Here is a 137,541-nt window from a genome sequence, read left to right on the forward strand (position 1 = left end):
ACCAATTTCCGTTTCTGATAAACACAAACTGTACTTTCTATAGTCTGTGTTAAGAAAATCAGGGCTTTCCCTTCTGGAAAACTACAATTCTCAAACCACATGTACTACCGTTTTCCCCACCCAGGAATTTCTGACACTTTCCCCCATGCCTCTTGAGATTCTCTGGTGAAATCTGAGTTTCCTAAGATTCTGCAAACTGGACAGAAACCCTGGCAGTTCCCATGATGCCACACCTGGTGGGGCCAGGGGGTGGGGGGACAAGGTGCATACGGGACAGAAGCAGGTAAAGGGGAGGAAAGCAGAGGAAAGGCTGGGCTGGAAAAGGAACAGAGCACCGGTTTCACCCTGAGCTGGCTTGACTTCTGCAGGATCAGCCAGCACCTGACTGCAACACATCACAGCTTCACTGAGGAAACCCGTAACACTTCCACCGTGAAAGACTCTCTGCCCTTCCTCCTTGGCTCATGGTCAACACTGAAAGGCAGTCCAAGCTAACAGCCAGCTGCCTTCTGCTGTTTCAAAGGAGGCCTAAGCCGCTCAAAGCTACCTGGAGGTCTGGGCTGGAAGCTGCGTGTGGCCAAGGGGACCGAGGGTGGGGAGATTATTAGTCCTGTTCTTGGTCTGAAGGTCAGTTTTACAGGGACAGCAGACAGAGAAGCGGGGTGGGGGAGAAAGGTCGGACAGCCTCTTCAAGATTCTATAAATAAAGGAACAGTCTCCTCCCAAGTTCTTAGTCCTGTTTCACCATCAAATCCAGATCCTTATAAACATGCATGCTCATAAATACTAAATGCCAGTGAATTCCATAGAGAGCAACAGTAGACGATATTTCCCCCCTATTCTCTGTGTATCCAAAGTGGTTAAATACAGGTAGGGAGGGAGGGGTTAAACATGACAGCCCCTGGGATCTGGGGTTAGAGCATGAACCAGAACACGTGGAAGGGATCCCAGGGAACTAGGGTGGAAGGTCATTCCGTCATGGGTTCAGGGAAAGAGTGAAGGCCCAATGGCAGGAAGCCTGGTGACCATACAGACACTTTAAGGGAAGCAGATGACATGATCTTATACCTTTGCCTATGCCCTTGTACCCTCCTGTGTGGGATTTCTACGACTTCTACAGGCTGCTGGGAGAGATGGTTCTAACCTGGATCCTCCTAGCACAGGGGGAGCAGAGTCCAGCAGTGAAGACCATGGACTCCTGAGCCAGACTGTCCGGCTCCCTAGCTCAGAGTTCAGCTCTTCCATTTACCAGCTGTCTGACTTTAGGCAAATTTTTTAACCCCCACCCCCATACCTCAGTTTTCTCATCTATAAAATGGGGATGAGTGTGCCAAACTCATAGAATTTTTTTATTGCCTATATTCCCTATGCTGTACTTTTCACCCCCATGGCTTATTTATTTTATAACTGGATGCTGTACCTCTTAATCCCCTTCAACCTATTTCGTCCGTCCCCACACTTCCTCTCCTCTCTGGCAACCACCAGTTTATTCTGTTTATGAGTCTATTTCACAGAACGTTTTCAGGATTAATGAGTTCATCTTTACAAAGCTCTTAGCATAGTGCCTGACACACAGTATCAGAATGGGCAGTAAATGCTGGGGCTGGTGTACTCACTTCCTGTGTCTGCTATAACAAATTGTCACAAACACAGTGGCTTAACACCACAGAAATTTAGTCTCTGATAGTTCTGGAGGTCAGAAATCCAAAACCAGTATGGTGGTCTAAGGAAAACCTATTCCCTGCCTCTTCCATCACCTGGTGGCACTGGCATTCGTTGGCTTGTGGTCTCATCACTCCAGTCTCTGCCTTGGTGATCCTGTCATCTTCCCCTCTTCTGTCTGTCTGAAATCTCCCTCTGCCTCCTTCTCATAAGAATATCTGTGATCGGGGTGCCTGAGTGGCTTAGTTGATTAAATGTCTGACTTCGCCTCAGGTCATGATCCCGTGTTCATGAGTCTGAGCCCTGCGTCAGGCTCTGTGCTGACAGCGTGGAGCCTGGAGCCTGCTTCGGATTCTGTGTCTCTCTCTCTCTCTGCCCCTCCCCTGCTCGTGCTCGCTCTCTCTCTCTCTCTCTCTAAAAAAATAAATAAACATTAAAAAAAAAGAGTATCCCCAATGACCTCTGAGGACCACACAGATTATGCAGGATAACCTCCCCACCATAAGATTCTTCGTCATACCCGCAAAGTTCTTTCTCCCCATGTAAGGTGACATTCATAGGTTCCAGGGATTAAGACACGCATATCTTTTAGGGGGACCGTTATTCAGCCACCACAGCTGGTATTATTGGCCAGAGGCCTGGAGTCTGATTAATAGCAAGCAGGTGGACCGAGTAAAGGAAGGAGAGGTCTCTGCAGAGGGAGGTCAGGGTATGGTTACCAGCAGTGGGTGGCAAAACCCACGATGCCCACTAAGGAATCCAAAAGGGGCAGGACTGAAGAATACTCCTGAGATGCTAGTTCTGGGCTGCACTTCTTGTTCCTCCCCTTCAGTGGAGCACCGGCACTGGGGATGTGGGGGGCAAGGCTGCAGAACTGGAGGACACTGCTTTTCTTTTTTAACTTTTTTAAAATTTACTTTGAGAGAGAGGCAGATCATAAGTGGGGGAGGGACAGAGAGAGGGGGAAACACAGAATCTGAAGCAGGCTCCGGGCTCCCAGCTGTCAGCAGAGGCCGACGTGGGTCTTGAACTCATGACCCATAGATCACGACCTGAGCCGAAGTCGGACGCTTAACCAACTGAGCCACCCAGGCACTCCCTCACAGGCACACATTTTCAATTTTAAGGTGTTTATTTTATAAAAGTTTATATGGCAATACCTGAGACAGCACCAGAACAGGCACTTAATACACACTCACCGACAAGATTAAATACGTTAACAGAGAAATACAAACAAAACTGGATCAGCAATCAAGTTTAGAAGGCAATGAACTCTCCCAAAAGAAGGAAGACATTCAGTGTAAGAGTACAGAACACTTAGGGCAGGGAAAATCAAATCTACAGCCTTAAAACCCATGGTAGAGTTAATGTTTGGGAGAAACTCAGAATTACAACTCCTTTCGTGATCTCCAACAGGATAGTGCAGATTCTCAGGATAACTAAGAAAACATCACTGATATCCTTTCCATTCACAATCGGGAGAGAAACCACTGTGCGCATGACAGGGTCACCTCCCAGGCTTCATGTATCTCAAGAATTATCGTGTCTAGTGTGTGGGCTGCCGCTAATTCTTCTGTTTTAGCCACGCTCGCTGAAAAACTCTTATTAAACTTCCTGCTAAAAGAGCAGCAACATCAACAGCTAGAGCCATTCCACGATAGAAAATCAGTTGCTTCACTGTCAAAACATCCCCAACGGTGGCCACCGCATACCGGTTGTTTTCTTCTATTACCCTTAGCTGGGTCTGGCTCTCTGATCTGACGATATGATATCAGGCAAAATCGCTCCATCGGTGACTTCTTTTTCCAACACAGGCAGATCTGTTGGTGTGGCGTGGTCTCTTTGATCCCTTTCACCCCAGCTCGAACCCGTGCCTGCTCTGCGACTCTCTTCCGGTTTGTCCTCCAGACGAGCACCAGACAGAAAAGGGCTTGAAAGAAGACACAGACTATCAATCCAGACCAGAGACCTATTATCCCAAGTTTTGCGGCAAACACCAGAGATACTCCGATGGGAAAACCAAACACATGATAACCGATGGCGTTCACGATAGCACCAATCTTCTGTTTTCCTATACCTCGTAGGATTCCACCACAGGTGCCTGCAAGGCCATCAAATAGATGAAAGGGAGCAAAAATAGGCATCACTTGGCTCACAAGGTAAAATAATAGCTCTGTCTCTGGTAAATATATAGGCAATCACATCCTTCATCGCCGAAAGTAAAATGCCCACGACAAGAGTACAGACACCCGCACACAGGAGAACGGTGATGCTAGAGTCCCGAGCCTGCTCGGCATTCCCTGCCCCCAGAGCCTTGCCCACTCGGACACTGGCCACCACACCAAAGCCAAGGGGCACCCTGTAGGCTACAGAGGCCAGTTCGTAAATGATGGCCTGGGCCCCGAGCTCTGTCACGCTAATCAGTCCTGCAAGGAAACTTCCGATCTCAAAGGTCCACTATTCAGTGCACACCATGAACATACTGGGGACAGCCAGCTGGATGTAGGAGCCCCATTCTTGGAAACAGTCCCAAGTCCACCCTCTCCAGGTATTGATGTGGATTTTTTCCCACCGCATGTACAGGAGAAGGAGAGCACACAGGAGGAACTGGGAAGTGCTGTCTGCCCAGGCAGATCCTACCACTCCAAGGTCCAGGGCATAGAGCAGGAGGGCATTCATGCCCACACTGATCACATTTGCTGCAATCCCAGTGACACCTGAGGCATGATGATGCCCTGACTTTGTAAATATCTTGTCTGCAGCTGAAACAGGAACGCTGCAGGAAGAGCACGAACGAAAATCATCACATAAATCTGGGCTATCCTGGAGACTTCGGGTTCTTGTTTTAAGAGCAGGAGGATACGGTCCGTATTGATGAAGATGGCCCAGCAAGGAAAGCAACACAGCATCAAGATGAGGATTCCTCTTTGGAGTGTGATTCCCCACGCGTTTTAGATTCTTGCCTCTGAAGGACTGAGACATCAGCCTGTCACAAGCGGAGGCCAAGCCAGTTCCAACTGAAATCCCAATAACATTCACCACCGATACCGCAAGAGTAACGGCATCCAGCTCGACGTTGCCCAGATGCCCACAGACATGGAACTGACGACGCTAATCAGGAAGATCATCAACTGGGCCAGGAACACCGAGCCCACTAGGGTCGCCAGAGCGGCTGCCTCCTGCCGCACGTCGGCTCCGCAGGCAGCCGTGCCAGCGAGGGGCGTCAGGGCGGCTCGGTGCCTTCCCGGGGCGCGGCGGCGACGGCGGCTGCAGGGGGTTCCGTGCCGGTGCGGGGTGGAGGACACTGCTCTTGACTTGAATCACGGGAAAGGCCGGACAAGCAGCATCTAAAAGACGACAGGGGCACCTGGGCGGCTGAGTCAGTCAAACATCTGACTCTTGATCTCAGTTCAGGTCATGATCTCATGGTACATGAGTTTGAGCCCCACGTCAGGTTCTGTGCTGACAATGAGGAGCCTGCTTGGGATTCTCTCTCCCTCCCTCTCTCTGCCCCTCCCCCACTCACGCTCTCTCTCTCTCTCTCTCTCTCTCAAAACAAATAAATAAACATTAAAAAAAAAGATATTTAAAAGAGGGTGCAAGCGGGGAAGGACAATACGCAAACCAATGGTGGGGGGGGGGGCGAAATGTGCCAGCACAGGACAGCAATGAGATCTCAAAGTCTACTTGGATATACCGGTCTAGAATCTTCTTTCTCACTCCCCCAGAGAGCTCCATTTCTCTCTGGTGTCCTGTAGCTCTTCCCACAGTGTTATTTTATCTAAAGTTGCAGACCCCAAATCCACTGATCTCTGCCTGCACTGCCACATTCTCCTGAATGCCTGCCATCACCAGTTCTCCCCTGGGTGGCCCCGACCACTTCTATTCTCTCTCCACTTCTGACGTCATCCCTCTGGAGACCATGCAGATCATTCCTCACACAGCAGCACACACATCCTACATCTCATCACGTCACTCTCCTCTTACGGCCCACAAGTGACTTCCTACTGCTTACGGATGGAATCCCAAGTCCTTACTAACACCCGTCTGGTCATCCACGGTCACGGCTCTAGCTTACCATGCTCCAGTCACACCAACCTCTCTGCCTCCCTCCTCCACTGCCCATGAACGTGCGCGTACATGCACGCGCGCGAGCACACACACACACACACGTGCCTTCTGCCTTCCTGCACCATCTGCCAGCTCCCCCACCCAGACCCCTCCTCTGCCGGAGTCTCACAGTGGCCAGCCCCAGAATCCGGCTCAACCTCTCAGGTGTCGGCTAACAGTAACTGCAGAGATGGCCTCCCCGAAGCCTCTGGCCAAGGAAGTCCCTGCCACGTGATGACCACTGCCATCGCCCCGTTTCACTTCCTTCACAGTGTCTCTCTCTGCATAAAGACTCCCGTGGCACATATGCTCACAATCTCTATGCTCTAGCATGTAACCACCCTCCGGGAGTGTGAGACCGTGTTTATCTTTTTGACCCTGCGCTTGGCACAGATCCCACCACGTCCTAGAGAGCAGGCACATTTTCGTTGAACGAATGAATGAAACAACAGCTCTTCATTTACCGTTAGTGCCTTCCCCTTCCCTTTTGAATATTTTATACCCATACCTCCCTCATATTTGCTAAGCAGGATCTATGTCATAAAGACACATTAGCTTGAATTATCAATACTGGCGATGAGGAAAGATCCAGGCACCTTCCCGCAAAAGTAACGGGAGTGCCTTAATCTACAAAAGAGCTCGCAAGTGATTCCCAGCTGGGATTTCTTATGACGGTCCCAGAAGAAGCTAAAATGAGGCAACTGCAAACAAGTAACTCAGAGCTTGTGAAAATGGATTTCTCTCCATTCCAATTCTTCCGCTTATCCATCCACACATCATCCAAGAAATAATTATCAAGTGTCCAATATGTGCCAGGCTCTATGCCAGACCCTGGGGATACAATGGTGAGAAAAACAGCCATGTTCCCTGCCTTCACGGATAGTTTCACAAGGGAGATGGACACTAAGCAAATCCTCACATGATAAAGGTATTATAACAAACTGAGATACACATGTGCTGTGAAGGAATTGTAGAAGATGCTACGACGGCAACAAATAATTACAAAATAAAGTCTTAAAAATTCAACTTGTAAGAGCACCAAAAATAGCTAAGAATCAATGCAAGAAATGATGTGTAAAACCTCTCTGCTGAATACGTGGAAACACTGCTGAGAGAAATTCGACACCTAAAGAAATGGAGATATGTCATGTTTCCTCGACTGGCAGGCCCAGTGTGATTCCAATGTGGACAGTTCCAAATTGATTTATGCCTTCAACACAGTCCCAGTCAGAACTCCAGCAGGCTTTTTTGTAGAAACTGATTTCTCTGGAAATGCAAATGACCTGGAAGAGCCCAAGCAATCTTAGAAAACAACATGAAGTTAGAGGACTTAACACTTCCTGATTCCAAGGCTTCTTATAAAACTACAGTCATCGAGACGGTGGGAGATGGTAAAAGGAAAGACGTTAAGGATTGATAAGAAACAGACCCACTCAGATACAATCAATTCGTTCTCAGTAAAGATACCGAGGAAATTCAACAGGATGTGGGGCTGGATAGGTAGGTAAGGATTTCTTAGAACATGAGAGCACAAAACATAAGAGGAAAACAAAATAAGCTAGACTTTGTCAAAATTCAAAATTGTTTTGTTCTTCAAGAGACCATTAAGAAAATGGAAACACAAGGCATACAGTGGGAAAAAATATAATACCCATAATCTAACAGATGACCAGTACCCGGAACATAAAAAAGAGGCACAATGTCAACAGTCATCAGGGAAAAGCGAATTAAAACCACAACGAGATACCGGGGCCTGTAATCAGAATGCCTAAAACTTAAGACTAACACCTGTCAAGGGGCTGGTGATGCTGTGGAACAGCTGGAATGCCCGTACATCGCTGGCAGGAATAGCAATGGTACAGCCACTTTGGTAAACTGGCAGTTCCTTAAGAAGTTGAACAAGAAGTTGACCATACGGCCTAGCCAATATACTTCTAGGTATCTGCCCAAGAGAACTGACAGTACATATTTGCACCAAGATCTAAACAACAATGTACACATAGCAGCTTTATTCACACTAGCCGAACACTGAAAAACAAAAAAATACCCAAATGTCTAGCAACAGGTGAATGGATAAATAAAATATGAAATATCCATGAAACAGAATACTATTCAGCAACAGTGCTCCGAGAACATGTACTAAGAGAATCTAACTGCACCTAGGAGGTCAGGGAGGGCTTTCTTAAGAAGGAAGCGGGCATCTGAAAGAAGGCTGGGGACTGACTGGGAAGAGGACTGGGTCATAAGAAATAGAGCGCTGCAGGCAAAGGCTGGGTCATGAGCCCCCGGCAGAGGGAAGGTGGCACGTTTATGGAAGCGAGAGATGGTCTTGCAGAGACAGCAAGGAGAGAGAAGAGACGTATGAGCTTAGGCTGGAAGTTGGCAAGGGCCATGCCGAGCAGGCCTTATAGGCCTTGTTAAGAGTTTTGACGTTGGGGCGCCTAAGTGGCTCAGCTGGTTGAGTGCCAGACTTCAGCTTAGGTCATGATCTTGTGGTTCGTGAGTTTGAGCCCCGGGTCAGGCTCTGTGCTGACAGCTCAGAGCCTGGAGGCTGCTTAGGATTCTGTGTCTCCCTCTCTCTCTCTCTCTGCCCTCCCCTGCTTGTGCTTTGTCTCTTTCTCTCTCTCAAAAACAAATAAACATTAAAGAAATTTTTTTAAAGAGTTTTGATGTTTATCCTCAAGGCAATAAGAAACCTCAGAAAGGATTTTAAACAAGAGGGTGGTATAAGTGGCTTGATATTTTTAAAATATCCCACTAACTACAGTACGGAGAACTGACTGTCAGGATGTGAGTGGCTGGGAAGGAGCTGGTCACGGCCCCTGCCAACCTCCTGGTAATAGACTCTGGCTTACGCTGACACGGGACGATGGAGACGGAGAGAGACGGATGCCTTCAATGGGCTCTGAGAGTGTGGGACTGCATTCAGGGGATAAGGAAGAAGACGGTGTTGAGACGGACTCCAAGATTATGGCTCAGGGGATGGAATGGGAAGAGATCCCATGCCCCAACAGGGAGAATGCTGGAAGAAGGCCTAACTTGTTGGGGAAGGTCAGCTCTAGACACACTCAATTTGAGATGCCTGGGAGACATGTGAATGACAGTGTCTCTCAGGCATTTGGACATGTGGATGTGAAGGCTCACAGAAGCCCTGGATAGAGATTCAAAACTGGCTTTTGTGAAGATGGTAACCGACACTACAGAAATGCATGCAACAGGCCAAAGAGCTACACAGGACCAGGATGAGACAGCGCCTGAAGCCAAGTCTTAAGGGACTCGAACATTTAGAGGACGATCAGGGAATGGTGGGCCGGTGAAGGAAACTAAGAAGTGACCTGAGCAAAGTCAGGGAAACCAGAAGAGCATAATATATGAGAATTCACGGAAAGAGAATGTTTCAAGAAGGCTATGGAAACTGTGTGGAAGGCTAATAAAATAGGAAGAAAATGTCCACTGAATTTAGTTGCATGGAGGTCACTGCCAATTGTAGGATGAGCAGGTCCTATGGAACAACAGAGGTATAACCCAGATTCGAGGGGATGGGGGAGGGCGTTGACTGAGGAATAAGGAAGTAGAGAAAGTGATTATACATAAATTTTAGATACGGGCCCAACTTCCTATTCTGACAAGCTGGGCTGTAATAATGATGAAAGAAAGCTGAACTTGGGAGAGATTGTGAAAGACATGGTTTTTGTGAAAGCACAGTCCTTGAATTCGGCCTCAGAGGTTGCATTTCCTTTTCGTGTGACATAGGTGGGTGTTGTGAGTCATGAGCCCCAAGTTTCCTTTATTTTGTTACCTTCATAACTACCCCAAACATGGAGGAGGGGGTTCAGTGGGGCCTCGCCAACACAGGTGACAGGGTGCAGTGACATGAGAACAGGCACAGGCAGGGGACGGACGGGCCAAGGTAAAGCGGCAGTCCTACTCAACATCTGTGTTCAGGAAGTCTCTGCTTTGCCATTAAATCCAGATCCTCATGAATATTTATAGAAAATCATAAAAGCAAAATGATACAAATAAATTTGGGAGCAAGCACAGATGGCAAAACAGAGGCCCCTTCCCTACCTCAAGAGGAAAATAAGTTCTGGCTTGGTTTCCTCCATGTGTGTATCTGGACAGGGCTTTGAAGAGCTTCTAGAGGGGCTACACAGACGGGGGTAGGGGATGAAGAAAGGACAAGGGTGGCGCAGAGGTCAGGTGCAGCCCACAGGGAGAGGGAACACGTGGGGGGAAAGACACCGAGCCTGGGCACAGCTTCCCTGTAAAAGGGACATCAGGCCTCCTGAATCCCTGACACTCCCCCAAGTCAGACGGCATGTCGGTGGTCTCAGCCTCCGGATATTTTACCAAGTGGCTCAGTCACTCGGACGCTGCCAGCAGGCTTCCACTCATGGGTACCCACTAAGTGCTAAGCACTGGCCCCTATGCTTTACATATGCTAGCTCATCCACGCCTCACAGAAATCCTGAGATGGAAGTATTCCCATCCACACTTGACTGAAAAGGAAGTTAAAGTTCAGAAATTTATCTGCCCCACCGGCACCCTGATGTTTATAGCAGCACTATCAACAATAGCCAAAGTATGGAAAGAGCCCAACTGTCCATCGATGCATGAATGGATAAAGAAGATGTGGGGTGTGTGTGTGTGTGTGTGTGTGTGTGTGTGTATACATATACACACAATGGAGTATTACTCGGCAATCCAAAAGAATGAAATCTTGCATTTGCAACTACGTGGATGGAACTAGAGGGTATTATGCTAAGCGAAATTAGTCAGAAAGACAAATGTCGTATGACTTCACTCATATGAGGACTTTAAGATACAAAACAGATGAACATCAGGGAAGGGAAGCAAAAATAATATGAAAACAGGGAGGGAGACAAAACATAAGAGACTCTTAAATACAGAGAACAAACAGCGTTGCTGGAGGGGTTGAGGGAGGGGGGATGGGCTAAATGGGTAAGGGGCGCTAAGGAATCTACTCCTGAAATCATTGTTGCACTATATGCTAACTAACTCGGATGTAAATTAAAAAACAAATTAATTATTAAAAAAAAAAAAGAAATTTACCTGCCCCAAGGTCACAGTGGAGGGACTTGGGTTTGAGCCCACATCTGCATGACTCTAAATCCCACACTATTTCCACCAGAATAAGACACAGGCTAGGTGAAACCAATCTGTCTCAATCAAGAGGGCAAAAGAGACCTGTTGTGGGCAGAGGACAGGACACCATACAGGGGAAAAAAAAAAAATTGAAGACTGAAAGAATGTAGGAAACTTCTTTTCTGAAAATGAGAAGAATCACAGAAGAAATTGCCTAGAAAAGAGAAGATAAGATCATCTGACTTGAGAAATGGGAAAAATGCCTGCGATTGAAAAAAGAATTCAGGACCTAGGGACAGAGAATCTGGGTTTGGCAGGCAGAGTGAGGGTCTCTGGGGGGCGGGGAACGAAGATGCTGGCGGCGGGTGCCCATCCTTCAGGTTTGAGAGGAGACAGTGCTCAATTACTGACCTTCCCCTCTCCAGTCACATGACTCACGCTAGTATAAAAGCTTTCTACCAGCAGGTTCCTTACAATTTTTTTTTCCTGTGTGAAATGGGCAGTAGCAGTGGCTAAAGCCCTGTTCCTCTTTACCAGAAGCTTTCAGACTTTCCTTCAGGACTAATCCCAAGAAGCCACCTATCTGGACTGCAGACAAGGCAAGCAGCTAACCCAGTGCTTGTGCTATGGGCAGTAACGCCAGGATCTGGATTGGAGGGGGAGATGCTGGGGGGCTGACGCAAGTCTGTGAGGAACTGGAGACAGGAGCCAGTGTAGGTGGGATCAAGGAAACAGGCCGGGACATCAAGCCCAGAGAGGGAGGATGGAGGGGCCGGGCTGCATATGGGCAGCGAGGGTTACAAGCCAAATGGAAACTGAGTTGACCCCGTTAAGAGTTCTTCTGTTTATAGTCAAAACACCGGGCTCTGAAGCCAGTTGCTACCTGTGGGCTTTCCTAAATGTTCTCTAGAGTCTTTTAGGGGGCAAGCCCCAAAAGACAGTACTGGCTCACCCTTCCTCCCCTCTGTCCCTCCCTACATATCACTAGCTTCCTTTTTCCAATGCAGTCCCAGAGTCCGGTATAGGTCAGGAGAGGAAAAGGTGGAGGAGAATCTGTGTTCTGCAAAAGGAGAGGAAAATGGGGTAGGGAGATGGGCTGGGGGCCGGGCACCTGCTTCCTGGGCGTGTGGCAGGGTCCTGTGGCAAGCCGGCACTGGGTCTCAAGGCCTGGGTTTGTTTTCCTGGCATGGGTGCTCCTGACAGACGGCTCACGGCTCTCTCCCCGTGAGATGCCTTTATGAGATGCCTTTCCCTCCGCAGGTCTCTGACTAAGGGACCCAAGGAAAGTTACGAACTGATAACAGTAACTTCCTGTATCTGTGAGGAGAGGAGAAAGCCAAGGGTTGGTCCCCCCCGAGAGACACATGATGGCGAACGTAATAACTCCTGCTTAATATCCCGCCCCAGGCAAAGTCAATAATTGCTCTGGGCTGTTCTGGCAGGTGGTGTAAGCAAAGCAGTGGTGGCAACAGAAAGGTCTGGCCTGGGAGGCAGAGTGCGGCAGGGAGGACGTCCGCGGCCTGAACCAGGCGAGGGTCCGTGGGCTGTGAGTGGCACCTCCTGACCCTGCCTTTTTCCGTCCTCTTCCAGAGCAACCATGACAAACTGGCGCAGCTCCGTCATCCTCACGGCCTACATCGTCATCTTCCTCACCGGTCTCCCTGCCAACCTCCTGGCCCTGCGGGCCTTCGTGGGGCGGGTCCGCCAGCCTCACCCTGCACCCGTCCACATCCTCCTGCTCAGCCTGACGCTGGCGGACCTCCTGCTGCTGCTGCTGCTGCCCTTCAAGATGGTTGAGGCCGCCTATAACTTCCGCTGGCATCTGCCCGAGCTGCTCTGCGCCCTCACAGGTTTCGGCTTCTACAGCAGCATCTACTGCAGCACGTGGCTCCTGGCGGGCATCAGCATCGAGCGCTACCTGGGAGTGGCTTTCCCCGTGCAGTACAAGCTGTCCCGCAAGCCTGTGTACGGAGTGATTGCTGCCGTGGTCGCCTGGGTCATGTCCTTTGGTCACTGCACCATCGTGATCATTGGTCAGTACTTGAACTCAACCCAGCAGACCCCAAACACGAATGGAATCACTTGCTATGAGAACTTCACCGAAACGCAGCTGAACGTGGTGCTTCCGGTGCGGCTGGAGCTGTGCCTCTTCCTCTTCTTCGTCCCCATGGTGATCACCATCTTCTGCTACTGGCGCTTTGTGTGGATCATGCTCACCCAGCCCCACGTGGGGGCCCAGAGGCGGCGCAGAGCTGTGGGGCTGGCTGTTGTGACCCTCCTTAATTTCCTGGTGTGCTTCGGGCCTTACAACATATCCCACCTGGTGGGGTATTACACGAAGAAAAGCCCCCCGTGGCGGGTCGAAGCCGTGGTGTTCAGTTCCCTCAATGCCAGTCTGGACCCCCTGCTCTTCTACTTCTCTTCATCGGCTGTGCGCAGAGCCTTTGGAAAAGGGCTGCAGATACTGCGACATCAGGGCTCCTCCCTGTTGGGACGCAAAGGCAGAGAGACAGCGGAGGGGGCGAGTGGGGACAGGGGTGTGAGTCAAGCCGAGGGAGCACCGAGTTCCGACTTCACTACAGACTAGGGGGATCCTGGACCTTTGGAGGCACTCTGGGTTACCTAAGAATTGAGCAGGCTGGGAGAGTGGGAGCACGGGTCAGGAATCCTCAGCCCTGATCCACTACTGGGGCTGTGAAAACCTCTCTCGGCAGCTTGGTGTCCCCTCCTGACTGAAGTTTCCAGCCCAAAGGAGCACAGCTCTGTGACAAAAAGAAGAAATGGCTAGGCACAGAAGCACCATCAGACCAGGGTTTCAGAAGCAACGTAGCTAATACAAATCCAGTCCCTGTGACGTAGCCGGCAGCTGGGGATGACTGGGCTCAAGCGGAGTCCTTAAAGCAATCTTGCTATAAGCTTTGAACAACACCTAGATGCCGGTCTAGCTGTGGATACTGGAAAGAAGCCAACGGGAAAGAGGTGGATGAGAATACCAAGAATACCAAGACTGAGAGAATACCAAGAATGAGAAGACTCAGGAAGGTTATAAACCAAGGGGGGGCGGGGATTAAGAGGGAGGACTGGAGACTCAGGCCTCTGATGATCTAGGTTTGCACTGTATCTATCGCTTCCACTTGCTGCTTTGTAAGTATGCTCCAGTCGCCTTCGTGTGTGTATCTTGTCTCCCTGCGTCAAACCTGCCGGAGGTCTGGGTCTTGTCTTCCCCCTCCCTGGCACCCCACACGGGTCAGGACGCAGCCTGGCACCCATCAGTCAGAGGTCAACACCGGCGAGCCCAGGAGCAGACAACCTGGCCTGGCAGACTGAAAATAAAGACCGTAAAACTCTGCAGCGAGTGTCCACAGTTTTTGTACTTTTCTGCAAGGCTGGGGTGGGCGAAAATGCGATGAAGAAGCACAGTCAGCAGCACGGGGGGAAGGGGATGCATGGGAAACCACAGAAATAGCTGAAGGTCAGGATGTAATGAGTAGAGTGACTGTCGGGGCTGGTGGGATCCTGTTTTAGATTTGGTGAATGGAGACGGGACCTAGAAAGGGGATGTGAGGTGAATCCTGACTTCATGTTATCAGCTGCATCTCAGGGGCCTAAAAAACGTAACCCTCCGGCTTAGAAGCCTGCAGAGTTTTCCTACTGTCACGAGTTCTCCTCCAGCAACTCCTATCCTATCATTCCATTACCTACTTTGTATCCTCTCTCCCTGCCCAATCCCACCTTCCTAACTCATCTCTCCCCAAGAAGGAGCCCTGGCCCACTGTCTCTGGTTAACTGATCCCAGCCCCAGCCTGGCGGTCGGCAGAGGCTCTACATCAGAACTGTACGAAGAGGTACAAAAATAGTACATGCCCCCCCCAGCCCCCCACCCCATGCCAATCTCCTGACTCTTTGAGGGTGGGCCAGCGGATGAGCCTTTAAAAGCCCCCCAGTGATTACTCTAGGCAGCTCGGGAAAGGAATCCCTGGCCTCACTCAGGGGCCCAATCTGTCCAAGAAAATATTCTTCAGAGAGACCCTTCCTATTTGTAAGTCCCTCTCGCCACAACTCCATACTCCCTCATCTTCTGATTGCTTACTTTTCCCACTGTTATAAAACCCCACTCAAAATTCACTTTCTCCAGAAAGACTTCCCTTCTAATTCCCACCCAACTGAGCTCCATTTCTGTTTTCCTTCCTCAAACACCACTGGACTGCTGTAAAAGCCCCAGCTTCACAGTCGCTTCTACTTACTAAGCTGTCCTTGGGCAAGTCCTGACCCCTAGCCTCCCTTTCAAAACCATAATCATGAGGATGATGTATGCCTCCCAGGGTTATTCTGAAATTCCAGTTGAGACTGTGTACATAAAGTTGCTGAGAAATTTTACAGTATCACTTAGCTCTGAGACCAAACAAAACGAAACACCAATATGCCCCAACTTAAAAGAAATAAGGTAAGTAAAAATTAGAAATGATGGAAATCGTATATTAGATAGGTAACCATATAGGATGGTTTAACAGTAATGTGTGAGAAAAAAAATCTGGGATTTTTCTGCTGACTGTACATCTGGGATGTATTACACCTCCCGAGAAAGCTTATTTGATTTGGGGTGGCATTAAAAGAAATAGAGCCTAAACAAGCCAAGACTAATCCCATTTCACTGAGGTCTTAATCAGTAGCATGTTCAGCACCTGACCTACACATTATTTTTTTAAGACATTAACTCAGGAGTGCCTGGCTGGCTCAGTCAGTAGAGCATGAGACTCTTGATCTCGGGGTCGTGAGTTTGAGCCCCATGTTGGGTATAGAGATTACTTAAAAATAAAATCTTAAAAAAAAAAAAAAAAAAAAGACACTAACTCAGGGAATCAAGCCCAGAAGAATTAACCAAAATGTTTTGGAGAGTTGAAACCATATGACGGTGATGACTGAATAAATGCCAGCCACTATTCCAGAGAAGTAGCCTAAGATGATGGAGGGAATTTTCGAAGGTCAACAAGTGAAAGACAGTTTAAATCCAGGTCTGCCTTTCTCTAAAGCACCTGCTTTTTCGTTGACTCAAGAGAAGCAAGTAAGAGAATGTTGGATATGTGGCTGAACCAAGGTGAGGTCCAGCTCATGGAAGACACATTCTGTGTAGCTCACGGGGGAAGAACAAGGATCACAGGCAGAAGAAGCAGGGAGCTGCATCTCAAACAGTCAGGGCTGTTTAAAATGGAACTGAGCTAGGGGTGCCTGGGTGGCTCAGTTGGTTAAGCATCTGACTTCGGCTCAGGTTATGATCTCACAGTTCATTAATTTCAAGCCCCACGTCAGGCTCTGTGCTGACAGCTCAGAGCCTGGAGCCTGCTTTGGATTCTGTGTCTTCCTCTCTCTCTGCTCCTTCCTCATTCATGTGCTTGTGCTCTCTCTCTCTCTCTCAAAAATAAACAAACACTTAAAAAAAAATTTTTTTAATGGAACTAAGCTAACTCAACAAGGTAGTCACCCCCCAGTTCCAGAAATACTGAAGTGGAAAACAGAAAATACCTATCCTGGAACATTGAGGAAACGGACACACCTGGTAAGAGCTGAACCAGTTAAGTGTCAAACCCTTTCCTGCTCAGAGATTCCCAGGGTTTCAGACACATGGCTGCTCTTGCCAATCACAGAAGCGCAAGAAAATCTCTGGTCTGAGATTTTCATGGTGAACCTTTTGCTGCTCACTAACACGTCTTTGATCTGCATGAAGTCATATGATACATAGCACATTTCTTCCCTGGGAAATTAATAGCTCATTTGTCCAACAAATATGTATGGGTTACCTACTAGAAGCCAGATACTTTTCCAAGGGCTGGAGATGCAGAGTGTATAAGAGACAAGGTACCTGACCTCTCGGGGCTTCCATTCCAGTGGGGAAAAACAGTCAATAAGCAAGTAAACACATAAGCAAGGAAATTCCAAAATGTGCAACTGGTTTTTACAACTGGACTAAAATAGAAACGTGGGGGAAAGTACAATGAGACGTTAAGGGAGTTTCGAAGATTCTCCTGAGTCAGTGATATTCAGCTGAGAACTGAATGATGAGAAGGAGTTGCCATACAAAGCCCCATGGGAAGAACATTCTAGAAATAGGAACTGCTGATGCAAAGGGAGGGAGGAGGGAGAAAACCTTAGCTTCTCAAAGTCTGAAAGAGGGCCAGTGTGGGGCTAGAGCAATGCTCTGCAAACGTAGGCATGGAGAGTTTGCTAAAGCACAGATTACTGTCCTCCCTCCCCACAGTTGCAGAATCAGTAGGTCTGGGATGGGACCCAAGAATCTACCTCGAACAGTCCCAGGTGATACTGATGCTGGTGGTCAGTGACCACTTTTTGAGAACCACTGGGCTGGCATACAGCGACCTGGGGAGAGAGCCATACAAGATGAAGCCGAGGAGGTCAGCAGGGACCAGACCACGCCAATCTTTTAGGCCACAAATAGTCTGAATTTATTCTAAGAGCTTTGGAGACCATTCAAAGGTTCTAAGCAAAAAAGCAGAATGGTCTGATTTCCATTTTAAGACAATCACTCTGATATCTGTGCCTACCACTGAAGGGAGATGGTTGTTAGGAACAAGGAGATAACGCACAGGACAGATCTAAGAACTGTAACATACTACAGCGAGCATGCGGGGTTTTCACCCGACTGGTAGCTCCCTGAAAGTGGGGGCTGTGCCTTCTACCATTAGAACTGTCCAAGGACCAAATAGCCAGGAGGAGGCCCCCATAAGTTATCACGCATCCACCTGACAAATGCGTGCGCCTCATGTGTGCTAGAAAATGTTTAAAACAACTAGGTTGGGGGATTTGTTGGCAGTGGAGTGGGTAAGAGCAGGGTGGAGGACGGTGAAGCCCTGATTTGTAGCACTTGCCAACTTCTGTTGGGCCGATTTCTACCAACACGGAGATGCCGAACGCGGGTCTGGCAAGTGATGTCAATGAGCAGTTCTTGCAAGCACATCACTGGATATACCTCCCGGCACGTATGCTCAACTGGCAGACAGATCACGTCCTATTTGAGAAAACAATCTCTCTCCCTGGCTACATATAGTACAGGGCTCTGGCACAGGGACTTCTCAATAATAAACACTAGCTGAATGTGGCTGGCTGGGCCCGATCCAAGAGCATCCGGGTGGCTGGTTAGATTGTGAGACTCCCGAGTCCCCTGTAGGATGACAGATGGGTAAACAGAAATATTAGTGCCGGTTAATGAATAACACAGACAGCAGCCCAGAGCCGCTACCAGGAAACCAGGGTGGAGGGAGCTGGCTCAGCCTGACCAGGGGGCCCGACCAGCAGGAAAAGGGAACCTGGCATCAACTATTTCACTTCCTCTTTCTGGAAAAGACGCCGTTGTGCCCCTTCCTCAGAAATTCTCATCTGACCAGAGCCAGAGCTGTAGGATTTTGTGGTGATCACCGTGGTCCAAGGGAGCAGGGGAGCGCGGCGGGGAGGGTCTGAAGGAAAACACAGCCAAGATGCCACAACTGCCTTCAATTCGCCTGCCCCTTTTGGCTCCAGGTTGTCGTCAGGTCTCCTTTTTATCAGCTTCCTCTACCTCCTGTGGTTAAGTACTTCTGCCCCATTTTTTTTCTTTTCATTATTTTTCTCTAGTCACAGGAAATGAGGACATTTCTCATCTACAAATTGCACATTCAACCAGGAAATTGGGCCAAAGATCTCTAAGTCCGCCGCGGTGCCTGCCCAGTAACCCACTTGGCAAAAATTTGAAGGTCTGCGGAGATAGGAGATGGGAGGTCCGGTGGGGCGGGGGGGCCGGGGGCCATGGTGAGCCGTCCACCAGCAGCTTACCCAAGCCCTGGTATAGTCTCAGGCTCCTTCTCTCCAGCCACTCTCCCCTGGCATCTGGCAGGCCGAACTACAATCAGCCTCAAGGAGACGGTGTTAGGAAAGTAAATATACTACTTTCAAATCTAGATGTTTGAAAAAGCCGATATGCAGGTACAGTAGTCTAGAGTCTCTAAAGTGCCACAGCAGACATTACATCATTTGGCTTTCCGTGGGTGTAGGCATTTGTTGATCCACAAGCGTTTACCGAGGCTTACTATGTGCTCGGGCCCTGTTCCAGGTGCTAAAAACACAGCAGTGAATGAGGATGAGATCCCTGACCTCATGCAGCTCATATTCCAGTGGGAGAGCAGACAGGAAAACCAATAAACAGACACTTGGGGGCAGTGCTAAGATCTGTGAAGACACTAAGACAGAGTCAGGGGACTAGGTGGCTACTTTTGAATGAGTGGCTTGGAAAGGCCTCTTGAAAGTGACATCTGAGGGACACCTGAGTGGCTCAGCTGGTTAAGTGTCTGACTCTTGATTTTAGTTCAGGTCATGGCTCACGGTTTATGAGATCGAGCCCCACATCAAGCTCCATGCTGGGTATGGAGCCTGCTTAAGATTCATTCTCTTTCTCCCTCTCTCACTCTCTCCCTCTGCCTCTACCCCACTCGCACACTAGCATGCACGCTCTCTCAAAATAAAATTAAATTGAATTAAATTAAAAAAAAGAGAGAGACATTTGAGTTGCAACCAGAATGGAAAGAAGGAATCATGCATACCAAGAATTGGCAGGGGAAACGGGGAGGGGGCAACGGAGGGGGAACCTTCCAAGCAAAGGGTTCAAAGCAGGTACAAGGCTTGAACAAGCCAAACTTGCACAAAAGAAAAGGCCAGGGTTGGGGCGCCTGGGTGGCTCAGTCGGTTAAGCGGCCGACGTCACCTCAGGTCATGATCTCGCGGTCCGTGAGTTCGAGCCCCGCGTCAGGCTCTGGGCTGATGGCTCAGAGCCTGCAGCCTGCTTCCGATTCTGTGTCTCCCTCTCTCTCTGCCCCTCCCCCGTTCATGCTCTGTCTCTCTCTGTCTCAAAAATAAATAAAACGTTAAAAAAAAATTTTTTTTTTAAATAAAGAAAAGGCCAGGGTGACTGGAGCTCAGTGGTGGCTGGAAGATCGAGAAAGGGTCAGATCATAGGCGTTCTCGAAGGTTTAGGATAAGAAGCACAGCAGATACCTTCCACCTACTTAACAACAAGAAAAGCCGAGGCCCAGAGCTTTTTAAAGTGCCATGTGCCAACCCTCATCAGAATGGTTTTCTGACCCCAGACTCCCTCTCAAAAGGAGCCGCACATGCTCTTCTTCACTCTCTCAACCTGACACCTCATTGCAGAAGAGAAAGGTGGGCAGAAACATGATTCGTGCTGCGGGCAGCTTTGGGGTACAGAAAGTTGGGGAGGGAGGGAGAGATTGGCAACGTGCTGCGGAAAGAAAGGAACCAGAGGTGGAACAAGACACCCCAGAGTGACAGCACAGCACAGACCGGTGTGGAGGAGGCTTCCAGGAGGGAGCCGTGGCCAAGCAGAGGTGGGCTGCCCAGCAGGAGGTGGAGGTAACCATGAGCCGTCCCACGCTGTCCCCGTGTCCACTGACCTAGAGCAGAAATGGCGTGAGGACAAAATCATGGCACTTTGGGGCATCATAGAAAGCCTCAGGTCCAACGATTCTCAACCCAGGCTGCACTCTGAGCCACCCGAGGAGCTTCTGAAAAATGCCAGTGCATCTGAGTATTTTATTTTGTTAAAGCCCCCCAGGTGCTTGAGAAGCTCGGAGGGTTGAGAAGCGGTGTCTGGTCCTGATCCTCTGCTGGGCCAGTCAGAGGGGGTTCCGGGAAGGCAGCAGGGAGGGCACAGTGACTGGTTTTGAACCCAGGCTTCCGCTGTGCATCTGGACTCCTCCAGGCTTTAGTTTTCTAACTGAAAAACAATGGGGCTAACACACTTAAATCATCACACTACTATGAGGACTGAATGAGTTCAACACTGTACATGCAAACACTTTGAACGGCGTCTCACACCTGTGGATGTTCACGCACGTTTACACAAGGCCGTCTTTCTAAACGGTGATTCCATTCTTCTGCTTAGAGGCCTCCAAGTGCTTCTCGGGGCTGGCAGAATAAATCGCAAACCCTCCCCCACGGCCAGCAAGGTCCTGCGGGATCTAACACTCATCCACCTGCCCAAGCTCATCTCCCTCTCTCACACACACACCCCTTCTCTCACTTCATCTTTCTGGCCTCAGATCCTTTGCACTCGCTGTTCCCTCTTCCTGAAGCCCTCTTCCCCCCAGTTCCCACGGTGGCTGAGTCTTCATCTGTCAGCCTGTCTGTGACTTCAATTTCATCTGCTCACAGGACTTTTTCCTCGACCCGCTCCAGAAGTGCCTGCCTCCCTCTCATACGCTCACTCGCATTACCCCGAGTTACTGACTTTACTGCACTGGGCACGACCTGATCGCATCTATTGTCTTACTTCTTAGTTTTTTGAAAGATACACAGGCACGTGCTTTAATGAGTCAAATGGTTTGCTGCAAAAAAACAGCATCCCTCACCTTTCGCCCCACCTAGGACATTTACCTCTTCCTGGAGGCCATGGCTTTCACCTCCTTTCAACTAATCACAAATCCCTCATATCTTTAAGGAACTTGCTTACTTTACTATACTTCTTTTTTTAATATCAGGTTTGATCTGTTAACTTCCCCCGATGGCAGATGAAGATTTAACTCTCTCCAATACGTGAACACACACACACCTCCCCACTCAGTATCCCAATTACATCATAACTGTGTTACAATACTCAACGCTCACATTATTGTGACTATGTAAATAGTGGAGTTCTATAGTACGCAATCATTATTCTTCTACTCTGAACACATTTTCCCATCCTGTAGAATTAATAATTGCCTTATTTTTCATTTGCTTGCTTTTCTATATACCCAAACTCTTTGCCAATGGTCTTCTTTCTCTCCTTCCGAGACCTTCGGTGGTATTAGCCAGATACGGATTTCATTTTCTTGAAGAAATCTCTCCCAGAACTTTCTGACCTGCTCCCGTCTGGATGGGTGGCAATTTTTGCCGGGTGTACAGCCGGCCCCTGGATGCTCTTGAGAGGCTTTTTGCTTCTCTGCTCTAGTTTCTCTTCCTCGGTTTATGTCCTCTAACAGCTTCTTAGAAAGTAAATGTTTTGGGGCGCCTGGGTGGCGCAGTCGGTTAGGCGTCCGACTTCAGCTCAGGTCACGATCTCGCGGTCTGTGAGTTCGAGCCCCGCATCAGGCTCTGGGCTGATGGCTCAGAGCCTGGAGCCTGTTTCCGATTCTGTGTCTCCCTCTCTCTCTGCCTCTCCCCCGTTCATGCTCTGTCTCTCTCTGTCCCCAAAAAAATAAATAAACGTTGAAAAAAAATAAATAAATAAAAGTAAAAAAAAAAAAAAGAAAGTAAATGTTTTGAGGGGAGCCTGGGTGGCTCAGTTGGTTAAGTGTCCAACTTTGGCTCAGGTCATGATCTCACGATTTATGAGTTTGAGCCCCGTGTCAGGCTCAGTGCTGACAGCTCGGAGCCTGGAGCCCTGCTTCGGATTCTGTGTCTCCCTCTCTTGCTGCCCTTCCCCCGCTCGTGTTCTGTCCCTCTCAGATATAAATAAAACATTAAAAAAAAATTTTTTTTAAGGAAGTAAATGTTTTGGGACTCTGCACGTCAGAAATTATTCTACCTTTGTGCTTCATTGGTAAGGATGACGTGGGAATTCTAGATTGGAAATAATTTTTGTTCAGAATTTTCAAAGCATCACAATACTGCCTTCTAGCTTCTGGTCTTATTGAAAAGTCCTGATTCCTTGATCCCTTGTTTGTGGCCTTTGTCTCACTGGAAACCTCTAGGGCCTTATGCTTCTCACAAGTGTTTTAAAATTTCATCCTTTTGTGCAGGCACTCAATGGGCTCTTTTCATCTGCAAAATAATATCCTTCCGTTTGGGGAATTTCTCTTAACACATTTTGTAATTATTTCCTTGCCTTCATTTTCTCTCTTCTCTCTTTCTGGCACTCCTATTATTTGGGGCATACTGGACCTCCTAGACTGGCCCACTAATCTTCCCTTCTCTCCTATTTACCATCTCTCCACTTTTTTGCTCTACCTTCAGTGAGATTTCTTCAAGTTTATCTTCCAGTCCTTCTATTTAATCTTTCCTTTTTGCTATCCGTTTTCACTTCCAAGCATTTTCTTTTATTCTTGATCTTGTTTCATGGTTGTAATATCCACTGTGATCTTTTTGAGGAATTTTTGTCTCCCTGCTCTAAGTTGCTTGTTGGCATGGGTCTCTATTCCTTTATCTTACAAGTTTTCATCAGCTATCTGGTAATTCTTGCTTGTCTTAAAGGGAAAGAAGGGAACTAATTTTTTTGAGGTATATGAAAAGTACAAAAAGGTAATATGACATGATTCCAGGGTTTGCTTTAAAAACAGAAAAGAGGGGCGCCTGGGTGGCTCAGTCGGTTGAGCGTCCGACTTCAGCTCAGGTCATGATCTCACAGTTCGTGGGTTCGAGCCCCGCATCAGGCTGTGTGCTGACCGCTTGCTCAGAGCCTGGAGCCTGCTTCCGATTCTGTGTCTCCTTCTCTCTCTGCCCCTCCCCTGCTCACGCTGTGTCTCACTCTGTTTCTCAAAAATAAATAAATGTAAAATAAATAAATAAATAAATAAATAAATAAATAAATAAAAAAAAACAGAAAAGAAAGGAGCACCTAGGTGGCTCAGTCAATTAAGCAAGGTCCGACTATTGACCTCAGCTCAGGTCTTGATCTCAGGGTTGTGAGTTCATACCCTGCATTGGGCTCTGCACTAGGTGTGAAGCCTACTAAAAACACACACAGAAAAAAGGGAAGGGGAGGGAAGAGAAGGGGAGAGGAGGGGAGGGGAGGGAAGGGAAGGAAAAGAAAGGAAAGGAAAGGAAAGGAAAGGAAAGGAAAGGAAAGGAAAGGAAAGGAAAGGAAAAAAGAAAAGAAAAGAAAGGAAAAGAAAAGAAAAGAAAAGAAAAGAAAAGAAAAGAAAAGAAAAGAAAAGAAGAGGAATGGAAGAAGCCACTATGGTAAAATCTCAAAAACTGTTGAATCTGGGTGATGGATAAATTAGGTTCTATTGTACTCTTCCCTCTACTTATGATGTTTGAAAACAGTCAAAGTACCAATGTGGTTGTTGATGGGATTTGGTTCCTTAAGGGCTGTGAAACTGAGGGCCTCTGTTCCTCACTGGCTGTGGGCTGGAGGTCTCCCTCAGTTCCTTACCATGTGGGCCTCTCCACAGAGCAGCTGGCTTCCACCATAGCAAACAAGCAAGAAAGCAAGAGAAGACAAGACAGAAAGCAGCCTTCTTATAAACCTAATCATCAACATGATCTTCTGCCATTTTCTACTCAGCCCATTCTCAAAGGGAGAGAGAATTACCCAAGAGTGAATACCACACGGTGAGATCACTGGGGCCATCTTGGAGGCTGCCTTCCACAGATACTAAATAATGAATGGAAGTTGTGAGCACATGAATTAGGCTTCACTGTAGGATGATTCTGCTGGGTCATCCAGTTGGGGAACTTCCAATGTCAACTTAGGGTTTTTCTTCTTGGGCTGATCAAATTTCCCAGAAAAACAAACGAGACTTCTAATCTCCTTCCTGGAGGATGAAAGTTGGACTATCAGTCAGTTAGAAGCTAAATAGAGAAGAGGGCATCCATCATTCCTTTAATCTCCTTTTGACATGCTGGTACCTCTTCCAAGTATGTCTGGTGTCCCAGGTTCCAAAGATCCTCTGTATTATCCTCTCCAGAGAATAAACTGTAGGTCTTTTCCTGGGTGAGGGGCAGTTACCTCATATCAGAGAACTGAGGAGGAAATCTGGGGATTTTTTTTCATAAATTTTCAACCAGTCTCCCTGACATTAGTGTGCTTTCACCTTCATTTCCAGAGGTACCTGTTGCTATTCATTCATGAGCTTTATGCGGACTGTGCAGTAAAAACTTGGTCGAGTCCTGGATTTTCCCACTAGTGGCTTAGGATTCAACTTCCACGAGTCTACTACATTTCCAGTTACCACTCATTCATCTGCTTTCCAGCTTCCAAACCTTTGTTGGCATTACATCCTCTATTGTTCTCCCTGCCCTTATGGCTTTAGAGCCTTTCTAAAAGATCCCCTTACTGTCTTTGTAGTGTGATTTCAGGAGGGAGCCAAAGGGACTGTGTGTGCTCAATCCACCATCATTAGCCTCAGGTACTTCTTTACTATTATTTGTTGACTTTTTTGTTGTCTGTCTCCCCTCTTGAATGTAAGCTCCAGGAGAACTTGTCTATTTCATTCACCTATGCATCCCCAGAACCACTGACACAGGTAGGTGTTCAACAAATGACTGAATCAATTTGCCAAAGAAGGAATCTTGCTACTCTCTATCAAAAAGTTGGTAGCAGACCCATGGCTCCTGGTTTCCCATCCAGCGCCCTTCCTGCCACAGCATGTGTGGGATGTAAGTCATTTTGCTAACTAATGATACCTAACAGGTTATATAAAGTGCTTTACATGTTATAAGGTGGTTTCAGAATGTTATCTCACTTGATCTTGACCATAGCCCAAGCCAGATAGAAAAAGGATTATTACTGGCCCTAATATAGTTATGACCCTTGCCAAGAACTATCCTATGCCAAAGAAATCACCAACCTTGTTCCTGACCTTTCACCTTGTGCCCACTGCCATTCATCTGGCCCTTTCCATAATTTCCTCTGCAAGTGGAACTCTTAAGGCCTGTCTTCTCTCAAGGAAATGGTCCTCAAAGACCAGGACCAGTTCCCTCATAAAGAAGGAAACAGGTACACACATGGGTAAGTAATTCAAGGGCTTCTGAGCAAAAAGGATGTCTGAGTTTTGTGACATCATTAGAGCAGAAGAAAAGAAAAGTGGGACTCTCCAAATTCCTAGAGCATAGAGAAGAGGCTGGTACCGGGAGGGTGCTTATATGCTAGAAGGAGAGGGAAGAAGTCCCAGAATTAAAGAGCAGTATAGGTATGGTGGGGAAAGAATGGGATGGAAATAACCATCTACCATAACCAGCAGACTCTCATAAAATTAAAATAAAGTTTAAATAAAATAAAATAAAATAAAATAATTAAAATAAAATAAATAAAATAAAATAAAATAAAATAAAAAGTGGGGAGCCTGGGTGGCTCAGTCGGTTGACCGTCCAACTTTGGCTCAGGTCATCATCTCGCCATTCCCAAGTTTGAGCCCTGTGCCAGGCTCTGTGCTGACATCTCAGAGCCTGAAGCCTGTTTCAGATTCTCTGTTTCCCTCTCTCTCTGCCTTCTCCTGCTCATGCACTGTCTGTCTCAAAAATAAACAAACATTAAAAAAAAAAAAAGTAATGAAAATCTATAACATAATCACAAAGCCAGTTAGAAAATATTCCAGACAGCAGGTCTTATAAAACAATGACATCAAGATCTTGAGATCGAGACTGGCTTGGACTCTGAAGAATCTGAACTCTGCCTGAGGACCCCAGGGAAAAGTGAAAGCAGGTACAAGGGCCCCTTGAGGGAAACACGACACAACCTCAGAAGGCCACACCATGTCCCAAAGGCACAGGGCACAGAGGTAAGAGGCTGTAAAGAACCCCTCACTTCCCCTGTGCTAGATGTCGTCCTCTTTTGGAAAGTGCCTGCCATCTCCTGGGTGCATAAGGTTACTACCTACCTCCAGAGCCCGGGAGAGCCCTGGCACCACAGAGGCTGTGGCCTTGCTAATGACTCACAGGCAGGCAGGCATCTCTCAAAAGCAGAAGTTTAGGGACGAGGAGTTGCTAAGCCTGTGACTAATCAAGTCTTGGTGTGGAAAGAGGTGCAAGGCACCTTATTAAGCTACAAAAGCAGTTGCCGGAGAGTGCACAGCAAACGGCATTATCTATGATCTTTAAAATAAATATACAGGTATACCTCAGAAATGCTTTGGCTTGAGTTACAGACCACCGCAATAAAGGACGTCAAATGAATTTTTTGGCTTCCCAGTCTATTTAAAGGAATACTGTAAGTTTATTAAGTGTGCAATAGCATTATGTCTAAAAAAAAAAAAAAAGCAACGTACATATCTTCATTAAAACCTACTGTGTTGCTAAAAAACGCTAACCGTCATCTGAGCTTTTAGTGAGTCATCATCACTGATCACGGGTCACCATAACAAATATAATAATAAAGAAAACGTTTGAAATATTGCAAGAAATACCAAAATGTGACACAGAGACACGAAGTCTGCACATGCTGTTGGAAAAATGGCGCCGATAGACTTGCTCGACACAGGGTTGCCACAAACCTTCAATTTGTAAAAATACACGCAGTTATCTTCAAAGTGCAATAAAACAACACACAAATGAAGCATGCCTGCACGTAGCAAAGCAGCTAAGTGTTCGGAGACCTTTGCACACGCAGACGGCACTGATCTTTCAGCACACGCTATTCAGCTCCTCATCAAAGCACACCGGTGATGAGGTTTTTTGGGGGCGATGGGGAGGCTTTTGTGGGGATGGTCCAGAGTGGAAGGCCAAGAAAGAATTCTTGAAGATGTCTTTGGTGCAAAAATGTGATTTTATTAAAGCACGGGGACAGGACCCACGGGCAGAAATATACTATAAAGTTGGGAAGGTAAAGTCAAATGGGAGGCCTCCAGAAGGACTTTGATATGCTAAAGAGGACTCCTAAGATACTTGAGGCCTTGCTGTGGTCAAGCTAAGGTTCTTTTCCCTCTAGTAAGGCATTAACATTATGACGGCAGGGGGTTCCTGGAGAAATGTTCTACTCTGAATTTGCCTCAAGTATTTGTCAATGGGCAGCAGGTTATGAGGAAATTTAATTTTCTGCCATTTCCTTCTGGCCTTTGTTCCTCATATCACTATGAAGGGGTGACGTTGGGGTTTCGGGAAACTGAGTCTACAGGTTTCTGGAGATTAGGCAGTTGGTAAGATTGCCTTTTTCATGTAATTTACTAAGATATTTACAAACTAATGGAGACTCAGGTCCTGCAGGACTGTGATCTCTATCAATTAACCATTTGCTTTCTTTCCTTTCCTTTGTCCTTGGGCAGCCAGAAGTGCCTAAGGAATGTCACAAACATCCCACTTGACCTGAGGGGGGCGGGGGTGCTAGCTTATATTTTGCCTTCAGCCTGCCTTATGCTCATCACCGGCACCGCCATGACTTTTCCCCTTATAGAAAGGGAGACTGAGACTCAAGAGTGATCATTAAAGATCTTGCCAGCCACCTCACAGTAACTAAGTGGCAGGGGTAGGACTAGAACCTGGGCCTGTGTGACTCTGGAATCTGAACTCTCAGCCGTTCTCGTATACGGCCTCCTCAAGAAGAGCATGTCCACGCATGCACACAGGCGTGTGTGTGTGTGTGTGTGTGTGTGTGTATAATTCTGAAAGCTATGCAACAGTCAACAGTGGTTACTTAAGGAATTAGGGGAAAGGGAAGTTAAGTCAACTTGCATTCTGCTACTAAACAATTCTGTACTGTTTACATTTTTTCAATGGCTATGTATGATTTTATAACAAAAATATAAAGTCTTATTTTAAGTAATAATTCTGCTCCCCAAACAGCCACAGAAAAGAAAACTCAAGTTAGTCTAGCATTTAGGCCCTGTTTACTGAGCAATTACTATGTCCTAGGCTGAATGACTATGTCCTAAGGACTTCGCATTCGTGACTTCACTGAATTCTCACAACCAGGTCTAGAAGGAGGGCATTGTCATTCAGCCCCTTTACAGAAAAGGAACCTGAGGCTCAGGGATGTAAACTGACCTTATCAAGGTCACATTACAAAGCAGGGACTCAGCTCAGGTCTGACTGGTTTCAGACCCCATGTTTCTACCTACTCCGTATGCTAGTCACACAGGAATGATCACGACGACGATAATAGCAATTTAAGTGCTTACCGTGGGCCAGACCCATGTTCTTCATGCATGAGGTCATCAAATCTCCAAGGCAACCCCAATTTTACAGATGAGGAAACTGAAGCCACTTATTTGTCCAGGGTCACCCAGCAGAATTGGGACTGGAATCCAAATCACCATACATGTGTCCACCCAGAAAAGAGGCAGAGCTAAAAATAAAACGAAAGTACTTACTTGCAATTCAGGGAGCACAGATTCCATCCCTCCTCTGGGAACAAAAGTCAAGGGTTTCTACAGACAAGAGGGAATGCTTATACACACTGTTTACAAAGAATTTTGATTTGTGTTGGTAACAAAAAACTAATCTTCACTGCATATAATTGGTTGCTAAGGCTGTCACGAAGCGAAGTCTCTTACTGTTGCAGGTGTTCGGGCTGAGTCCTTGGAATATTTGTTGTTTGGCCCAGTTCAAATGCTCACCGTTTCACAGGTGAGGACAGGCATAAGGCACATCTTAATGGCCTCCCGGCTCCATTTTAAAACCCCTTGACATAAGGGGTTTCATTGCACCTATCACACACGACGTTGGCATCCACCCAGCCGCTCGAACCAAACACTCAGTAGTTATCCTGACTCCTTCCTTTCTTTCCTTTCCCTCCCCCTGTCTAGTTTCGCTTGGTTCTAGCTTCTGGAAGACAGGAGCTCGCTTCTCCCTGTCCAGCTACCTCAGCCCAGGTGGAAGCCGAGGCCAACTGGACAAGGGAACCTAAGGGAAGCTGATAGCTGCAAACCACCCCGCCCCCGCAAGGTGGGATGTGCGTGATATTCCTCAGGCCCTTCTGGCTGCCCAAGAACAAAGAAAAGGACAGAAAACAAATGGTTAAACTGATAGAGTCTCTGAGTTTACAGTAATCTCATCAATTGCCTCAGCTCCAGGAACTCCCTACTATCTTAAGAAAGCCTTGCTAGAGGGAAAAACCACCTTAGCTTGACAATACCTAGGCCTCCAGTAATCTGTAAATCCTCTTTAGCACAGGAAAATCCGTTTAAGAAACTTTCTCTTGCCTTTACCTCCCCCAACCCCACAGTATATAAGCAGTCACTCTGTACAACCCCACTGCAGCTCTTCCTGCCCACGGGTCCTGTCCCCGCGCTTTAATAAAATCACCTTTTTGCACCAAAGACGTCTTCCAGAATTCTTTCTCGGCCATCAGCTCCAAACCCCACCATCACCCCAGAACCCCATCAAACTCTCAACTGGGCCGTTGCGAAGGACTTCGCACTGATCTCCATACTGCCCTTCCTTCCTCTTGACCCCTATCCCATTTACTCTCTACACTGAGGTCGACATGGTCTTTTTCAAATCTCTGCCTAAATAACCTCTCGTGCAGTCTTTCTCAGGGTCCTGGGAGAGAAATAAGCCGTGCGGAGAATGGTATGTGGGATTGTTTTCTCAATTTTCCTAAGGATGATACTATCTAATACCATTTTCTAATAAGATAGATGACCTAATTCATTGCATGTAATGGATGCCTTGGGAGTGTTTGGGCTTGATTCTCTGCAAGAACTGGGTGGAGAAGGCTGCAAAAGCTTCTTGTCCTATTTCAAGTATCAGCGCCCACTAGGCCCTTGTGACCTATGGGACACCACATTTCCACCTCTGCAGGCTCATTTCCTACTACCTTTCTTCGTGAGAACAAGAGCTCTCCTCCATTTCTCAATTATAGAAGCCTCATTCCTGCTATAGGACTTTTGCACAGTCTGTTCCCACTGCCTGGAGCTTCTGCCCCAGGCCTTCCAGGGTCAGCTCCCCCGGTTAGTCATTCAGGCCTCAGGCTCAAATGCTACCAGCACAAAGAAGCCTAGAGACAATGACAATCCTTGCTATTCCATTGCCCTTGTTTTCTTTCTTTCACAGCACGCACTTCCCCTGGTCTGAAAGTGCCTTCTTTCTATATTCACTTACCTAATGTGTGTCTCCTGAGTTCGAGCTGAGTGCCACAGGGCAGTTCTATTTTATTCAGGGCTGCATCCTCGATAACCACTGGAAAGCTTTTTCACAGGAAACCAATCTGCAAAAAATACGTTCAGAGAATTTATCAGATATTTTATTAGGTGCCAGTCACTGGGCTCGGAGCTTTGCAAGGGGTCCCATCCACCCAGCACTGTCCAATGAAAATATAATGTAAGCTATTTCCAATTTTCTAATAACCACATTAAAAGAGAAAAGAAACAGATGGAATTAACGTGAATGTATATTTAATCTAACATGTTTAAAGTATTATCATCTCAACATGTAAGGGATTTTAACAGATTTTTTTTAAGTTGTTTTTTGGTTTTTTGGTTTCAGGTTTTTTGTTTTGTTTTGTTTTGAGAGAGAGCGTATGAGCAGAGGAGGGACAGAGAGAGAGGCAGAGAAGGAGGATCCCAAGCAGGCTCTGCACTATCAGTGCAGAGCCAGACGCGGGGCTTGAACCCATGAACGATGAGATCGTGACCCGAGCCGAGATGGAGTCCGATGCTTAACGGACTAGGCCGCCCAGGTGCCCCAAAAACCTGCAAGGGATTTTAAAAGAGAGAAAACATTTTTGTACTCCTCCTCCATCCCTCCTCCTCTCTGCCTTCTAGGTCATGAGGAGCTCTGCCCTGCCTCAAAGTTTAGGGGCTGGCAGGCTCCCACTTCAGGACGGATCCCCAGTGTCCCCCCCAAATGGCGTCTCAGCTTTCCCTCCTTTTCTGTACCTCTCGGTGCGCACGGGCCCTCCAGGACCTGTATTGTGAGAAAGTGGGGAGGCAGCCCTCGAGTGGGGCCTGAAGATGCCTTCCTGCACAGATGCAGAACCCAAACAGGTGTGACTCGGAACCAGGGACGAGCAGCCGGGCCAGCAGCCGTCTTACCCGGAAATGAGTAGGAAAGCGCCAAAGAAGGACGCCAGCTTTGGAGCATGCGCAGGTTAGCACCGACCCGGAAGTGCACGGGCGGGGCGCACGGAGAAGTCCCGGCTGACAAGAAGCGCAGATCGCAAAGCTCCAGGCCCAAGCCTTTCAGCAGGGGGAACGGAGGAGGAGGTCGTGTTGGTGTCTACAGCTGAGGTGAGACCGGCGGTTGACTTCTCCGCTGCGGGTTTAAGAACTCTAAGTTTGGGCCATAAGCGGGGGTTGAACCCCTAAGCAGGATCTTTGCGGGGAGGGCGCTGGACCTCAGGGATTCTCTGAGATCAGGAAAGACTTTGTGGGGGTGCTTCTTTGGAGTATATCGACAAAGGAAGCAATGCCAAAGGAAACTTTGTTACAAACATTGTGCCACGTTTTAGATTTACCTTGAACGAATTCTGCAAAAGTCTACGTCGGGCAGTATGATCGTGAAGACGGTTTTAGTTCTAAGAAATAACAAGGTGGCCTGGTAACGGGACATAGTTTTGCAGTTTTACGTGAATGAGACCTCGATTTCTCAATCCGGTCAGGCTGCTTCTCCAAATAATCTCATTTGGAGGTAATATAAGGAGTCAAAAGTTAGTCTTCCTGTCTCCTACTTCCATGGGGGGGGGGGGGGGAACCCCAGATGTTCTGTTAGGAATTAGCGAGGAGGGCTGTCCTGAGAACAAGTTGTAAGGGGGCGGGGGGGGATCCGATCCTTGGAGGCCCTGAAGGATCTTTTCATCAGGTCAGCAGCGCTGGAGGGACGTTGATCCCTGCTGCTACATTAGGAATGAGTGATGTGGAATGAGGTGTGCCATGGTAGGGGAAGGTCTCTGACCCAGTGTGTCACAGGGACACTGTGACCACACACATCCTGTCAGGAATGCAGGGAAGGGAGGTCCTTGCTGTGGGAGGTGTTTGAGCCATTATGGCAGGGCCAGGATTGTGGATCGTGTGGAACCTTGGTGGGGGGGCGCCTGTCAGCAAGAAGTTATTGTTTGGCAGTCTCCAAGGAGGCTTGATTGCACATGCCCAGATGTAGGCATAGGCAAATTTTTTCCCGGTAGCCAAATTTTGAAAAAGTAAGAAAAACAGGTGAAATTGATTTTAATGTATTTTATTCAATGCAATATATCCAAAATATTGCTTCAGTAAGTAATATAAAAAATATTAGTGAGGTACTTCTATTCTTTTTTTTCTTCTAATGTCTACAATGCAGTGTATGTGTTTTCCGCGTATGTGTATGAGCTGTGCGGCCCGTATCTCAGTTATGGTTAATCACATTTCAGGTGCTCTGTAGCCACATGTGGCCTGTCGCTACTGCATTGGAGAGTGCAACTCTAATAGAAATAGAACACGTTGTGGAAGACGTCCTTAGTAATGACAGATGCTATCGCAAAAAAAAAAGACCAAAAGGGCAAGTGATGCTTTAGGTAGGGTGGGTCAGGCTGGGAAGACCTCAGCGAGGACTGAGGGAAGTGAGCCATCAGGGCAAGGAAAGATTGAGTCGTGCAGGCACAGTGAGCAAGCTTGGCCTATTCGAAGAGCTCCAGGGAGACCGAACGGCTGCACCAAAGTAAGCAAGGGAGTGGGGGGAGGTAGGAGATGAGTATCATGGTAAAGTCTATCGGGTTTTATTCTGAAATCATGGGAAACCATTGGAGGGTCGAAAGTGGAAAGGTGGCCCGATCTGATTTAACATTCAATTAGATTTAACATTCTAAAAAGGGGCTTTCAGAACTCCTGGGAAGTGACTAGGTATCCCATAGGTGATGGAGGGGCTGGTAAGAGGGTAGATGTGAAAAGCCATCAGCTGCGGTAGAGGGCACTGAGGACCATTAGCTCAGGTCACCAGGTGGAAGGGAGACTCAGGTTTACATGAGGAGCGTGAGGGGTCTGTCAGTGGGAGAGGACTGAGGGCTTCTCTTTTGTTGGGGTTGTCACTGGTTTGGGGGAGGGGCATTCAGGAATGTTCTAGTAGGTTCATTTGTTGGACAGCAGGAAATGCGGTGGGAGGTCTCAATGGGAGGATGGTCAAGGGTGTTCTGTTGTGTTCACTTCTCGGGAGCATCTAAGGACATTTTATCTGTCGAAGTTCTGGGGCCGCCCCCTCAGTGCATTGTTGTGGAGGTTTGTAATGAAGTGTGCCAGGCTCTCAGGAGGGACTGCGCCGAGGAGGTAGCCTGAGGAGTGCTGGTGAGCCACAGAATTCCCTCATGGCTGAAATGGCTTTGGGCAGGTGGAAATAAGGTGGCTTTACTGTTGCAGTTGTAAAATATTTTTTTTAATGTTCATTTATTGGGCGGGGGGGCGCAGAGAGAGAGGGAGGGAGGGAATCTGTGCCGTCAGGAGAGACTCAATCTCATCAACTGAGCCAAAATCAAGAGTTAGGTGCTTGGGGCACCTGGGTGGCTCAGTCGGTTGAGCGACCGACTTTGGCTCAGGTCATGATCTCACGGTTTGTGAGTTCGAGCCCCGCGTCGGGCTGTGTGCTGACAGCTTGGAGCCTGCTTCTGATTCTGTGTCTCCCTCTCTCTCTGCCCCTCCCCCACTCATGTTCTGTCTCTGTCTCAGAAATAAATAAACATTAAAAAAAATTTAAAAAGTTGGATGCTTAACTGATGAGCCACTCAGGCACCCCCCCTTTTTTTTACATTTTATTTTATTTTATTTTATTTATCTGTTTATTTGAGAGATAGTGTGTGTGCATGAGTGGGGGAGAGGGGCTGAAGGAGAGAGAGAGAGAGAGACAGAATCTTAAGCAGGCTCCATGCTTAGCATGGAGTTCAACGCAGGGCTCGATCCCACGACCCAGGGATCATGACCTGAGCCGAAATCAAGAGTTGGACACTCAACCACCTGAGCCACCCAGGCACCCCTTAAATATTTGATTATGAACTATTTCAAACATTCATCAAAATATGACAAACCATACTAACAAAGCCTGGTATACACATTCCCTTAGCTTTATCCATTTTAACATTTTGCATAACCTATCTGCTTCAGACTTGTTTTAAGAACTAAAACCTTATAGGGCACCCGGCTGGCTGGTTGGTAGAACATGTGACTCTTGATCTCAGGGTTGTGAATTTGAGCCCTACGTTGGATGTAGAGATTGCCTGAAGAGTAAAATATTTAAAAAGATGGAAAGAACTAAAACATTATAGACAGAGATAGAGCCCTGGTTGTACCTTCCTTGATCCTATTTTCTTCCCTCCCCCGAGGTAACACCATCCTCAGGTTAATGAAGATCCTTCCCATCTATTTTTTTTTTTTTTGCACTTTTACTGAAAATGGATATACCCACAAACATGTTTTTTAAGCTTTACGTAAATGGCTTCGCACCGTGGGTATCATTTTATGACTTTTTTTTTTTCACTTAACATTATGTTTTTCAGACTGAGCCTGCTTGAGACCTGTAGCTCTATCTGATTTTTTTTTTTTTTTTTTTTTAAAGAAAGGCAGACTGCCACGTGCAGCGCCTCATTTGGATGTGTCTGGAGTCTTGGAAGCTTGACTACCCTACGTTCTCCTACAAATGGACCTTGAGAGCTTGTTTGGAGGTTCTAGCAGGGGAGCGCAGCTACTCGTATACCCTTGACCGAAGAACGGTCCTCCTCTATCGGGGAAGGTCGTCCTCTTCGACCGAGCGCGCAGCTTCGGGAGGGATGCACATGGAGCGGTGAGGGAGGAAGGGGACACCCGCCTAGCCAGCCAGATCAGCCGAATCAACCCTGGCGATCAATGGGGTGACAGATGTCGCAGCCAGATCGCCCTCACATCCTCTATCTGATTTTTACTGCCAGATACCTACTGTTCCACTGGGTGGATATACCACATTTTCGTTTTTCCATTCTCTTCTTGACGGACGGTTAGGTAGTTTCCACCTTTGAGCTCCTGCAAACGCTGTTACTGTGAAAATCATGATACACACAAGACTTTCACGCACATATCCACAACTTTGGACCTCAGTGTTGGTTTTGTCATTCAGGACTTTGATGAGAAGCTTCAGTAACAGCAAGTTAAACCCAACCATGCTTTGCCCCTTTGAGTTTTACTTTCCTTTCTGTAAAATGGACATGATAACAGTACTGCATAAAGTCCTAAGAATTAAAGAAGAACATGAATGGAAAGCACTCAACACAGTGTCTTACGCGTGGCGGGCATCAATACCTGGGGGCTTTTTCTGTTTTACGGAGACAGGAAATTCAAATGGTTAAAAGTTCTTTGGAGTCTTAACAACTGGGTGGGAAAGCCGGCTCTGCTGTTACTTCCCGGGCTGCGCATGGGAAAGGCAACTCACTCTTCTGAGCTTCCGTTTCTTCACCTGTTAGAAGAAAGCAAATGAATGCAGTTGTGAGTATCCGTTCTCCAAACAGGAATCTGTCTGGGTCGTGATCGGACTGGAGTTGTATAGCAGAATAATAACAGCTGCCGTTCCCTATTGTGAATAAAACTGGGCCAATCTGTATTGTTTCTGAACTCCTAGTAGGTACCCGTATTATTCTTGTCCAGCAACATCTTATATGGAACCCCAGCATATAAAGTAAATGAAGTTAGAACTACCACAGTTAAAGCGGGGATAATATCATAGGTGTGTGCGGGTTTAATCCTGGCTCTGCCGGGTACTGGCTGTGTGAGCCTAAACAAATGATCTCTCTGAGATTCAGTTTCTTCATTTGTAAGATGGGGAAATGATGCCAACCTAATAGCGTTGTTATGTGGCTCAACTGAGATAATATATTCAAAGCACTTGGCATAAAGCCTGGCTTGTGATAAGAACCGAATAAGGGTGGCTGTCACAGTTGTGGCTGTGGCTGTGACCACCTTCGCTGACCACAGGGTGGAGTGGAGATCTCCCAGCCTTGCATCGGTGCCCTCCATCGTCTGGCCCAACCTGCATTTCTAGTCTTCAACACCTACACTGCAGCCAAGTTGAATTACAACGTCCCGTCTAGGATCCGGCACTGCTGGGTCTGGGCGTATGCTCTGCCCGCTGGGGGGACCATCCTCTGTCCTCTCCCTGGCTCCAAAAGAATGAACGTATGCTTTTTAAAACTTTTATCATGGAAAATTTCAGAATGTACAAAAGTTAGAAAAGCTAGTATAATGAACCCTCATGTAGTCACCACTCAGCTCCAGGTTTACCGACCTTGTTTCCTACATGCACCCCAACATCCTCGCCCCACTAGGTTAGATCCCAAGCAGTTTATTGTGTCACCTGTAAATTCATCATTATGTATCTCTAAGGGAAAGATGCTTTTTAAAAAACATAACTACAGGGGCGCCTGGGTGGCTCAGTCAGTTTAGCGCCCAACTTCGGCTCAGGTCATGATCTCACGGTTTGTGAGTTTGAGCCCCACATCAGGCTCTGTGCTGACAGCTCAGAGCCTGGAGCCTGCTTCAGATTCTGTGTCTTTGTCTCTCTCTACTCCTCCCCTGCTCACATTCTCTCTCTCTCTCTCTCTCTCTCTCTCTCTCTCTCAAAAATAATAATAAAAAACATAACTACAATACCATTTCATATTTGAAAGAGATGAATAATTTCTCAGTATCAATCTGTCACTGTTAAGTTTTTATCATCTCATAGATCTTTTTTTTGGTTGATTTGTTCAAATCAGGATACCAGTAAGATCTATACATTGCATTTACAGATAGCTCCTTAAATCTGTTCTTTTTTTTTTTTTTATGCTTATTTATTATTGAGAGACAGAGAGACAGAGTGTAAGCAGGGGAGAAGTAAAGAGAGGGGGAGACAATTTGAAGTAGGGTCCAGAGCCCGACGCAGGGCTCGAACTCACAAACTGCGAGATCATGACCTGAGCCGAAGTCAGTCGCTTAACCGACTGAGCCAACCAGGCGCCCCAAATTTGTTTTTATCTTTAAGTTCCCTCCCCCCCTCTTCCCCCCCTCTTTTTTTTTAACTGAAGAAACTGAGTTATTACTAGGCCTTTGGAATTTCCCATGGGAAATGCAAGCGGCAGGGGGAAGGGGGCTGGCTAATTTCTTCTCCGCGGAACACTTTACTAGGTTCCTCTGTACCTTTTTTCCCCCTGCAGACTGGTAGTTAGATCTAGATTCCAGAGGTTTCGTCAGATTTGGGGGGTGACTTTTGGCAAGAACTTCCCGGTGGTGATCTGCCCCTTCTATCAGATCTGCAGGGGCCGGCCTCCTTTACCATAGTCTTGTAGGATCAATCCACCGGTTCAAAGGTTGTCAGCCTGACCTTACCCCTTTAGAGTGCCCCGTCAGACTTTCACCTGGTGGGTTTTAGCAGTCATTGACATCAGCCTCAATCCACTATTAAGTTTTGCAAAAACGGTAACATTATAATTCCATTATCCCATTTGCATTTATTAGCTGCAAATCTTTGTATAAGAAAAATTGTTGGTTTGCCCTGAGGTACATTTATACAAGACAGAGAATAAACGCTTCATCTATTCCCTTTATTTATCAGTTCTCAAAATAATGATTTGGTCCCTGGCAGCCTCTAAAGGTAGCCACAGAATTTATTGTTGTTGTTGTTTATATTTTTTATTTTTTAAGTTTTTAAATTCCAGTTAGTTAACATTACAGTATTATATTAGTTGCAGGTGTACAATTTAATGATTCATCACTTACATACGTCACCCAGTACTTATCACAAGTGCACTTCTGTTTTTAAAATTTTTTTAATGTTTATTTATTTTTGTTAGTGTGGTTTGTCATATTTTGATGAATGTTTGAAATAGTTCATAATCAAATATTTAAGGGGTGCCTGGGTGGCTCAGGTGGTTGAGTGTCCAACTCTTGATTTCGGCTCAGGTCATGATCCCAGGGTCGTGGGATCGAGCCCCACATTGGACTCCATGCTGAGCATGGAGTGTAGACAGGGAAGGGGCAGACAGAGAGAGGGACAGAGGATCTGAAGCGGGCTCTCTGCTGACAGCAGATGTGGGGCTCGAACTCACAAACTGAGAGGTCATGACCTGAGCTGAAGTCAGACGCTGAACCCACTGAGCCCCATAGATGCCCCACAAGTGCACTTCTGAATCCCCATCGCCCATCCAACCCACCTCTCCTCTGGCAACCATCAGTTTGTGCTCCATAGCTGAGAGTCTGTTTCTTGGTTTGCCTCTCTCTTTTTCTCCCCCCATGATCATTTGTTTCTTAAATTCTACCTATCGGTGAAATCAAATTGTAGTTTTTTAGTCCCATTGTGAATGCCCAGCTGAAACGTAACTTCCCCTAGTTTTTTTACCCTGACTCAAAAGGAATTTCTCCCTTTTGCTGAATTTAAACACTCTTTTCTAGTGGTTTCCAGCACTTTCTATATGTGTACTTCCTTTATCTTCAGCCAGATCATAAGCTCCTTGAAGACATTTCTACACAGCACTTAACCTGATGCATCAGGCAGTGCTTCTCAAACTTTACTGTACATATGAACCATGAGGCGGAGGGGGGGGGGGTCTTGTTAAAATGCATATTCTGATTCATCAGCTGTGAGGTGGGCTGAGATTCTGAATGTCTCACAAGCCAGGTGATGCTGATGCTGCCGGTCCAAGGACCACACTGAGTAACAAAGAGGTATGGGAAATTGATTTCATTGATTCGGTAAGAAGTGCACAGTCTGGGCTAGTTCATGGGCTGGGCCCTGTTACCTGAATGCTATTTTTTTTAAATGTTTATTTTTGAGAGAGAGAGAGAGAGCCTGGGGGAGGTGCAGAGAGAGAAGGAGACAGAATCCTAAGCAGGCTCCGCGTTGTCATTGCTATCACAGCAGGCTCAATCCCATGAACCGTGAAATCATAACCTGAGCTGAAGTCGGACGCTTAACCAACTGAGCCACCCAGGCGCGCCAGGCCGTTTCCTGAAAACACAAAGGGTTCTTAGAGAGTTTTAGTTCTTTAACATATTATTATTTTTTTTTTTTTTAGAATTTTTTTTTAACGTTTATTTATTTTTGAGACAGAGAGAGACAGAGCATGAACAGGGGAAGGGTAGAAAGAGAGGGAGACACAGAATCCGAAATGGGCTCCAGGCTCTGAGCTGTCAGCACAGAGCCCAACACGGGGCTCAAACTCACAGATCGTGAGATCATGACCTGAGCCGAAGTCGGACGGACACTCAACCGACTGAGCCATCCAGGCGCCCCTTTAACATACTATTTTAAATATGTTTAAGAGTGCACAGAGTTAAAAATGGGTTTGGTTTTGGTTTTGGTTTTTTGTTTCTTCGTAAAATCCAGAAGGACTCAGAGTGAAAGTACATCAGTCCCCAGAGGTGATCGCTGTTACTTCTTGAGTTTTATTCTAGAGATATTTTATGCATGTTGGAACATGTATTTGTACTGTCTTTTATGAACATACTATTCACACTTCTCTGTTGCTTTCTTTTTTCCTTTTACTCTATCTTAGAAATTGTTCCATATCTCAACATATGTCTCTGCATTGCGTTTAGTGGGTGGCATAGTTTCTACCCAAGATGCTCTTGTTTGGATGACGTATACAGTGAAGTGGGACCATGTCCTGGCTTCTTCCTCATCCTACACATTCCATAGAAAGTAAGGGGTCTTGTCTTCCATTCTTTGAATCCTCTGAATCACCTGGCCAGGGGTGGTATATTTTTGTCAGTTTCATTTGATCTAGAATACATCCACCAATCGTCTACACAAACATGTATACACTTCTTTTTTTTCCCTTAGGATTCCAGTCCTCTTAGAATTAAATTACCACTTTACTCTGTATTCCCTTAGCACTCACAAGTTACTCAAAGATAATCTCTTGTTTTAGTAGCATCTTACTGTGAAATACTGTATACGTAAGTGCGTATAAAATGTATATTGACAGACCTCAGGCCATGTTACCCCAAAATATGGTGCCTTGGCATAGTGAACATTTCAAGCTGAAGTAATTTGAGAAAATAGTTGCAGGAAGGACTCTCTGACCTTCCCCTGAAGCAGACCCCTCACGTGACAAGTACCTTCACTATACCCTGAGGAAAGGATCATCTTTATCTCCAAGATGGAGTCCCCCACAAGAGGAATCTGAATGAACACACCTTGCTAAGTTTTCCTCGTTTGCCACGCTGACTTTATACCCTTTCATCCTATCACATTTTTTCCATGACGCCACTCTTCATCAAACCTGGCACAAAAACAGCGTTAACTACTTCTTCAGGCCTTCATTTCCTTATGAAGGCTCCTGTGTCATGTAAAATGTATATTAAATAAATGCGTACGCCTTTCTCTTGTTAATCCGTCTTTTGTTACAGAGACCTAGCCAAGACCTAGAAGGGTAAAATGAAAAGGTATTTCTCCTCCCCTACAGTATATTTAAGGAAAAAATAAAAACACGAATGGTGTCACCACCCCCCTCCAGGTGCCCCTCCCCTACCACAGGATGGTCTCTCCCTCTAAGGAGATGTGCTGATTTGACATTAATCATTCTCCGGCTTTCCTTTTCTCAGTGGTCCTGAAGCTACAGTGCATCAGAATCATCTAGAGGGCTTGATAAAACACAGATCGCTGTGCCCTCCCCCCATTTTCTGATCTAACAGATATGGGGTGGGCCCAAGGTTTGCGTTTCTCAAAAGTTCCCAGGTAATGCTGATGCTGCCGATCCCAGGTCTACACCTAAAGAACTGCTTTAGCTCAAAAACGCTCTCAACTTGTGTGTCATGATGACTCTTGGCCTCCCCTAAAACCCAGCCACTCAGTACAAGCGTCTTAAGGACCTCCCCTCCTCCCTCCTCTACTCATTCCTATCACCCGAATTCCGAGCATTCAGTCTTTGCTAAATATTTCAAAGGATTGTGGCATTTGAGCAGCCTCCATTTTTTTTTCTTTTCTGTTGATGATCCCATTTATAAGTTGCATCTCATTTATGTGTGTGTCTATTATTGTTCATTAGCCAACAGGAAGGATAGAAGCAACATTCACATGTCTTACTTGTCTTGTCTGGAAGCTCTTTGTAAACAGGAACCAAGTGATGGGGTTCAGAACGTGCCACCCCCTGAAATAACACTGCTGTTTAAGCTGAAGGCGATTGAGAAACAGCAGATGCAGGAAGGACTCTCTTGCCCTTTCTACCTCAAAGCAGGTCATAAAATTGTCCTTGAGAAAGGTGCCCTGCCCGTACCAGGAAGAGAAGAACGTTCTTATCAGCAGAGACCTGGAGTCAACTCCAGTCTGTATAAACAAAGCTACTAAAATAACCCTTACCTTCCATTCGTTTCCCCCATTTATTTCCTAATCACTATCCCACAGCATATTACCCGTAGTCCAAGCCCCTTTGGTCACATCCCCACAACTTGTCATTCTTCGTGCAAAAAGGTATATGAGTTTTTGGGCCTAATGGCTCCTTTGAGTCTTCATTTTCCTTCCGAAGCCTCCTGTATATGTGTAAAAATATATCAAATAACTTTGTATGCTTTTCTCCCGTTAATCTGTCTTCCGTCAGTTTAGTTCTTAGGCCAGCCAGAGAATTGCGGAGGGAAAAAGGAAGTTTTAGCTTCCCCCCATATTTAATTTCCCTTTGTAGTCCACTTCCACAAGTAAGCTACAGGCCACAGTTTGCAAGCTCAGTAGCTTGTATAGGCCAAAAGGCAATGTAAGTCAGTGAAACTCGCAAAGTGGAATTTTACTGACCTGGAGACCATGTCCTGTAAAGAGGGCAGCTGTTAAACCTTGACTAAAGCCCATCACAAGTCCATTGCTCTCTGATTTTCTGTTTTCAAGAGAAACCAGAATTAATCCCAACTAATTCAACATTTTAAGGACACAGAGCAGACAGAGATTCCAGGCAGAATACGTATGCAGAACTGAAATGGAAGCCATTCCGTGTTTCAAGACCTTTGCAGTCAGTGGTTGGATGGATGATTGGGGAGTGAGTAAATAATGATTCTGGGTCATTGCGGCAGCTCTTTACGGGAATGGAAGGAAGACGTCACTGTTGAGTACCTACTGTATGCCCAGCCCTGTGCAAGGGGCTTTACACACCTTATCTCTTTTGACTTTCATAACAACGCCACAGGGTAGTTATTATCATCCTTGTTTATGTCCACACTCGTTCCACAGATAAAGAAGTGGAGATTTAGAAAGGCACAGGGTCACATCACTAGTTTTCTTTATTTATAGGTTATAACCTACCTACCTAATTCTTAAAAAAAAAAAAAAAAAAAAAAAAGGATCTTAGATGAGCTCGTATGATTTCCGCTGTGTCCTGAGCCTTGGCTTCCAGATGTCTCTGTTATACCAAGTTGCCACCACCAAAGGAATCAGGTTCTCAGAAGGCAGTTGGGGGAGGGCACCAGTGGTTCCGGAAGCAGATTTGATTCCTTGCTAAGATTCTGGGGATCTTAGCAAGCGACTGGCAGCCTCATGCTCCTCAAGTATGTCAGCCAGTCCTGAGGAGCTAGGACACACGGTGTCTCTTGCCATCCTGATAAGCCCTTCCCACCTCCTCCTTCATCACTGCCCACTACCCTCTCAGAATTCAAGACTTCTGCCTCCCAGTCTTGGAGTCTACTTCACCCTGATTCCCTCCTAGAGCCCAGTGGGATAAGGACAGATGCACATACAGGAGCTGTCAGGTTGGAAAACATTTTATTGGTGTCGCTGAGCCTGGAGAGAGTGATTACAAGATGGTGATCAGATCCCACACTTAGCCCCTCCTCCAGTGGGTGTCAGCAGTGCTGGGTCTTGAGGGGAACAGTCACTGGGCGTCGGGAGTTGCACTCCTCAAACCCTTCAGCTGGAGGGGGAGAGGGTATGTTCAGAGTGGGGACCCTCGGGTGCGGGGAGCTGGAGTCCCCCTGAAGCCCAGGACGGGGCAGGGCGGGGGGGCAGCGATGGAAGGGAATCTCCACCCTGATCTCAGGTCTTATTCTCTAAAGACAGTAGCTGAGATTTCCCTCAGCTTTAGTGACAGAAATGTTTATCTCGTTACCTGTCCGCCCTTCCTCCCAGATCATCTGCTGCTTCCCTCACCACTGACTTCTATCCTCCTACAGCCCACCACCTCTTACCTTTGGAAAGGCATCCCAGTTGAGGAAAGGAAGTTTCCTTTTGATAGACTAAGAGAAAAGAAAGAACGAGACTGATGTGTTACAGGTCAGGGGAACGTGGATCCGTAAACGCTCAGTGAACGAGCTGTCTGTAGTGGCCATGGTGTTCTCGTTCTGTAATTCTAGGAAGAGCTGCTATTCCCTGAGCCCTTGTTCCGCGTCTGCCTTATACTGACTGCTCTGTAGGCATGCGTTCATTTGGGCTGCACAGCTACCTTTTGAAGGAGGCGCTGTCACACCCTCATCACAGGTAAGGAAGCTGAGGCTCAGAGACCAGGTATCTGGTGGGGGCGGGGGGCACATAGCAAGTGTGAGCAGAGTCTCACGACACAGCCTCTAAAGCCCACTCTGTCGCGGACTTTGCCTTCTAAGTGTGGGCAAGGCCCCCAACTTAGGACCTCAGTTTCCTCGTAGATGGTATGTGGGTTCAAAGAAACTCTTGGCTGATTAAGTTCTGCCTTCTCTGGAACTGTCTTTATGGCCCTGCTCCCCCCCGCCTCGTGCGGAAAAGAAGCGTGGCCATGTCAGCCTCCCGAAGAAACTTTCTCCCAACGGGCAACATTCAAGCAGGGCAATTACTCCCTCCTGGAACTCAGGAAAGACCCAAAAGGGCTATTATTACTAGAACGTGTCGACCTCACCCTAGAAAGCCTGTGAACGGTCAAGGAGAGGAAGGGGTGCCCACGCTCTTACCTCAAAGAGGGCATGCCAGTTCAGGAATTCATCGGGCTTAAAAGCCTGTGGAGACAGAGAGACCAGAAGAGGATCAGTTTCAGGGGAGGACAGAGCTCAGCCCCTGGCCCCCTAAGAAAGGTGAGGGGTCCACAGTGGCTTTACAAGCCCTCTACCAAGGCATTGATCTTTATGCTGTGGGTATTGGGGGGCAGCACTGGAGAATGGTACTTACAGCACGCAACTTGTCGATGTTCAAGAACTGAGCATTAAAGTTCTAGGCAGAGAGACGGGGCATTGTGAGGGTGGCTAAGGAGCGTGAGGAGGAGGGCACAGACTCACGCTGGGGGCGGGGAGGGGGGAAGCAGGATGTTTACCTCAGGGCCTGCCGCATAATCACCGATGGTGGTTTCTTCCTGGAAAGTGAAGGGGAAAAAGCCTACTGATCACGTAAGGGCAAGTCCTCGTCCCCAAACCCTCTCTGCCAGCCCTGCCCTCCTCCACAGGCGGGTCCCCGAGCCGACAGCCCGTTCTCCTCCGTGGGGCTCGGATAACCTGTTCTGTTCCAGTAAGACAGATGGTGGACAGATGAGCAAGGCGGCAAGAAGGGATTGGAGAGTGGCGTGGGTGAGGAGCTAAAGCCCAGACCTACACCCGTGGCAGGCAGCAGGTGCAAAGGGTGGAGAAGAGACGACTCCTCCCAGGAAGACCGAGCTAGTGTTGCCGTGCAGTTGACTTGGGCTGGTCTTGAGACCCCTCTGCTCGGCCCGTAGAGCCAGGTGGGGGAGGTTAGCACACAGGTAGGAGCCAGGCCGCCCAGGTGTCCTGCCTGCCTCTAACTGATGGAGGTTGGTTTGCTTGGTGACTTTATTGCCACCAAAGTCGGAGTCACCATTTCCCTTCCCCATGCAGACACTCCCCCAGACCTCAGAGCATCCCATCTTGCCACTTGCCCTGCTTTAGTTGTCCGGCTTCATTGTCCGTTACTTCTTCCTTCCTGTGACAGAGGCCACAAACGGGTACCCTACAGGCTAGACCCAAATGTTTAGCTCTTACAGGAGGTTGGCCCGTTTTGTTTTTGTTTTTTAATTTGGATAAAACATGTTTAATTAGTAAGAATACCCAAATCAAATTCCCGGTTTCCCCCTGAAAATTTTAAAACTCTGGCCACACCAGGTGCAGTTTCCTGCTTAGCCACAGCCAGATGGACTGTCCCTTTTTCCACTGGGTGGGTTCCCTCCACCTCCCCTGGGGCCCCGCCAGCCTGCCTGCTCACCGACTTCACTTGCTTGGGTCCCAAGCAGTTGTGCCCGTGACCCCATCTTAGACTTTTAAATTCAGCACACTCTCCCCCAACCTTGGGAGAAGATGGGGAGAGAGGGGCCTCCAGTTCCTCCTGGCTGGAGACTGCAGCCTAGGGATCCTTGCTATGGCCTGGGCTCCAGAGACAGGAGGAAGCTTCCAGTTTCCTGGAAGACATTCCCTGGGAGACCAACAGAACGCAGGTGAGGCTGAGCCCAGATGACCAACATCAGCCCCTGTCTCCTCCCAGGATTCAGTTGTCCAGCCTCCACCCATCCTCTCCCCACCCCTTCCAGAAATAAAGCACATCCATATACATGTCTTCCTGGGGATACTTTGTCTCCCTTCCTCCTGTCTTCCCTTCCTCAGAGCCCCTGCTTTGCATTCAAAGCAAAGATCGCGTCCAACATAAGAGCCACGCGTCCAGTAGAGCGTACAGGTAAAGAAATCGAGGACTGAGGGAGGTAATAGGTAAGAACAAGAGAATCCAGGCGCCGCGCTCACCTCGGAAGTACCCAGGGAGGCACCCTGAGCAGAGTGGAGCACCACAAGCGAGAGAAGAACCACAGCAGGAAGGACTGGGACCTTCATGGTGTCAGGTTTGGGGTGCTCTGAGGCGGGGCCTCACCGCTTGCCCTTTATATTCCCGGGAAGGTGGATATGAGCAGAAATGGGGTCCCCACCCCACTGACTCACCCCCAGATCCCGTCGCCCGCCCCCGGGGCTCTGGGAGCGGGAGGTGTAGACTGTTCCCCACTTATCTTGGATTTCTCAATTGACACTCTGCCCCAGGCACTAGGAAGGTGAGATGGCAATGGGGTGCTTCATGCAAAGGGAGCTGGGATGGAGACAGGTTGAACCTGTCCCTCCAAGGGATTGGCAGTGTCACCCAAGCAGCCTCTCCTTTTGCCTTTGTCTCTTTCCCTTACATCCTTCATTCTGCTCTTATACTTCAGGCTTTTTCCCACCCTACCCAATTCTGTATAAACCCCTCAGATGGCACCGAAGGCCTTTCGTGCTCTGGCCTCAACCTGCCTCTCCAACTTTGCATATGACCCCACATTCTGGCCAGACTGGACTCCCTGCCACATCTGCCCTTCTTTGTCCTCCAACCATCTTGCCAAGCTCTTGCTTATCCTAAAATGCCCTTCTGTCGTCTCTACTTCTCAGAACCTGACCTCCATCTTGGGTGAAGCTTCCCTGATTTTTCCCATCATCCCTCACTGCCCTCCCCAACCCTCCCCATACCCTTCCCTTCTTGGCATTGCCACAGCAATTCATCTGTTTCTCTCTCAGGTCGTGAGTTCTGAGAACTCTATCTCAATCACCCTTAGACGGCCCTCCGCCGTGCCTTCCACAGAGTGCGGGCGGAGCCAGCACCTGTTAGATTGGATATGTTAGGGATCAGGCATCCTTCCACCAAGTACGCTTTCCTCCTTTATCTGTCATCCAGCTGCCCATCTCAAATTCTCGGGTCTTCAGAGACATGACTGTCTTGAGCTAAAAAAACAAGGAATAGAGAACACAGGGGGAAAGAAAACAACACAAAAACACAAAGCAGGTCTTAAAGATACCCACTCGGAGATAAGAGCTAGATCCTGAACTTTGAGTGCCTTCTCCATTTCAGTGGGCTCACCCCACCCCCCTGCCCCGCTCCCCAGCTCGGCAGCTGCATCGCCTATAAGTGACAAAATATCCTAATCAAGCCACCTTCTCTACTGTGAGGTTCAGGTGGCCCAGCCAGTTCCTGGTGTAATGGGGAGGTGTCGGGACATAGCCTGACCATAGCAAGACCTTATTTAAGAGCAAGCCTCTTCACCCTAACCTGGTGCAGTGCGCATGGATGGCAGGCCTGGGGTAGAGGGGCTAGATGGCACTCACAAACGATCTTTAGGAACCCCAGAAGCTGGTGCTTCGGTTCAGTTCCCATGCTGCCCCCCACACCCCAATCTTGGCCCCTCTGTAGCCTCAGGAAGCCTCCTCTGTTTGTTGTTTCTTTTAATGTTTGATTATTTTTGAGAGGGAGAGGGAGACAGAGTGTGAGAGGGGGAGGGGGCAGCAAGAGAGGGAGACACAGAATCCGAAGCAGGCTCCAGGCTCCCAGCTATCAGCACGGAGCCCGACGCGGGGCTCGAACTCACAGACCGTGAGATCGTAACCTGAGCCAAAGTCGGATGCCCAACGGACTGAGCCACCCAGATGCCCCTCCTCTGTTTTTATAATAGCACATCCCCCTTTGCAGAGCCACCTGAAGAGACAGAGCTTGAGGAACGCTCACTGAGCACGGGTGACCAGGTGGCAGTGGCTGCTGGAGGGGACAAGTGAGAAAGTGACTGGGGTGGGTGGAGCACCTCCCAAAAGGTTTTCTGGAGGATGCAGGTTTTTATGTGTAATGAATTCTTACTAATTAATTAACAGTGACTGAAGGAGCTTATTAGCCACCAACGGGTCAGCATAGGGTGAACGAACTCCAGGGGCGGAGGGAATGAAGGGCACACAAAGGGGAACTGATACCTTGTAACCCACCCCCGGTTAGGCCCAGCTAATGGAGGAACGCTTGGGCCCCGCAGATCCAAAGCAGCAGAGGATCCAAACACATCACCCGTTTGGCTCTAGACTTCTTTTGTAACAAGTTGGCTTGCCGATGTTCTCCTCCCCACCTCATGCTAATGCTGCTAATAATGTTAGCCAACGTGCGGATGTCTTGTGGGGCGGCAGGCCCGGTGGTGGTAAGTGGTCCAAATGAATGAGCTCGTTGAAACAGCACGGTGATTCTGTGAGGCAGGTACTATAATTATCCACATTCTACAGGCAGGGGCACCGCAGCACGTAGAGGTTAAGTAACTTAGCCCCGGTCACACGGCCGGTGCCTGGCGAGGCCAGCATGAGAACCCCAGGATTCCAGGGCCTGCCCCATACTGCCCCTTTGCCGGACTGTGGAGCAGTGTCCTACAGGGGGCCCCGGCCAGCCCACGTGGCACCTGGCATGAGTTAGACCCGTTTAGAAAGTTGGGGGGCAGGTTGCACGTAACCCCCGTCCGTGCCCCAGGTGTCCTTTCGCGGCATGCAGCCGGCACAGCCATAGAGAGCAGCTCCGAGCATACGTGCATTAATTTCAGTGAGTTAACCTGTCAACACCGTTGACAAAATGGAGACAGAAAATTAAGAGATGAATGGCCCTTGGGGAGCCTCGGTGGCTCAATCGGTTAAGCGTCTGACTTCGGCTCAGGTCATGATCTCGTGGTCCATGAGTTCAAACCCTGCTCGGGCTCTGTGCTGACAGCTCAGAGCCTGGAGCCTGCTTCGGATTCTTCGTCTCCCTCTCTCTGCCCCTCCCCTGTTAATGCTCTCTCTCTCTCTCTCTCTGTCATAAACAAATAAACATTAAAATATATATATCAAATTTAAAAAAGAGATTAATGACCCTCAACAAGCATATGCCCCAAAATGAACCTACGACTGCCCTCAGACTCCAGGTGCCTCTTGTAGTAGGAGACTTTGCCTTACCAAGTGTGCCTTTTTTTTTCTAATATTTACTAATACTGGGGAGAGTACAAGTGGGGGGAGGGGTGGAGAGAGGGGGACAGAAGATCCTAAGTGGGCTGTGCACTGACAGGCCGTCCGCACAGAGCCTGAGGTGGGGCTCACACTCATGAACCACGAGATCATGACCCGAGCCAAAGTCAGACGCTCAACCGACTGAGCCCCCCAGGCCACCCCGAGCGTGTATTTACAGACCACCTGTTAGTTCTAGTTGTGGCTTTACAGTTCCGTGTTTACAGTCAGGTACTTTTGTGTCATGCCTCCGAGCACAGTGTGCACAGCCAAAACAATCCTGGCTGGCTGGGCTGCTTTGCTTCCATCTGGTACCTTCCTGCTGGATCTTCAAGGACAATTTTGACCTTAACGTGATTTATGCTGTAAGCGCTAGCTTTAGAATCTGCCTCAGTGGGTTTGTGTTCCCCGCGAGTGCCCAGTGTCTGACGGTTGGGCAAGTGGGAGAAGGGAGGGACAGGGGATCCTCACCGTCCTGGCGGTTTGGGTAACGGGCGGCAGGAGAGTCGCCGGATTTCAGCGTCGCTTTGGATGCATCATGTAGGGTTAATGGCGTCAGGCAGAGTCAGTCACATGGGCTCTGTGTCAACCCATCTCCAAGTCCAGCTGAGCTTCTAGCTCCTTCTCTGAGAATACCAGTAAACCCCTATTTTCCCACAGGCCTTCCCCCACCCCACCCCGAATCTGCCAGAACTTGAGTGTGGGTAGGAGGCGAGGCCCAGCCCTGATTGCTACATTACAGACACACCTAGGGGCTGGGAGCCAGCCTCCTGGGTTCCGAGAGGGAATACGGGATTTGAAGGGATGCACACTGGGCCCTTGGGACCTTGGTGAACACCCCGGTGAAAAGCCTAGAATCTTTGAAGAGAAAGGGGGTCGGGGTGTGGGGTAATGGGAGGCAGAATTCAGGACATCCCCGTCCCTTCCTCTCCTGTGCCTCTACCAATGTTACTATCACACCCAACGAAGCAGCCACGTTGCCCAGCAGGTCTGGTTTCTTCCTTTGCCGCCCACCTTTTGTCCCTATGTACCCTTTGCTTATTAAGCTTCTCCCAGGAAGACTTCCTGGATTGATCCCACTTAATTCTGATCCCTCCTTCCATTCTGTAGTTGGCGAATACTTACTGAGCAGCCACTTTGGGCCTCAGCGCTGGGAATTCAAGATGGATAAGATAGATAGATACCTGTCCTGTGGAACGTATCATGATCTGTGGACGGATCATAATCTAATAAAAAAAAAAATAGGAAACAAGATAACTTCAGAGAGTGACAAGTTCCGGGAGGAAAATACTACAGGGGTGATGTGATAGCGCTTGGGGTAGGTGTCCTTGGTTCAGCTGGCTACGGGAGGGCGTTTGAATGTAGACTGAAAGCAGTTAAGGCTCCAGTCTTCCGAAGATCTTGAGCTCCAGGGACAGGTATTCCCCGCCAGCTTCTCACAGCCGGTCCGGGTTGACAGGGGAGAGGGAGGCCAGAGCCAGATCACCCCGAGCCATGGTGAGGAGTTGGGATTTCATTCTAGGGCTACTGAAAAAAACTTGTGGAGGATTCTGAGCCTGGATCCTTCCTGGTTGTCATGGGAGAATGGATTTTAGGGGAAAAAAATGAAAGTCAAGGGCTATGTCAAGAAGTTACTTTCAGGGGCGCCTGGGTGGCTCAGTCGGTTAAGCATCTGACTTTGGCTCAGGTCATGATGTCACGGTTCGTGAATTCGAGCCCCTCTTCAGGCTCTGTGCTGATGCCTTGGAGCCTGGAGACTGCTTCAGATTCTGTGTCTCCTCTCTCTCCGTTCCTCCCCCGCATGTGCTCTGTCTCTCTCTGTCTCTCTCTCTGTCTCTCTCTCAAAAATAAATAAACATTTGGGGCGCCTGGGTGGCTCAGTCGGTTAAGCGTCTGACTTTGGCTCAGGTCATGATCTCTCGGTTCGGTTCGTGAGTTTAAGCCCCGCGTCCAGCTCTATGCTGACAGCACAGAGCCTGGAGCCTGCTTCAGATTCTGTGTCTCCTCTCTCTCCGTTCCTCCCCCGCGTGTGCTCTGTCTCTGTCTCTGTGTGTGTGTGTGTGTGTGTGTGTGTCTCTCTCTCAAAAATAAATAAACATTTGGGGTGCCTCGGTGGCTCAGTAGGTTAAGCGTCTAACTTTGGCTCAGGTCATGATCTCTCGGTTCGGTTCGTGAGTTTGAGCCCCGCTTCCGGCTCTATGCTGACAGCGCAGAGCCTGGAGCCTGCTTCGGATTCTCTGTCTCCCTCTCTCTGCCCCTCCCCTGCTCTCACTGTGTGTGTCTTTCTCAAAAATAAATAAAACATTAAAAAATTTTTTAAGAAACATTTTTTAAAAATTTTAAAAAGGAGCTACTGCAAAGACCCAGGAAGGAGAAAGATCTGCCCTTTTATTAGATACGTTTAACCTACTGAGCCACCCACGCACCCCTTAGAGAGTCCTTTACGTTAGAGGGCCTTTGCCTCCTTCCAGTGGCACTTTAAATGCTTTTTTTTTTTTTTTTAAGTTTATATATTTTGAGAGAGAGCGCAGGGGAGGAGGAGAGAGAGAGAGGGACACAGAGAATCCCAAGCAGGTTCCACACTGTCCACACAGAGCCCGACGTTTGGCTCAATCCCACGAACTGTGAGATCATGACCTGAGCTAAAATCAAGAGTTGGACGCTTAACTGAGCCACCCAGGCGCCCTGACACTTTAAAGGGCTGTTCTCAGCCGGCCTTGGACCAGGAACACCCTGAGAGTCTAGAACCATGTTGACCACCTCGGCTTCTCCCTCAATCCCTCAGGGGCTGGCTCCAGGAGACCGGAGTTCCAGCTCTTTCCATCCATCACCCTCACTCCAGGAAGCCACCTGTCGGTCAGCCAAATTGAGCGACTGTGCTGGGAGAGCTGGGTTCGCCTCCCTGTGGCTTCCACGAGGTACTGCAAGTCCCTCCCTACGGAGCTGAAATCCACACCTTGGAGACATTGCAGGTTGGGTTCCAGATCAGGCACTAAAGCAAACAGTGCGATAAAGTGAGTCCGAGGAATTGTTTGGTTTCCCGGTGCACGTAAACATTATGTTTACACTATACTGTAGTCTATTAGGTGTGCAATAGCATTATGCCTTTAAAAAACAATGTACATGTCTTAATTAAAAAAAAAAAGAAACTTTATGCTGGGGCTCCTGGGTGGCCCAGTCAGTTAAGCATCTGACCTCGGCTCAGGTTATGATCTCACAGTTTGTGAGTTCAAGCCCCACCTCGGGCTCTGGGCTAAAAACAGCTCAGAGCCTAAATCTGCTTCAGATTCTCTCTTCCTGTCTCTCTCTCCCCCTCCCCCACTCGCTCTCTATCTCTCTCTCAAAAATAAATTTAAAATGTTTTTAAATTGGGGTGCCTGGGTGGCTCAGTCGGTTAGGCGTCCGACTTCGGCTCAGGTCACGATCTCACGGTCCGTGAGTTCGAGCCCCGCGTCGGGCTCTGGGCTGATGGCTCGGAGCCTGGAGCCTGCTTCCGATTCTGTGTCTCCTTCTCTCTCTGCCCCTCCCCCATTCATGCTCTGTCTCTCTCTGTCTCAAAAATAAATAAAAACGTTAAAAAAATTTAATAAAAAAATGTTTTTAAAAACTTTTTAAAAATACTTTATTGTTAAAAAATGCTAACCATCATCTGAGCTTTCGACAAGGTATAATCTTTTTGCTGGCGGAGGGTGTCGCCTCCATGTCCACGGGGGTGGTTGCTGAAGGTTGGGATGATTGTGGCAATTTCTTTTTTTTTTTAAACGTTTATTTATTTTTGAGACAGGGAGAGACAGCATGAATGGGGGAGGGGCAGAGAGAGAGGGAGACACAGAATCCGAAACAGGCTCCAGGCTCTGAGCCGTCAGCACAGAGCCCGATGCGGGGCTCGAACTCACGGACCGCGAGATCATGACCTGAGCCGAAGTTGGATGCCTAACTGACTGAGCCACCCAGGTGCCCCTTTGGGGCAATTTCTTAAGACAACACTGAAGTTTTCTGCATTCATTGATCCTTCCTTTCATGAACGATTTCTCTGTAGCACGTGATGCTGTTTGCTAGCATTTTACCCACAGTAGGACTTCTTTCAGAATTGGAGGCCGTCTTCTCAAACCCTGCCGCTGCTTTATCAGCTAAGTATGGAATATTCTAAATCCTTTGTTGTCATTTCAACCATCTTCACAGCATCTTCACCAAGAGTAGACTTCATCTCAAGAAACTGCTTTCTTTCTTTCTTTTTTTTTTTTATGAGTTTATTTATTTATTTTGAGAGAGAGCGTGCAGAGGGGGAGAGAGAATCCCAAGCAGACTCTGAACTATAAGAACAGAGCCCGACCAGGGGCTCAATCCCACAAACCGCGAGATCAAGAGTCAGACGCTTAACTGACCGAGCCACCCAGGTGCCCCAAGAATCTGCTGTCTTTGCTTATTCCTAAGAAGCACCTCCTCATCCCTTCAGTGTGGTCATGGCATTGCAGCAACAGGGTCCTGTCTCCAGCCTCTACTCCTTGCTGTTTCCACCACATCCACTATTACTTCCTCCACTGGAATCTTGAGCCCCTCAAAGTCATCCACGATGGTTGGAAGTCAAAAATCCTGTTCATGTTGCTATTTTGAACTCTTCCCTTGAATCACCAATGTTCTTAAAAAAAATTTTTTTAATGTTTATTTATTTTTGAGACAGAGAGAGACAGAGCATGAACAGGGGAGGGTCAGAGAGAGAGGGAGACACAGAAACTGAAGCAGGCTCCAGTCTCTGAACTGTCAGCACAGAGCCTGACATGGGGCTTGAACTCACAGACTGTGAGATCATGGCCTGAGCTGAAGTCAGACGCTCAACCGATGGAGCCACCCAAGCATCCCTCGAGGAACTAGCATTTAAAAAAAGTCTTTTTTTTTAATGTTTATTTATTTTTGAGAGAGAGAGAGAGCGCGCATGCGAGTGGGGGAGGGGCAGAGAGAGAGAGGGAGGGAGACACAGAATCAGAAGCAGGCTCCAGGTTCCAAGCTGTCAGCACAGAGCCCGACACGGGGCTCAAACCCATGGACTATGAGATCATGACCTGAGTTGAAGTCGGACACTTAACCGACTGAGCCACCCAGACACCCGAAATCACGAATGTTCTTAATGGCATCTGGAATGATGAATCTCTTCCAAAAGGTTTTCAATGTATTTTTCCCAGATCCATCAGAGGATCCACGATCTATGGCAACTATAGTCTTACAAAATGTATTTCTTAAATAATATTACTCGAAAGTCAGAATTACTCCTTGATCCATGGGCTGCAGAAGGGATATTGTGTTGGCAGACATGAAAACCTCATGAATCTCATTACACATCCCATCAGAGCTCCTGGGTGATCAGGTGAATTGTCAGTAAGCAGTAATACTTTGAAAGGAATCTTTTTTTTTTCTGAGCGGTAGGTCTCAGCACTGGGCCTAAAGTATTCAGTAAACCATGTCGTAAACAGACATGCTGCCATCCTGCCTTGTTCCCTCTACGGAGCACAGGCAGAGTAGATGGAGGAGAATTCTCATGGGCCCCAGGATTTTCAGAATGGTCAATGAGCAGTGGCTTCGACTTAAAGTCGCCAGCTGCGTTCGCCCCCAGTAAGAGAGTCAGCCTGTCCTTTGAAGCTTTCAAGCCAGGCATTGACCTCTCTCCAGCCCAGGAAGCCCTAGATGGCATCTCCTTCCAAGAGAAGGCTGTTTCATCTACAGTGAAAATGTGTTAAGTGTATCCACGTTCATGAATGATCTTAGCTAGACCTTCTGGAGAATGTGCTGCAGCTTCTACATCAGCACGTCCTGCTTCACCTTGCACTTGTGTGTCAGGGTTTCTTTCCTTAAAGCTCATGCGCCAACCCCTGCCAGCTTCAAACTATTCCGCATCTTCCCCTCCTCTCTCAGCCTTCACAGAATTGAAGTGAATTGAAGAGAATGCTCTGAATGAGGCTTTGGCTTAAGGGAATGCCGTGGCTGGTTTGATCTTCTGTCCAGACCACTCCAGCTTTCTCCACATCAGCAACAAGGCTGTCTGCTTTCTTGTTCACATCCTCACTAACGTAGCACTTTTCGTTTCCTTCAAGAACGTTTGTTTCGCGTTCACAAATGGCCAACTGGCGTAAGAGCCTGTCTTGGCTTTTACAACTTCCTCGCTAGGCTGAATCATTTCCAGCTTTCGATTTCAAGTGAGAGACGCGTGACTCTTCCTTTCACTCGGACACTCAGGGGCCCGTGTGGGGTTATTAATTGGCCTAATTTCAATATTGTTGTGTCTCAGGGAAGAGAGAGGCCCAAGGAGGGGAGAGAGACAGGGGAACGGCCGTCAGTGGGGTACACACACGACATTTACGGCTTAAGTTTGCCGTCTTATAGGGGTGACGCCAATGGTACCTGCCCCACAATATTACAGCAGTAACGTCAAACATAGCGATCACAGACCGCCGAAACAAATATAATAAGAATAATGAAGAAGTTTGAAATATTTCGAGCATTACCAAAATGTAATGCAGAGACACAGTGTGAGCAAATGCTATCGGAAAAAATGGCGCCAATAGACTCGCTTGAGGTGGGGTTGTCATGAACCTTCAAGTTGTAAAAAATGTAATAGCCACCAAGCGCGATCAGATGAGGTATGTCTGTATAAAGCAGTAGCCCCCAAATCAGGACAAACGTGAAAATAGGAATACTCCTCGTCTTTCTCTCAGCCAGATGGCTTTCATCAAGACAGGTTCCCCAGGTCCATTTTGGGCCAGGTTTCTTTTATTTATTCATCAACTATTTGAGGCCTCGCCTGTGCCAGGCCCTGTGGTCAGTGCGGGGGCGAAACAATAACCGAGGCAGTCGGACCATGCACTCAGGGAACTTGGGATCTTGGAGGTGGCGGGGGGGGGGGGGTGTCACCGAGGCTGGCAGGGAGATTCCTGTCCTTCTTTTACTTCCTGGGTCCCTGCAGGAATGTGGGAGATGATTGGTGGGGACTCCCTAATTGGGGCACATTCTACAGCCTGGATGAGACTTTGGCTCAGAGACTCTGAGTACAGACTCTCCGGCCGTGTCTGCAGAGCTCTTAGGCTTGTGATAAGCCTGGCCTCCACCTGCACCAAGGACCTCTGGCTGTTTCCTTGGTACGTTAATGCAGTAGAAGTTTCCACCACCCCCTCTGCCTCCCAGAGACACAGAGCTAAAGCACTGGGTTTGAGCCTCCTGACCACAACTTCCTAAGCACACGACCTCATCCACACCTCAGTGTGTTTACAAGGCAGACAAGGCCTTGTGTTTACGAGGCATATGCTCTGCTAGGCCCCTGGCCCCTATTCTTGCCCCCTTCCTGACCCTCTGGGACTGGCCTCCTCTCTTGAAAGGCTGTTTACCCTGACCTCCTGATGTGAATCGCTTCCGTGTTGCCTTTTCAGGCTAGCCAAACACCTGTGAGTTCCTCACCTTCAGGGGCACAGCATTCAGACGCAGACTGGGCAAAGATGATTTTTTACAGATGGAGAAACTGAGGCACGGTGGTATCAGCTAGCTACTGCTTGTCAGTAGCCCCACCCCACGCCCCCATTTGGTATGCCACTGTCGGCGGGAAGCCACGTTATCTACCCCTAAATCTCTTCCATCCTCCCTGGTCCCGGCCACCAGCACAACATTAAAGAATACAGTGTGAGAAATCTTAGGGAAACAAGATTCGGGTTTTATTTCCATAAAGAAACTCAGGAGGAGGAGAAGCTTCTTCTGAAGAACTGTCACACCGACTTCAGGTCACAAAACGGAGTAGGTGAAGAAAAGTGGCGGGTTTATCTGATGAAGTTGCTGGTCACGGAGACCCCGCAGTGCGGTTGCAAGATACAAGGGACAGACAGACTTGGTCCCCAACCTGGAAAAAACAGGTGTCAGCACCTAGACCAAGCCTGACACAGGGAGGGGAGAGCTAGGGACGCGGCCCGGTCGGGCTCCTCGAAGACTGACGTTTTTCGGGGCCTCGGTCATGACTGGAAATAATCTTCTAAAAAAGAAAAGAGCGAACGGTAGCCCGTGGCTACTCCGGAATCTGCTGAAACCAGGTGTCCCTTCATCCAGTCTCGGTGCTCCCGAAATTTCGCGGCGTCCCACCTGTCTCGCCTGCGGGTCCCCTCGCTCTTGCTCCTCCCTGAAACAGATTTTGTGGTTCTGCCCAGGTCATCTCGTACCACCTCCGCCCTGGCGACTCACTTCCTCCGCACCTGTCACCCCAGACCCTTCCTCAACCTCTCCTCCTGTCAGGCCCGCACTCGGCACTCAGAGGGTGCTCCCGAGTGTCCTCTGTCGTTTCCTTATGAGTCTTCCTCCACAGGCCACACGAGGGGCTCCTCCTCAGTGCCCGTGGAGCTTCCACGCAAAACAAAGCAGATGCCGGGACCTCAGGGCACCCCCGGGGTGACCGTGGCTTGCGCGGCTCGCTCGGATACTCACCTACCAGAACTTCACCCACCGCAGCAGGCCAGGCTGCACCCGGGAAGCCTGCAGGACAAGGAGAACGTCTGAGTGGACGTCACCCTGCCTCCTGCACACCCTCTGGCCTCAGACCCTTTGTCTCAAGAGCCACGTTTTCCCTGCCTTGGTACTCACCGAAGAAGAAGGCGTGGCTACCCCCTGTAAAGAGAAGATCAGAGGAGATGATGGGGGCGCCACAGGGCCCTCTCCGTGTCCTCGGCCTCGTCCTCAGGGCTCAGGAGGGACCCCAGGGCAGGGGAGGGCTCAGACCAAGATCTTGGCAAAGGTCCTTGGGTCTGACTGTGGGCGTTCAGCCCACGGACTTTTTTTTCAAAGCGGTCTCATCAGCCTGCGCACATCTGACCCAAGATGAGCACACGCCGGCCAGGCAGACTGAAAGGTGGGTGCCCCCTGCCGCTGGGCGGGTAGAAATTGGCGAGTGGGCACCCGTGGGCAGCGCTGGCTGCTCTGTCACCTGCTTCCAGTCAGTAGGTGACTTCTGATCTCTCAGTAGAAGTCCCGGCCCTGAGGGCAGGGGCTTCCTCATTCTGAGAGATGGAGGGGAATAGGGCCTGTTTTTTTTCACCAGCCTAATTAGTACTTAGCACATTCCTTTACTGAGTCTGTAAGACGGCTTTCCTTGTAACTGAATGAAACAAAATTCTCAGGGTTGTTTTTTTGTTAATTTTTTAAGTTTATTTATCTATTTTGAGAGAGAGAGAGAGAGTGCGTGAGAGAATCCCAAGTAGGCTCCACACTGTCAGCACAGAGCCCGAGGTGGGGCTCGAACTCACAAACTGAGATCATGACCTGAGCTGAAACCAAGTCAGACGCTTAACAGACTGAGCCACCCAGGGGCCCCTTCTCAGGGTTTGTTTGTGTGTTTGTTTGTTTCCTATTACTTGTTTTGTGGAATGAAGCATTAATTTTCCCACCAGCCAAAGGTTTCTGGGCAAGCCCCCCGCCCCCAACCCGCCCAAGTGCTGGTGTGCCTTCCTCTCCCCCCACCCTCCACGAAATCAGCAGTTAAAGAGGTGGAGGAAACAGACACTAAAAGCAAAGGCTGCTGGGGCGCCTGGGAGGCTCAGTCAATTAAGCGTCCGACTTCGGCTCAGGTCATGATCTCACGGTCTGTGGGTTCGAGCCCCGCGTCGGGCTCTGTGCTGACAGCTCAGAGCCCGGAGCTTGCTTCGGACTCTGTGTCTCCCTCCCTCTCTGCCCCTCCCCTGCTCACACTCTATCTCTCTCAAAAATAAACGTTAAAAACAAAAAAGCAAAGGCTGCTCCTTTTCCTGTGTGTCATGTGACTTTTATATCCCTCTTTGAGAGGATATTCATTCCCAGTTTTCTCCTCCGCCTGCAATGCAGCCACTGCTACCTTGTAACCTTTTCCGAGGTGGTGCGTGTGAAGAACACCGAATGTTCCGTGGAAGATTCCGTGTTCTTCACACCCATGGCTTCCAAAGTGCTCTCAGGGAGCCCGAGTCTCCTCGCAGACAAGACTTTCAAAACAAACAGGATTTGGCCTCAGCTAAACCCGGCAGCCACCCCAGTGAGGAATCGGGGCACTTGGGAGCCTTACCTTAGAGGGGATCTTGGCTGAGTACTGCCCACCAGAAGGAGTAGGGTGTGCCTGCTGGTTATAGCTGTGCTGTGGAAAGAAAACCAGAGAGTGGGGAGGAGGGCGGGGGCAGGGGGCGAGAGAGGGGGGAGGGCATTTTGCTGTGGAATAAACACCCCACCTCCCTGCCTGGGCCAGAGCTGTCCCCGAGCCCCTGCCTCCTTGTGTCATGCGTTCTTTTCTATAGAATCTCCTTGGGCCAGCCAGAGCCCGCAGCCTCACCTCACTTTGCGGTCGTCTCCCGAATGGCCCTGCCTCCTCCTTCCCGGTACCTCTCCCAGCTCCTCAAGTGTCACTTAGGAGATGAGGGCAGGACACCAAGGAAATAAGTGAGGCCTGAACCCGGCGGTCCAGTGACGGATGTCTTACCTTAGAAGTTACGGCCGCCACCTCTTGCCATCCCGTGCCAGACTGAGAAAACGACAGAATGGGGGTGTGAAGGAGAGAGGGTTTCAGATTGGCCAGCGCTGAGAACAAGACCGAGAGGGACCAAGGGCCGTCGAAGGCAGGTAAAAGGGCGGACTCACCTGACCAGCACCGCCCGACCTCTTCTGGAGCGATGACGCATCGGCGCCCTGGAAGGGAGAGGGAGCCACAGGGTGGCCTCGTCCACGGTCCTTCCGGCCCTGCCAGAGTCGAGCCTGCTGCCCAGGCTCGGCCCTCGTGCCGGAGCACCCACCCCCGCCCACCCCACCGGCACCCCTGTCCATGGTCCGTGATCAGCGCTACCTACAGAGAAGGCAGGGAGCCCGGAGGAAACTGATGGCCCCGATAGATACAGGACAGGTTTCCACACTGAGTGTGGGGGAGCGAGGCAGCACCACCCCCACCGTGCAGCTGGGGCTGAGGCAGACTGGCCCGGGACTGAGCAGGGCTGATGGCAAACGAGCGGTGCCCCCACAGGCTTCCTTGGGGCAGGCGCGCACCTCAGCCCAGCCCACGTTCTGCCAACACCAAGCCCTGCTCCTTCCTTGGGCCCCGCATCCTGTTCACAAACGCTGTTCCCACAGGGCTCCTGGAAGGACGGGCTCTTACCCTCAGCACATGGAGGCAAAGCGGGGTGATTAGATTAGCTCTGGGCCAGAGAGAAAGGGGAGAAACACAAGGAAGCCCGTGAAGCCAGGTGAGACGCAGGTGCGCGGCCGTCTCCCCTCCACAGTCAAGGCGAGAGGAGAATTCTCAGCGGGAGGAGAGGAGATCGGTTTCTGCGACCATCCCTTCTCCACTTGGAGCCCCTACTCTCACCTGCCCCCACACAGGGTTAGGATGTTCCTCCTCTCACCTGACTCCCCTTGATTTTTCGCCCCACTCTTAGCCCCAACATTGAGGTCACAAACTGCTTGACCACAGGCCTGAAGAAAGTTCTTGCTTGGTCTGCATTTTTAAATTAAATTAATTGTGAACGACTAGCAATCAGATTTCTGGGATGCCTGGGTGGCTCAGTCAGTTGAGTGTCAGACCCCTGATTGTGGCTCAGGTCATGATCCCAGGGTCGTGGAATTGAGCCCTTCGTTGGGCTCTGTGTTGAGCATGGAGCCTAAGGATCTCTCTCTCTCTCTCTCTCTGCCCCTCTGCCCTGCTCATGCTCTCTCTCTTCCTCTGCCCTGCTCTCACTCTCTCTCTCTAAAATTTAAAAAAAAAAAATAGAAATAAATTAAAATAAAATTCAGATTTCCATCAAATGGCATGGCACACTGGCCATCCCTGAGCGCATGGCTGTACACAGCAGAAGGGCTTTGACCTTCCCCCTCACATGGCCCTGTCTGCCCAGCCTCACTTGCCTGACCCACATGCATGAGTGAGTGCACCTTTGCCTCAGTGCCCAACGGCTCTTGGCCATACAGAATCAAGGTATGGCCTCCTGCAGGACCCAGAGGTCCTGCCCATCCTTCCCAGAACCCAGATATTCAGACCCACTGCACCTGCTTGCACTTGACCATGACCTGACCTTCTCCCCCTGTGCCCCCTGTTTTCTTTCAGCTTTCCTCCCTAAAGCCCCCTTTCCAGTGAAGAGAGTTGACCCCAGCTCCAGGCCCCTGCCTCTTCCCCACCTCGTGTCCCCGCCACCTGCTCACCCTGCAGTACCCACCCAGCTGTGGCTCCCCCTGAGCCAGGCCACACCCAGCAGGAAAAGCAGCAGAGCAGAGACAGTGGCTGGCTTCATGTTCCTGGGCCTGTGGAGGCCCCAGCCCTGGGCCTCAGCTTTTATCGGCGGGAGGACCGCCCACCCTACTCCTTCTCCAGTGACTCACAGCTTCTCCCTCCCAACCCACCCCCACTCAGCGTTGCAGAAAGGGAGGAGAGTGGGAAGGGAGGGAGGCACCCTCCATCAGCAGGGAGGGTGAACAACAGGGACCGAGTCTACACGTCACTGCCCAGGGCCTAGATCCCGCGTCCCCAGAGCTGAGCACCCGACCCCAAAGGTTCTGCCACCCTTACCTCGATAATTGCTTTCCAGTTCAGGAAAGGGGTGTTGTGTTTGAAATCCTGGAGGGAGGAGAAGAGGTGAGTGGGCCTCAGCCGGGAGTGCTGCAGCTTGGTGGGAAGTTGGGGGGTGATGTGCAGGAATGGGTTTTGGAGCCTGGGTGTGGTTTGGGGGTTAGATGAAAATAAGCACAGGGGAGTTTGAGGGTGTTGGCGCTTCTGGTATTTGGGTGAGATTACTATCTCAAAAGTGAAAAGAGGGTGAATTTTGTGACAGTGGGCTGGAGCTGGAGGGAGGTGGCAACAGGGACAGATGACCAGGATCCCCAGTTCTTTGAAAAGTGAGAGGTCTCCTACCTCCCACAGCCGGCTGAAGTAGAGGAGGGCCCGCGTGCTGGGGGACGGGACTTGGCCCTGTAGAGGAAAGGCGGGGTGCAGGTTAGCACGGAGCCCGGCCCCCTGCTCACCTAGGCCCCTGTTCCCGCTACCACCGCTGCTCGGTCTTCAGAATTTCATCGTGACTAAGGTTTGAGGGAAGCCGGGTGTCTTCAGGGACACCAGAAAATGGCTTTTGGAAGCAGAGGGAGAGAAAGGCTAGCTCTCGGGCGCCACTAACCAGCTCCCCTCCCCAGGTGCATACCACATGCTCTTGACTATCCCTGTTCCCCCAGCCTCTGCCAGAACTCAGGACCTCAGGACCAGGACCTGTCCCCAGAACTTCCCGCCTTTTTACCTTCCCTTCGGCCTCCAGCCCATTTCCCAAAGCTGAGAGCTGCACTTTGATCCTTCCAGACACCCCCCCCCCTCCCGCACCCTGGGGAACAACAGTGGAGACGTAAGAAAGGAGCAGAGACCAGGAGTGTGGGGCAGCTAAGGTTTATTTCGAGGGTAAGGGTTGAGATTAACGGTGGGATAGCGATGTTTTAAGAAGGGATGGGAGGGGGGCTCCCATCCATCTGGTAGCTCCTTGTCTGGAGGTCACGGGGTGCGAAAGCTCCTCTGGTCCTGGGCAGAGAAATAAGTTCTAAGAGGGAGCTCAAGGAATAGGAATCAGGCCGTAGTGGGCCAAGTCAGGGGTGGATCGGGCCTCCGCTGCTGAAATCCGCAGGGATCTTTTTGCTTGCCCATGGCTGTCATCCAGTCAAATCTGGATATTCCAGTTGGGCTTGAAAACCTCCTACGTGCCAAGAACTGTTACGTGTATTCTCCTTGTCGTCACTGGTCAGTCTGGCCCTCCTTGTGAAGGAGATGGGCTCTCTGTTCTCTTCTCTGCCCATCTCTGTCCTGCCCTTCTTCCTAGACCTGCTCCTGGGGAAGCGGCCCCAGATGGATCCTGCCTGTGAGCGCTCTCCTTTTACCGGCCCCCTAGATGTGCAAGAATGTCGACTGCCTTCCAGGACCCGGGGAAGTATGAGCATGTGCCTCTGGGCCTAAGTTCCCCGTGAGAGGGGTTGGGGGTTGGTGGGGGGGGCTGTTTCTCTATAAAACAGAAACAGTCCATTTGCTCCTGCAGTTCATCCAAACCGGAACCGCGCTGCCGCTGGGACCTTCTGCCTCCTGTATCTTTCACTGTCCCACCTTATTCCCCAGGGGGCAGACTTGGACTTGCTGAGGGCGGGGCTCTGTCCTCACCTCCCTGCCTACCGCCACCTCGGTTCCCCTGCCAGTTTTAGAGGTTAGGGGCCCTCGCCTTGTTTCTGTTGTGTTACAGGTCAGGAACTTGGAGACTGTGACAGGCAGAGGGCCTGTGGCTCCTGGAGAACAAGCCCCTCCCACCCACGCCCCCACCCCCCCCCCCCCATACAAGCAGTGGCCACTCAGCTCTTGTCTCTGGCAGCTCGAGGAAAGAGGGGCCCCGCGTTGCCACATTTTTCAAGAGAAGCCGGAATTCCAAGTCATTTTGTAAAATCTCTCAGTTTTTAAACTTTGGCAACTAGTTCATAATGCTTTAAAAAAAAAAAAAAAAAGAATAGATCACCGGGCACCTGGGTGGCTCAGTCGGCTAAGCGTCCGACTCTTGATTTTGGCTCAGGTCATGATCTCATGGTTGGTGAGATCCAGCCCCACATTGGGCTCCATGCTGAGTGTGGAGCCTGCTTGGGATTCTCCCTCTCCCTCTCTCTCTGCTCTTGCCCCGCTCACGCTCTCACGCGCACGCACGCGAGCACTCTCTCTCTCTAGAAATAAACATTTAATTAAAAAAAAAAAAAGTGGATCAAACAAAGCACACCGGCTCGACCGTCATTTGCAAATTCTGCTTTTGGTATTTGTGTGGGTTGTTTATCTGCCTCTGCCATTCGGGTGTCAAATCAACCTGCCAGGGGGTCCCCTGAACGTGGAAGGCGTGGGCAGGGAGGAAGCAGAAGGGGGTTCAGGGCCCCAAGCGCCTCCTAAGATCGCGGGCCCGGAGCCCAGCACGCCTGGCCCCTAGCAGGCACCTGGTACACACTCCCTCCTCTCTCAGCCGGCGGTCCTCCCTCCCTGTCCTCCCGACTAAGGTGCAGTCCGCCGCCTACCCGGCCTCTGCGGCCTCTCCGGTTTCCCGAGGACTAGGCCTCTTCGCGCTCCCCTTAACCTTCCAGGTCTCGAAGGGGAAACTGAGCTTCAGAGAAGCTCAAGCTCCCCTCTGCTTGAGACCCGAAAGAGGCACTGCCTCATCCCCGACTCCCAGCCCACCCCTCTGTCCTTCCTCGTCATTCCTGTCCCTCTTTTTAAGCACTGGACAAAACGCCCTCGTAGTGGCCACCATCATCTCCCCAGGTCCCCACACCTCTTCTCCAGTCCCCTCTCCCCTGGGGATCGGAATGGCATAGCCTTCCAGCCCTTACCTTGTTTATGGCATCCCAGTTAATGAAACCCAGCTTGGATTTAAAATTCTGCAGAGGAAAAGAAAAAAAAAAAAAAGAAGAAGGAAAATGGCAAATTGGGTCATAATGCAATTGGCTCAGGGCCTCAGGGCAGGAGAGGTCAAGGTCCACCACTGACGGCGGTTGGTTATGGGAAGAGGACCTCAGCCTGCGGGGCAGAGGGACAGGGGTTTGCCTTGCCAACAGAGTGAGCAGAGCCACCTGGCCGAACTCACCTTCCAGAAAGTGTCGAAGTTGAAGAGCCCAGGAGATGTCTGAGAGTTCTAAGGCATCGGGGAGAAATGGGATGAGAGTGGGAAGCCGGCTTGTGAGCCAGAGGCAGGGGCAGGCGCTCTGGGGCTCAGGAGGGGACCCGTGGGTTGCCTGACACCACGGTCCGGACCCAAGGTGGGGTGATGCCTCCACTCACCAAGGTATTGATCCCACTGACAGCTTCACCACCGGACCCTTGCCACTGGGTAGGAAGGGGGACTGATTTTCAAAGCCTGTGCCTCCGGTCACGCGTGCCACCTGGCCACCTGCTCCTGGCTCACCACCTCTGCCTTGGCTCAAGCTCTGTGTACTCTCTGTAAAGCCACCTTCTCTTCTTTTTCACACAGCAGCTAGGAAGCCCCCCTTCCTGGACTATTTGCCACTTCCTAGAATAACCCTGCCCAGTCCCTTGAATCATATTCATACTCTGACTCTGCCCGCCACCCCCACCTCCACCCCCGCATAGCCTGCCCCCAAAACACTGCTGGTATGTGACGTGTGATCCACCAGGCGCCTAGCACGGTGCCTTAACCTGCCGCATTCCTGCGTGGAGATGTCTCCACTGTACAGATAAGGAAACTAAAGTCAGAGCCGTCGGCAGCTTGCCTCAGGATCTGTCTCCACCTTAGTGGTCGCAGAAAGTTCTGCAGTAACTCAGGCAGTGGGGGGGGGGGGGGGGGGAGGGGGGTTGGTGAGCAAGTTTGCTCGCTTTGCTGGCCCCATTTGACCCAAAAGGAGGCCCAGGCTCAGAGAGGTCAACTGACCGGTCTGAAGATGCACAGATGACAGGTGATACAGCTGTCATTTGAACCCCCAACTACTACCTCAAAATTCACTGCCTTTCCACTTGTCAACACTGCCTTCTTAAGTATGGTTCCCAAATACAGCCCCTTGACCCCTCTGTTACTTCCGGCTATCCTTCCCTTCACAGTGATAACGTGGCTCTGACGGCCATTCAAAGGAAGGAGAGAATGAATGAATGGAGGAGACAGGGATCCCAGACCCCCATCTGGTCTCCTGACAGTTACCCGCCACAGACTCAGAGTAGCAGCGAGAAGACACTGATGCTTCTATTTCTTTTCCCGGTCCCTTAGCACTCTGTCCCCACCCACCACCATCCCTTCTCAGAAAGCTGTCCCTGCTCACCTGATAATTGCCTTGGGAGCCCCCAACGAGGTGACTGCCTTCTTTGCTTATTTCCTGGGGAGACAGAAAATGGAGAAGAGTCGGTGGGGAAGCAGGGAAGATGCGGGACGAGAGGGCAGGAGAGCAGAATGTGGGCAAGGGTCTCCTGAATCAGGGGACTGGAGATTTCCTGGGACCCCCAGAGAGGCTCTTCTCCCCGGGCAGCTCCGTCTTCCCTGGAAAATCTTGCCTCAACTTCTTGTCGACCGGGCTATTGCACACTTACGATACTTACAGGTGACATAACCACCTCTTTCTGTTCATGTCTGCAAACTGCCCAAAATCCACCAGGAAGGGTCCTTGCCATCAAAGTATCTGAATTATCCTCTGGTTTTGAGGTGGAAACCAGCCAGACCGTTGGACTAAAGTGATTCAAACTGCAGGGCCCAGTCTGGGCTGATGTTTTGCTTTGGTCAGAAGGGTGACACTAGCCGAGGAGGCCCGGAAGTAGCCTGGCTTGTCTCCTCCTGAGAGGTAGGTGCCTCCAGACCCCCACTCCTCAGGACTAAGATGAATTCCCAGGGCCAAGGCCAAGACTGGGCTGCGACGTGAGTCTATCTGCCCTGTTGGTATCACTACTGCAGAGGTGATCACCATCCCGTCCTCCTGCCACCAGTCTCTACTCTCAAGGCCTGTCATCTCCTTACCCTGATGTCACCAGAGCTGCCGGGCCCTCCCTGTCCTCCTTGGAAGCCCTGAAGGATGAGACACGAAACACAGGTCATTGTTTTAGATCTTGGGTCCATCCCTGCAAACGTTGGTGCCGATTTAATACAATTCTTCTATAAACGCTCATGGGATTCTCTTTTGGAACATGTCAAAATATTCTTGGAATTCATCTGGGAGAGTAAGTGTCTAAGAATAGGTGAGAAAACACTGGAAAAGACAGGCAGCAAGGGAGGACCTGTACTGGTAGATATTCATGTGCCATAAAGAAAGCAGTGCCCAGCACAGATGAGCCCGTTTAACCAAGTAGAGTTCCCTAGGCGCCTGGGTGGCTCAGTCGGTTAAGCATCCGACTTCAGTTCAGGCCATGATCTCATGGTTCACGGGTTCGAGCCCCTCATTGGGCCCTGTGCTGACAGTTCAGAGCCCGGAGCCCGCTTCAGATTCTGTGTCTCCCTCTCTCTCTGCCCTTCCCCCACCTATGCTCTGCATCTCTCTCCCCTCCCCCACTCACACTTTCTCCCTCAAAATAAATAAATCGACTTAAAAAAAAAAAAAGTACAACCCCTGCAGAAGCTCTCCCAAAATATGAAGGTATTTACAAGCAGCATTTTTACATCGGTGGTAGAAATAATTCAGTGCACACAGCTGGGAACACCAGTTCAGTATTCGGGGGGTGTAAGGGGGACAGTTATATCTCACTGGTTCCCTCCCTTCTGTTTTTATCTGATTTTCCCTTCATAAGAGAGCACACAGCTCTGATCCAAAGTGTGGGTTAAGTCGAGCTGATCTGAGGAACTGGACTAGATTGTATACAGCAAAGTCAAGTCCAGATGGATTAAAGAGTTAAATAGAAACAATGAAATTATAGAAGTAGTTCTAGAAGAAAAGAAAAGCCTTTGTGTTCTCAAGAGCAGAAACCATAGAAGAAAAGACTGATATGTTTGACTACATATTTAAGACTTTGCTACATAAAAAACTAGAGACAGAATTACAGGCTGGGAGCTTTTCTGACACCTGTCTACCCATCGAGGTTAGTATCTCTAATATCCGAAGAGCCTGTTATTCAGGGAGCCTTCTCCCCGATGGTCGGCCGCGCTCGCACCAGCCACAGTCGAGCCCCATCTGCTTTGCCCAGAACCTGATAGAAACCAGAATCTCAGCCCCACCCCAGGCCTGCTGACTCAGAACCTGCATTTTCACAAGAACCGTAGGTGATTGGTGGGGACCTTAGCGTAACACTTCCTCTTGTCAGTGCTGCAGGTGCTGACAGAAAGCCCAGATTTCCAGAATAACCAGGAGGGAAGCGCACGCTTTCGACACACAGTTTCCAACGCTGTCAAAGAGGTCACGGGACTCTGTTTGTTGGCCAGGTGGGTGTAGGTCATTTGAAATGATGACGTTTCTAAAAGGACTGGTTTCTATGTGATTTTTCACCGCCCCATCCATGGTATAAAGTGAGGCACACCACGTGGGGATTTGCCATTCATTATTATTTTGGAGATTCGGTTTCTTCCCCACAGACGGAGTTGGGGCTGAGCAGAGGTGGGCACAGTCCCAAGTTTGGCTCTTACCTGACCCCCAGATCCTCCAGACACGCGGACTTCATTCCCTGGGTTGTCACACTGAGAGAGAGAGAGAGAGAGAGAGAGAGAGAAGAGAGAAGGCTTTCTCTCTGTTGCCACCTGGAAATCAACCCCAGCCCCCAAACTGCAGCATGTTACCCCCAAGGCTAGCCCACACCCGCCCCCAGCAGCGCACCCCCTCTCAGCTCTGGCCGTCGCTCTCCCAACTCTCCCGTCATGCGAGGGGCCTCGGCACCCCCTGTTTTCCCTCCCATCCGGGGAAAGGAGGGAGATCTGTGCAGGTGTGCGCGCAGCGGACACTCACCTCGGGTTTATTTCCACCACCGCTTCCGCTGCCACTGCTACCCAAGGAAGAGCCAGAACTGTGTCCCTACGAGGGAAAGCAAGAGTCCATGCAGGGTCTCCGAAGCACTCAGCCAGAACCAGATCGTTTCCAGGGTGTTATGATTCTCTTTACTCCCCTGTCCCCAACCTCCATCTCTTCCCGTCCTTAGCTAGCCAGTCACCGAGGGAAGTTATTCGGGGCACAAAGGTCCGTGTGGCCAGGTGTATTTCGAAATGTGGGCCAGTTTGGGGATTCCGAGCTCTTGTCTCCTCTTCCCTCCCCCACCCCTCAGGCCAGAAGTGAAGAGCCTTGACCCTGGCACCCAGGGGCTCCTGACTGTCCTCCTGACTCTCCTCCTCCCCCCCTCTCCTGGAACCTGGAAAGGGGAAGGGGCCCCTAGGTCCGTAATTACCTGGGAGCCTGAGTAGCTGCCTTGATCAAAATTCCTAGAATTTTCTAAGGGACGGTCCTAGATGGGGAAGCAGGTAGTACAAGGAGCAGTAAATTACAGCAGTTTACGTGGCCTGGCTCGTCCTAGTCACCTCCCTCTTGTGGCCTGACACCTTTCCCAGATATCTAAGGAAGCCGATGGTGCTCCCCACGGCAGACCCCTCCGTGGGAGAGCCCACGCTGAGCCCGTGGTCCCCTCCTGGCCCCTCACCCCTTTTGTAGGGGCCCCACGTGTCCCGTATGTATCAGTGTCATCTACACCACAGCTCCATAAATGTCCTCTTTCCACATGTGCGACAGGCTTGCCCCTGTTCCCCAGGGAGCTTCCCAAGCAGGTGTCCTGTTTTCCCGTGTCCACCCCTCTCCTTCCGTCTGCCACCCCCGTCTCTTGTCAGATCTGCCCAGTGGACACTGGCACAGCAGTGGGTGAGACGGGAGGGACAGCACCCCACCCGCGTGGAGCGGAAGACACGGGAGCCCCGTGAGCTGGCAGCAGGCAGGGCACCCCTTGTGGGGACCTAGGGGGTGTGTGTAAGGAACCCCGCCTGCTGGGGCCGGGAAGGTGGGGTGCAGGGGCCGAGGGGCCCAGGACGGGGCCACAGCGACGCAAGCGTTCGGGAAGACCTTGGAGGCTGTCTCCTCCGCAGGGACCGCCGGGGTCCGGGCTGCACCTCTGCCTTCAAGGGGGAGCAGGACTCACCCAGCTGGGCCCATAATTGCTGCCACCGTTGCCACCGCTGCTGCCACCGCTGCTGCCACCGCCGCTGCCACCGCCGCTGCCACCACCGCTGCCACTGCTTCCCTGAGAGGCAGGAAGAGACCAGAGTGAGAACCAGAGTCGAGAACATCAGGATCATTTGCTCCCCTCCCCCTCGCCCTCCCCCTCTTGCTCGGGCACATTCCCTGCACGGTCTCAGGGGAGCAGAGACTCCATCGTCCGCTGTGCAAAATGCCCCCAGCCACCCAGTCGCCTGTCCCCTTACCCCGGAGTTGCCAGAGCTTCCGCCTGAGCCGGACGGCGGGGGATTGGTGCACTGCAGGGGAGAGTTTCCAGACCTCAGTCAGAGCCCCTGCCCTCGAGGCCGGGCTCTCCCGCTTCCTGTGGCTTGGCCCCTTTCCCCACGTGTTTCTCCCCCACGCCCCGTCCCACTCCCCTCCCCTCCTCCTGGTCACCTGGCCCGGCCCATCTCTTCCCTGTCCAAGCTGCCTTGTCCCTCAGTCAGCTCCCCCCACCCCGCCCCAATCCTTCTTTCTTTCCTCTTCAATTTGCCTCCTTTCTGTCCCACACACCCGAACACCCTCTGCTTTGCCCACACCCGTCCCCTCACCTCTGTGTGTGAGTTGCTGCTGCCTCTCACTGAGCCGTACCCGGGCTGGACCACGGTCCCCTGCGGAGAGGGGCAGGCTGAGCGGGGGACTGATGGGGACTGACCGACAGATGAGGGAGGCGTGGGGACTGTGGGCTCGAAGGGCGGGAGGTGGCGCGCATCAGGGCTGGGGTGGTTACCGTACCTGAGCGTTGGGCCCCAAGTTCAAAGATCCTCCATTGGCTCCTTGGCCCCAGGCGCCTCCCTGAGAGTGGGTTCCGAAGCTGCCATCTGAACCTCCGGGGTATCCCTGGCCCCAAGGAGTCCCCGGGCCTCCAGGGTTGCCCTGGCTGTGGCCTCCAAAGCCACCCTGGGAGCCAAAGATGCCATGGCCTCCAGATGGAGGTTGGCCATCGGTTCCCTGCAAGAGCAACGCGCCCACGCTTAGTGTGCGTGACCATCCGCCTGGTGACAGGGGAGGGCGGGACGAAGGCCGAGGCAGGGGGACGGAGACCCCAAGGCGGCAGAGGAAGGCCGCATCACGTGGAGGGAAACCACCGCAGACAGCCACAAGTAAGAGACCTTCCTTCCCATGGGTCACCCTTCCAACCCACTCCAAGACTCTCAACCCGGGGGCCCACGGCCTCCCATTTCCACACCCAGCTTCCCGCTACTCACCCAAGCACCGTTGCCGCCAGGCACGCCCTGCCAGGAGCTGTGAACCGCATCTCCTCCGCGGCGAATGATGTTCTCAGCCTGCCTGCCTGCCTCACCCCCAGGGTTCCCAAGGACGCGGGCTGCCTCCTCCACGCCACGGCTCGTGGCCCCCCTGCTTGCAGAGTCGGTGGTCCCTCCAGTCCCTTTGCCAGCAGCCTCTTCGACTCCTTGGCTGATGGCATCTCCCACCCCCTTTCCAATGGCGTCTCCCATCCCGTGTCCCACGGCCTCCTCGACACCTGTTCCCGCACCCTCCCCTTCTTTCGGCAACGGGCCGGCCCCCCCGCTGCCCAGGCACAGGGCCAGCAGGAGGCAGGCCAGGGAGCCCTGCAGCCTCATCTCCGCCTCGCTCCTTCTCTCCCTCCTGCCTTCTTCCCACCCGAGTTTATTTCTCTCTGCCCTGTCTCCTCCTCCCTGCTGCGTGGCCTCCTCTGTTCTCTTCTTCCTTCGGACTTCTCCCTCCCTCTGGGTGTGCAGCCTTCTCTCTCCTTTCCCAGACTCCCCTGCCTTCCCAGAGTCCTCCTCCCTGCCTCTACTCCTTATACTGCAGCTTGGGAGAAGGTGGCAGGGCTGGGCAGCCCTGTGTCCCTCCCTCGTGACTCAGGGCCAGCCACCGATAGGGTAATGAGCTGTAATTGTGAGTCCGAGAATCTGTGTTGAAACAGAGAGGGAGCCCAAGCATCAGGGAGGGAGGGAGACATGGGATGAGGCAGGTGCAAAAGTGTTCCGATTTCCCAACCTTAGGAATTTGGGGCGCAGGGTGGGGATGGGGGCATCCGAGGAGACAGGTGGTTGGTGTCTCCTAGAGGTGGTGGGATGGAGGGGACTTAGGAGAGAGGAACCACAGGCAGGACCCAACCAGGGAGGCCAGCGTAGGAACCCAGTGGGGCAGGACCCACTAGGTGGAAGCCAGCCCGGGTCAGGGGCACCAGGATGAGAGGCAGGTGCCCTTTCTTGGCCTTGCTGCCTTGGTTTTGGTGGCCTTTGTCTCTCCCATCTGTCTTCCCGCCCATACTGTCACCTAAAGGTGACTGACCTCACCTTCTCCCGTACCTTCCAGCCCGCAGAGGGCCTGGGAGCTGTGAGACTGCCCTCAGTGGGGACCCCGGGTGCCGGGGAAGGAAGTGGCCAGCCCCAGAGCGGTCACCAGGGCGTCTCAGCACTCGGGCTGCTCTTGGCTGAGAAAGCTGGGTGCGGAGCAGGGGAGCTGGGCGGGCCAGCCACCCCCAGGGAATGAGTGGGAGGAAGCAGCTGACCCAGGCACCCATCCTGTTTACCTGGCCCACTGGGGGCACGTGTGTGAGCTCACAGCCTCCTGGGAGGCCTCGACTGCTGCTCGCCCCACCCACCCCTGTCTCCGCCAGGCCTGGGCTGCAAGGGAGGAGGGGTCGGCGTGAGGGCCCCCCACCCCCCACATCTGGGCTCAGGACACAGAGTTTGGGCGTCTTGCCCTCTCACCCCGGTTTAGTAGCACCCGGGGCCGCCTCTCTGCTCCCAGGGCCCGGGGTCCTCCCACTTGTCCCTGGCCTTGTATCACTGGGACTCATCACCGGGTTAGGAGGGGCCGGTTTCCATCCGCCTTTCTCAATGCCTCTCAGTCAGTCTCTCTCCACCCCAGCACCCGCACCCCACCTTGTAACATCCTCTCACCGTGTAAACACTGTCCCGGTCTGTCCCGGGCAGCCCTACCTGTTGTCATTACCTCTGTTTAATGATAATCATAATGGTGGCAGTGGGAATAACAATATAATCACCATGGCAACTTCAGTTTGTCAAGGGCCTTCTATGTGCCCGGTGCTGGATTAAGCACTTCAAGGCTCACACAGCCCTGGGAGCTGGTCTCACTGTAACCCCATGTAGAGACCGAGAATCTGGGGCTCAGGGGGGAGCGGTGGGTGTGTGGGGTGGGTGTGGGGTAAGGCCAGAGCCAAGCCCAGGCCTGCCCTGCTGCCAGCACTTTCTGTCATCATCTGTCTCAGACCTCCCCCCTTTCCTGTCAAAACCTTCATTCTCATCTGGATAGAATTGGCTGTGATTTTGCCCCAGGGCCTCGTGGGGGGGGGGGGGGGGAGCAGGGAGCTGGAGTAAATCTGAGGCCTCCGGATCGCTGATGGACACCTCGGCCCCTGAGCCTGCTGCTTCCATTTCCAAGGGCAGGACCGTGGGGCTGGAGTCGGCACACTCCCTGACTCAGAGACTCCCTCCCACACTTCCCTCCTGGGACGCCACCCTCACAGTGGCATGTATCCGCCCTCCATCCTAGCTCTATTACTGATATTTTTCCTTAAGCCAGCTTACTTTCTTAAGTGTATTATATGTCGCTTCTGTAGGAGGAAAGACAGGATCGCTTACCCATAGACAGAGAGTACCAGAAAACAGGGTGAGAAGCAAACAGTGGTGTTACATTGTAGCTGGCTGCAGCTCCGGCTCGTCCTTTGTTAAGAAAGGAGATTAGCGGGGCACCAGGGCGGCTCAGTTGGTTAAGCGTCCAACTCGATCTCCACTCGGGTCATGATCTCACGGTTCAGCCCTGCATCAGGCTCTGCGCTAACAGCATGGAGCCTGTTTGGGATGCCCCCCCACCCTCTCTCTGCCCCTCCCCTGCTTTCTCTCTCTCTCTCTCAAAATAAATAAATAAACATTAAAAAACAAAATAAAAGAGGAGATTAGCAAGTATGAGGGAGGTCAAGGAACGCCAACACAGAAATTGAGCCTTCCTCTTTAACATAATCAGAAAGCTTCGGAGAAAAGTGAGAAAAGGGTACGTCTCTCACTGTGCGGTTCAGACTTATTCAAAGCCATGTTCATGAACCACCTAAATTTCTCCCATGCAGTCCCATGTTCTACCTGCTGGGGAAAACTACCTTCAGACATCTCTGGGCCAGAGAAGCCACCTGACACCGTCTAAAGGCATATTTATGAAAGAACCTGTTGTGAACCAAATAGAAACCCGAGTGCCTCCACGTGCACAATCTCACTTACGTCTTATCACCACCGTGGGGGATGGGCATTATTCCCATTTTGCAGGTGAGGTAACTGAGGCCCAGGGCTGGTAAACACACCCCTAATAGCGTATTTGAGAAAGGATCATGGCAAAATGGGGCTGTCCGAATTTGACCCAGGTCTGTCTGACTCCAAACAGCTTTTTCTCCTACGTCACCAAGCCTCCTTTGCTCTTGTACCTCATCACATCCGCAAATCCGACACGCCCGACCTCATGTCCAGGACCTTCTGATTGCGGGTCCTCTCTAAGTCACTACTTCATTCATTCACTAAGTCCTTATTGAGTACCTACTGTGTGTTACAGCTGTTCTAGGCGCAGGGGATTCAGGGTGGAAGGAGATCATCTAAATCTGTCTCCTCAGGGAGCTCCCATTCGTTGTGAGGAGGTGGGACAATAAACACATCGGGTGGTGAGCACCAGTGGAGGAGACTACGGTGGGGTGAGGGACTAGAGAAGACAGAGGGAGCATTTCAGGAAAGGCTCTGAGAGATGTGACCTATGAACTGACACCCAAAGGAAGTGAGAGAGCGAGCCATGAGGATGTCTGGGACTAGAGTATCCCAAGCAGAGAGACAGCAGTGCAAAGGCCCTGAGGCAGGAGCCTGCTTACTCCATTTGAGGACCATTGTGGCTAGAGCAAGGGGGAAGTGGGAAGAGTTGAAGTCAAAGAGAAACCAGCCCGGATAGTGAGGATTCGTGGACCATGGTGAGGACTTTGACTCTGAATGAGGTAGAAACAGCGGAGGGTTTTGACTGAGGAAGGCTGGGGTCTGACTTGGTGTTAACGGGGTCCCTCTGGGGGACAGGGGGCAGGATGTGGGGACAGAGACCAGGAAGGAGGCTGCGGGGGGGAGGACGGAAGCTGGACTCCAGTAGAAAGAGGAGATGAAGCCCTGGGTCTGGGTGGCATCTCTGTGGTGTCCTGAGCCTCAGACTGGCATCTGACTGGCTTGCCTGTGCACAGCACCTATCCTGGAGACTAGCTGCAAATCCTAAGCCCGCCCCTTATTAGCTGTGATCTTCACCCACCTGTGCAGCGGTTTCCTTGTCTGGAAGAGGCAGGAACGTGAGGCTGAGGTGAATGCAAGATGTGTTCTTGCTAGCGTGGGGCATGTTGATGTTGGAATATTCTCTTGGCACTTTAACTTTGAGACACATACACAGGCACACACGCACCTCCTGAAATGGCCCAAAGCAGACACTTAATTTTAGGCGCATCTGGGTGGCTCAGTCGAATGAGTGTCCAACTCTTAATTTCATGGGTCATGAATTTCATGAATTTCATGAGTCTTAATTTCTCAGGTCATGGTCCCAGGGTCGTGGGATTGAGCCCCACATTGGGGTCCGCACTGAGCGTGAAGCCTGCTTAAGATTCTCATTCTCTCTCTCCCTCTACCCCTCTCCTCTGCTCACACGCTCTCTCCCTTTCTCTCTCTAAAAAAAAGAGGGGTGTCTGGGTGGCTCGGTCGTTAAGTATCTGACTTCAGCTCAGATCACGATCTCACGGTTGGTGAGTGCAAGTCCCACATCAGGTGAGCTCGAGCCCCACTTTGGGTGAGCCCCACTTCTCTCTCTCCCTCTCTCTCTCTCTGCCCCTCGTGGGAGTCTCTCTCTCTCCAGTCCCCCTGCCCCTCAGTCACTTGTGCCCTCTCAAAAAAAAAGCGTCTAGCTCTTGATTTCAGCTCAGGTCATGATCTCACGGTTCAAGGATTGAGCCCCAGGTAGGGCTCTGAGCTGACAGTGTGGAGCCTGCTTGGGATTCTCTCTTTCCCTCTCTCTCTCTCTCTCTCCCTGCCCCTCCCATGCTTGCACTCTCTTCCCCTCAAAATAAATAAACTTTAAAAAAAAAGAGAAAAGAAAAAGAAATTTAAAAAAAGAAAGAAACTTAATTTTTAAAAGGACTTATTTTGAAGTAGTCCCCTCCTCCTCCCCAAGGGTCCCCGGGAAGCAGGCCACCTGGCGAGCAGCGACCACCAGCAAGGAGACGCTCTTGACTAGGAGCCAGGCCACTGCCACTTACCAGCTGGGTGGCCTCGGTCCGGGAGGGGGACCATCACGGTACCTGCCTCACGTGGCCGCTTGCGAGCGCGGGATGAATCATGTGGGTGAGCTCTCGGCACAGCCGGAGTCAGCACCCAGTAAAAGAGGGCTGTGAGGGTCCCGCCCAAGCTCCCCTCCCTGTTCTTCCCCGTCTGCAGAAACCGGCCTCTCCTCTCCTCACCCCCTAGCCTGCCTCCACCTGCCTGTCTCAGGAGCCTCGTTCCGGCCCCCACTTGTTCCATGGCCGAGAGGGAAACCAAGTCTGCTCGAGGCCGTAGCCTCCCCCCTACCAGATGCCGGCCACTGGTGCCTGGGCTCCACCTCTCCTCTCGAACATGTCAGTCTGGGGGGAACGGACGTCAGACGAGTAGACATGTAATTACACACTGTGGTTACACAAGCACTATGAAGAGGAGATCGGTGAGCCACGAGAGAGCGTTAACAAAGGTGACTTGTGTGGCCGAGGTAGCTGAGACCTGAAGGGTAAGGAGGAGCCAACGCAGGGGACGGGAGGGCCACAGAGAATATTCCCAGCAGAGGGAATGCACTCCAGGCCCCGAGGCCGAGGCTGAGGTGAGCCATGCCTCTTCGAAACCTGAGAAGCCCTTGTTTCCCAGAAGCCTCTCGGGATTGACACTTCCCACGCACATGATTATCCCATATCCCTGGCACCTTCAGGACCCATACAAATAAGAGCACTGAGAGCTTTGCCTTTAGGAAAGAATGATGCCCTTGAATATGCCCTTTCCAGAAGGGACTCCTCCAGTGTGTATGAAACGAGCTCCAGCACAGAGAAGACCCTCAGTAGATGTGTCATATGAACGCACGCTTCTCTGTTCGTGAGTTTGAGTCTCACATCGGGCTCTCTGCTGTCAGCACGGACCCCGCTTCAGGTCCTCTGTCCCCCTCTCTCTCTGACCCTCCTCTGCTCACTTGCGCTCTGTCTCTCAAAAATAAACATTTTAAAAAATCATATTGATGTGTGGCTAGATGGATAGATATGTGACAGATGGATGTGTCAGAAAGCAATCAGAGTAAAATGAATTTATGCTTTTTTAAAACTATTTTAAGTAGGCTCCACACCCGGTGTGGGGGGCCTGAACTCACAACCCCGAAATCAAGAGTCGCATGCTCCACCAACCGAGCTGGCCAGGCACGTACACAGGTATTCACTATAAAATTCTTTCATCTTGGGGGCACCTGGGTGGCTCAGTTGGTTGAGCATCAGACTTGATTTTGCCTCAGGCCATGATCCCAGGGTCATGGCAACAAGCCCCACGTCAGGCCCCAGCTGAGCATGAAGACTGTTTAAGATCCTCTGTGCGTGTGTGTGTGTGGGGGGGGGGGGGGGGCGCCTGGGTAGTTCAGTCAGTTGGGCATCCGACTTTGGCTCAGGTCATGATCTCACAGTTTGTGAGTTCCAGCCCTGCATCAGGCTCTGTGCTGGCAGCTCAGAGCCTGGAACCTGCTTTGGATTCTGTGTCTCCCTCTCTCTCTGCCCCTCCTGGCTCACATTCTGTCTCTCTCTCTCTAAAATAAATAATAAACATTAAAAAAAAATTTTTTTTTAACATTCTCTTTCTCTCTCCCTCTGCCGCTCTCCCCAGCTCACACTCTCTCACTCAAAAAAAAAAAAAAAAAAAAACTTTACATTTGAAATATTTTCAAATCAAAATATCGCCGGGGAAGGGAAGGACCCTATGTGATAAAAATGATGGTATTCTGCAAATCCGGAAAAATGCAGTTAACCAGAAGGGTCAGGAAGGTCACCATGCAGGCCCCGCCCCTCCTGGTGTGGCGTTTAGTTCTCACCGAGGCATTGCTTTGTATTTGTTTTCATATTCTGTTTATATGCCTTGTATCCCCCAGGAAGCCTGTAAATTCCCCAAGGGCAATTTTTGTCTCTAATTTTTGGCCCCACAAGTGATGGAATTTTGGAGCTGGAAGCCATGTTTGCAATCCTCCCCTGCAGATGCCCCGCCCCCCTTCATATAGAAGGAAATTCTGGGCCCTGGAAGGAAAGGAAGCTGCCCGCGGGCATCTGATCCTAAGAGGAGCGCAGTTGTCCCAGCACCCAGGCCAGTGCATTCTGGAGACTTTCCAGGCAATTTGGAAAGGTCAGGTTCTATCAAGAGACAGCCAAGGCCCTGGCCCCGCTGAGCCTCCGTTTTCTCATCCACACAATGGGCATCACAAGAGGACTTCTGCCTTTGGGTTGTGAGAGGCTTAAATGGTTCTAGCTCTTCACACAGTACTGGAACCTAGTAAGTGCTTAGTAAGCAGTAGCTGCTACCGCACATCCGAAAGCCAGGCCTTCCGCGTCACGGTTCAGGTCTTGTAAAGAGGCCCGCCCTCCTGTCATCGGTGTGCCTGCCACCTGAGCCTTTGGTCCTCCTCCCCGTGCAAGCATCTCCCACACGCAACTCCTCCCTCTCTCCTTTGCACGGATGCCCCCCACCCCACCCCCTGACACACACGGGTGCCAAACAGGAAAAGACTATTTTCAGAACATGCTTTGTAGCTCTTGTTTCTCCTCCACTTCCTATGTGACCTTGGCCATGTTTCTTAGCCTGCGGGAGCCTCCATGTGCTTCTCTAGTAAAAGGGGCCATAGCAGAACCTCTTACCTAGTGAGGTCACGCACCCAGCAGGGAGCCCAGCAATGCACAATAAATACAAGTTGTCCTTGTTATTCCTTCCGGGCCACACCTCCCAATGAGGACGCCACTCCCTGGGGCTGCACTAGGTTCCCACCACTCTCTTCCTCGTGCTTCCTCCCCCACTGCCCGCTTTTTCCTCCCGGATGCTCCTCTCAGTGCTGAGCATGCGTGATGCTGCACGCCAGCGAGGCATGGCTCCTCCCTCTGAGTGCCCTCTTGCATCTGACCAGCCCGACGACTTCTCCAGCTCAGCCCCGCTGTGTGTCACCACCACCCCCCCCCAGCTCCTTCAGCAAAGTAGCAAGAAGAGAAAAGAGAATCCTCCCCCCTCCCCTCAACCAACCCCTCCTCGGGGACCACGGCGGACCATGATGAGAGTAAAAGCGCGTCGTATTTATTCACAAATCCCAGTACAGACCCCTTGCGAGACTCAGGAGATCTGTCCCCCCACCCCCAGCTCCTCCAGGTCCTGTCAGCTAGTATGACAACAGGAAAGTCAGTCTGCTGAGTAAGGCCAGTGCATCAGTTTAGGGAATGATGGCGATGACGCTCTGGAAGAGAGGAGAGAGGGAGTGAATGCAGGGAACGCGGCCCTGAGGGGACCAAGGCCTCTGTCCTCAGCCCCCTAGAAAATGAGAGGGACATTGACACTAGCTTCTCTGACCTCGGACTTGCTTATGTCCTAGACTCCTAGATTCAGGAAGAATAGGGAGCCAGCCCTCCCAGGCAGAGGTGCCAGGGGCCTCTGTGGGAGCCCAGGGGCCTCATCTGTTTTGCCTCAGAGGATCCCCTGCCACCCCCACGGCCCAGGAATAAACAAGGGTGTGCCTTGGGACTGTTCCCACCCTCATCCGTATGCCCCAGTCTCTTGCGGCTCAGGTACTAATTGCAAAGAGAAGAGCTAGGACTTTGCTTTGGGCCCAGAGTAGGGAGCAGGGTCCCACGGGAGCCTTTATACTGGGGGGCGAGGGGACGCCTATCAGCCAGGCAATGGACAGAGCGGCAGGCTCCCCCCGCCTCCCACCGGCATATGGCTGTAAGGCAGCAGAGGCTGGGCAGCAGAGGGACTCACAGTGCATTGAGGGAGGAAAGCTGGTGAGAAGTATTGGGCACAGAGAGGGGAGGGTTTCGGCAGTGCCTCCCCCGCTGGCCCCCCGTGAGTCTGTTTTGCCAGCTTATGTCCACCTCCACGGGAATGGAAAGCAGCCAGAAGAGGGGGTGAGGGACACAGAGCAGGCAAAGGAAGGGAAGGCCAGAGCTGGGAAACAGGTTGAATGGATGGCCTCTGCAAGGCTGAGAGTCTGTCCACCGCGACATTGTCTGTGAACGGGCAGTGGGAAGGGATGTGACTATGTCTCCAGAGGCCAAGAGCACAATGTAGAAGCTACGTGGGCACTCACCTGCCACAGAGCTGGAAAGTTGAGGAAGGCCTTGTTGACCGAGGCCTGGAATTCAAGGACAAGAGGGTTGGTCACCAGCACGTGCCCCACCGCCCTCCCCAGCGGGGCCTCCCCTCCCTCGTGCTGCTTGGGAGACTTACTCCAGATGTTAATGTTGTGGTTGCGCCCCCTCCGTGCTGGCCGGTGGAAACGCCTGGATGAGTGCCCTGTGGATGAAGCCCAGACTGTCATTATAACCCGTCAGCCCTTGAGGGGTTCCAAGTTCATCTTCCACCACTGACCTGCTGCCCTGTAGCAGGGGCCGGGTTGGGAGGCATAGGCTAACCCCCTGCCCCCTCACTGTCCAGAAGGAAAACCCAGAGCCCATGTTGCTGTGGGAATTCTGTGAGATGAGAAGAAAAGCCTGGAAGGATGTCTGCCCCCTCCTGACTAGTCTTCCCCAATTCCCTCTTATTTCACTGAACGCCCTGTTGCTGAGAAGGCCCTGACTGGAAAGGGAACCCAGAGAACCCACACGGACCCTAGTGTGACCTCAGCCCGACCTTGGCTCTACCCCCTCTGACCTGATCCCTAACTTGGGTTGATCCCTGTCCTAATCTTATCCCCAGATACTCAGCAGTGCCTCTGCTGCTGTGGTCAGCCTTGAATCCCACAACAAACCTCCCCCTCCTGACCTCCTCCCAACGAAGACTGCTGTCTGACCCAGAGCCCACCCCTCCACCCCGTATACTTTCTGCAGAGTCCCTTCCTCCCCACCCACCCCTGGGTCCCTGCCTGGCAGCCGATGTGGCTGTCGGCTTCAAGGTCGAGGTCTGGGCCAGTCCTCAAGATGGTGTCCTAAAGATTCTTCGTGGAGATTGGAGCGTGGGGAATTGAGGCAGGCAGGGGTCAGCCTTCTGGTCCCCATGCCCCCTCCTTGGTGCCCGTTCTGCTGAGTGCTAGCCACAGGACCTTGGCAAGTCCCCTGAAAACCTCAGTGAGCTTCCATTTCCTTATCTGAGAATCAGGGAGTCAGCACCCTCACCCTGCCTACCTCAGAGGCTTGTTATGAAAATGAAGCAGAAAAGGGCTTGTCTCCAGAAGCCATTCCCCATGCTTCCTCTGATGCTCTGGGTTTTCTCAACACTCATTCTGTTTGCACTGCCACAGATCTTGGCCCAGTAACCACTTCCTGTTCCCCAGGAGAGGCTTCGTGTGCCTCTCTTTACACCCCCTCAACTGGGAGGGCAGCTCCCTGAAGGTGGGGCTGGGCCCCTTTCACGCTGTCTGATACAGGGCTTTGCCATGAGGTGGTTTGATCCATCTGACCAGCTGAGCCCAGAGAGGGAGCGTGGCCATGGAGCTGCCCAAGCTTCTTTCACCAAACCCAGGCTACATGGACTACCCAAATGTCCCAAGGGTTTAACTTTCCCTCCCCCCAGCCCCTTCTCCCCAGTTCCCCACCCCTGTTCACCTACATTCAGCAGCTTGTTGGCCTCCTTGCCGGCTTGGTTGACCCCATTATGAACATTCTGCTGCAACCTGTCCACCTCCTTCCCGGCCTGGCCAGCAGCATGGTGGACACCTTGGCCAAGTTTCTCCGCTTCCTTTCCAGCCTGGCCGGCAGCGTGGTTGACCCCTTGACCAAATTTCTCTGCCTCCTTCCCGGCCTGGTTGACCCCATCGTGGACCCCTTGGACCACTTTGTCTGCCTCCTTTCCGGCCTGTTCAACGGCATGGTGGACGCCCTGGCCAAAGTGCTCCACCTCCTTCCCAGCCTGGTTGACTCCCTGGTGGACCCCTGGGACCACTTTCTCTCCCTCTTTCCCACCCTGTCCTGCAGCATAGTTGGCCTCCTGGCCAAACCTCTCTGCCTCCTTCCAGGCCTCATTAGCCCCATGGTGGACTCCCTGGCCAAACTGCTCCACCTCCTTCCCAGCCTGGTTGACTCCAGGATGGACCCCTTGGACTATTTTGTCTCCCTCTCCCCCAGCCTGCCCTGCAGCATAATGGACATTGTGACCAAACTTCTCTGCCTCCTTCCCAGCCTGGTTGACCCCATGGTGTACCCCCTGACCAAACTTCTCTGCCTCCTTCCCAGCCTGGCTGACCCCATGGTGCACCCCCTGACCAAACTTCTCTGCCTCCTTCCCAGCCTGGTTAACCCCATGATGGATGCCCTGACCAAACTTCTCTGCCTCCTTCCCAGCCTGGCTGACCCCATGATGGATCCCCTGACCAAACTTCTCTGCCTCCTTCCCAGCCTGGTTAACCCCATGATGGACCCCCTGACCAAACTTCTCTGCCTCCTTCCCAGCCTGGCTGACCCCATGATGGATCCCCTGACCAAACTTCTCTGCCTCCTTCCCAGCCTGGCTGACCCCATGGTGCACCCCCTGACCAAACTTCTCTGCCTCCTTCCCAGCCTGGTTGACCCCATGATGGATGCCCTGACCAAACTTCTCTGCCTCCTTCCCAGCCTGGTTGACCCCATGATGGATGCCCTGACCAAACTTCTCTGCCTCCTTCCCAGCCTGGTTAACCCCATGATGGATCCCCTGACCAAACTTCTCTGCCTCCTTCCCAGCCTGGTTGACCCCATGATGGATGCCCTGACCAAACTTCTCTGCCTCCTTCCCAGCCTGGTTAACCCCATGATGGATCCCCTGACCAAACTTCTCTGCCTCCTTCCCAGCCTGGTTAACCCCATGATGGATCCCCTGACCAAACTTCTCTGCCTCCTTCCCAGCCTGGTTGACCCCATGATGGATCCCCTGACCAAACTTCTCTGCCTCCTTCCCAGCCTGGTTGACCCCATGATGGATGCCCTGACCAAACTTCTCTGCCTCCTTCCCAGCCTGGTTGACCCCATGATGGATGCCCTGACCAAACTTCTCTGCCTCCTTCCCAGCCTGGTTGACCCCATGATGGATCCCCTGACCAAACTTCTCTGCCTCCTTCCCAGCCTGGTTAACCCCATGATGGACCCCCTGGCCAAACCTCCCCGCCTCATTCCCAGCCTGCCCAGCAGTATGGTGGGCCCCCTGGCCAAACCTCCCTGCCTCGCTTCCCGCCTGGTTGACCCCATGATGGACCCCCTGAATCACTTTGTCTGCCTCCTTCCCAACCTGTCCAGCAGCGTTGTTGACCCCATGGACAAACTTCTCTGCTTCCTTTCCTGCTTGTCCGATGCCACTGTTGATCCCATGGGCTACTTTGTCCAAGCCGTTGTTGAGCCCCTGGACGCCCTTGTCCAGCTCCTTGCCAGCTTGGCTCCCCATGTGGCTAAGTCCATTAAAAACTTTCTCCACTTCCCTTCCAGCATGAGTGATTCCATTATTGATGCCTTCCAGGGCCTTGCCCACCTCTCTCTCTGCATTGCTCAGCCCTCGGTTGATTCCTTCAATGACCTTCTCAATGGGATCATCATTGGCCGCCCATCCAGGAAGGGCCCCCCAGAGCAGTAGGAGGGAGCAGGAGCTGAGCAAACTGGCAAGGTGCATGTTGTTGGCAGGGTGGGGAGGATGCAGAGAGGAGCCAGAGAAGCAAAGCTGCTATTTATCCTCTACCTCCCTCCCTCTTCTCCACCCCTCATGACTCAATTACCTGGTGAGGCACTGACTTGGTCCCCAGTCAGGGAGGTATTTCCCAGAGAGCTTTGAGTTGAGCAATGAAGAGGAGGAGGAAGAGAGGGTGAGTCATGAATGGAGAACACTCACGTGGCATCTTCGCCTCTTGCCCATTCAGGCCCTCCACCCCAAAGCCCAGATGGCCTCCCTTCCAACCACCCCTTCTTTTCATTCCTCCCCCACCGTCCAGGTCTCCTCTCTCCCAACCCCACCTTCCAGCACCCCCATCCTCACGACCCAGGCCTGGCTCTTCACTCCTCTTGGGGGACGGAAGGATCCAGTTTCCCCAGTAGTGAGAGTCTGGGGCGATGGGAGGTGCAGTCAAGGGAAGGAGAGCACTCTTAGGGAGTTGAAGGAGTCATCAGACCTTGCTCTTACTGTTCCAGTAGATGCCCCCTGCCCTACACTTACCGCGTCCCAGCCCCATGGGTCTTCTCCCTGGTCCTCAGACACACCAGGTTTATTCCTGCCTCCATGGCCTTTGCACTTGCTGTCTTCCCTGTCTGCAACGCACAACTCAGATCTTCACATGGTGGGTTCTTCCTTATTCTGCTCTTGACTCAAATGTGGCCTTCTAAAAACAAAAAATGAAACAAAACAAGAACCTTCCCACAGACCGACCAGCCACCACCTGCCCTTCCTTCTGGTGACCTTTGTCATGCCCAGGCTAGACTCCCAGCTGTTCCCCTCCAACCCCTGCCACCATGTGAACGCTTGGGGCTTTAGGCTGGGACCGAGGAGGCCCCAGGGGGAGGAGGGAAGGAAGGATGAGCCCCTGGCCGCCAGCCCAGGTTCTGGCTGTCTCTCAGTTATATTGGATGATATCATCCTTTTGTTTTTATTTTTATAAGTATTTACCATGACCCAAAATTATCTTTTATATTGTCTACATCACCTATCAGATTGTAAACTTCCAGAGGACAGGGCTTTTGTGTTGGTCACTGCTACATCCTCAATTTTTAGAACATTGCCTGGGGTTCAGTTAATATTTCCAGGCTAAACAAGTGGATGGATTAAAAGAAGCACTCCCCAAAAGTATGTGATGTAAGTACACATAGTATGCTTGCTAAGGGAGCCTGAGTCTCAGAGGGTGCTGGAGAGAGGGGTGCCTGGGTCCCCAGAGCAGCATAGGGCCCCTTGGGGAGGGTTACAGATTTTGGAGCCAGGACACATTCTCATAACAGAACCTTGGCTCCTGCTTCCTAGGCCTTGGGCAAGGGCAGAGGACTGATTGCCATGCATTGGGACAGGACGCAGTGTCTCCTGAAAAGCCGGTTGAGGCAGCCACGGGGAGGGGCCAAAGACCGGGGGCAGCAAGAGAGTGTCAGCCAGAACCTGGGCTGGAGGCCAGGGGCTCATCCTTCCTTCCCTCCTCCCCCCTGGGGCCTCCTCGGTCCCAGCCTAAAGCCCCAAGCGTTCACATGGTGGCAGGGGTTGGAGGGGAACAGCTGGGAGTCTAGCCTGGGCATGACAAAGGTCACCAGGAGGAAGGGCAGGTGGTGGCTGGTCGGTCTGTGGCAGCATCGTTATCTGGGGCTAGTTTAGAGGCAGGCGGAGACCAGAAGAATGAGAGCCAGTGTGTGGGTAAGTTGGGTGTAGGGGTGAAAGAGATTTGGGTTTTGATGCCAAAGGGAGAGACAGAGAGGGGGTGGAGGTGGGATTCCCGGTGGGAAGGCTCACAGGAAGGAATGTACAGGGTGTGAGTGAGCGGGGGTGGCAGAGTTATGTGCGTGGGTGCCCAGGTGTGGTGAGAATCTGCACATGTTGTCAGCTCTGTTCAAAGGCCCACCCCCCTCGGAGGACCCATGGTGCCACCCGGGGTCCTGATGCCCAGGCCCAGAGACCCAGGGGCTTCTGCCATTTCTAGGCACTCCTGTAGAGGGCGACAAACCGTGCCACGTCTCCAAGCTTGAACTCATTAAATCTGTCTCCCAGTTTCACGCTCCAGGGACAAAGCCAAACCCCTGGGCAACCTCAGGTGTGGCTCTTCTGCCCTTGTCCAGTGCCTAAATGAGGGAGTTTCCCGTGCCAGGAGATTGCAGAGTGGGGAGGGGCGGGTGGTGAACTTCAGAATCCTAATCCGCCCTGAGATTGAGAGGTGGGGTTTCTCCTTTTGAAATGCACTCCATCGTATCCTTCCACCCCTCTCTCTGCCCTTCCCGCCATCTCCCGGCAGCCCCAGTGCTCCTCAGTCCCGTTTCCATTTGCCACTACTTGATTCAGGACTTTGGCATCTGGCGCCATAAGAGACTGGCCTGGAGTCGTCCTTCCTTTGCCGTCCTCTGTTGGCTTTGGTCATGTGGCCCTGTTGCTTCTCTAAAGCAAGTCAAAGAGGTTTCTGTGGCCCAGCGTCACAGCAAACGGTCCCCGGGAGGGAGCAGTGGGAGCACACACACGGCCTCAGAGAGCACATGCCCTGCCCAGGGCCTTCCCGCTCTGGTTAGGATCTGCAACCATTCCTATGGGCTGGCGAACACTTGTTCCTGAGGCTTTGGCAGATCTTTAATTATTCTTATTTTTTTAATGTTTATTTTTGAGAGAGAGAGAGAAAGAGAGAGAAACAGTGTGAGTGGGGGGAGGGGCAGAGAGAGAGAGAGAGGGAGACACAGAATCTGAAGCAGGCTCCAGGCTCTGAGCTGTCAGCACAGAGCCTGAAATAGGGCTCGAACTCACAAACCACGAGATCATGACCTGAGCCAAAGTCTGACACCTAACCGACTGAGCCATCCAGGAACCTCTGCTTTAGCAGATCTTGCCCATAAAGTCATCTGGATCTGGGTCAGCCTTTGGGAGGATAAATCTTAACTCTGTTTCTTCTTTTGTTATTGGCCGGCTCAGATTTGTCATTTCTTTTTACACCACTGTTGATCCTTTATATTTTCTTAATGTTTATATTTGAGAGAGAGAGAGAGAGAGAGAGAGAGAAAGAGAGAGAGAGAGACAGAGCGCACCAGGGAAGAGGCAGAGAGAGAAGACGACACAGAATCCGAAGCAGGCTCCAGGCTCTGAGCTGTCAGCACAGAGCCCCACGCAGGGCTCGAACTTGTGAACCATGAGATCCTGACCTGAAGTCGGTCACTCAACAGACTGAGCCACCTAGGTGCCCCACCCCTTTATATTTTCTAAGAAAATTTTTAATTGCATCTAGCTTTCCACATGTGTCATTGTAAGGTTGTACAAAACTGGCCCCTCTTCAGTCCTGGTTTCATTTGGGTGATCTTCCACAGCCCCCATCATACATGTTAAGTTTGTCCCCCTTTTCAACGTTTATTTATTTTTGGGACAGAGAGAGACAGAGCATGAATGGGGGAGGGGCAGAGAGAGAGGGAGACACAGAATCGGAAACAGGCTCCAGGCTCTGAGCCATCAGCCCAGAGCCCGACGCGGGGCTCGAACTCACGGACCGCGAGATCGTGACCTGGCTGAAGTCGGACGCTTAACCAACTGCGCCACCCAGGCGAAGTTTGTCCCCCTTTTCATTAATACCTGTATTTTGGTCTTGAGTCATTGAAATTTCCCCATCTGTACACCCAATTTATCTTCAGTTCCCCTTCCCTGAAGCATCCAAACAGGAGAGCTCACCTTCACCCTGTCCCATGGCAGGTGCTTGGCAAACGGAGTTCCCACGAAGGCTTGGGGAAGGAAGAGGTTATGGTGTCATCCTGCCTCTTCTGGCTTCCACACCTCTCTCTGAGATGGTGACTCCCTCTTGACCCAAACCCCCACACTCCCTAAATCTTGGTCACAGCTGTGTGTCAGCTAGCCCTGCAGGTGAAGGCCCTTGCCTGTGAGTCACAGATGTGCAAGCAAGCCCCCACCCCCAGTGCTTTAGAGGAAAGGAGCCATCTGTCCATCTGTCCCAGAAGCTGCTTTGCCCCGGCACAGTTTTAGGTGGTGGAGGCCCCATGGTGAACGACAGGGGATACATTGAGCAAGTAAATTAATAACTAGATCATGACAAACTATGTGAAAAGCCACAAGAAGAATGGGATGCTGTGAGAGGATCTGACTTGGAGGTCACTTAAATTTAAGATTGGGAGTCAGAAGAAATGTGAGGATGCAATATTTCTGTATTCACTCTGGTATTTATTGAGTGAGCACTGTAGGTGCCAAACCCTCCTCTAGTCAGTGGGATAGAAAAGTGAAGGTAGACAAGCATTCTGCCCTCCAAGAGTCTAGGGGGCAGAGACACCCGGCAAGAAAACGAATAAACAAGATGATTTTTAGGGAGAGACATTGGCTGTGAGAAAAATAAAAATGTAGGGAGTATAACGATGGAGTTTTGCGCACTGGAACATCTAACTCAGGGAGCGAAGTCGGACAAAGCTTCCTGGGAGATAGGCGGGTTGAGGGGGTGAGGGCGATGGTCGGTAGTGATTGAGGCAGGACAGAACTTCAGATGGGAGTCAGGAGGGCCTCTCTCAAAGGGTGGCGCCGGAGGGAAACCAGGAGGCAGCCGAGCAAGGACACGGCTTTCCAGGCAAAAACAAACAAACCGCAGCTAGGCAGCTAACTAACCAGAGGAGGGTCAAGGAGCAGCACACAGCCAGTGTGCCCAGGGAGAGAGAGAGAGAGAGAGAGAGACCAGGGCTTTGGGGACCAGTGTAAAAAGTTGGATTCTATTCTAGACGTCAGTGTCGGGAGGCCTGGGGGCTGCGGTGCACGCGCGCGGACGTCACACACTTCGCACCGCCTCCTCTGTGACGTCACCGGGCACTGTGACGTCACGGCGAGACGCTCCGACCCCACTAGCTTGGGCGCCCCGCACCGCAGTAACGTCCCGGCAGCTCCCGAAGCGACCAGGCAATGAAACCTTAGGCCATGTCGAAACGCGACATCGTCCTCACCAACGTCACCGTTGTCCAGCTACTGCGACAGCCGTGCCCGGGTGAGGGAGGCAGCGGGGCGACCCCGGGGAACGGGAGAAAGGGCGGGCCGGAGCCCCCGCAGCCCCGAGCCCCCTGCGGCGCGCGTGCCCGCCGCCCAGTGTCCACGAGGGAGGGGGCAGGAGGCGGGGTGCGGCGCCGCTGGCCCGCGACTCTGCCACCGCGGAGCCGCTTCCCTCCGTCCCTACCCCCTGCGCAGCTGGCCGAGTGGTTTCTATAGCGATGGCGGCGGGCCAGATAGCGGCCCCCATCGGCCGTGGCGCCGCCAGCGCGCGGTGGGAGCAAGGAAGCAGGGGCCGGGACAGGGGCGGAGCCGCGTCTACGAGGGCGCATTTCTGAGAACGGCCGCAGGTTGCTGAAGAACCTCAGCCAGCTGGGTTTCACGTAGGAGGGACGCTCTTATCGCCCAGCGCGGAAAGGCCGCTTAGGGGTTGGTGGGCTTTGTCCTCCTCGGCCTGTGCACAGCGAGAGCCGCGCCAAGCACGTTACAGGCGTGCGCTCATCGGAAGCTCACAAACACCCGGTGAGACCAGGGTGTTTATTGACCCCACTCAGAGCGGCAGGGAAGAGCGCGAGCCGCCTCCCTCGGTCTCTCAGCACCAGAATAGTAGCGCTGGGACTCCCAGTCCCCTGCTCCGAGCCATTGGGCAGCCAGCCCTACCGCACCCAGCCATAGGTGCACCCACACTCCAGCCGGATGAACCCAGGTCTTGCCACAGGGCAACCGGCATTCCCCCGGCTGCTTCCGCTGCCTCCGTACTGACCGCGGCCGGGGTGCCAGGGCCGGAGGCGGTGGGAGGGACCCCCGAGGAGCTGCGCGGGGCAGATCCGCTGCTGCCCACTGCGGACCTCCCGTCTGCTCAGCGCTCGCCCCGTGACCTCGGGCCTCGGTTTCCCCTCTGTGAGGCGGATTTATCGCTCCTGCCTCACAGCATTCAGCGAGCAGGTGGCCGCGAGAGCTCAGCACGGCACCTAGCCCATGGCAGCACCCAGGAAATGGGAGCGTCATCTTCATTAGGAGAGCACGCGCCTGTTGCCTTTGTTTCACCTACCAGGTGATGCTTCATCACTGAAGCTCCTTCAGGCTCTTCCTTCCTAGTGCAGGAGCTTCCCTCCAGCCCACGCACCCCACCCCTGGAGTGGAGGGGAGGAGAGAGAAAGCCTGGGGGCAGGTGGGAGAGGAGAGCCACCCGAGTTTTCTCCCGAAAGGCCGCCGAGTGGTCTCAGATTCCCACTCTTAGCCCAGATGAACGAATCTCCCTCTTTCGTGATAGCGGAAGCAGAATCCCCAGGAATGCAAACATCCTAGGTCACCAAAGCCACAGGGTCACTGCCACCAATAAATAAACTCTTAAAACCTTCATGAACTGGTATTGCCCCTGGAGACCCACAGTCCAGACTCAGACCACATGGACTGCGGCAGCCGGTAGAGGTCAGGGAGACCCACAGGCCAGCTGGCCCACGGCTCCTAGCCCCACCACCTCCCAAGTGCCTTTGATTCTGGCGCCAAGAGCAACACCCACCTTCCTCCTCCAGGGCCTCTCCAACCTCTTCTCTCTTCCTTTCCTCACAAGTACTCTTGGTAGCAACCTCTTCCCTCTGCTGAGGTCAGCACCTACTGGGCCTGGAGATCTGAGTCTTCACAGCAGCCCCCAGGTAGAAGGTGCAGATGCAACACCAGGAAACAGGCCAGAGAGCTCATTCACTTGCTCAAGACCACTCAGGTGGCTGAGCAGGGGCTGACATTCAGGCCTGATTCCCAGCTAGAAACCCTCTGCCGGCCAGGCCCCCTGACTGCGGCCTCTACGTCTCCCCTCCTCTCCTCAAACCCTTATCTGTAGCCCAGCGAGCACACCCCCAAACACAGGGGTTTTCAAATGCCGTATGGGAGTGGGAGCGTGTACGTTTGGAGAGGTGGAAGCTGGAGTGGGTTTCCATTCGTTTCGTGTTTTGATACACCTGTATTTCCTACTACTCTGAGCATAAGAATCACCTGGAGTGCTTTTAGAATCAGGAGTCCTTGGCTTCAGTGTAGACCTATTAAATCAGATTTCCCTAGGAAGAGGCCGACCGTGGGATTCTTACCATCAGAACAGCTTGGGGACCACGGGGTTGGCATAATTATCAGACACGTTTGGGAAATAATCTTTGAAATATTAATGTATGTGGACTGTCTCCTAGACTCCATCATAAGCATCACATATATCATCTCATTTAATCACAGTGACTCTCTGAGAGTGTACTATTATTTTCATTTTACAGAGGAGGAAACTGAGGCATAGACAGTATCACTCCCAAGTGATTGTTAAAAATACATGCATAATGAGTTAGAATCTCTAGGGGAGAGGCCCTGGCATGCATATCTTTTTTTTTTTTAAGTTTATCTTCAGAGAGAGAGAGAGAGAGAGAGAGAGAGAGAGTGCATGTGAACAAGCAAGGGAGAGGCAGAAATAGAGAGGGAGAGAATTCCAAGCAGGCTCTGCGCTGACAGCAACACAGAGCTCAAACTACAAACCATGAGATCATGACCTGAGCTGAAAACCAAGGCGTCTGACACTTAACCAACTGAGCCACCCAGGCGTCCCCAGGCATTGGTATTTTAAGCAAGCCTACCCCCTGATCATTCTGTGGATCAGGTGGGTTGGGGAAACAGTGGGCTAGGTGGTTGGCCACTAGGGGCCTGGAACCAGCAACAGGTTCTGGGTGGCAAAAAGGGTTCATTCTCTCCCACTATGGTGGCGCAGCTCATTGTCCCCACCCTCCTCAACAGTGACCAGAGCACCACCCCCGCCTGAGCCCAAGGTTGAGGCAGAGCCAGAGCCACAGCCCGAGCCCCGGCCTGAGCCAGAGCCTAAACCTGAGCCAGTCAAGGAGGAAGCCCCGCCTCCTGCCCCTAAGAAGGTCCCTGTGGTTCGGAAGCTGACCGTGGGCATCAATGGGTGAGTCAGGCCTGGCCCTAGCCGCTCCTGAAGGCTTAGGGCCCAGCCTTTCCTCTGGTTGCTGCCTGAGGCATCTCCCCATTTCTCACCATCAGTGCTCTCATTCTGCCCATCCTGGCTGAAGAAATACAGGGAGAAGGTACAGGGGTGCACCCTGAGAGGGCTCACGTTCTGGTGGGAATCAGGAACACGACAGTTCAGTGACGCATGACATGAACAGCATGGAAGTTGGGTACAGTAAGGCTGGAGAGAGTAGTGGTAGCCAGTTCTGAGGTTGGGGCAGCTCAGTGGGCTAACAGGCAGGAAGTCAGTGCGTGAAGCACACTGGCACTGGGTGGGGAGCAAGCAAGGGAGAAAAGGAGGGAGGGAGCAGGGGAAAGCTGGTAGGGGCCTGGCAGGCCATGGTAAGCAGTCCAGATTTGGTTTTACTGATTAAGAGCCATGGAGGTTTTCCAGCCATGAGACATAATTTGACCTAAGCTCTATAAGATCCATCCAGCTACAAGATTAGGGATGGGGGATGGGCTGAATGGGTAGCAGAAGCAGTGAAGAGGCTGAAGAGGACATCTGGGCAAGAGATGACAGTGGCCGCACTTTGCCTTCTTTCCCCAGACTGAGTCCCACCCAGTACCCTAGAGTGCACCTCCTGTTATCCCCTTTTCTCCCGTCCCCTCCTCTGCCTGCTGGCAAGGATTCTGAGGACAACCCCCACAACCCTTGTCCCTGGACAGATTTGGACGCATCGGCCGCCTGGTGCTACGCGCCTGCATGGAGAAGGGTATTAAGGTGGTGGCAGTGAATGATCCACTCATTGACCCAGAATATATGGTGAGCAGCAGGCTGACGGTAGACCTGGGAAAGGTGGGACTGGAGTGGGGAGGGGGCTCGGGAGAGCTCCATGGAAGGCTCCCAGATGCCGTGTGGCTCCTTCACCGGGGTGGGGACACCCTTGGGCTGCCAGCTCCTCCACCCTTGACACTCAAGGCTGGGAGCCATCCTGTCTCCCACAGGTGTACATGTTTAAATATGACTCCACCCATGGCCAGTACAAGGGGAACGTGGAATTCAGGAACGGACAGCTGGTCATAGACAACCAGGAGATCAACGTCTTCCAGTGGTAAGGGAAGCTGTGTGATGCATGCCTGCAGCAGATTAACACAGGAGCTGTAGAGATGACCAGATGAGAGTCCAGCCCCTTGTGTGGGGCCCGGAACCCCCCCCCCAAATTGTGTGTGCACGTGCCTCTGGGTACTGGGCTCGAGGGGTCTGAGAAGTCCCTGGCCCCTAAAATGGTGTAAAAACACTAATCTAGAAAGCTGACCCACTCTTTTTATTTAGCACACATTTACATGTTTTCTCACAGGCAGAGCAACTCGATGTTTAACACTCAACTTCTGATTCTCCTTCAACCCCCAAACCTACTCATCTCCCTTCCCAGGAAATGGCATCACCACCTAGCCAACCACTTCCACTTGGTTCCTACAGAGCAGCCACAGAGGCCTTTTAAAAACATCACCTGGACGCCTTTTAAAAACATCACCTTACTTCCTTTAAGTAGGAAGATTAAGTCCCCTACTTAAATCTTCCAATGGCTTCCCGTTCCCCCATGAATAAAATCCCAGCTCCTGATGGGGCCCCCAGGACTCTTAGCTCCCCCCTGCCTTTCCATGTCATCCCAGCCAAGCCGGCCATCCACCTCTTGGGACCCTAAATGAGTATCTCTTACACCTGGGCAATGCTGACTCCTTAGTACCCATTTCACGTGGTTCACACTGACATCAGTACCCTTCCTGCCACTGAAAGATATGTTTAGAATCTGTAAATCAAAAGCAGTAATGTTAGATATTTAATATGCTTTCAAATATAAACACTTTCAAGATAACAAAAAATTTAAAAATTTATAAAAGGGGAAAGCGTAACCGTTCTTTATCTTTCTAATGTAAATTAGCAGCCACAGCTGGCCCTGCTGCCGCTTGAGACAGCCGCAGCCACTCCCAGCACCTCGGTGTCTATGCGCGCGGGGCAGGAGGCCTGGGGGCAGGAGGGCTGGTGACGAGGCACTCAGGGCTGGGTGCGAGCAGGATGAGCAGGACGGTGGGTGGGGGCGGGACTGGAGAGCCCCTGAGTATAATAAGCTGCCTGAGCCAAGTTTGGAATCTTAACCCCTAACACAATTCCGGCACAGCAGTCACTGCTCAGACATCCCGTGTCCTTTCCTTGCTCAGCCTGGCGCTCCTGCCACCTGGGGCACTCTCCCTGCCTTCCCCATCCCGTCTGTCCCCTCGGTGTGCACCCAGCACTCAGGTGCTGCCTTCCTTGGTGACTCCAGCAGCTCTTCCCTGTCCGCCCGCTTTTGTCACTACACCGTGGATGTTCTTCGGGCACTCGGCACCAGCCATGTGGGTTGTGTGTTTTACCCTCGCTTCACCCCTTCCTAGCTGGGTGACCTTGGGCAAGAGACTGAAATGTCCTAGCCTGTTTCCTACGGTATCTGCTGGGGATGATGATCATACCCACCACAGCAGTAGTGGGGAGTACGACCGAAGTTAACAGGTGCGGGGGGACACTGGGAAGGGTGTTTTCCCACAAAGCCACAGTCGTCTCGCAGGGAGGGCCCTCTTGCTTTGTGTCGCCATCACGGCTTTGGCACCGCAGACGCAGGCCCTAGCCCTGGGTAGACTCTACTTCCTTGAAGAATGAATGGAATCCTCAAAACAGCCCTCTGGGCAGGAGGGCAGGGCCCGTGACAGCCTAGAAAAGGAGCTGGGGTCTCCTGAGATGCCAATTCAGCAACGGCAGAGGAATATGAAGTGCTCCCCTCTCCACCGCAACTTGGAAGGCAGGAAAAAGGGGGCAGCAGAGAAGAACTAGTTGGGCCAGATGATGAAAAGCGCACCCTGACAGAACAGACGACCGGAGAGAACCATGTGTGGCGGTCCAGGGAGATGGGAAGCAGCTTGTTCGTTCGCTTGTTCCATTCTCACAGTGCATCCAGGGCCAGCCCGCCTGCCCTCTCAGCCGGCTCTGCCTGCTACTCTCCTCCCCTCTGCCCAGGTGCCTACTCCTCAGGTCGCCAGGGTTAAAGGAGTTCAATGAGGCAGAGCACTCAGAACATGGGTATGTGGCAGGCGTGTATATTGGTTAACAAAAAAACCCCCACCAACACTGAAACCCTCTACAGGGTGCAGGCTCAGTGGCACAGAGTGGTCTAGAAGACAAAACAGATGCTGACAAATAACCGCAGAAGAAAATGTCACTGTTGTGATAAACCCCGTGAAGAGAAAAAACCAGTATACGGTTTATTCACTTATCGCTGCTTGGCTAAAGCCAAGTAGAAGACAGCAAACACTAGGTGTCTGATGTTTCAAATACAAACATTGGCTATCAGGTGGAAATGTGAGCTGCTCAAACAGCAAACAGAATCTCCTCTACTTTCTAATGTAAACCACTAGTCACTGCAGGCCCCAGGGCCACCTCAGGCTTCAGTTCTCCCCTGGGACCCGTTCTCAGGGATGGAGAGTGTCTTTAGAGACTTGCCCAGCCTCTCGCACCGGGCTCTCGGTGGAGGACAAGGGACTAGGAGGGCTGTGGGGAGGTTGTCAGGGCTGGGGACCGGAAGCGGCGGGGCAGGCCTCACCCTGCCGGGGCCCACATTTTGGGCAGCATATGTAGAATGGACCTGACCTGGCTGGGAGCAGTCAGGGATGGCCCCCCTGGGGGCGTTGAGGCTTAAGTCAGGAAGGTGGCAGCTTGGACCCAGGCATAGCAGGCGGGGTAGAGTCAAGAAAAGAGGCCCGCAAGGCGGGGTTAGTGATGAAAGGCAAAACCAGCAGGATCAAATCCACGGGGACAGCTAGGTATGGGGTGGGGGGAAAAGACAGTTGCAGGCCAGGCAGGAAGGTGTCTGGTCAGCCTTTTGAACAGTGCAGGCCATGACTGTGAAGGCAAGGCCGTGCAGCAAAAGACTGACTCCAGCGCTGCCACCCTCCACAGCAAGCAGCCCAGAGATATCCCCTGGAAGTCTGTTGGGAGCCCCTTTGTGGTGGAGTCCACGGGTGTGTACCTGTCGTTAGAGGAAACTTCGGTAAGTGGGGGACAGGTGCCTGGGGCTGGCTGGGTGGGTGGGGGGGGTGACATTTGAAGCACCTCCTGACATCTGTGCTCCTTCTCTAGAACCACATTGAGGCAGGTGCCACGCGTGTGGTAATCTGCGCACCGTCACCGGACGCGCCCATGATTGTCATGGGGGTAAACGAGACGAACTATAACCCTGGCTCCATGAAAATTGTCAGGTAACGGGCAGCAACACTCTGAAGCGTGTGGGTGGCACCCAGAGGACGTGCCAGCCTCACCCTCTTCACCCCTACTCCCAATAGCCCCCTGGTGCTTTCACATCTCCCTTCCCAAAGCCTTAACAACCATCACATTAACATTACCCTGAGACTGTTAGAACGGCACGGCTCCTGGGGAACATGCTTGGGGAGCTTCTCCGGCCACACTTGTGGTGCCTCCTTCAGCCTGAAGGCACCCCCAGTGATCTCTCTCATCCCCATCCTGACTTTCACAAAACCAGGCCTGTGTGCATAAACTGAGAGGTGAGGGGGGTAGTGCTGGCTCTGGGCCTCACCTCACGGTGCCCTTGCACACCTGGGCCGTTTCAGCAATGCATCCTGCACCACCAACTGCCTGGCCCCCCTTGCCAAGGTCATCCATGAGCGATTTGGGATCGTGGAAGGGCTGATGGTGAGTTGGAGAGGGGCTGGAGCAGGAGGGATGGCAGGGAAACTCTACACCTTCCTCCCAGGACTTGCTTAGTGTGTGGTGGTAAAAGGGAGAGACTGGTTTCGGGAGGAGGAGCCAGGTGGTAAAGTCTCTTAAACACTGTGCAACTTGCAGACAAGGCTGGACCCTGGCCTGCACGTGGCCCTCCTGTGGTCTCTGGTGGTGGCCACACCAGTCTCCACACCTGGGTTAGAACCTCAGGCCTGGGAAAAAGAGGCATGGAGTTTAGGAGAAGGCCTCAACAACTCAGCCCTCTTCCTCTCCCAAGACCACAGTTCATTCCTACACTGCCACCCAGAAGACAGTGGACGGGCCATCAAAGAAGGCCTGGAGAGATGGACGGGGTGCCCACCAGAACATCATCCCAGCCTCCACAGGGGCTGCCAAGGCCGTGGGCAAAGTCATCCCATCCCTCAGCGGGTATGAGGGCAGAAAGTTACAACCAGGGTCAGGGGGTGCACCCAGGAGGACTGGACTGGCCCCCAATCTTTGAGGTGTCCACTGAGGGGAAAGCAGAGACAACGAGGGGTGGACAGAAAAGTCCCTGGGTTCTGACTCCCACCCCTAATGTGGGATTCTCCAGGAAGCTGACGGGAATGGCGTTCCGGGTGCCAACCCCAGATGTATCTGTTGTGGACCTGACCTGCCGCCTGGCCCAGCCTACCTCATACAAGGCCATCAAAGATGCCATAAAAGCAGCAGCCAAGGGGCCCATGGCTGGCATCCTTGCCTACACCGAGGATGAGGTAGGGGCTGAGGAGGGGGACCCTGGGAGGAGCCGTCTGAGGAGGAAATGTGATTGTCCACTTGCCAAAGAGCTGCTCACAATGTATCAAGAGAGGGACTGCAGGGCTGGGAAGGTCTGCTGTCCCTGCCTCAGGGCCTTTGCACTTGCTATTCCTGTGGTCTGGATAGCTCTTCTTCCAGGTGGCCACATAGTCTGCCGTCACCTCCGAGTCTCTACGTCAATTTCTGTCCTCAATAAGATAATCTCTTTCTGGCCCTTTCCCTTACCTGAAATTTCATTTCATAGTCACTATTGGCACTGCTAGCACGTGCACAAGAAAGCAGGGACTTTGGGACTATCTTTTCACCTCCATGGCCCCAGCCATCTTCCCGGGGCCTGGCACACAGCAGGCGCTCGATACATGCTTAGTGAACAAGACAATGGCTCCCATTTTTCAATGCTTACTTGGGACAGGCCATGGCTGGGTGGCCTCCCTGTGAAGAAAGGATGTCACCATCCCTTTGCTCCCGTCATGCCATCTCTGTACACCCACCTTTGGTGCTGCCTCTGTGCTTTAGTTCCTATAGGTCCACTCTCACACAGCCACTGCGATCTCGTTTTAAGCAAATCAGATCACATTCCCCCCCCCCCCCCCACTGCTGAACACCTTCCTCTGTGGCCTTAACACCACACAAGGCCCAAGGCCTCAGGGCCTCTGTGTTGTAGCTCCTTCCACCTCAGGCACTGCTGAGGGCCTGAGTTGACCAGATGCTCCTAGACATCCAGACCCAGCCTGACCACCTCCCCTCAGAGAGGGCCTGCCTGCCGGCCCGCTCTGAGTGCCCGCATCGTTACCAGGAAGTCATGTTTACTGGTGCAGCATGAGGGTGTTCGCCTTCTTAGTCCTTTGGCCACCCCCGGCAGGCAAAGCCCCAGTATGCCTTCCTCATGCCGTCCCCAGAACCCGGACACAGCAGGGCTCCACCAGATATTGCAAATGAATGGATGGCCAATGTGCCTAAGAGTCGGAGCCTGGGCTCCTGGAGGTCCTTGCTCGGCGACCCACACTTTATCTTGAAATTCGAACGCCCAGGTTGTCTCCACGGACTTTGTGAGCAATACCCACTCGTCCATCTTTGATGCCAACGCCGGCATCGCGCTCAACGACAACTTCGTGAAGCTCATTTCCTGGTGAGGGGGAAGGAGTCCGAGAGATTGGGGGCGGGGGGAGAGCGGGAGTGGTCGAGAGGAATCCCCTGACCCGCCTCCTCCCTCCCCAGGTACGACAACGAATACGGCTACAGTCACCGGGTGGTGGACCTGCTCCTCTACATGTTCAGCCGAGACGGGTGAAGCAAGACGACCCCTCTTCTGTTCCCCTGGGCTCCGGGGCCGGAACCCGTACCTCCCGTTGCCGCCTTCCCCGAAGAAGGAAGGCGCCCAGTTGTGAAATAAAAACGCAGAGTGCTCACTGTCGCGCCCGTGTCTCTGCGCCGGTCACTACGGGGTCACGGCGCGCCCCGCACTCAAACGCGCTCCGCCGGTGCCCGCGGGGGGACCACACCTCGCCGCCCCACCTGGCTCCGCGCCGGCGCACTGGGGCCGCGCAGGCTCCCGGCGCCGGCCGCGGGCCGTGACGTCAGCGCGCCGGCGCCGGCCCGGCCTCGCTCCCAGAAGGCCGCGCGGGTCGCGGCGGAGGCAGGTGGGCGCCAGCCCCGTGCTCGGGCACCAGGCCGGCCGAGGAAGAGACCCGCGCCCCGCGGGCCCCGGCGGCCGGCGCCATGACCCTGTTCCACTTTGGGAACTGCTTCGCCCTGGCCTACTTCCCCTACTTCATCACGTACAAGTGCAGCGGCCTGTGAGTGCGGGGCAGCCGCGGGTGGGAGGGCGGGGGCCCGGGCCGAGCCTGACCGCCCGCTCCTGCAGGTCCGAGTACAACGCCTTCTGGAAGTGCGTGCAGGCTGGGGTCACCTACCTATTCGTGCAGCTGTGCAAGGTGAGGGCCCTCGGGTCCCCCTGAGAATACCCTGGAAAAAATGGGCTCTGGAAGGGGCGGAACTTGGGGCGAGGTCTCCAAACAACTTCTGTATAGCAGTTTAGTAAAATTGAGAAAACTCAGTTGTGTGGTGGAGTGTTTTGTACTTGCAGGAGCCGCGAACTAACCCCAAGGTCCACACAGTGCTGCTGACACTGCCGGGGTAGCTATAGCTAGCTCCGGCACCTCCTTCCCTAACCCGATCCCCTGTGACCACCACGGAACCCAAACTTCAGACCCCTACCCCCTTGTCTCCCCTGATCCTGTCATCTTGCCCGCCTCTTGCTCCCTTTCCACTAGGGTCCCTGAACCCCCAGAGCTCTACCCTCCACACCCACGCTAATTTCCTGCATATCCCACCTGGGTTATTCCCCTCACCTTGCAGTGATCTTTCTGTTTTCTCAGATGCTGTTCCTGGCCACTTTTTTTCCCACCTGGGAAGGCGGCATCTATGACTTCATTGGGGTGAGTGGGACAAGGGAGGGGGCAGGAGTGTAGGAGTGGGGCCCCCTGGCACCTGTGCTCACTCAAGCCTCAACCTGACCCACAGGAGTTCATGAAGGCCAGCGTGGATGTGGCAGACCTGATAGGCCTAAACCTTGTCATGTCCCGGAATGCAGGCAAGGGGGAGTACAAGATCATGGTTGCTGCCCTGGGCTGGGCCACCGCCGAGCTCATTATGTCCCGGTGTGTGCAGCAGCCTGGAGCCCAGATTCCTAAGAAAGGATACCTGGGTTCTAAGGAGGTGCTGGAGGGTGGGGGCTCAGACTCTGGCTGCTGAGGGTGCTGGAGAATCCCTCCCTTTGCCTTCCTCAGCTGCATCCCCCTCTGGGTTGGAGCCCGGGGCATTGAGTTTGACTGGAAGTACATCCAGATGAGCATCGACTCCAACATCAGTCTGGTACGAAGTCCTGTTCTCCCACACACCTTTTTGCTGGTGGCTGTACTCTTCCCAAAACCTGGTCCTGACTTCCCACCTCCCTGCAGGTCCATTACATCGTTGCATCTGCCCAGGTCTGGATGATAACACGCTACGACCTATACCACACTTTTCGGCCAGCAGTCCTCCTACTGATGTTCCTTAGCGTCTACAAGGCCTTTGTCATGGAGTGAGCTGGGTGGGGTTTGATGTTGGGTCCAAATGGGGGTGGATTATCTATTCTCCTTTCCTCATTGTGATGTTGCCTTACAGGACCTTCGTCCACCTTTGTTCCCTGGGCAGCTGGACAGCACTGCTGGCCCGAGCAGTGGTGACAGGGCTGCTGGCCCTCAGCACCCTCGCCCTCTATGTCGCTGTTGTCAACGTGCACTCCTAGGCTTGATGTCTTAGACCTTCACGTACCCTTTCCCTGCCTCCAGGTTTCTGTGAAGTAAACAGTATTTGGAAAGTTGTTTCTGCCTCCATCTTTCTCTCTCTCTCTCTCTCTCCCTTTGGAACGATCTACCAATACCACATTCGCTGGGTTCTAGAGGCCTTTGTTCTGGCTTTGAAGCCAGGTAGGCTAGGAAACTGGAAACTGGCCAACACTGGTTTGTCCTGTGTTCTGCAGCAGTTCCCTGGCTCTCCCTTTTTCCAGGATAGACTGGGGGCTTGGAATAGATAATCTTTGAGCAGTGTCAGGGAACAGGTGATAGAAGGGAGCTAGAATCGAAGAATATATTTCTCAGAGGCTTTTCCTCACAGCCTGGGCCCTTCCCTGGCTGCTTACCTCCTAGACTCTCAGCCCTAATCTCCCCTCCCAATCCCCCCTTCATATGGAGGCCAAGGGGATGTATCTGAAATCGCAGTTTTATTAGTGCATCCTCCTTGCTTACAACCTTCTGGGATTCCCCATTGCATACTGAACAGTCCAGCCACCTGAATTCTGGGTTTGGCCCTTGGGTGGCAGACTTTTATGAGCTCTGAGGTGCTTTGGTTCAGTTCTGTAGCCCTCAGATCAAATCCTGGCTGGAGTTTTCTTAGTATGGAGTACAGAGACCACTGCAGCCAACTAGCACAGCAGCTGAGCCCAACTTGGGCATCGTCCTGGATGCTGCCCTCCCTACCTCTTGTTTCACAAATTCTTTGGGAACTTCTCAGGTGTCGTCGGAGACCAGCCTCATTATTCAGAGGGCAGAGAAGAAAGAGGCAGCCACTCCAGTTGGTCGGTGGCAAGTTTAATAATGGAACTTAAACATACAAGGCTTATCTTGTGGCTGCAGGATGATGACTAGATCTCTGCACCCACCTGCCAAATCCCAAAAGTTTATATATAGAGGTTTTAACTGGATTCAGTCACATACTATCTAATACCACATCAGTGTCAAGGCTATATCCTTGGGTAGCATGTGGGGTGGGGTGGTGGAGGAGAATGCACATTTCAAGGACTGGGCGGGGGGGGGGGGTGAGAAGACTCCCAGCTCACAGGTCAACCGGTCAAGTTCACGTGCTCTCCATTTCCTCCAGCACCACCCAGGCCTTTCCTGTTCTAGTGGCCAGCCGCCTGCCCCGTTCCCTCCCCATCCCAGAGGGGATGTGTCAGAAGCAAGGCTTTAATGTCATGTTTATGTTCCACCTTGATGCAAATCCTGCCCGCCCAGGAAGGTGCTCTTCAGCGCTGGTATTCCCACAGGGATCTCCCAAGGCCTAGGATAGGGTAAGTGCCCCCTAGGCAGTCTCTTCCATCCAGGCTGTCAAGGTCCTGCCATAATGTTGCTTAACCCCGGGCTTAAGAAAGCACTAAGCACAGCTGTGCTAGGAGTCTTGATGTGTTCAGAGAGAGCATTTACCCTCAGGTGGGGAAACAACCACCTAGCCCTGTCACCTCTTCATTGTCCCTAGTCTAGACGGTCCACGGGTGTCTTGGAGGGGTGGGGAGTGACTGATTGGTCACAGAGTATATGGGCACTCCTAGCCCAGCTGGGTAGATCTTTGATAGCATCTCTCTCCCACACCTCCATCCCAAGCCCCACCTAGCCTTTGACATGTATGGGGACGAGTGAAAGTTGCAGAAATGACTCTTCAACAACTATTTGCTGAGCAGAGACTCTGATCCAGGGCCACTGTCGGTGGCCAACTATCTGTGGATAATCCCAGCTTTTATGGGGCTCGGGGAGACCAGAACGGTTGGGCTGAGATGGAGGGAGCACAGGCTAGATCAGGGCAGTGCTGGGGGGCCCAACCTGGGGGACAGGATGGGTTCCCTGGAAGAGAGATGTGAGCTGAGAACTGAAGGATGAGCGAATGGGGCAAGGGGAAGAAAGCAGGTGGCAAAGCCTGTGCAAAGGCCTTGAGGTCAGAGAGCAGGCCTGGCTTTCCAGTGAAACGAGAATTGATTGGAATAAGATCGAGGCGGCTTGTGAGGCTGGAAGCCAGCAGGGGCAGGGAGGAACCATGGAGAATTCTAGGCCAGGGAAGGGCAGGGAGTCCAGGGCTCACTGATGGGACGTGTTTGGAGGATCGCTGGGCCATGTGGAGTGGGAGAACCAGAGACAGATGTGGAAGCCACTGCAGATAGAACAGGCCATGGGGGCAGCGGAGTGGGGGCTGTGGTGAGGAGAAGCCTGGGGTCCTGCCAGAGAGATTCCTACTAAAGAACCAGGAAGAGAGGTGAGGAAGGGGACGGGGTGGAGGGGCAGATGTCAAGGCAGTGTCGAGCAGTTGGAGAGTTAACTTTTCAGGGGAGAGGGATGTGAGGACGAGACCTGTGACTTTAGCCTCCAGAGTCGGTCCCACTGCAGCGGCAGAGGAGTGAGCAAGTGGAACCGGAGTGGAGACCCCTGTGAAGGGAGAGGCGGGTGTGGAACGGTGCAGCTTGAGGTGGAAAAGATGTTGACACATTCTGTCAAGGTGCCAAGGGGAGGATGAGAATGCAGGCTGAGGAGAGAGACCAGAGGTGGTGTCTAGGCTAGCAGAGGGGCAAAGGCATCACTCCTGAGGGTGCCTGTCTGTGGTCATGTCCAGCTCGCCTGTAAATGCTGTCACTCTAGACAAAGGAATGGGAATTGATTTCCCCCAGGAATGTTTAGTGAGTACCTACTACACACTAGGCTGTGTCCTAGGAACTGGAGATACAGACCTGAACAAATAAATAGCTGCTGAGTTGTAGGCTTGTGGGAGGTCAAAGGGGATCACGAAAACACTTAGGACAGTGCCCGGCACAAAATAAAAGCATAGTCAATGTGAGCTGGTTTATTACTATCACGCAGCACAAGTGTGTTGGAAGAAGAGCCCCAGGCAGCCCTCTTGCCAGCCTGGCGTGCTAAGGACGGCCCCCCCCTTCACAGGAGCCACAAGCTCCCACTCCCTCCTGAAGCCCCCACCCCCTCAGAGGACTGGGCCCAAGGACTGCTCTGCCACGGGGGGAAGCTCTCCGCGGATGGGGAAGGGGAGTGGCGATGTCCCGCAAAGTTGGGGTGCCATGGGCTGCAGGAGCAGACACAGGTGGTGCTAGGGCTCTTGATTGCTTGATGTTCCGGTGGCTGCCCAAAGGGTCCCGTGCCCCCCACCTCTGCTGTGGGGGATGCAAGGATGGCTTGAAGGCCGCGGTCCCTCTAATAGTAGAGCTCCTGATCCCACCAGCCTGGGAGAGAGAGAAAGGAAAACAGGGAGGTGCTCAGAGGTATGGATGGGTGGAGGTTTGATACGGAGGGTCAAGCTTTGCACAGTGGCGGTATCGTAGCCAATAATGTTTATCCAAGGCGTGATTATTGCTGATTGATACGGAGGGTCAAGGGTTTGGAGGTCAAAGACCAGAGCAGCTGTTGTGAGAATGTTCCAGCCCCCGCAACCCCCTGGCCTCCAGTCTCCACACTCACTCCCTGGGCAACAGCGAACTCCAAGTTTCCGGATCTCGTCATAGACGAAGATGAGGAGGCCAAAGGGCATGGGGACCAGCCACCACTGGTACCTGAAGGCACAGGCGGGATGGCGAGGTGAGGGCTACCCTCAAGTCTGTGTCCCTGTGCCCATCCCTCCACTCACAGCTCACAGCCCCTCACCGAATGGGCATGAAGTTAAAGATGTTGGGCATTCCGGGGCAGTAGCACAGGAAGCAGCCGATGCAGACCTGGAACACGATGGCAATCACCAGGATCCTGTTCCTGCGGGTGGGCGGGAGGGGACGGGCTCAGAATGGCGGGTTCAGAACAAAGGCCATGGGGAACTGGGGACCAGATGGAAAGCAGGGCACTGCAGGGTCAAAGGACGTCAGCTGGAGATGTTCCAACAGTGGACGCTGGCCCCGTCCCATCTCCCCTTTGGCTGAGGAAAGCAGAGGGGCCGGGTGAGAGGCAGGTGGCGGGAGCCAGCTATAGATAAGGAATGGTAGAACCTGGCACCCGCACATGCGCAAATTGGTGCTGGTGTTTGCTGGCTGCCGTGAGCCCTAGTCAGGATCTGGTGGGAGCTGGAGCCAGGGCTTGGAGGGTAGGGCGGGGCAGGGGCGGGGCCGGCCGGGGACACCTGAAGAAGCCCTGCTGGAAGGCAGAGAGGCGGCGTGTCTTGCGGATGAGGACATCAGCGATCTGGCACATCTCAATGCTGATGAAGAACACGGTGTAGCAGGTGTACTGCTGGTACAGGCGCTGCCCAAACGTCTGTGGGCCAGAGGGGAGCAAAAGCATCCTGAGCCCAGAGGGAGAGGCTCTGCAGTCAGCCAGGCAGTCAGGGCCTGGGACCGTGGACCCCTGACTGCTCTTTCCCTTACGTCAGAGGCTGGAGTGGGGGAGAGGACGGATACGAATCTGCCAGGTTTGCAGGACCAAAGAATGTGGGGCCTAGACATTTTGGTCTCGCAAGCCCGGATGTCAACACCTGGGCATGTGGTAGGTCAGGCAATTGCTTTCATGATGAAAGGAGGGATGTAGAACCTTCCAGACACCCACAAGAAGGCACCTGGGAAAAGGGAATCGGGCTCCTAGGGCAGAATTTGCAAAGTCCGGTGACTCCAGTGCCCAGGCAGATGGCAAAAATGAGTGAAGTAGGCCAGAAGAGCCTATGGGGAAGAGAGCACGTGCCCCTTTTAAAAGGGGCAACCACTCTTCAGACCATTTCTTCAGTGTAACTATTTATAATACCAGCTAATTGTGTCAGGAACGCTAACTCTGCTTCAGGTACCACGCGTCTCACATGTATATCTCACTTAATCCCCCCCGGTAAGCGTAGGAGGGAGACTGGTGGTGCTCACACTTCAGCATTTCTGAACCCTCAGAAAGGCTGGTTATGACAGACTTCCAGGCCCCACCCCCAGAGGCCTGGGGTGTGGACTGAGAATTTGCATTTCAGACAAGCTCCCAGGGGATGCTGTCGGCCTGAGGACCACGCTGTGAAGTCCCTGAAGTAGATATTAGTATTATCTCCACTTACAGATGGGAAGACTGAGGCACAGAGAGGCAAAGCAACTTGCCCCGTGTCACACAGCATGTGAGGAATTGTGGCAAACCATGAATCCAGGCAGTCTGGTTCCAAGGTCTGCATTCTTAACCGTGATGGCAAATGTTTAAGGGGAATATCCTGACCTCTAACACCGCAGGGCACACTAAACACACCTGCTAACCGAATCGAGCCTCTCCGGGCTCCAAACCTTCATTAAAGCCCGCCACACGTGCAAACACTCTGTGTACGTGATACTGCAGTAACAATAACAGAATAGGGGCCCGGCTCCACACCAGAGATGACGTGCTACTGGAGGGCAGGGAGGGGACATCTGCAGCTGTGACCATCAGCGGCAAGGAGTTTGGAGCTCAAGACAGTAGTGGGAAAGGGCCCAGAACTGGCAGAGAGTCTGGGATGCTCTGCCTGAGCTCAATCACACGTGGAGGATGGGGTGTGGGCCCACCCACAAGGTAGGTGGCACTGGAAATGAGGGTGACATGGGATGGGGTGGGGCGAGGGCTCACCCACTCCTGGCCATAGCTGTCCTGCAGATCCTGTAGGTGGTGATTCTCCCAGTATGGCCGCAGCCCCACACACAGCAATGGGAACCAGCCCTCCTGGGCCATGGCCGTAAAGTAGTCAGTGAAGCCGGCAAATGATTGGATGGCACCTGGGGGAGATGCAAAGAGACACAGGGAGACAGGGGTGAGACACAGAGACATGGAAAGAGACAAGGACATTGAAAGGTAGGGACACAGGAACAGAGACACAAACACAGGGACACAGACAGTGACAGACATGGAGAGACACAAAGACAAGGATCCCAAGAGAGATCAACAGGGACATAAGAGACGAGGCACAGAGAGAGACAGAGACACACACCCAGAGACAGGGTCATGTAGAGCAGGGCCAGAGACAGAGAAGGGACACAGGGAGGGATCATGGCAGACACAGACTCAGAGAACAACAGAGACCCAGGATCGAATCCAGACCCCAGGATCTAGAACAAGCCAGAGCCCCAGTTAGAGACTCCAAGGCAGGTGAGCAGCCCTGCAGGGAGCCCCGGGCTCCCTGGCCCCATGGGCACTCACCGATCTGGAAGTAAGAGTAGGCAGCCAGGGGCTCGTTGACCAATCGGTCGCGCTTTGGGTTCCGGGGACGCAGATGCATGATGTCACTCTCTGCCTTCTCATATGCCAGGGACACAGATGGGAACTGGCCAGAAGCAGAGGGAACTGGGGTTAGGGGTTTGCCTGAGCCCCTGTCCCCTACCTGTTGGGGTCCCCCTCCCCCCACCTCCTGCCAGCGGACAGAGATAGGACTGAGGTTACGAGGCAGGTGACCACACAGGCAGACCTGCCTAGACAGCACGGATCAGCCAGTCCATCCAACAAAGCAATGTTTGGTCCATCCCTCCAACAAACGTGTGTTGTCTTGTCCGGTCCACATCCGTGTCCACATCTGACCTGATATCCACCTCCATCAGAACATCTGGATTTACCTCCACTATTGCATGTTCTTGTTCTCTCTCTCTCTCTCTCTCCCTCCCCCACCTTCTCTCTCCCTCTCTCTCTCCCCCTTACTGTTTCTTTTTCCCTGTCTCTGGTCTCTTTCTCTGTGACTGTCTCTGCTTTTGTATCCCTGTGTTCCTATCTCTCCTTGTCACTATCTCTGCATCTCTTCTGTCTCTGTGTCCCTGTGTCCTCCTCCCTATCCCCCACGCCATCTGTCCATCACTGCAGAATGGCAGCAGAGTATACTAATCAAGAGCAGAGTCCCTGGGGCACCTGACTACCTGGGCTCGAATCCCAGTGTGCCACTTATTAGCTGTGTGACCTGGGACAAACCACTCGACCTGTCTATGCCTCGGTTAGCTCATCAGTAAAATGGGGGTGAGAAATAAAGCCCATCCCACTGAGCGTTTGTGAGGACAAAATTAATTAACGCGTGTCTGGCCCAAAGAAGGCACTTAGGCAAGTGCTGTTGAATAAATAAGTCAAGGTGGCCATGCATCTGGCTGCATGCATCCCTGTATCTGTGGTTCTTTTTCTGTCTGTCTGCCTTGGGGCCTGACAGTGTTTATCTGTCAAGGCTGTTGAAGGGTGTCTGTCTGTGATCCAACTTTCACCAGATATGTGTGTTAATGTCTGAGTCCACGTGTCTATGCCTGAGTGCCCACCTGTGTGTCCACATCTGTAGTTCTGTCTGGGACTACCTATCTGCCTGCCTGCATATCCACATCTGCCTGTCTTTGTACACATGTCTGTATCATTGTGTCCAAGAGTGTCTGTCCGTGGGCACTACACGGGTGGGAACGTTGGGGCTGTAGACTCACGATGTCAGTGCAGAGTTCTATGAAGAGGATGGTGATGCAGCCGAGGGGCAGGGGCACACTGACAGTAATGTAAATGAGGTACGGCGTCAGCTCTGGAATGTTCTTGGTCAATGTGTAGGCGATGGACTTTTTCAGGTTATCAAAGATCAGCCGGCCTGTGGGGTTACAGAAGACATCTCAGACTCCTCGCTGCCCAGTTCCTTCTGTGCCCACACTGCCTCCCCCAGTCTCCAGCCCAGCTCGGACCCTGCTCCACGCCCGTCACAATGGAGGCAAAGTTATCATCCAGCAGGATCATGTCAGCTGCATTTTTGGCAGCATCCGAGCCAGCAATGCCCATGGCCACGCCGATGTCTGCCTTCTTCAGGGCTGGGGAGTCGTTCACGCCATCCCCTGTCACAGCCACGATTGCACCCTGCAGGGAGTGGGTGCGGGTAAGGGGTGGTCAGTGAGAGGCCAACCCAGGGCCAGCCCAGCCCATGGGCCGCCTTCCTCGGCAGAGTCGTACCAGTCGCTGGCAGCTCTCCACAATCACCAGCTTCTGCTGGGGACTGGTGCGAGCAAACACCATCTCGGGGTGAGTACGCAGTGCCTCCACCAGCTCAGACGGGTCCATGTCCTTCAGCTGCATGCCATTGATGACGCAGGCACGGGCATCCCTGGGAAGGAGGTAGGAGGGCATCACCAGGGCCTCAGTCTGCCTGGGGTGTGGAGAGAACCATGGGGGGTGGGCAGAAGGGGCTTACTTCTTATTAACTTGGTCCAGAGGCACGCGGAGGCGGGCAGCGATGTCCTCCACTGTCTCGCTGCCTTCTGAAATGATACCCACACTGGCTGCAATGGCCTTGGCTGTGATGGGGTGGTCACCTGTCACCATGATCACCTGTTGGGGAGGGGACCATCAGACCCTTGTTGCCTTCAGATCAGCCCACTCTCCTCATCCTCCCTGGTGGACATCTACTGATACACTCGTTCACTTATTCAACCAGTCGTGACCACCTGCTGTGTGCCTGGAAAATGTCAGGGACAAAGCAGACAGACAAAAATCTCTGTTCTTGTGGAGTTGGCACTCTAGTGTGGGAGACAGAAAATAAACAAAGTAAAGGAATGAATGATACAGCATATTAGGAGAGGGGAAAAATTAACCTGGGTAAAGGGGATGGCAAATGTTGGGTGGAAAAAGTGGTGTCAATTTTAAGTGTGTCCAGGGAAAGCCTCATTGAGAAAGTGACATCTGAGCAGAGGTCTGAAAGAGGTGAGAGAATTGGCCACATGTAAAACTGAGGGAAGAGTGTTCGTGACAGCAGGAACAGGCAATGCAAAGACCCTGGGGTGTGAACATGCCTGAACTGTTGGAGGAGTAGAGGGAAGACCAGCATGACTGGAAAGCGGTAAACAAAGAAGTGAGGCAGGGGGGTGGCTAAGCAATAAGCTTAGAAAGGTAACAGGGCCAAGCTCTTCTAGGGACTGGGTCTTAGAGACCATGAGAAGGACATGGCTGTTGCTTGCTCAGTCTTGGCTCCCCAACTCTTGATTTGTCTTTCAGGAACCATCCCTCACCCCCAGAGTTGAAGTGAGGTCTCTAGCCAAGAATGGGCAAGTAAGCCCAGACCTAGCCAACCGAGGTACCCCACCCCTAGCCACAGTGACTGGTTCAGGGAGGAACATGTGACCCAATCCGGGACAACAGCAAAAGAGGCACTCTTTTTCTGTGGGGTAGCTAAACAGGTGGGATGTCTGTTGGAGCTGCTGGGGGGTGGTCATCTTTGTCGACCAAAATGGAGGGACTGCTTGAGAATAAAGCCATCAGAGGGAGAAGTAGAACCAAGACATGGAGAAAGACAAATTCCTAATGACACTGAACTCCTAGATCCAGCTATACCGGAAGCTTCATTCCCCAGAACTTTTCAGTTTCATGAATCAATATATTCTTTTTTTGGTTCAAACCACTTTCAGGTAGTTCTCTGTCACAGGGTTTGTCACCCCCAAATACTGCTAACTTCTGTTCTCACCCCTGCCTGCTCCCCTTCCTGGTTGCATACCCGGATGCCTGCTGTGCGGCACTTGAGCACAGCATCAGGGACGGTGGCCCGGGGCGGATCTATCATGGATACAAGTCCCGCAAAGCACAGGCCACTAGTTGGAAAGTTCATGGCCTCCACATCGAAGGCGTAGCCGGGAGGGTAGTCCTTCTCACTCAGGTAGAGCTGGCAGAATCCTGACCAGAAAACAGGGGAGTCAGAGAGGGGTCCAGGAAGCCCTTCTCTAGCAAAGCCAGGTGATGAGTAAAATAACAAGGCCCCTTGTACCAAGCACCTACAGATGCCTGACCATCATCAGATGGCTGAATACTTCATTCACATGATGTGAGTCTATTATTACAACCAACCTGTGAGACTGTTAGCATGCTTATGTTGCAGATAAGGAAACTGAGGCCTAGAGAGGGGCATTTCTTGCCAGCGGTCCCACACAAGTAAGGTAAATGATCCAGGATTGAACCACAGGTTTGTGTCTTCCAGGGTTGAGGCAGGGGTTAGGGAAATTTAGGAATCGGGACAAAATGTTGAGGCAGATCAGAGGTCAGGACAAGGATTGGGGGGTCTTGAGTTGAGGCAAGGATTGGAGGTCAAAGGGTCAAGAGGAGGACACTGACAGGTGGATGTGAAAGCAGGTCAAGGTTGGGGCAAGAGCTGGGAAAAATCAAGGGATGTCAGGTCAGGAATGGGAAGGTCCCAGGGAGGACAGGTGGGAAGGAGCTGGGTCAAGATAGAAACTGAGGATGGACAAGGGTCAGGACTGAGACAGGGAAAGTCAAAGATGAATGTGTGCACTTGGGCAGGTCAGCTGTGAGCCAGGGATGGGAAAGGTCATGGTCAGGGCTGGGCGGGGAAGGTTGGGCAGGGAAGATTGGGCAGGGTCTGTGCTAGCTCCTCCTTACAGATTGGTTTACCATCTACTGTGGGGGTCTCACAGAGCCCTGGGGGTCTCACCAAGCACGCGTTCACCCAGGCCTCCCAGGCTAAGGTAGGCAGTCTGGAAAGCCTCCCGCCACTGCTCGTCCAGCGGCAGCTCCTGGCCCTTGATGAGGATGGAGCTACAGCGTTCCAACACGCGCTCAGGGGCGCCCTTCATCACCAGCACGTGCCGGGGGTCCCGCGGGTCCTCCAGTGTGTGGATGGACAGCTTCGGGCAAGGAAGGGGACGGTGTTAAGGACTAGGACAAGGGGGCGGGACTTGGGAGAACGGCGGGGTTGACCGCGCTGGGGCGCAGCCGGAGGAACCTTTGGAGGGTGCAGCTTGGCTGGGGGTGAGGGGCTAGCGTGCCGGGCAGGTCTTTCGTAGAGGCTGAGGGTTAGGGACGCAGTAAGGAGCCTGAGCGCAGAGAATGGATAGAATTAGGGTCGGAGTTGGTCTGGGACGGAATTTGGACTGCGAGCTACCCCCACGGAAGGCCTGAAAGCTGACGGTGAGCCCCCAGCTAAGGGGCTGGGGGGGGGGGGGGGGGGGGGAAGAAGTGGTTGTGGGCGGGGCTTGGCTAGGAAGGGGGCGGGAACTAAGAGAGAAACCCTGCGGTAGGCCAGCCCTGAGTGTGGGTGGGGCCTGAGATGGGCGGGGTGCTCTCTGTGGGAGGGGGTCTGGGCGGGACTGGGCGCACACCTGGAACTTGTTGGTGGAGTTGAAGGGGATCTCGCAGACTTTGGGGAAGCGCTCACGGTAGCCCATGGCGTTGCCTAGGGTCAGCTCCGAGAACTTGAGCAGCGCAGTCTCGGACGCGTCCCCGATCACGATGCGCTGGAAGCGGCGGCGGGTGTCAGGGGCGAGCCTGGCTGCACCAGGCTCCCGGGATCCCCCGGAGTACCCTATGGTCTCACCTTGGGCACCGGCACCGCGTCCTGGCCCGACTTGAAGGCAGCGCGGTTGCACAGCGTTAGCACGCGGCACAGCGCCCGCCACGTCTCCGAGGACTGGTCAAACGTCTGCCCTGCAGGCCAGGCGTCCAGGCTGGGGCCGCGAGGGGACTCCTCGCGGGCCCCAGACCCGGCGCAGCGCTCTCCCATACCAGAACCGAGTCCCTCTCTCTAGATTCAGGACAGGATCACCTCCCAGACCTGGGTGGGACCCAAACCCCTCCTCATACCCCAGGACAGAGCCTTCTCTCCAGACCCAGTACTGAGTTTCCTAGGAGACCCAATACCAAGCCCCTTTGCAGACCTAAAGCTTCACAGACCCTTGCCCCGATCGGGATGGAGCCCCACTCCATTAATGCAGATCCCTCCCCAGACTCCCTTCAGTAACCTCAGAGCTCCCTTCCACGTCTCAAGCGTCTACCAGATCCTGCCCCAGCCCCGTCTCGTTCCACCCCCACACCTGACTGGTCTTCCGTAGTGTCAGCCGAGTGGATGTGGTTGTCAAACCAGAGATGGGACACAGTCATGCGGTTCTGAGTGAGGGTCCCTGTCTTGTCAGAGCAGATCACTGATGTGGAACCCAGTGTCTCCACTGCTTCCAGGTTCTTGACGACACAGTTCTTGCTGGCCAGTCGCTTGGCTGTCAGGGACAGGCAGACCTGGGAGAAGGGGTGAGAAGCGCAGGTAGGGGGCCCCATCCTTGCTTCTAGTCCTTCCCTTCTCTCACAGCACGGGAGCCTGCATCCCAGCCACAGTACTGTGTACACAGCATTCCTCGGCAAAACCCATGCTTTTCTTGCCTCTGTTTTTTCCGGCCTGTGCTTTCTTCCACTTGGGACACCTCCCCAATCTGCCCAGACAGACATAACTAGGCCCTTCTCTAAGCTGCCCAGGCTGAGGTTCTGTAGGTTCTCTTATCAACACAACCAAACTGAGAAAGCAGACATCCTCTGAACCTCCTCTGGGGCTGGTCTTGGACTGGGTGCTAACTGTTGAGGGCTGCCCACACTGGACCTCAGCCTCCTCCTGTCAAGGATGCGTCCTGTTCATCTGTGAGTCCTCAGTGTTTGGTATAGTGTATGGCCCAGACTAGCGTTGGTGAGTGTTTGCTGAATGGATGGATAGATGGAGAGACAGGGGGTGGGGAGGATGGTTGATGGGAAGGTGTGTGGGTGGGAAGTGAGGGGGTGGTAGGACAAATAGGGAGACGATGGAGGCAACCCTGGATGAATGAACACACAGATGGACGAGCCTCCCAGCTCTCTGCACCTCTTTTCTGTCTCCCCAACTCACCGTGACAGTGGCCAGCAGCCCCTCGGGCACGTAGGCTACCACAATGGCCATGAAGAAGACCATGGCCCGCAGGAAGGTGTAGCCAATGCACATGGCCACCACAAAAAATGTGGCGCCGAAGAGGATGGCCAGGCCTGCGATGATGTCCACAAAATGTTCGATTTCAATAGCGATGGGGGTCTTCTCATTTTCTACTCCCGATGCCAGCGATGCAATGCGCCCAATGATGGTGCGGTCACCTGTGTTCACCACCAGGCCCTGTGCCGTGCCTGCAGTGGGGCCAAGAGGGTGCCTCAGGGACAGGTGGGCAGCGATGGGGGTGTGCACACAGTGTGAACTGCAGAAGGGGAAGTCATGGGAGATACAGGGGCAGGATGCCCCGAAGAGGGGGTGGTCACGTGAGGTGGGCAGGCAGTGTGGCTTCATACATGGCAGAAGAAGGGGAGTGGAGGCAGCCGTGGGGAGTGTGGAGGCAGCGTGGTCAGCCGGGGGGGGCGGGCAGGGGCCTCACAGACCTTCAAGGCACATGGTGGAGAAGAAGGCGATGTTGCGGGTCTCCAGGGGGCTCTCGTGTGTACATTCGGGCGAGCGGGTCTGCGGCTCAGACTCTCCAGTCAGCGAGGAGTTGTCCACCTTGCAGCCCTGGGCCTGGAGGATCCTGATGTCCGCTGGCACTCGGTCCCCGCCTTTCATCTCCACCAGGTCGCCCACCACAAGCTGGTCTGCATTGATCTGGAACTTGTCCCCATCTCGGATCACAGTTGCTTGCTGTGGGGCAGGGGCACAGGGTTGAGGTGGGCAGGGGTGGGGGTGGAGGCCACTGAGTGCAGGGGAAGGTGGGGAGATGCAAAGAGGGAGCTGTGGAGGACCTATGGGCGGAGCGGGAGGCTACAGGCTGGGAGCAGGTTGGGCCTGGTGGGAAGGCCCACCCAGACAGACGCCAGGAGCCTCCCTGCGCCCGCCCGAGTGCACACAGGGAACTGAATGGGGACCCACCTGGGGCACGAGGTTCTTGAAGCTGGCAATGATGTTGGTGCTCTTAAACTCCTGGTAGTAGCCAAAGCAGCCGGTGACCACGACCACGGCGATGAGGGCCAGTGCCAGGTACAGCTGGGTAGAGGCAGGAAGGGGGCCAGGCTGATGAGAAGGGGCCGGAAGATCCCTGCGCGGGGGCGCCCGCCTACTCCCTGTCCCCCGGTGTTCTTGGGGTCACCCCTGTGGTTTTCCCTGCTTTACTAGCCACCACATGCACTGTTCCCCGTGGCCTGTGTTCCCTGTCCCTGTGTTCTCCACGTCCCACATTCAGCTTCCCTGTATTCCCAGTGTCGTGTACCTATATCCCATATTCTCTGGGTCCTGAACCCTACATCCCCCATGTCCCCATATCCTACGACTTGTGCCCTGTGTCACCATGCATCCTTTCCTGCGTCCTTTTGAGTCCTGCATTCCACATGTCTGCTGTCCTCTGTCCCCTCATGTTCTCATGCCCTATAGTCCCTGTGTTACAAGTTTCGTGTTCTGTGTTTTCATAATCTGTGTGCCACCTCTATGTGCCCTGTGCCCCAAAGTGCACCCTCCTGTCCCCATTTCCATGTTAGTATGCTGTCGATCTTATGCTGCATATTCTGTGGACTCCAAGATCATGTTCCAAATTCCAAGTCCCTATGTCCAACGTCTCCCCATGTCTGTGTACCTCTAAGTCCCCATCTGGTGGCACATGTCCTATGACTTTCAAATCCCTGTCAATGCCACACATCCCTAAGTTCCCACGTCTCTTGTTCTGACCCCTGTCATATATCCAATGTCCTCTTGTCCCACATTTCAATATTCTCTGTCTCTGTGCTTCCTTGTCTGCTTCATGTCTCTCTAGGCACTGTGTCCTGAGTCTTCGGTCCCCTATGTCCCTATGCCCTGTGTCCCATGTCTGAGTCCCATGTCCCTTGTGCCCTTGGTCTGTCCCGTGTCTTCTGTTTCCCAAGTTGCATATCTTAAGTATTGTATTTCTACGTCTTTGTGTCCCCACCCGTGTCCTCCATATCTGAGATACATTCTCTGTGTCCCCTGTGACCTGTGTCATCGGGTCTGCCCCATATCCCAGTATCGTTCATCTCCCCCTCCTCTTGCCCCCCGTGACCTATGTCTTGGAACTGCATTTCCACGTGTCTGTGTCCCCATCCTGTATCCCTCGCGTCCTGAGTCCATGCTCAATGTTCTCTATCCTCCAGTTCCCTGTGTCCCACGTCTGCCCACAGCAGCTGCTACTCACATTGTCGTCGGTGGTGAGGTCCCCCTCACTGGCCTGGATGGCAAAGGCAATGAGACAGATGGCAGCAGCCACCCACATGAGGCACTGCAGACCACCGGCCAGCTGCCGGGCGAACTTGACATACTCAGGGGTACCACGCGGCGGCCGCAGGGCATTGGGCCCATCCCGCAGCAGCAGATCCGCGGCCAGGCTGGCAGTCAGGCCCTGGGGACAGGGCAGGTGGTCGCAGTGGCTTCCAAGGGCTTTCGTCTCACCACACGCTCCTTGGTGGGGGTAGCTCTTCTGTCTGTCTCTTTCCCCTCTTCTCCCCTCTGTCTTGTGCCTCTTCGTTTCTGTGTCATCCTTGCCTCTGTCCTGCCCCTTCCCCCTGCCCTCCACCGAGTCTCTCTCAATTTTCCTGCCTGGTTCTCTCTTCCTGTTGTCTCTGCTCTGCTTCACTCTCTCTTATCTGCCTCTTTGTCTCTGTCTCTGCCTCTCTGCCTCTTTTTATCTGCTTCTCCTACTCCATCCCTCTCTCTATTTGGCCCTTTCTCTCTAATGCATTTCTCCCTTTTCTTCCTCTCTCTCTCTCTCCCTCTCTCCCCTTCTCTGTGCGCACCCCTCCCTCTGCGCCCAGCTCACCTTGGTCGCACTGGTCTGGTATTTCTGTTCCAGCTCCGTGACTGATAGCTGGTGGTCGTTCTGCGTGGTGGGGGCAGGACAGTCACTGTCCAGCTCTCACCGGCCGCACTCCTGCCCCCCACCCAGCCCCCTCGCCCCCTGCTCACAATCTCCATCTCCTTCTTCATGTTCTCCAGCTTCTCCTTCCTCTTGCCTCCTTTATTGCCTGCCTTCTTCTTGCTCATCTTGGCTGCCATGTCCCCACCAGGGCCAGGTCCCAGCTCTACTGAGTACATCTCGTAATTCTCCTGGGGATGAGAGGAGCGGGGAGGCATCAGATCCCACTGAAACTCCTGCCTCCAGCCTCCAGCCTCCCAACCCCTGACTCCGGGCCCCACTCACTGCCTTCCCCATAGTGCCTGGTGCAGCCACCCTCCTTTGCTGAGACAGAGCCTAGGGTCTGGACTGGCCCTGATATACCCAGGGAGGGAGGAGGTGGAGCAAGACTGCCCCAATTACAGCTGATTGTGGGGCTCCTTGGGGTGACCTCCAGGCCTAAGCAGCTCAGGAATTACCTACTGAGCTGCCCCAACCTGCCCAGACCCATCTCAACCTGCCACTGAGATCAGGGGACCACTGAGGATGTCCATCGTAACGACAAGAACAGCAAACATACGGTGTTCATCATGTGCCAAGCACCGGGCTCAGGGCTTTCCTGTATTAACTAATGTAACCTCACAACATCCCTTTGAGACGAGTACTATTCTTTCCTCTCCCTACCACAGAGATGGGGAAACTGAGGCACGGGATGGTTAAGTCACTTGCCTGTTGTCCGCAAGCTCGGACGTGGAAGGGTCAGGACTCAGAACCAGGTAGGCTGGCTGCAGGGTCCTCTTCCAGGCCACACTGCCCATGCCTGACTCCTGGAGGGGGAGCGCGCTCACAATGGTTGCTGTAATAGCTGTCGTTTAGGGAGGACTTCCTGGTTCTGGCTCTGCCCAGTGTGCTTTGTGTGAATGTTTCATTAGCTCCTCACCCTATAAAGTTATGTTCTCTTATTGGCCGCCATTGTACAGATGAAGAACCCAAGGCACAGAGAGGTTAAGGACTTGGTCTAAGGCTGTGATGACTAAGTACCAGGGGCAGGATTCCAGCCCAGGTCTGACCCCGGAGCCTGGCTCTCGTATGGGACCACCAGTGAAGAAGCCCACAGTTCACATCAGCAGTCGGTGGCAAGTGTGAGCCAGACCCTGCACACATGTGACCTTGGGGGTCCCTGCAACAAACCCCTGTGCGGGCGGCATTAACATTCCCGTTGTGCACAGGGGAAACCAAGGCCTGGAGAGGTTCAAGGGGGTCCCGGAGGTGCCCCACACATCCAGCCGTAGCCATTACAGGTGCTCCCATCTCCACTCCAACCTGCCCGCGTGGGGAAACCAAGGAACAGAGTGGGGAAAAGACGTCTCCAAGGATCCCGGCTCGATCTTGGTTTTGGTGCCAGGTTTGAGGTCCCCCGGGCGGGCACCCCTGTGGGCAGCAGTGAGGATCTGGACTGCTGGAATGGCAGGTTCTTGATATCTCATGCTTGGCCTCACAGCACGGACGTGTATCTCAGGTCAGGCACGGGTATATCTGATAAGATAATTGCTCTGGCGACGTCCTTTTCTCCTGAGGCAGGTCACCTGGGAAAGTTTAAGCTGTTGAGCAGCCCAACCTCCTCCCCATACCCATCCAGCTGGTCATCCCATCTCCTGCTACAGGGGACCCCCAGAGAGGAGACTGGTGGGGTGAAGTCACACTGAGTGCCCTTACAATGAGTCTGCTTGCACTGGGGGCTTCAGCTCTCTGAACCACACATGTGAAGCACTTTGTGTCACGTCGCTCCTCTGCTTACAACTCTCCAGGGGTTTCCCTTCTCGCTCATAATAAACTCTCAAGTCATTCCTGACAGATCTTGCCCTGGCTCACCTCACCTGGCTCAGTTTCTACTACGGTTCAACAGGCACTGGCCTTCTTGCTGCACTTTGTACAGGCCAAGGTCACTTGCACTTGCAGGTCCCTCTGCCTGATGCTCTCTTCTTTAGAAATCTGCATGATTCTTTCTCGCCATCAGGTCTCAGTTCAAATGTCATCTCTTCAGATAGTCCTTCCAATATTTCACCCTGATCAGGCTCCATGCCCTTGACACTGCTTTACTCACACCCCTTGTCCCAACCTGACACTGTATTTTATTCTCATTTGTTTGCTGTCGATCTTGTCACACGAGAAGGAAGACTGGGACTTGGTTGTGTTTGCTGCTATACACACGGCACCCAGAACAGTGTCCTCAGACACACAGTAGATGGTCAGAAGACACTGTTGGATGTGGAATATTCATTAGCAAAAACAGAGTATTGGGCAGGCCCTCAGGAAGTCTCAGTCACTGGGAATTCCTTGGTTCCCCTTGCTCTCTCTAGCCCTTCCACCCTGCCCACCAGCCCCCTACCTCCGAAAGCATCCAGAGCCTGGGGCAAATATGGTTCAGGACCACCACAACCTAAGTCACAGGTGGAGAGACCAAGGCAAAATCACTGGCAGCAGATGGCTGACCCCCGACATGTGCAGACCTCTGTCATAATCAGGGACTGTCTTCCTCTAGTCTCTGTTCCATTTGTCCCTTTATTTTCATTTCTTAGTTTTACTATGTTCCTTTTCAATGTTTTATTTTTAAATATTTCAGACCCACACGTTACAGGGAGAAAATGAATACCTGCCTACCTTTCAGCTAAATGGAATGATCTTATCAGTTGGTAGTTTCTAGAGGAATGACAGATGACACACAGAGAGAGTGAGAGCAAGAGAGAATAGATTTTTTTTTTTAAGCTTGGGCTTAACCACTTGAGAGTAACTTGGAGACAGGATGCTTGTTTATCTGTGAACATGTAGGCATGTGTCTCCCACGAATATGGACACTCTCTTACATGACCGTGGTCCAACGGTCAGATGCAGGACGTTCACACTGACATGACATTATGAGCTAATCTAGGGAACGTATGTGAATTTCCTATTTTCCCTCTCATGTCCTTTTCGTGGTCTGGGATCGCACTTGACATTTTTAGTTGCCGTGTCTCCTCAGTCTCCTCCAATCTGTGACATTTCTTTACTCTTTCCTTGTCTTTCCAGACCTTGCCATTTCAGAAAAGTATCAGTCCGTTATTTTGTAGAATTTCCCTCAGTTTGGCTTGGCCGACGGTTCCCCACGATTAGACTCAGATCATGTGCTTTTAGCAGGAACACAGCAGTGATACATGCCCATCTCAGAGCGTCGTGGCAGGATGGGCCTCATTTCTGAGCCTTTAAGTGATCTGGACCGGGGTAGACATTTGGAGGATATCCAGAGGCTTAGGGAATGACCAGAGGGCTATTCTATGATCTCTGTATTTTCCACGCAAAACGCTGTCACAGGCACAGCTGGCACTTGGTAATGAAAACACAGTCACCGCCTGAGCCCCCCACCACATCCTCAGCCGGCCACTTAAAGAGGCTGCTGGCCCAGCCCCATGGCCTTGTCCGTTCCAACTGTTCAGTGTCCGGCCATGTCCACAGTTAAATACTTTCACTGCCCCCCCCCGCCCCTGGCGTCACTCCAGGTCTGCGTCTTGTGGGAGTCTTTCCTCGTGCATTTATTCTTTCATTGTGCATCCAAACGACTCTGACCCTGTCTCTGGGGGACACAGGCTGTGGCCCACAGGCAGGATCTGGGTAAAGCAGGAGGTGTGCTGTTGGGACCCGGAGTGGAGTCTATCTCAGTCTGATGGGCACCTCCTGGCACAACTTGGGGGCAAAGACGTCTCACAAGAAGGTTGTAAGTGTGACACCATCTACTGAACACAGTAGGTGCAAGATTTCTTGGAGCCGGAGACACACAGATCACTGGAGACTTCTTCAAGAACAATTAATGGTGAGAAGTGATTTTTTTTTTTTTCCCCTGAGAAAGAGAGGGCAGAGGATAGACTTTTAAGTGGATGGTGAATGTGGAGTGGGTTTTAGGGGGTCTCCTGGAATTGTGACCACACACACTCTTAGGGACTCAGCACCCTACAAGTCCTGATGGGCTCAGACCCCTGGCTACGCCTCCTTCCCACATGCCTTCCCCTGTCAAGCTTTGGGATGCAGCCCACGCAGCCCCTCTGTTTACCAAAATTGTCATTTCAACATCTTGGCACCTGAAGCTTCCTCCACCGGAAACACTCCCCCTACACCCTCCCCACATCCAGCTACTTGTCTTTTGTGCTCTGGCACAGATGTCCTTTCCTCTAGGGAACCTCCTTGGACCACCTGCCAGCTGAATCAAGTACCTCCCCTGGGCTCCCACAGGCCCCTGGGCTTCCCCATCCCAGCCCTGACCCCTCTGGCCCATAATTCCTCCATCGCAAGCCTGGCCACTCTCAGCTGGTCTCATTTCCCCCCTGCCTCATGAGAACAGGATCCACGAAGTCTCAGTCACTGCCTTGTGCCCTGTATCACCCAGCCCAGGGAGTGTTTACTGAGTGAAAGAACTCACTGTGACCGTGACGTTTGGTCTGTGTTTGGTCTCTCAGATAAGATAGTGGATTCAGCAATGTCCTTTGCCTCATGGGCAGGTCACCCTTCCCCCCCACCCCCACCATCTCCAGGCCTTGGGAAGACTGAAGAGAGGGGCAGAGCAGGCAGAGAACCTTGCTTCTTGCTCCCTTTCAAGCTGGTATAGGAGCCACAATGGGTTTGGCAGAGACAAGGTCTGGCCCCAGCCTGGCTAAGCTGGCAGCCACATCTCCCGTGTTCTACTCCTCTCCCACTTTCGTCCAGATGTGGGAAGGTTGACCATCCTCAGGAAACTGCCAAGCTGTCCTTATCTGGGATCTTAAAATCACATCCAGAATCCAACCATGTCTCCCTACTCCGCTCCCATGCTGGTTCCATCTCCATTCCTTCCTGCCTGGACATCACAGCAGCCTCCCTCCCAGTCTCCCTGCTCCCATCCCTGGCCCGCTGCAGTCTGCTCCCCACCCACAGCCAGAGGGAGCCCGTGAACCCCTGAGGTCTGGGCTCTTCTGGCTGAACCCTTCAGTAGATCCACCTGACTCTTGAAAGCAAAGTCCGCACAATGGTGCCCAAGGCCAACAATCTGGCCTGTGGCCTCCCAGACCTCTGCTTCCCCCACTCCAGCCACACTGACTCCCTGCTGTGCCTCAGACCCAGCAGACAGCCTCCTGCCTCCTGCCTTAGCATGTGTCCTTTTCCTCCTCTGGGAATGCTCTTCCTCCAACACCTACATGGCTCCCTCTCTCCATCAGGTCTTTGCACAAATGTTACCTTCCCAGGGGCGCCTGGGTGGCTCAGTCGGTTAAGCGTCCGACTTCGGCTCAGGTCATGATCTCGCAGTCTGTGGGTTCGAGCCCCACGTCGGGCTCTGTGCTGACCACTCAGAGCCTGGAGCCTGTTTCAGATTCTGTGTCTCCCTCTTTCTCTGACCCTCCCCTGTTCATGCTCTGTCTCTCTCTGCCTCAAAAATAAATAAAGGTTAAAAAAAAAAGATACTTAAAAAAAAAAAAACAAAAAAAACAAAAAAAACCAAATGTTACCTTCCCAGTGTGAGCTCCTTGACTAGCTGAATTAAAACTATGACCTGTGGTCCCCCTGCACCTCTGTCTCAGTTACCTTCTCACATACTATGTAATTGCTCTTATCTATTGGGTTTCTTGTGTGTTTTCTGAATCCCCCTGATAGAATGTGAACTCCATGAGGGCAGGGATTTTTGTCCGTTTGTTTGTTTGTTTGTTTTAGAGAGAGAGCTACAAGCGGGAGTGGGTACAGGGAGAGGGACAGAATCTTAACCAGGCTCCAGTGGAGCCTGGGGCGGGGCTCGATCTCACAATTCTGAGATCACAACCTGAGCCAAAATCAAGAGTCAGCGGCTTAACCCAATGAGCCACCCAGGCACCCGTGTTTTGTTTTGACTGATGGGAAACAGCAAATAGGCACTCAATAAACTTTTGTTGAAAGAAATAAAATAAATCTCAGGGTCCCAGAGACATGTATGTGGCCGCAATCCTAGCCACAAATACTAACATGGACACATGGTCCTGCCTTGGGATGCTGTTCTTTGTCCGCCAAAGACACGCTACCCCAACATAAAGCAGAGGGGCAGACTCAAACAGACACAATGACAGGAAGCCCAGGGCAACAGTGACACTCGTTGAGAGCTCACTGCCCTAGCCCTGCTGTAAGCGCTTGTGTGAGCTCATTTCATCCCCAGAACAACCTTATGAGGAAGGTACTGTGCTTATCTCTATTTTCCTGTGAAGAAACTGAGGCCCAAAGAGGTTCTATGACTTGCCCAAGGTCACACAGCTAGGAAGTGGCAGAGGCAGGATTCGAACCCAAGCAGCCTGGCTAGAAAGTCTTGCTGTGTGAACACACAGGATCACAGCAGACACCATTTCACAGAGAGGCCTCACATTAAAACTATACTCTGCTTGATGATTTATGGGATATTTATTGAGCACCTACTAGGTGCCAAGCACTGGGATTTGCAGTGAAATAAACAGTCACGGTCCTGCTCACACCCCAGCAGGAGGGGCAGCATTATTAAGTAATCAGGCAAATGAATATTTCCTGGCAAACTGGGAGAAGAATATGAAGCAAAATAACAGGGTACTAAGGAGAGAGGCAGAGGGGACGATGCTGAATTAGACTGGGTATCACAGAGGGGTCTCTGAGGTCCTTAAGGTCCTAAGGATGAGGAGACGCCAGGAGTAATCTAGGAGAAGGAACAGGAGAACAAAGGCCCTGATCTGGGAACAAGGTAATATTGAGGGTCAGCAAGGAGGGGAGGCAGAGAGGCTGGATAAGGTTAGTGAGGGGAGGGTAGCAGAACGTGAGGGCAGGGGGTGGTTCTTGTGGGGCCTTGTGGACCAGGAGGAGGAGTTAGGATTTTTTGTCTAGGAGCAGGTGAAGGCATTTGAGGTCTGATCAGAAGAGGAGCATGTGAGGATTGAGTCTCAAGGAGATGCCCCCAGTTGCCATGTGGAGGACACTCAGGGGGAGACTGGGATGAGAATCTGGGGCAGGAGGCTGGGGAAGGGCCTTGGGGAGAGGAGGGGGCAACTGGGGGAGGGAGGCTCAAGGAGACCTCCTATGGAGACATGGGCTGGGGCCAGAAGTATCTGGCCTGGGGTGGTGAGGCACCCGGAAGAAGAGGTAGGTTTAGGGAAGTGCTAAAGCCTGTGTAGGAATAAGGGGTCTTGGAGCTTCCGGGAGAGGCTGCAATGGGGAAGTGTGATGAGGGCCTTGTGGGGCAGAAAGGGTAAAGGAAGATAAGGGAGGTGAGAGCCTCTGGCAAGGGTGGGGAGGAGAGCAAGGAGGAGAGGGCAGGGCCTGGACTTGTTCTGAGAGCCACGCTATTAAAGAAGATAAAAGTACAGTCTGAGAGGTATGAGGAGAACCAGGAAAGGGTGGGCAGTGGGGGGTCAGGAAGCAACCGAAAAGGGAGCTTCTAGAAGGGGGATGGGTTCAGCAGTGTTTTGCCTTGAGTGTGCCCAGAGCCCAGCACAGAGCCCAGTACACAGCAGATGGTTCACTTTCTGCTGAATGAAGGCATGCATGGATGGCCAAGTTGAAGACAAAGCTCACATAGATACAAACCCTGAGGACTTAAGGGCTGCATTTTGTGACTAGGACAGGCCAGCACCGCACTCCCCACCCCTGGATGGGCAGCTTGAGAAAAGTGGAGTTAGAAAAGGTATTCTTGGGTGGAGAAGTATACAAAAGCTCATAACGGGGCTCAAAAGCCAGGGATGAAGGTGTGGAAATTAATGAAGGCAAACTTCATTTAAAATGTTAGGCCAGAAGGGGGAGCTCTCTCACTGTACCACTCCGGGTCAATTACAGGAAGAAGGGTCAATTACAGACCCCAACAGGAGACTCCTCCACATCGACAGGAAAGAATCACAACTACAGGCCCCAGGGGGAAAAGATGCACAGTGCATCTCCTACAAGAAATCAACCACCCCTGCAACTCAGCCAATTAGAAACACCTTTTCTCCAATGGACTGGTTCAAAACAACCCCTCCCAACTTTCTCCTCCTTCTCCATAAAATAACGGTCCTCTCCTTTGTTTGCTAGATTTGCCTATGGTTTTGTCATAGTTTGCATGTCCCAAATTGTAATGCTCTGTGTTTCCTGAATAAACCCATTTGCATTGGTAAAATAATGTTTTATACTTAAGGTTAACAAGGGGTACAAGCCTCTTGATCCAATCGTCCAATCCCGGAGCCAAAATTCGTAGGTGGTGGGGGAATGGGATTTCTTTGGTTAAAGTTTCTTCCAACTTCCAGCCAACTACAAAGGTGGAATCAAGAAGTGAGGCTAGACCACCCTAATCAAGACAGTAAGAACGTCTCTGTCCACTACCCTCAGCCAGCCCATAAAGAGCAGAGGAATGGGGCAGAGCCAGCATAATCAGAACGGTGTAACTAACCAGGACACACCCCCTGTTCACTGTCAGCCAATCAAGAAAAGAGGGGGAAAATGATGGGGCTGAACCAGTGGCATCAGCCCAAAGCAAGTTCCTTGGCTGAGCTCCTTGGCCTTCCAGCCAATCAGGAGCCAGAGCAAAGAAAGAGCCCCCGCCCCCAGGCTCCACCTGGGCTCTCAGGAGCTTGGGAGGTCCAGGCTAGCTGTGGAGGCCTGGGAGGGAAGGGATCCTAAGTGTGGAAAGTGGCACGGAGCCTCCTCCGCATACATGCACACCTACAGAGAGTCTAAATACGTCGTGGAGGAGCTGACAGCGCATCTGGTCCCGTCCTTTCTTGTTTAGCTTCCTTCCATAGAAATACTAGCACCACTTCAACTTTTAGAAACTGCTGTAGGCCCAGCCGCTGCCCGTTCCATTCTCTTACCACAACTCTTCCTTCATCAGGTAATGAGCAGGAACCTGGGCTTTCCCTTAGTGGCTCCTGCCTCCCAGCCCTGGCCTTTCCCCCCTACCTTTATCCCCACCCATCAGCTGGCATCCTGAAACCAGGCCTACCCATCACTCCCACAAACCAGGGATGTCAAGGAAAATGACACAAGTGAGGGAGTGGAAGTGGGGAAATTTTCACAGCTAGCCCTGGTTCTTATTGTGCTGACTCGCCATGAGCATAGCCGCTGTCTATCTTATTTTCCTGCCCTTAATATCTGGCTTACTAGCCCAGGGCACAACAAAGCACTTTTCAGCCAAGGGGCTTACCAGCCAGGGAACTTCTAGCCATGATTCAAGCCAACAGTAATTCAGGACCCAAGAGACCCACCTGCTGAGAGACATGTAAGCCACCAGCCTGACCTCCTAGTCACTCTGCACCGTGGGGTATATCTTCCACCATTTCAAGGCCTTCCCTTTCCCCTGCTCTGCACTTCTGTAACTCCACAGTGCAAGGCTGGTAATAATACATACATACATACATACATACATACATACATACATACATACATACATGCCTACATAAATAAATAACCATCAAGAGGGGCACCTGGCTGACTCAGCTGAGAGATACAACTCTGGGTCATGAGTTCTATCCCCACACTGGGCATAGGAGCCTACTTTAAAAAAGAAATCAGGACATTTTTCAACTAAATACATTTTACTTTGGCTAAATACACATGCTTTCTGATTTTTGCAGTGTGTGTGTGTGTTTATACATTGTGCATAGAAGGGAAATGTATTTTGTTGTGGTTTCATTCTTCTTTCCACTCTGGGCCCATGTCTTCATCTGGGTACAAATTCTTGTTTGTCAGATTAATGTGAATAATAGAATGGGGCAGAACAATCTTGTCTAAGTTGCCACTCTTCCCAGTTGTACTATTACATACATAGTACTTCTCTTTAACTAACTTTAAAAAAAAAGGTAAATAAATTGCTTTCAAAAGGAAACTTTATTCATCACAAGAAAAAAAGTTCTGTATGTGTATGGTGATGGATGTTAATCAGACATTTTGGGGTGATCATTTTGCAGTATGTACAAATATTGAAACTAGTATAATGTTATATGTCAATTATACCCCAATAAAAACAATTTTTTAACAAGGGAACTCTAAATCACTTTATAACCAGTATCTTTCCAAAAATTTTAAATAATTTAAAAAGAATGGTATATTTCACCATAAAGAGAGAATAACCATAAACATAAATACAGGAAAACAAAAACTATGTTATTAAATGTTAGGTACTTTCACCTGGCTGTTCTCTCAGCTTGCCAGCCACCCAACACTGATGTCTTTTTCATTCCAGGTGTGACGACTTTTTTCTTTGGCTGCTTTGAAAATGTCATTCTATTGTTTCCTGGTTTCTAATTATTTATTTTTTTAATGTTTATTTATTTTTGAGAGAGAGTGCGTGAGTGGGGAGGGGCAGAGAAAGAGGAAGACAGAAGATCAAAAGGGGGCTCTATGCTGACAGCAGTGAGCCCAACATGGGGCTCAAACTCACAAACTGTAAGATCATGACCTGAGCCAAAGTCAGATGCTCAACTGACTGAGCCACCCAGTTGCCCCTCTAATTATTATTAGAATATAGTCCTCAGTTGATAACACTATATTGTACAATTGAAATTTGCTAAGAGAGTACATGTAAATATTCTTACACACAAAAATGGTAAATAAATGTCAAGTGACGATGTGTTAATCAACTTGATGGGGGGGAACTCTTTCCATATATATGTAATCATCACATTTTACACTTTAAATACCTTACAATTTTGTCAATTAAACCTCAATAAAGTTGGGGGAAAATATAGTCTTAATTATTTTTGTTCCTTTGAAGTCCAGGTATCTTTTTTTCTGTGGCTACTGTGATGGTTAGTTTTATGTATCAAATTGTCTAGGCTATGATGCCCAGTTGTTTGGCAAAACACTAGTTTTGATGTTGCTGTAAAGGTATTTTGTAAATGTGATTAACATTTACAATCAGTTGATTTTAAGTAAAACAGATACCCTTCAGAATGTGGGTGGGCCTCATCCAATCAGTTGAAGGCCTCAAGAGCAAACACTTGCAGTTTCCTGGAAAATTAGAAATTCTACCTCAAGACTGTAAACAGACATCCAGCCTGCATTTGCAGCCTGCTGGGCTGCCCTGTGGTTTTTGGACTTAAGAGGGCAACATCAACCTTTCACTTGAATTTCCAGTCTACTAGCCTGTGCTAGAAATTTCCAACTTGCCAGTCCCCACAACCACATAAGTCAGTTCCTTAAAATAAATCTCTTTTCTCTCTCTTTCTGCATCTCTATCTCTGTGTTCTACTTCTCTGGGGAATCCTGACTGATACAGCTGCTTTAAATTTTTCTCTCTGGACTTTTCTGAACTTCTTGAATTTATGGGTTCACGTTTCTCATGATTTAGGGAAATTTGTCAGCCATTATCTCTTCAAATATTGAAATTTTTTAACCCAAGGACTCCAGTGGCAGCTATGACAGTTTTTTCCCCTTCCTTTTCCTCTCTGTGCTTCAGGTTGGATGAGTTCTATCATATCGATTGTGATTTTTCTGATCTTTTCTCCTGCACCCAGGATGTTGCTAAGCCCAGGGAAATAATTGGACTTCAGATATTGTATTTATCAGCTGTGAACTTGGGGGCACTCCAGCTCTCAATCTGTCACACCAGCCCACTTGGCCTTGGAAAACTTTGCTGTTTTCTCTTTCTTCAGAACAGTCTCTCTGTCACAGGCTCGGTCCTTAATCCATCTGGACAGACATTTGGGAAAAAATCCCGAAAAAGAAAAGCTGCTGATTTCTGCTTACTTAAGAGAGATAGTTCCCTCGTTGGATTTTAAATTCTTCAGAGTTTACTCTTTAGATTCCATAGCTCGTTGATGCCTTTAAAACGTGAATTTTTACGTTTATCCCTTTATCCATGACTGTTATGGAAGGAAAATGGTCTTCCATGACCCTCAATCATATGGAATGGATGGTATGGAATTTGGACATTTTAAGATAGAAGTCACATCTTGGGCTCTCCTGCTTACACCTCCAACGGCTTCTCTTCACACTTGATATCCACACTCCTTACCATGGGCATGAGCACCATGACCTCATGACCCTGGGGGGTCTGTTCCTGATGACCATTCTGTATGGACTTAACATACTCCCGTGGCTGTCCTCCCGGCATGCTGGCTTCTCCCCTTTTCCTACTCTTCCTTATCTCAGGAAGTTATACTTGGTATTCTGTCTGCTTGGATTTCTCTTCTCCCTGATACTTTCATAGGCCTCTCCTTCTCATGCTTCAGGCCACAGCTCAAACGTCACCTCCTAAGAGAGGCTTTTCCTGAACACATTATCATGTATACCTCCCATTCCCCAGCTTCTCTGTTTTATTTCCTTTAAATTATTTATGATGCTCTGGAGTAATTTCATTGATTTGCACTTTCTTATTTATGTCCTAGCTTCTGTCAAGATAACATGTATTTTGTGAGGTAGTGGTCTAATCTGTCCTGCTCAGCATTGCATTCTTAGGCTCTAGAACAATACCTAACACACAGAAAGTGTGCAATAATGGTTGCTGAACAAATAAATGAAATTCCCAGGATACTTACAGGAGCTGTTAGTACACAGGGCTGTGGAAGGGCATATCCCAACTACACACACAAATATGCACAATCATGCAGAAGGCATCGTAGGTACTGATCTCAGAAGTGCTGGTGGAGGGGGCAGGGCAGCTCACTAATGTCTAAGCCTGAGTCCAAAGGTTCCCAGGAGAGCAGGAAGGACTTGGCACTGTGAGGGCACAGAGCATGCCAAAGAGGTGTCCTGGCTCGTGGTTCTTCTATTGTCTGGTGTCATAAAGATGAACAGGAACATTAACAGACTTGGAATGAAGGCCACAATGCTGAAGCACAAGGCCAGCAAAGCATTTTTCTTTGCTATGACTTTGTCTTCCAAACTATTTGCTTCCTGTGCCTGTGGAAGTGAAGACAGGTTGATATTTTCCTAAAAAGGGGTGAAACAGGGTAAGGAACCACAAGAGAGAAGCTGGAGACTATAATGGGGATTGGGGGTGGAGGGATTAGGTGGAGGAGAGGAGGAAGCAATGAAGCAGGGTGGGGCAGGGGGTCCAGGCAGGACCAGATGGAATGGGGTATGGAGGGGATCTTCAGGAGGAAGCAGAGTCAGCAGGGTGGTGAATGGGGTGGGAACAAGGCCCAGGGTAGCAAGGAGGGCGGGGTGCTGAATGGCTGGGGCTAGTATCTGGCAGGTGGGGTGCTGGGCAAGGGGTGCCGGGGTGTGGAAAGGGGGATGGGGTGGGGTTAGGGGTACTCCCCAGAGTGGGGGGACAATGGTTTATCCCCACCCACCAAGCAGGAGAACACTAGTATTCCCAGTGGGAAGAAGCAGAAGACAGAAAAACGGGAAAGCAGTGTATAGTCCTTTGCAGAGATGTTGAAGGCTGTCTTGTAGATGGGCTGCATCACAGTGACCTTGAACTCTGGGTCTCGGACATCAGTAGCTTGGACTCTAGCAGACAGAATGAGGTCTGCAGGGAAACCAAGAAGGGTCAGCAGATGCTGAGTAATGGGGGGGGGGGGCCATAGAAGAGACCACATCAGCAGGAGGGCCCTGGAAATATCCACCCCACAGTGACCAAGGCCACCATTGATGGAAACTGGACCCCGTGACACTCCCTGATCCCATATAATACCCTTGCTGACCCTATATACCACTCTCTGGGTAACTTAGAAACCCTGTGTGCTTCTTCTGTCTCCCTAGACCCACCCCTGCTCTCCAGTATGGCAGTACACCCTGTGCCTGTGCTGTCCAGTCAGATCAGCCAGGTACTAGCATATTACTGACAGTTCCCCTTCCAGTCTAAACAGTGCTCAGTTTAGATGTTATTAAATGGTCACTTTAGCCCAGTGATTCACAAATTTGAGCATACATACATCAGAGCTACCCGGAGGACTTACTAAAAACAGATCCCTGGGGCCTGTCCCCAGAGTTTCTGATTCTGTAGGTCTGGGGCAGGGCCCAAGAATGTGCATTTCTAACAGCTTCCCAGGTGAAGCTGCTGCAGCTGTGAGTGAGCCACGACACTCTGAGAACCACTGCTTGAGCTTACTGCTTACCCCCCATACCCCTACCCTCTCTGTCACTCCTGTAGCCGTCCATCTCTACCCGATATTCCCCATCCTAGAGCTCCATCCTGCTCTTGCTTCACTCCTCTCCCTGATCCTGATCCTCTCCCTGATCTCCAGAGCTCCCTGTGTCCTATAACCCATCCCTCTCCCTATACCCCACTCTATAAACTCTTCCCTCTCCCCATAACCCCTTCCGTCCCATAACCCATTCCTCTCCCTCTAATCCCCCACTCTATGAATGCTTCCTTCTCATAACTCCTCTCTGTCCCCTATAACCTCTTACTATAAATCCTGTCATACCCCCTCCCTGACCCTACAAGCCCTTCCATTTCTTCACATAAATCCTTCCTTGTCTCCCCCAAAGGCCCATCCTGAACACCTTGGTTCAATGAATGAAGTGGGCGGACCTCAAGCAAATAAATTCTGGACAGATTCTTTGATTCTCCATAAGTGCAGAGCACAGGATGTTATTTTTTGTAATGTGAAAATACTGGGAGCCTACAGTGTGCCAGGCATTGCTCTGTTCTTGAGGGACAAACAGCGACCAAGAGACAATGCCACGGCTTTCTGGGAGTTCGCAGTCCATGGGGGAGATGGGGAGAATGGAGAGTAAAAACCCAAACAAATAAACCAAATGATTTCAGAGAGGATCAATGTCTGTGGGGAATAACTAGGACATAGAGGGAGAGGTTACCCATTGTAAAGTCCAATGAACATTTTTTAATATTATGCTTAGATTTTTTGTTCTTTTTTTAAAGTTTATTTATTTATTTTGAGTGTGTATGTGTGCATACAAGTGCACGTGCATACACACACACACACACACACACACACACAAATGAGCTAGTGGGGGAGGGGCAGAGGGACAGGGAGAGAGAGAATGCTAAGCAGGCTCCACACTTAGGGCACAGCCGGACAGGGGGCTCCATCTCACAAACCATGAGATCATGAACCTGAGCCAAAATCAAGAGTCAGACACTTAACTGCTTAACCCACTGAGTCACCCAGGTGCCCCTGCATTCAATTTAGACATTGAACTCAATCTTTTAAAAACAAACCAGAGCCAGGGCACCTGGTGGCTCAGTCAGTTAAGCATCTGACTTAGGCTCAGGTCATGATCTCACAGCTCGTGGGTTCGAGCTCCACGTCCGGCTCTGTGTTGACTGCTCGGAGCCTGGAGCCCGCTTCGGATTCTGTGTCTGCCTCTCTCTCTGCCCCTCCCCAGCTCATGCTCTGTCTCTCTCTCAAAAATAAATAAACTTCAAAAAAAAAATAAAAACAAAAACAAACCAGAGCCTGTGTTCTCCCTGTTTAATACCTCTAATGGCTTCACTTCACACTTAAAATCCAGCCTTCTTCCTGTGACCTTGATGCTGTGACTTGCCTCCTGGCCTCCTCTGACCTCACTTTATAGTACTCCCATGGCTCACCCCAGCCCCACTAATCTTTCTATTCCAGGGACAAGGCAGGCTCCTTCCTACCTGAGTTTTTGCACTTAACTGCTCTGCTTAGCCCTCTCTTCCAGATGTTTCTGTGGCTCTCTCTTCTCACTTCAGGTCACAGCTCAAATATTAGGTCCCCAGTGAAGGCTTTCCTGAGCCACTCTGTCATAAGTCCCTCTTCCTGCGCACCCAATTTTGTCCTTTTTTTTTTTTTCTTTTTCATAATGTTGACCACCAACTAGAGTTGTGCTGTCCAGGACAGTAGCCACTAACCACATGTGGCAAATTTAATCTAAATACATTATAATTAAATAAAAAATTGAGTTCTTCAGTTGTACTAGCCACATTCCAGGTGCTTGGACAGTAAATACCATATTGGATAGAATGGCTCCATCGTTGCTGAAAGTTCTATTAGACAGTGCTGACCTCAGCTACCTTGCTGCTTTATGTTACTCTTTTCTGTGTCCCCTCAATATAAGTTTTATAGAAGCAAATACCTCATTTATCAGAATCAGCACCGAATCACCAAGGTCTAAAACAGTGCCTGGCACACTAAAGTGGTTGCCCAATAAATGTTCACTGAATATATGGATAAGCCCTATGGTACTCAGCAAAGCGGACACACAAAAGCATGTGAACACATGTGCATATGAGCAGAAAGCACAAGTCTTCTCAAACTTTATTGCTGTTAAAAAGTGCTAATGGAGGGGAGACTTCCTCCATTACAATAGGTTATTGATGTCCAAGTTCAAAGGCTCTAGGAGGTACAGTTCATGACTTTTTGAAGGAGGTGAGCTTTCAGTATGACCTCATATTTTCTGTTTCAAGACTGCAGCTACAATGGAGCAAATGATCATAATGGAGCCCACCAGGATGCTTGAGATGCTGAAGCCCAAGGCCAGTCTGGAATTTATCTGTGCCTTCCTCTGATATCCATGAAAGTTGGCTTCCCGGGTCTGTGGAGATGAAGGCAACCTGGTGGGAGTGTTTCAAGGGTGGAGTGAGATGGGGAGGGGCAACCCAGGGGAGAGGTGAGGAATGTAAATCCAGGAATGCTGGTGTGAGGGAGGTAAGGGCTGGTTCAGTCCCCCAGTGGAAAAAGGAAGAGGAGCAGAGAAGGGGTCCTGGGGAGGAGTAAGGGCAGCTATATAATGAAGAAGGAGGGAGTAAATTCTCCAGGAGGAGCATGAAGAGGTCCCTGGGGAGGAACAGGGGTGTGGGAAAGGACAGAGGAGGTATATCTGGGAACAATGTGAGTTGGTGGTAGCTAGATGGTGCCCACCTTGAGGGAGAACAAGAGACCTGGGATCGCCAACAGAATGAAGAAGAAGAAGAAGGCAATGATGGAGAGAAACAAATAATCCTTTTCTGGGGGATTCAAGGACGTCAGGATGACTGGCTGCATTGGAGTGACTTTGAACTCCAGGTTTGTGGGCTCAGTGACAGTAGCCATGGACCTTGGCCTGAGGAAGAAACGCTGAACGGGCAGAATCTGCAGACAGGAAATAGGTCCCAGATAGGGAACATCTGAATTCCCAGGAAATGAGGATCAGCTGAACTAACCCCTCTACCTAGAAAAGCACTGAAAATGGACACTGTCCTAAGCCAGAACCCACTACACCTGTATATTATTCCTGTATAATACCCTTGCTGGTTCTATGACACAATTCAATCTTCCTCTATCCTCTCATAATTCCTCTCTGTACCCCCCCCCATTACTCCCTCCATTTCTCCCTTCAGCTGCTTCACTTTCCTCTTCTAAACTCTCTTACCCCACTCCACCCACATACATTTCAACTCTCCACTCTTTTCCGATAACCCATCACAAACCTACTTAATGGCACTGGGACTTCCCTTGGCTTAGTTTCTGAGGCTCTCTGGGCAATTTGCATCATGGGGCGTGGCTTCTCTGTTGGCCACCACTTCATTATGATTAGTTGCTCTGGTATAGGCGTGTCTCAAGTGCTCAGACCCAGCTTCTGATTGGCTCAGTGTGTAAGGGGCATTGCTTAGCCCCTCTTCCTTTCTTCCTGCCCTCAATCGATTCAATGAACCCAATGAACCCTATGAACCTAATGACTGGGTTAAGTTACTTGCTCTTTTTGCTGTTGTGCCCAGTTTGAATTCTTCATTGGTTCAACAGAACCAAGGGTGTGGGTCTCACTTCTAGATTGAATCTAAGTGCAACAGGACATTTACTGATATTCCTACAAGGAGCTATAGTATGCTAGGCCCACACTGGACTCTGAGGACCATGTAGTGACTAATGCAGCCAAGATCACAGCTCTTCTGGAATCCACAGCCCATGGGGGAGAAGGAGGGGAAAAGTCCAAATAAATAAACAAAATGATTTAAGGGAAAACCAAGGGCTCTGGGGAATAACTAAAATGAGGAAGAGGGGCTCTGGAGAGCCACACAGGGCTGAGGGGTGGGGTTGAGTGGACAGGAAAGGCCTCTCTGAGAAGGAACATCTGAGCCGAGACCTGAAGTACAAGAGGAGCCATAATCAGAGGATTCAGAAGAAAGACTTCCAGGCATGGGGAACAGCAAACACAAAGGATCTGGGGTGGGAGGATGTTGGTGAGAACAGAAGCATTAAAGAGGGCAGTGTAGCTGGACTCAGTGATGGATCTAGATGCATAAACAGCATATATAGCTGCACAGATTCAAACACACACACACACACACACACACACACACACACACACACACAGTCTACAAGCCAGCAAGCCCTCCTCAGAATTTTTTCATTTTGAATGTTTTCAACATTCCCTTTCTATTAACAGCCCTGTGTGGTGCTGGAAGGGATCCAGAGCAAGTGGGTGAGGTGTTTGTGCTCATCCCCTTGAAGAGTTAGGCTGAATGGCTGAAGGATCTCTCTGCTGGCAGTTCCCTGCCTTGAAAGTTCTTTGGCTGGGTGTTTCTTGGCTTTGCCAGGCCATCAGAAAAAGATGTAAAAATGTAAGATGATGAAGGAAGCACTCATTATTCCACATATATTCAGCCAAGTGGCCCATACTGAAATTTATCATCTGTGACCCATTTGTTCTTTTTAGCCCCCCTGGTCTTTGGAGATGGAAAGGAGATGTGCCTTCATGATGTCTGCTCTGGGAGACCACTGGGGATGGGACCAAAGCCATGGCTGAGAGCTACAACCTTCTACATTCAGTCCATGAAGTCCTAGGATGGAAGAGATGCAGAGGGTGGGGACTTTAGGTGAGGCATGGGACAAGAGGGTGGCAAAGGGTCAGAGAGTGGCCAGCCTTGATAGAGAAAGCTAAGAGATGGGACCTCTAGGGGAAGAATCAGACCTGAAATAGTGATTTTTCCGAGTGTGGTTCCTTGACCAGCCGTGTCAACATCACCCAGAAATCTCTTAAAAATGCAAATCCTTGCCCACTCCCACACTTACAGAGTATAAAATCCTGGTGGTGCCCAGCAATCTGTGTTTTGATAGGCCCTCCAAGTAATTCTTATACAAACTAAAGACTGAGAACTCCCAGATGAGAAGAATGAATGAGAAAGAGTGGAAGTGCCCAGGCCCTTCTAGGAGCTTCACTCAGACCTCTGGCCTTTGTGTTTAGGATGTTCCTTTGTTCTGGAGGTATGGAAGCTCCCCAGCTGGGTCCTGCATGGGGTTTTATATCCATAAACAGTGGGGAAAACATAATAAAATAGTTTCACCTAGCCCAAAGAAAGACATTAAGTTTTCAAATCAAGTTGAAAGTACTTAGGAATCACTTATCGACATGACACATAAATCTAGTATATTGTCATCAAAATCCTCAATTCTAAGACATGACAGAATTTTACAAGCTGGCGAACTGAACAAACAAGGTTATTTATACGGAGAGGGAATTAAATAAACTATAGACAATTAAGAGAAAATACAGGGAATTTAATAACAGTAGACATTTAAAATGATTCGGAGGGGGAAAGAGGAATGTATATAGGCTGAGCAAGCTAGGGAAAATAATAAGTAGAAAAGGAAAGCAACATTTTATGCATAAACTATGATGGAACAAATAAAAGTAAGCAAATCAGTTACCATACGGAATATGAATTTCCTGAATTCCCCTAAAAGTTAGAGATTTTAGATTAACAAAATAAAAACACCAACATTTAGCTAGATGTTGCCTTTAGCAGTATACCACTTAAAGAAAACATTACCAACAACAGAAGATTGAGGACGAGGCTACAAAGAGCAATACAGGCACATAACACAAACAGGGCAGAAGTAGTAATATACACATCAAAGCAAAAAGCAGATAAAAGTGTCAAAGAAGGATGGGATAAAAACTAAAGTTTTCAATGTACAATGCACAAAAGAAGACGTGTCTGTCACAAATATTTATGTAGTGAACTCTAAATCAGCTACATTGTGAGAACAAAAGCAACAAACAGAAGAAATTTTAATAAAGCCACTAGAAATATAAGGACTTAAATATACCTCTTAGAAAATTTGAAAATGAAATAGAAACAGAATGTACAAATATGTATAGGATTTGAATAATTTAACTAGTAAGTACAATTAGAGAGTTATTTAGAAAGTTACACTCCAGGGGCGCCTGGGTGGCTCAGTCGGTTAAGCGGCCGACTTCGGCTCAGGTCATGATCTCGCAGTCTGTGAGTTCGAGCCCCGCGTTGGGCTCTGTGCTGACAGCTCAGAGCCTGGAGCCTGTTTCGGATTCTGTGTCTCCCTCTCTCTGACCTTCCCCTGTTCATGCTCTGTCTCTCACTGTCTCAAAAATAAATAAAATGTTAAAAAATTTTTAAAAAAAGTTACACTCTAAAGTAGTTACTGCACCTTCTTTAGTTATAGAAATATTTATAAAGAAATATTTATAAAATTCATCAAGAACCTGGCTACAAATAGAAATTAAAAAATGTAGAGTTCCTTAAACAATACCAAAAAATCGGAAGTAAACAAAAAGGAGACTTGGAAAAATTTCTGTTTGTAAACTAAGAGATAGTCTCATAAATTACAGCCATACCTCAGAGATATTGCAGGTTGGGTTCCAGACCACAACAATAGTCAATATCACAATAAAGCAAGTCAAATGAATTTTTTGGTTTTCCAGTGCATATGAAAGTTATGTTTATACTATCCTGTAGTCTATTAAGTGTGAAATACCATTGTATCTGAAAAAAATGATGTACATAACCTTAATTTTAAAATACTTTATTGCTTGGGGCACCTGGGTGGCGTAGTCGATTAAGCATCCAACTTTGGCTCAGGTCATGATCTCGCAGTTCGTGAGTTCAAGCCCCACGTCAGGCTCTGTGATGACAGCTCAGAGCCTGGAACCTGCTTCAGATTCTGTGTCTCCCTCTCTCTCTCTGCCTCTCCCCCACTCATGCTCTGTTTCTCTCTCTCAAAAATAAATAAACATTAAAAAAATTAAAAATAAACAAATTTTAGAACTGAAAAATGTAACGAACTGAAAAAATTTTTAAAAATAATTAGATGAACTCAATAGCCCATAGAGATGACGGAGGAAAGAATCAGTAAACATGAAGGCAGTTAAATAGAAATTATCCAATGTAAATAATAGAGAAGAAAATTAAGAAAAATTAACAGAATCTCAGAGGCCTGTAGGACAATATCAAAAAGCCATGTCATCACAGTTTCAGAAGGAAAGAAGAAAGAGTGCTGTAGAAAAAACCCATGAAACATGGACATGGAGAACTGGAACCCTCATTCATTGCTGGTGGGAATGAAAAATGGTACAGTGTTCTGTAAAAACAGACTGAAAATTTCTTATAAAATTAAACACACATTTATCCTATGACCCAGCAACCCTACTTATGGGTAATTACCCTAGATAAATGAAAACACGTTCACACAAAATTTTATGAGAATATTTATAAACACTCTATTCACAATCTCCAAAAATCGGAACAGTTCAAATGTCCCTCAATGAAGGTGCGGATGAACAAATCGCATAGACCAATACATTGGAATATTACTCAGAAATTAAATGGAACAAACTGGTGATACATTCAACAACTTGGATAAATCTTAAAGTCATTAGGCTGAGGGAAATAAGCCACTTTTAAAAGGTTATTTACTTAGAGTGATGTCCATGAAAATGACAGAGTAGGGAACTTCAAAATCCTAT

The 137,541-nt window shown here is 51.3% G+C and overlaps 7 protein-coding genes, 2 long non-coding RNA genes and 1 pseudogene across 15 annotated transcripts; 4 read left to right on the forward strand and 6 right to left on the reverse strand.

Moving 5' to 3' along the window:
• Positions 1 to 2,775: 2,775 nt before the first annotated feature.
• On the reverse strand, positions 2,776 to 7,686 carry LOC113595293 (multidrug and toxin extrusion protein 2-like; annotated as a pseudogene).
• Positions 7,687 to 11,338: 3,652 nt separating this feature from the next.
• Positions 11,339 to 13,868, forward strand: LOC106974703 (free fatty acid receptor 2). 2 transcript variants are annotated; one of them, XM_027044826.2, is made up of 2 exons: positions 11,339 to 11,477; positions 12,469 to 13,868. In XM_027044826.2, exon 2 carries the CDS (start codon positions 12,476 to 12,478, stop codon positions 13,463 to 13,465), a length of 990 nt encoding a protein of 329 aa, XP_026900627.1. In that variant the 5' UTR covers positions 11,339 to 11,477; positions 12,469 to 12,475; the 3' UTR covers positions 13,466 to 13,868. The 2 variants fall into 2 exon arrangements, with proteins under 2 accessions (XP_026900627.1, XP_053066770.1); XM_053210795.1 differs by lacking the exon at positions 11,339 to 11,477 and adding an exon at positions 11,487 to 11,961.
• Positions 13,869 to 26,121: 12,253 nt separating this feature from the next.
• On the reverse strand, positions 26,122 to 31,848 carry LOC113595343 (uncharacterized). 2 transcript variants are annotated; one of them, XR_008293710.1, is made up of 4 exons: positions 31,392 to 31,848; positions 30,616 to 30,721; positions 28,692 to 28,858; positions 26,122 to 26,771 (listed from the first exon to the last, which is right to left on the reverse strand). It is a non-coding gene; the product is annotated as an uncharacterized LOC113595343 (long non-coding RNA). The 2 variants fall into 2 exon arrangements; XR_003415839.2 differs by lacking the exon at positions 26,122 to 26,771 and having other exon boundaries at positions 26,783 to 28,858; positions 31,392 to 31,809.
• An 11,287-nt stretch (positions 31,849 to 43,135) lies between these two features.
• On the reverse strand, positions 43,136 to 46,241 carry KRTDAP (keratinocyte differentiation associated protein). The gene is made up of 6 exons (XM_015072021.3): positions 46,092 to 46,241; positions 44,663 to 44,701; positions 44,521 to 44,562; positions 44,307 to 44,351; positions 43,575 to 43,622; positions 43,136 to 43,300 (listed from the first exon to the last, which is right to left on the reverse strand). Exons 1-6 carry the CDS (start codon positions 46,176 to 46,178, stop codon positions 43,262 to 43,264), a joined length of 300 nt encoding a protein of 99 aa, XP_014927507.1. The 5' UTR covers positions 46,179 to 46,241; the 3' UTR covers positions 43,136 to 43,261.
• A 10,573-nt stretch (positions 46,242 to 56,814) lies between these two features.
• DMKN (dermokine) lies at positions 56,815 to 72,324 on the reverse strand. The gene is made up of 21 exons (XM_053210796.1): positions 70,976 to 72,324; positions 70,503 to 70,718; positions 70,319 to 70,378; positions 69,920 to 70,024; positions 69,691 to 69,792; positions 68,953 to 69,009; positions 68,520 to 68,585; positions 68,204 to 68,254; positions 66,611 to 66,658; positions 65,925 to 65,978; positions 64,936 to 64,980; positions 64,742 to 64,789; positions 64,488 to 64,535; positions 62,017 to 62,073; positions 61,675 to 61,722; positions 59,763 to 59,810; positions 59,605 to 59,646; positions 59,197 to 59,265; positions 57,750 to 57,773; positions 57,594 to 57,641; positions 56,815 to 57,291 (listed from the first exon to the last, which is right to left on the reverse strand). The coding sequence occupies exons 1-20, from the start codon at positions 71,351 to 71,353 to the stop codon at positions 57,594 to 57,596; spliced, it is 1,614 nt and encodes a 537-aa protein (XP_053066771.1). The 5' UTR covers positions 71,354 to 72,324; the 3' UTR covers positions 56,815 to 57,291.
• A 6,765-nt stretch (positions 72,325 to 79,089) lies between these two features.
• Positions 79,090 to 83,654, reverse strand: SBSN (suprabasin). Of its 3 annotated transcripts, none has more exons than XM_053210022.1 (5): positions 83,312 to 83,648; positions 81,575 to 81,820; positions 80,258 to 80,323; positions 80,118 to 80,162; positions 79,090 to 79,268 (listed from the first exon to the last, which is right to left on the reverse strand). In XM_053210022.1, exons 1-5 carry the CDS (start codon positions 83,597 to 83,599, stop codon positions 79,245 to 79,247), a joined length of 669 nt encoding a protein of 222 aa, XP_053065997.1. In that variant the 5' UTR covers positions 83,600 to 83,648; the 3' UTR covers positions 79,090 to 79,244. The 3 variants fall into 3 exon arrangements, with proteins under 3 accessions (XP_053065997.1, XP_053065996.1, XP_053065998.1); XM_053210021.1 differs by having other exon boundaries at positions 83,225 to 83,647; XM_053210023.1 differs by having other exon boundaries at positions 79,173 to 79,268; positions 81,575 to 82,846; positions 83,063 to 83,654.
• Positions 83,655 to 88,445: 4,791 nt separating this feature from the next.
• Positions 88,446 to 98,530, forward strand: GAPDHS (glyceraldehyde-3-phosphate dehydrogenase, spermatogenic). The gene is made up of 11 exons (XM_027044821.2): positions 88,446 to 88,613; positions 91,382 to 91,550; positions 92,282 to 92,378; positions 92,561 to 92,667; positions 95,544 to 95,634; positions 95,724 to 95,842; positions 96,212 to 96,293; positions 96,601 to 96,752; positions 96,916 to 97,078; positions 98,153 to 98,250; positions 98,340 to 98,530. Exons 1-11 carry the CDS (start codon positions 88,547 to 88,549, stop codon positions 98,410 to 98,412), a joined length of 1,218 nt encoding a protein of 405 aa, XP_026900622.1. The 5' UTR covers positions 88,446 to 88,546; the 3' UTR covers positions 98,413 to 98,530.
• Positions 98,531 to 98,707: 177 nt separating this feature from the next.
• On the forward strand, positions 98,708 to 100,485 carry TMEM147 (transmembrane protein 147). The gene is made up of 7 exons (XM_027044842.2): positions 98,708 to 98,917; positions 98,986 to 99,055; positions 99,500 to 99,559; positions 99,645 to 99,781; positions 99,911 to 99,995; positions 100,082 to 100,203; positions 100,287 to 100,485. The coding sequence occupies exons 1-7, from the start codon at positions 98,841 to 98,843 to the stop codon at positions 100,408 to 100,410; spliced, it is 675 nt and encodes a 224-aa protein (XP_026900643.1). The 5' UTR covers positions 98,708 to 98,840; the 3' UTR covers positions 100,411 to 100,485.
• A 2,751-nt stretch (positions 100,486 to 103,236) lies between these two features.
• On the reverse strand, positions 103,237 to 116,222 carry ATP4A (ATPase H+/K+ transporting subunit alpha). 2 transcript variants are annotated; one of them, XM_027044854.2, is made up of 21 exons: positions 116,019 to 116,221; positions 115,873 to 115,932; positions 115,252 to 115,455; positions 113,982 to 114,095; positions 113,501 to 113,753; positions 112,986 to 113,254; positions 112,153 to 112,351; positions 111,657 to 111,766; positions 111,442 to 111,576; positions 110,775 to 110,967; positions 109,827 to 110,002; positions 108,531 to 108,667; positions 108,293 to 108,443; positions 108,031 to 108,199; positions 107,785 to 107,939; positions 106,541 to 106,664; positions 105,974 to 106,119; positions 104,538 to 104,671; positions 104,075 to 104,176; positions 103,892 to 103,983; positions 103,237 to 103,656 (listed from the first exon to the last, which is right to left on the reverse strand). In XM_027044854.2, exons 1-21 carry the CDS (start codon positions 116,184 to 116,186, stop codon positions 103,628 to 103,630), a joined length of 3,120 nt encoding a protein of 1,039 aa, XP_026900655.2. In that variant the 5' UTR covers positions 116,187 to 116,221; the 3' UTR covers positions 103,237 to 103,627. The 2 variants fall into 2 exon arrangements, with proteins under 2 accessions (XP_026900655.2, XP_053065995.1); XM_053210020.1 differs by lacking the exon at positions 103,892 to 103,983 and having other exon boundaries at positions 116,019 to 116,222.
• A 12,324-nt stretch (positions 116,223 to 128,546) lies between these two features.
• On the forward strand, positions 128,547 to 135,972 carry LOC106974733 (uncharacterized). 2 transcript variants are annotated; one of them, XR_001430193.3, is made up of 4 exons: positions 128,562 to 128,852; positions 132,248 to 132,373; positions 134,476 to 135,656; positions 135,725 to 135,972. It is a non-coding gene; the product is annotated as an uncharacterized LOC106974733 (long non-coding RNA). The 2 variants fall into 2 exon arrangements; XR_008293652.1 differs by having other exon boundaries at positions 128,547 to 128,852; positions 132,248 to 135,656.
• Positions 135,973 to 137,541: the final 1,569 nt, after the last annotated feature.

The sequence above is a fragment of the Acinonyx jubatus genome, chromosome E2 (assembly GCF_027475565.1).
Source record: "Acinonyx jubatus isolate Ajub_Pintada_27869175 chromosome E2, VMU_Ajub_asm_v1.0, whole genome shotgun sequence".
Lineage (NCBI taxonomy): Eukaryota > Metazoa > Chordata > Mammalia > Carnivora > Felidae > Acinonyx > Acinonyx jubatus.

Coding starts and splice junctions, on each gene's coding strand:
- KRTDAP (XM_015072021.3), bottom strand. CDS start 46,178: ATGAAGGTCCCAGTCCTTCCTGCTGTGGTTCTTCTCTCGCTTGTGGTG. Junction 43,623..44,306: donor ACTGGCATGCCCTCTTTGAG/GTAAGAGCGTGG, acceptor CTTTTCTCTTAG/TCTATCAAAAGGAAACTTCC. Junction 43,301..43,574: donor ACTGGGATGCCTTTCCAAAG/GTAAGAGGTGGT, acceptor CTCCCCCTCCAG/CTGAAGGGTTTGAGGAGTGC.
- DMKN (XM_053210796.1), bottom strand. CDS start 71,353: ATGAGGCTGCAGGGCTCCCTGGCCTGCCTCCTGCTGGCCCTGTGCCTG. Junction 70,719..70,975: donor CTGGCGGCAACGGTGCTTGG/GTGAGTAGCGGG, acceptor TTGCTCTTGCAG/GGAACCGATGGCCAACCTCC. Junction 64,536..64,741: donor ACTTCGACACTTTCTGGAAG/GTGAGTTCGGCC, acceptor TTTCCTCTGCAG/AATTTTAAATCCAAGCTGGG.
- SBSN (XM_053210023.1), bottom strand. CDS start 83,599: ATGCACCTTGCCAGTTTGCTCAGCTCCTGCTCCCTCCTACTGCTCTGG. Junction 82,847..83,062: donor TCCATCATGGGGTTAACCAG/GCTGGGAAGGAG, acceptor GGGGTCAACCAG/GCTGGGAAGGAGGCAGAGAA. Junction 79,269..80,117: donor ACTTTCCAGCTCTGTGGCAG/GTGAGTGCCCAC, acceptor CCTCTCTTCCAG/AGCGTCATCGCCATCATTCC.
- GAPDHS (XM_027044821.2), top strand. CDS start 88,547: ATGTCGAAACGCGACATCGTCCTCACCAACGTCACCGTTGTCCAGCTA. Junction 96,753..96,915: donor GTCATCCCATCCCTCAGCGG/GTATGAGGGCAG, acceptor GGGATTCTCCAG/GAAGCTGACGGGAATGGCGT. Junction 97,079..98,152: donor TTGCCTACACCGAGGATGAG/GTAGGGGCTGAG, acceptor TCGAACGCCCAG/GTTGTCTCCACGGACTTTGT.
- TMEM147 (XM_027044842.2), top strand. CDS start 98,841: ATGACCCTGTTCCACTTTGGGAACTGCTTCGCCCTGGCCTACTTCCCC. Junction 99,056..99,499: donor TATTCGTGCAGCTGTGCAAG/GTGAGGGCCCTC, acceptor CTGTTTTCTCAG/ATGCTGTTCCTGGCCACTTT. Junction 100,204..100,286: donor TACAAGGCCTTTGTCATGGA/GTGAGCTGGGTG, acceptor GTTGCCTTACAG/GACCTTCGTCCACCTTTGTT.
- ATP4A (XM_053210020.1), bottom strand. CDS start 116,186: ATGCCTCCCCGCTCCTCTCATCCCCAGGAGAATTACGAGATGTACTCA. Junction 113,754..113,981: donor TCAAGAACCTCGTGCCCCAG/GTGGGTCCCCAT, acceptor CCTGCCCCACAG/CAAGCAACTGTGATCCGAGA. Junction 111,767..112,152: donor CACTACGGAAGACCAGTCAG/GTGTGGGGGTGG, acceptor CCTGGCCTGCAG/GGCAGACGTTTGACCAGTCC.